The sequence below is a fragment of the Sturnus vulgaris genome, chromosome 4 (genome assembly GCF_052056855.1).
Source record: "Sturnus vulgaris isolate bStuVul1 chromosome 4, bStuVul1.hap1, whole genome shotgun sequence".
Lineage (NCBI taxonomy): Eukaryota > Metazoa > Chordata > Aves > Passeriformes > Sturnidae > Sturnus > Sturnus vulgaris.
Genome location: NC_142246.1, coordinates 34,925,246 through 35,069,424, shown reverse-complemented (window position 1 = coordinate 35,069,424; position 144,179 = coordinate 34,925,246). Strand labels below are relative to the sequence as shown.

Below are 144,179 nucleotides of genomic sequence, written 5' to 3'. Positions count from 1 at the left end.
GAAAACAATGTATTTAGAAATAACAAGAAAAGGGAAAATTGGCCTAGTTAGTCAGTTAATTCATGGAAGTGTGTGTGCTCACTGGCAATAGGAAGGATTCTTATTAAATAGTTCTTTCTTTGAGGCTTGAATACTTTCCCAGAGAGCAGCACTAGAATAAGAAAAACTATTTACACAACTCCCATGTCTCCTGCTTCTTGCTGATTTGAGGTCAGTGTGCAGTTAAATTTTCATATATGCATTCAGTTCTTTTCAATACTTTGATAAGAATTAGATATAAGAAAATATTTAGGCATCTACAAATTACCTTAATTTTATCTGCTTGGTCACAAGTCTGAAAGTTAGGATCCTATGAGAGGACTCCAGGACCAAAGCTTGATATTTAAAGGATATAAATAATATAATGCTCATCAATCAGAAGGATGTCTAGGATTTACCAAGAGGAAGACAAAAAATGCAGAATATATAAAAATCCACCCCTTTTCAGGCATACCTTCAGTAAAGTAGGTATCAGAAGGAGGGTAAAAGCCAACTGTTTCTCTTTCAATAATTAGGAGATAAATATTCTTTTGTAAAATGCAGATGGAGAAAAATGAAAACATAATTTACACCACAGTACAATCCAAGAACATTCACCTGTGAAATGGAAGATGCAAATTCATTTTCCTTTTCTGCCTGAGGCAATTCAAATACTGTTTCTATGAGGCATCCTCATCACCAAATTGTACCATTCTCTGGATGGGGCATTCCTCATTTCTCCCAACTTATGTTGAGAAATAAAGAGATACCCCACCCCCATCCCAAGTCCTATCAACTACTCAGACTGTATTTTGATCTCTGTCTTCTGACTTTTCCCCAAGAAGATCAGTGTCTCTGCTGCTGTGCTTTTAGATGCCCTGTATGATCCTCAATGATCCTCTCTTATGCTTTCCATGGTCAAATTAATCCAAAAGGTTTTTTTTACATTTCTCTTACAACCCAGTGGATAGTAAAATGGCAGTTTAGAATCTCATTCTCCTTTTGCCACTTCAAATATTTAAGAACCAAAATTAGCAATTAATTTTCTTCCTTACAGATGTTAAAAATCTTTCACAGCTGCTACTAAGCTCACTACACAGGCTATAAGGAACCTCCTGAAGGACTATAAAGATACACATGCAAAATATTAATTCACTAGAAGTTAGTGGATGCATTTTATGGAAAATCATACATATTCTTTGCTAGCCTAAATTTTATAGGCTCTATCTTTAAAATACCTTTCCACCCCTGAACACAAAAATTTAGTCAAAATTCAGTTAGCATAAGAAAACACAAACTCACAATAGTCCTACTGGATCAAACCAAAACATCCTAATAGCTCAAAACTCACCCTTCGTAAAAGAGTTCATGAGTAGACACCTCTAGAAGTAAAATGAGGACTATACTTCACTATAACCTGAATTTTCAAACTAATTTAATCTGTAGCACTTCAAAAAATTTGTGGGAGCCCTCTTACCTCCTTTTAATGAAAAAAACTCAAACAACAAAACACTCCTTTGCTATTTGCCACTTACCTAGCACCACCAAGGCTGGCTTCAGTTGTAAATAAAACACCACAGTTATCGATTGCATAATTTCAGGCTTCAGCAGTCTCATACTAATTCTATGATTGTCACAGTCGATTACTGTTTTTATTATTAAAGACCTGTTAGATATTATTTGAGGCAATGATTTATATGTTTCAATGTTCCTCAATGAGTGGAATCTTGCTCTTGTAGATTATGTAACAATGGAGTTAGCAATGACCACACCCATTTAACTTTGTGTGTTACTGGTGTGTGTTATTATATCATAAAATATCCTGAGCTAGAAGGGACCCAAAAGGATCTTCAAAGTCTAGGTCCTGACCCTGCAGAGTACAGCCCTAAGAACACCACCATGTGCCTGCTGTCTAAACACTTCTCAAACTTTGTCAAGTTTGGTGTTTTGGCCATTTCCCTGGGGAACCTGTTCCAGTGCCTGACCATCCTCTGGGTGAAAAAACTTTTCTTAATATCCAATCTAAACCTTCCCTGACACATCTTCATACCATTCCTGAGGGTGCTGTCACATATCACCAGGGAGAAGAGACGAGAACCTGCCTTGCCACTTCCTGTTGTGAGGAAGCTCTAGATGACAATGAGGCCTCCCCTCAGGCTCCTCCTCTCCAGGCTGAACCGACTAAGTGATCTCAGCTGCTCCTCTTTCTGTTTCCCCTCATTTTAGTTGCCCTCCTTTGGACACTCTCTAATAGCTGAGTATCTTTCTTATGTTGTGGTGCCCAAAACTGCACCCAGCACTCGAGGTGAGGCTGCCGCAGTGCAGAGCAGAGTGGGACAATCCCCTCCCTCGCCTGGCTGGCAATGCCTGATGTCCCCCAGGACACGGGTGGCCCCCTGCCTGCCAGGGCAGAAACTCAATTTGTCATTGATCAGGACCCCCAGATCTCTTTCTGCAGTGCTGCTCCCCAACCTCTTGTTCTCTAGTCTATCTGTACATCCAGGGTTGTCCCTTCCCAGGTGCAGAATCCAGCACTTGCCCTTGCTAGACTTCATACAACTGGTGACTTTCCAGCCCTCTGTTTTATCCAGGTCCCTCTTCAGGGCCTCCCTGACTTCAAGGGAGTCAACAACTCCTCCAAATTTACTATCATCTGCAAACTTTCCTTCAATACTTTGGTGCATCCAAATTGTTTATGAAGATGTTGAAGAGCACTGGCCCTACAGTGGAGCCCTGCAGCAGCTGGTCACTGGCCCGATGTTATCACATCACAGTAACCCCCTTTGTGCCCAACCCATCAGACAGCTGTTCACACATCACATGATGTGTTGACCCGGCTGAATAATCATGTTCAGAGGGATACTATGAGAGACAGTACAGAAAGCTTTAGTGAAATACCAAAAGCTCACATCAGCTGGCTTCCTTTGGTCAGCTGCATGGGTTACATTGTCATAAAAGGAAGTCAGGTCTGACAAACGGGACTTTAATGAAGCTATGTTGGCTGTAACCAATGACTGTGTTGTCTTTTAGGCGATTTCCAATACCTCCCAGAATAATCTTCTCCATAATTTTACCAGTTATTGTAATGAAACAGACAGGCCTGGAATTTCTAGGGTCATTTTTCTTGCCCTTCTTGAAAACTGGGTCTACTGTCTCCAGTTTCCAGTGAACAGGGACCTCACCAGATTCCCAAGACCATTCAAAAAATCATCCAGAGAGACCTTGTAATGACATCAGCCAGCTCTTTGAGTATTCTCAGAGGAATCCCATCAGGCCCCATAGATTTACAGGGATCCAGCTGAAGCAGCAAATCCCGCACAAGTTCAGGGTGAACTGGGAGTTTATCACTCTCACAGCCATGATCCTCCTGCTCAGGATGCTGGGATCCCCATAGCCCAGGATCTATGTTGAAGACAGAGGCAAAGAAAACATTAAACACCTCTGCCTTGTCAATGTCCCTGACTGTGAGGTTACCATCCTGTGGTGGGTTGATGTAATTTCTGGACTGCCTTTTGACATTAATATATATTTAAAACTTTTTTATTGTCCCCTATAGCTCTCACCAGTTTCAACTACAGCTGAGCTGTGGCCACACAAATTTTCTCCCTAGACTGTCAAGCAGCATCTTGTGTGCCTTACATGTTACCTCTATTTGCTTCCACTGGCCTTATTTTTTCCTTTTTTGCCTTATTTCCTGTGGAAATTGAGATAGACGGGGAGCTGGCTTCACCTGCAGATGCAGAGAGCTTCAGCTTCAAACCCTGGAAGACATCTAGCTAGGAGGAAGGACATCCTTTTCCATCACTGTGAGACAATAGAGAGAAGAGCTGTCTCATGGAAACTAATACAAAAAAGGTGTTGCTCTTGGTTTCAATATATGGTTGGCTAGTGGCCAGCTACATATATGGTTCTATTCTTTATCTTCGTTATTGATTGGATCCTGTACCCTCTACCTCATCTATATACGTCTGAGCTTTCCGGGTTGCAGGGTCTTTGGACTTTGCCCCTTGCACCATGTATTTTCTACATTTGTTATTTTTACATTAAAAGTTCTTTCTTTCAAGGCAACTCCATCATTCCCATGTTTCTATATTTATCCCGCAAACTCCCTGGCTGGCCCGGTTCTGTTGTGGATGCTTGCAGCGATCATGAGATGAGGGATTGAGGAGTAAGGAATGGTTTATCAAGATTAGCTAACCAAGACAATGAGGAATGCCTGACATTTACTGTGCTTGCAAAATCGGGAGGAGAGGCAGACTGGTTTGTGATAAACGGAGCCAGAACTTGCAAACAGGGTGAGGGGTGCTAGGCTACCAGTGATAAGTGATAAATCCAAAACTCTAAACCAGCAAGTGCTGCGGTTCATTGTTTTCTGTTGTTATGACTTTGTTATCCCCTTTGTTGAATTGGTTCATTCCTATGGTGTACCCCCTAGTCCTGTGTATGATGGTTTACTCCCTTCCCGCCTCGACCCTTGTCCATCAACCCTAATCCCAACCCACCTTCCAGAGTCTTCCCTGCCCATCTCCCTAATCTCCTCCCACCTCAGCCCCTCCCTTTATTCCCGAATGTTTCCTGCTTGCCATCCTTTCCTAAGTGTCCCATTTGCTGTACTTCCATTTTCCCGCCTGTGTTCCCCCCTATTGGTTGATTATGTCGGAAGCCCAGCCCATTGTCACGCCTCCTGACTGTGTTAATTGGTTTGTTGGTTGTACCCTCCCAGGGGGAGGTCCCCTATTTAAGTTCTTGTCAGGCAGCTCTCCCTGCCTTTTGTGGTTGTTCCTCTTTGGTCGCAGTTGTGTACCCTGACCCAATCCAATAAATCCTTTCCTAGAACCATAAAAGGTCTCTCCTGCATCTCTTCACTCGCCTCTGGACGCTTCGCTGAAGCCATAGCTCACTTAGAGCTATACTCCTACTTTGGTCTCCCCGGGATTCCGGAGAGGAGCCACTCTTGGCACAGGCTGACCCGGGAGCTATCTGGGTGCCCTGTGGGAGTGGGTGGACGGTGAGCAGTGTCAAGCGAGAACTAATCTCAAGGTCTGGAATGTACCAAAGGGCTAAGAGGCATGCTCCAGAGACAAAGTTCAAGTGTGATGAAGAGGTTGGAAGCCTTCATCAGAGACCCCTGACTACCCCTGAACTGGGGAGGCGCAAGCACAAAAGGACTTTCGGTTCATTTTAATATGAAGTGAGGGTAGGCAGGACTAGGCAGGGGTAGGACATGAATATGTATTAGGCCTATTGCGTAATCCTAGGTTTTTAGGGAATAAATACAACAGTAATGTGAAGTTTCGGTGTGCATACTTTGGGAGGAGCTATCCCCCATGCACCTCAGTGCTGAATAAACACATCAGTACTTTATAAATCTCATTTCTCACGAGTTACAGAGTCTTTTCTGTGTATCAATAATCTCCTAAAGAAGATTCCTGGTCAGCCAAGCTGGTCTTCTGCACCTCACCTGCTTGACTACTGACAGTTTGGAATTGCCAGGTCACGTGCCTTTAGAAGGTGGTGCTTAAAAATTGACCAGCACTGATGGATCCCAGCATCTTCGGAAGCACTTTCCCAGGGAACCTCACTTCCTAGTTTCCTGAGAAGCCTCAAGTCTGCTCTTATATCCAGCATTGAAGTTTTGTTGGCACTGGCACTTTCCATTCTGTCAACAGATCTTTTAAACTTGATTACTTTGTGGTCACTGTGGACAAGAGAGCCACCAATCTCCCTTTCACTCATTCGAACCACTCTGTCGACATCAACAAATCAATGAGGGCATTTTTCCTAGTTTGCTCCCTTGGTACCTGGACCATGAAGTTATCATCCAAATGCCTTAGGAATCTTCCAGACCTGTTTTTGCCAGCTGTGTGATGCTCCCAAATAATTTCTGGTAAGTTGAAATCTTCCATAAGGACAAGGGCACTTGATTTGGGGGTGTCTCTTAGTTCCTCGAAGAATAGCTCCTTGGTGTTATCATCCCGGCTAAGTGGTCTATAGTTCATTCCCACAACGACATCCACATTACTTGTTTGTCCTTTAATTCTTAGCCAGAGACTCTCAAGTGTGCCATTGCCAACTGTAAGCTACATTTTTCTTGAGTTCAAATTTTATACACCAGTGGTCTATGAGTTTCCTTCGGGTGTCATCCCTTATGACTTATATAACTTGAGGGAGAGGGGGGACATTGTGCGCATAGTAAACCTCAAATTCTTTTCGTTCGAATGAAACATAGTATACTGCAATAGTAACTCTGAGCTTTTCCTGTTTCATGTGTTTAGACTTTTCACCTTCAAAAATACTTGCCTTTTACTTTCAACAGGAACTTGCTTAGGAATGCTCAACTTATTTCTCTTCACATTCTAAAAAGTTCTCTGCTATCTACAAGCATATTAGCTATTTATTGGGCCCTTCTAATTCCCACTTTAAAAATTTTAATCCCTGCATAACCACTACTAAACTGAATGGGTGGATTATTTCTACAAAGATTTTGAATTCAAATGTGTTATTATTAACATATATATAACTCCTCATAGAACTCTTTTCTAAATGCATCTCAAACTAGACCTTGTGTACTGCTTATGGCTAAAATAGAGAGATACTGATATTTTTTCAGTTCCATTAACAGTGATTCTGAAAAGCAACCATTTATGAAATTTAAATGTCTGCATCATCATCCATCGGAACACTCATTGAGTCAAAATAAGCACTTTCCATGATTTTCAGCATCTGCATTTCATGCTTTTTAAACAGTAATTTTTTTGCTTACAAAGAATACACTGTATTTCAAACACACTGGATATTACAAAAAAACCCCACACCACTGCAGTTTACATTAAGAACAAAGCCCCAAACCTAAATGAGTCACACAGAACATTTTTAAAACCTTTTTGAATAAAATTTTTAATCAATGTTTCATTTAAAGGGCTGATAAAATCTGAACTATAACATGAACAATCCTGTTGTTACCAGTTTCGTTTGCCCAGTTAGATGAACAAAATGGTCTGATTTTACCAAACAGAGAGTGTAAAGCCAATGATACCTAGGTACAATGGCAACCCATTGGGTAGAAGTAATTAGATAAAAATCATTAATTTCGGGAAGACAAGGATGGAGATGAGAGAGGATCAAGCTGAATCAACAAGAAATAAGACTAGCAAAATGGAGAGAAGTCAGGGAATAAAAGAGACCTGACACATGTAGACAAGCTACTGGTCATTAGGTTTGTGTCTGGCTCATCTTGTTCATGTTTATGAATGTTCTGTGTGTTTTTGCAGGTGTCTGCAATGGCTGGATGTCCCTGCAATACCTGTGGTTGTGCCTGTATTTGTGCGTGTCCACTGGGAAGTAGCCTGGCTAGAGACTGCCTGCAAACAGTGAGAAGCTGCCACCTCACATCTAGCAAGGTTCACTGGATTCAGCTACCATTGAAACAAGTCATTTTAACTCTGAACTGGCTAACACTAACTTCTTTAATTTTGTGGAGTCAATTCACACTTCCTCTATCACTAAATATGAGGAAAAATGAAAACAGATGATCCATTGGTTCTTGTGTATCTTCTATATCATTTTTCTCCCTCATCGGTTTACCAGAGGAATATTTACCAATTACTTGGTCACTTAAACACACTACTTAAACACACTTAAACTACAGATTATAATCTGTAACACAGAGATATCAACTCCATCTTCCAATAATAAATGATGGCCAACAACTCTGTTCAAGTAACACACCAATATACTCAAATATGTCAATACATTTTGAAGCAACCATCCACAATCCTTTTGGAAACTCTACAAACAATTTCACTGCTAATTCCAATGAGAGAAACAAACTATTTTGTATTATCAGTATAGCCCCATATTTTTCTGAAACAAATATATACCTATCAGCTTTAAAACAGTGTTCATGGAAATATAAAAGAATATAATGAATTGTGAGAGTTTTTAGATTGGATTTTGTTTGAGTTTGATGTGCTATAGGCCAACTTCTATTGATTACTCCTTCTAATTTACTACCACAGCACTTTTTAATCACAACAGGATGAGAATGCCCAAGAGCTAAGACAGCAGAAAAAGAAACATTTCAAGCATTCTGCATCAAACTTAGCAAGTCTACTTTTATTATTTATTTGGTTTGTTTGTTTAGTTGGTTATTTTGGTTTCTTTTAACTTTGTTCCTTTTCTTGCCAGGTCAATTTAAACTGGTAGCTCTACCAGTACTGGTGGAAAAAACAATTTTTACACAGTGCTCACAAAACAGTATTTTAACTACATTAATATTTATCCTCAAAAAAAAAAACTTTACAGAAGAGAAAGTGAAATAGTCATACATTTTTCAGTAAAATCATATTCTAGTTTGGTGCAGTGCAAGTCCAGAATTAAGGTACCTGAATAAAGCATATATATAAAACATTAGAAGATACCTTTAAAGACTAGTAGACCAGCCATCTCATGCAGGTAAAATTCTACATATAAAAAACTTAGAAAGTTTGGAGATGAAGCCTAAAGGTGAAGCAAGATAGATTTAATATTTAAAAAAACTAATTAAAACCCTCAGTCTATAGATAATTTTTCCAGTGGTGAGACACTAATGATTATCTTACAATGAGTGCAGCATCTTTTGATGTACATGTGAAAACTCATCTAGAAGTGACTGAATCAAAAAAGGTTGCCAAAGTTTTCTAAGAAATACAAGTATATTGTAAGTGTATGAAAAAGTATAAATTTAAGTATACAAGTAGATAATGTACATTTTCTAAAAAGACAGAGTTCAATATACAATATAGCAAGAATGCTTACAGAAGAAGCAAATGGAAGAGACACTGGTTATTGTATTCTATGATCTAAATTCTTTTGAAGGGAAATACGCACATAAGCCTTTCCAACTAATTAAACATTGTTAAAACTCATAAATCAAGCAAAGTCAGTGTATCATTTTAGAAGTTTAAAATTCTAGATCTTACTTAGAAATGTATTCAGATCAAGATTCCCATTCTTTACTCACAGAAAGACTTCTACTGAATTCAAAGGAAGATTAATTTGTGACCTAGACTGCAATTACTGCACTTGAATAACTTCTCACTGAACTGTATGTCTGGTTCACCTGTAGAGTCCTTGCAAGTTCTTCGAGACAGAAGATATATCTAATTCATTCTCTTTATTTTGGAAGGAAAAAATGTGGATTTGCCTAAGAGGAATTTAAAGATGTCAGAGAAACTTCGCATTGATAAAAGACAGAGAACAGAAATAGATGACATTGGATGTTCAGTATGACAATTTTTTTCTATAATAGCCACTGATCATTTACGAGTGCTATATAATTTGAAATTAATGCATTAGACTTGGGTACAATACAGTCCTTCTGTAACCTGTCTCCCTTGACATAGATCTAAGCAGGTATATATTTAAAGACTTTTTTTAAAATGAAATTGAACAGAGTAAATATGATGTGCTAGTGTGCTACTTCAGGATTTGTGATAATAAAATGTCAAAGAACAAGCTGCAAGCTGGTTTTTTTGCTTGAGATACTCAAAGAATTAATTTTATGCTGGCATATACTGTAATTAGAAATAGCTCTGTGCATCATGATTAAACTAGTAGCTATGGAAACCAAAGCAGACTAGAATAAGTGTAAAAGGAGAATAGTGAATAAGCCAATCATAACATTCCTTTAATCTGTTTATTTTTAATCTTTCTCGTAACGCAAATTGGAATACTAAGGGTCAATACTACTTTCTTACTTTTTTTTAACCTTTGTATTTTTGGAAAGAACAGTATTCTTTCCAAACTACTTCCTAGGTATTAGATTTTGTTTTCACTCCAGAACTTCTCTACCCACACAATCTTAGGTGTTAAAAGCACACCATTTTTAATGATCCATTCTGTATTAAATAATTGTATATATTTATCCCTTTATGAAACGAGAACTCCGTGTTTTCAGCAGCTGAAAATCTCCATGGTGCTCTATCCCCTTAGCTGTTCTGATAGCCATCTGCTGAACATGTTCCAGTTTAGCAATCTCCTGATGGGTGTGGGGGAAGGATGGACGTGTCTCCAGGTCCTACTCACCTGATGCAAACTCAAGTATCAGATGAGGGGGAAGAATCACTTCCCTTTCTACGCATGCTGCACGTACTGTAGCCACCAAGCAGGCAGACAGCCTTCATGACACAGTGCTGACTCAAGTTTAAATTCTCACTCAGCCTCTGGTCTTTTTTATGAAAGAGCTGTCTCGTGGCAAGTCACTCACCAGCTATGCTGCTGCATGGGGTTATGCCAGCCCAAGCATGTCTGCTCTTAACCAAATTTCACCAAGTACCTTACAGTCAGGGTAGCTGAGGTCCTCTTGAATGCTAGCCCTGTGTACGGCCCAGTGTATAGGCTGACTCGCTTTGTCACACATTTTGCTGTTATTCACAAACAAAAGGGCACTTTTCTTTCCATCATCCAGGTCAATGATGAAAATGTTAAGCAATATTTGCACCGGTATCAGCCTCTAAAGTGCAGCAACCCCTTAGACATCATGCTGTACACCTCTGTCCTTTGAGACATACAGTGGAGATGCATTCCCACCTGTATTGTGGCCACTAGTCCCTAATGCTTTAAGAAACCATGGCAAAATACTTGGTTAAGGCAAGGTAAACAAAATTGTTTACCTGTTGTATCCTCATCTACATAGACAGGTGCCTCATTACAGAATGTAATCACATTAGACATGCTTTGTCCTCAGTAAAGCCATGAAAGCTGTTATGAATCACATTATTTATCTTGCTGTACCTAATAATAGCTTCCAGGAAAATTTCTTTTATATTCTTCCTGGGAACTGAGAGACTGTGCTGTGTACAGTTCTCTGGATATCCTTCCCTTCCCTCTTGAAAGTGGGCATATTAATTAGCTTTCTTCAGTTACTGAGGACGTCTCATAATCACCATAGTCTTTAAAGAAAGATAAGAAATAGAAATATTGGATGCACATCCAGCAGTCTCAATTTGCTTATATGAGCCTTTAACTCAGTCTTCCTCTCACACAGTTAGCATTCCTCTACCCCAGACTTTCCCAGGAGGCACAGAGGTCTGGAAGGCTAGTGACCAGAGGCCCAAAGAGATCACCTTAAGATTTTCAAATCTTAAAATGGAAAAACAGTAGGTATATTAACTATATCACATATAAGCAAACTGTACCTGCCTTCAGACAGGGACAATTTATGACACTCAGTGTCAATTTCTGGTACATGATTAGGCCATTAATATAAGAGAACTGTTCAGAAAGTACACTTTTCTCAGAAGATGACTGTGGAAGGGGATCTGGTCCAAGGATATGCCATTCTCTGGGCTATGGCAAAGGATGAATAACCATTTCAGATATCATGCTTAATATCATTACTTTCAGACAGACTTAAACAGTTTTCTGGTATGAAAGACCTGACATTGACGTGAACAGAAAGTATAAGTATCATGCTTTCAAATTAAATTCAAAAAATTTTCTCCTCATTGCCCGAATAATACAAAAGCAGCTAAATCTTACACTTCAACCTTTCTTTTTCAAGAAAACACTCGGTCTAATAAGTTCAATTTCATCATTCTCAGTAAAGTGTTTTCCTGGGCTACTCCTCCAGCTGCCTGGAGCATTAATGCAAATATTCATAAAACAAAATAAGAAGAGCAACACTTTGAAGGTCAGAGACTTTTTTCCCCTGCTACTTCTGCCTGGAATTTTTGCTTCAAAATGTGCTTTCTATTACTGTATCTCCTCTACTGCATAGGCTCTAGTATCTTCTATGTGAAGAAAACCTAGTAGAATCAATGACAGAATCTCATCAACATTCATCATACTAGAATCACTTGGGTAAGGAAAACTGTCATTATAATCATCTTTAAATTCAACATCTGTGTCCTGCATGGTGACTACATTCACCAATTTTTGCTGCATTTGAAGCCACACCTTCGTGAGTAGAGACAGGTAATAATTTCTTTGGGAAAACAAAAAGTTACCAAAATAAACTGGATTTAGTTTTGCAACTGTATTTTCACAACTGGAAGAGAAGAGAATGCAAAACTCCATACCTACAAAAGCATGCTGACTAGCCATGTCCCATGACCTATAGAACTTTTACACTGAAAGATGAGGAAAAATCTCAAATTACTCTTGTTACTATGTTATTGAAATAATTATAGTTTTAAAAGTCACCTGAAAAAATTTTCTTCTCAGAATATGGGGATTCTGCCAATGAATCTAAGTGATTTGGAGGAGAAAAGCAAACCAATACGGCTTCAATAAAACGAGCTAATATTCAGGATAAAGAAACCATGTCTACCTAGGTTATCTGTGAAATTTTATCTGTTTTGTTAACAAAAGCCAGTTTTCAACACAAGTCATTAGCAAAGTGTTTTCAGTATTATCAATATTTTTTCCTATTCCCAGTCCCTTCATTCATTTATGGTATTATAATCCTCTCTTTCCTTATGCTAACAATTTCAATGATGCAGTAGCTTTCTCATGCAGTATCAAAGCATATCTGACAATATCCTAATTGGAGTCACTATTGGCAAAAGGATTCTCACAAAACACAAAATTACTCAGGATGATATTATAAAAAGGGTTTGGGGTTTTTTCATACTCAAAAGCATTCTTCTTTTCAAAGATCACCAAAACGTTGCATATTTCACAAGCAACATTTTGGAACAAGCCTTCTTCAACATGCTCCCTTTACCCTCCTTACTGGCAGTATATTTTATTTTCTTTACCAGAAAACTGATTACTGCAACTTTGTTGAGCCACTGTCTACCCAGCTCTGAAGCAACAACTGGACGGTTCTATGTGCTTATAAAGACAAGAAACAATCACCTTCCAGGAATATTTCTTGTGGCAAATGTATTGGGTTTATACGGCAAGGTTTTATAGCAGGGGAGGGGGGCTACAGGGGGCTTTTCTCAGAAGCTGATAGAAGCTTCGGCTTTGTCCAGTGCAAGCACTGTTTTCATACGAACTGCATTCCGCTGTGAACCGAAACAAACAAACAAACAAACAAACAAATAAATAAGGCAGTTTTTATGATGGGGCGGCGACTTGAATCAAGACTGACAATTTCGACTTCAAGAAATTCCTGTCAGATTAGGAACTGCGTTGTCTTCTGTGTCCGACCGCATGACGTGCTCTCCATCAGACCTTAAATTATCCTCCAGCTCTCCACCTGCAGGAGGCTGCGGGAAAAACATCTCCCTTCGCTCCTCAAGGAAGAAGGATTTCCACTCACTTTAAAAACAGATGACGTAATCCCTGCTTTTCCCCCTTTGTTTTTTGGGGTGGAGGGGCGGAGGGGGTGGGGCCATGTTTTGTTTTGTTTTTCCATAGGAGAGAGATATTTACCACAGGCTACTGGAAAGGGAAAGACAGAATCAAACAGAGTAAAGAAAACGCAGGACGCCAAGAGACAGTTTTTTCCAGATGGGGCTCTCGCTTTCGCTCTGCGCCGCCCAAGAGCAGCTCCCCGGCTCACGGCCGTGCCCTGCTCCCCGCGCACCCCTGGCGCAGCCGCAGCTGCAGGAGACAGGGGACAAGGGACTGGGGACATCAGGACAGGGCACAGGGGACAGAGGATGGGGACAGGGGACGGGGGACACCGGGCAGGGGACGTGGGGACCGCGCTCGGCGGCAGCGCGGACAAAGCGGCGGAGCGCGGCGCCCCCTGCTGGGCGCGCTCCCCCGGCGGCTCCCCCAGCATGACGTCACCGCTGCAGCGGCTCCGCCCTGCCATCCGCCCGTCGCCGCAGCGGGCGAGTGTTCCCGCGGGTTTTCACACTGCTCCTCCTGCCTTTTCTTCCCTCTCTTCTCTCTTTCGGTGCATCTTTTAAATAGCTGGTCTGAAAAAGTTTGGTATCGGAACATGACCAGATTGTTAAGGAAGCCTTGAAGAACTGGACAGCCATCGGCTCAGGTTATTCAGCAGAGCCAAATCGGTGATGTCACTGACGTACGCTGCAAACTAAATGTGAATTACCTTTCTGTTGTGCAATAAATAAACAATCCTGAATGAGGTGCAGAGCTGGTGAGGCAATCAGTATTATTACCATTCCCCTGTGTTTTACAGGGCCAAGGACCATTTCTCACAAAAAGAACACAACATCCTGCCACGAGCAATTTATAGAACATCCCTCTAGGATCCCCGCCATTAAAAAAAACAACCGAAGACCAAAACCAAACACAGCCAAACAACAACGAAAATAAGTACAGAAAACAAACAAGACTCTGAAAACCAGCCCACTCTACTCTGTCTGATCAGTTGATTCCTCTACAAACAAGATAACAGTACTCTTCCAGATTCCTCCAACAAATACCCAAATATTCCTGTAAAATCACATCCCCATCCACAAAGCCAGCCTTACTATTTTCTGTATTTCTAAGTAGTGTTGAATGAAACTCTCAAGTTCTGCAAGAAGAGTTTGCAGGGTCAGGAGATGGGGGTCTCTCAGCAACAAGGCAAAAGCAAGGGTCTGCAGTCAGAGAGGAAAACAATTTTTTTTCCAGCTCTTCAGGTAAAAATAATACAGAATAAGAACATAAAGAAAAAAGTGGAAAAAAGGGAGTGGGTAGGGGGAAGAGTAAAGACAGCAGGGAATTGAAAAATATCCTTAACTACTTCAAGATAAAAGGGAAAATTAGAATGCTCTACCTGCTTTTAGGCTTCAGTTATGCAGCAGAAGGGGACATTATAACAATCACAGTTTGTAAATCATCAAGTACAGAACAAGTACGATATTTGGCTTCTACTGAATGTACTGGTGTATCCACTGGATTATGAAATGTTCAGCATTATGAAAGGAAAAAATTAGCTATTTTGTTAAAGGGTACATTACTCTTATGTTTAGTTCATTTAGGCAAGTCAAGTGTATATTTGCCATTATTTAACAAGTGTGGCAGACTAAAGAAAATGGCCTTGACCCTTTTTCAGTGTTGCCTTGCATTTTATGAATTATACAATGCATTTATCAACTATAGTAGCTCTGCTGTACTTTCCTAACACTATGTTTTATGTTTCAATAAATTCTATCATATTGAAAGTGTGTTGTAAACAAACCTTATCTTTCTTTATCAAGTATTTCCAAGCACAATCTTGCTCCCATTGAAATCAGGGGCAAAACTTTTGTTTGGCATAATGAAAGGTGGGATTCATTACACTTGGATCTTACTACTATAAAGTTCTCTAAAAGGCAGCTTTTAAAATCCACTGTTTCTATAAAAGCAGTTATAGTATAATCCTTATTTTATGTATATGCCATGATGCTCCAATTGAAAGCAACAAGATCTCGGTTCTGAAACTTGGTCCTGTTCCAGTTACGTCTGCTGTGTTGCTTTCTTGCAAATGACTGATTTAACCTCCAGAGATAAATAAGAAAGCGTTAAGAAATTATACCTGCATGAAAGCACTTGACAAGAAACATAATATCCTACTTTATTCAATGAAAACCGAAGAGTTTGAATGGCATCAGTGACCAAGCAGGAGGGAAGGGCAAGGAAAAAGGATCAAAAGAAAATCTAATTAAGCAGAATTGTTATTTTATCTTTCATATTTTGTATATGAAGGATTAATGCTCATAATGTCTTTCTACAGAAAAAAAAGAGTGTGTGAACTCTAACTTTTTTATTCTTCAGCAGAACTGTCACAGCCTGACATAATTTTACTGTATATTGAGTATATTACCATCCCTTATTGAAGCGGTAAGATTTTACTTATAATCAAGAGATAACAGTAGAAGAAGATAAAAGAAAAGCACAGAGAATTCCTGCTAAGGAGATGCTACATTGAGGTAGATTTGAACACTCTGAAAAGCACAGTAAGGAAGAGGGCTAGAAGAAAATTAACTATGTACCTGGTCACTGAAGGGCTTCTCAAGCATAAAAGGTGCAGATGAGGAACTGAAAGAAGTAAGGAGACAGAACAGAAAGGGGGATATGGTAAGAACACTAAAGAAATTATTTCATAAACCCATGAGGGAAGAGATCAGAATGTAGTTATGCAATTTAGTGTACTGACAATGAACAGGACTAGCACAAAACTGAAGTTTCAGCAAAACCAGAAAACCCTGACTTCAATCACTTTCCAATCTCCACTTCCTGAAGTGGTGATATCTGGCCCACACATGCCACATGTCATCCTACAGCATCATTGCATGGCCCCTGCCCAGAGCACACAGCTCTACCACATATCCCTGTCCCATGGCACTCCCCAGGAAGCTCCATGGCCCACACACCTGCTCACACTGGATACAGCACTGTATTTCAAATCACCTAATCCCACCTCATCTGGATCCAGCCACTGCTGTTTGAGCATGACACACTTTCCTGGCCAAAGGGGTGATTTCAGTCTTTGTGTCTGAGGATATATCTGGTTCTTCTGCTGGCAGATCTGGGGCTTAGCAGTTCATTGGAAGTGTTAAGAGCTTGCAGCATGAGTAACAATACATTTAAAACAACACAAAATTATGGTACAGCTGGCACCTTTTGTTGCTTTTGAACTATTGTTGCTATTGAAGCAGTTGTACAGCTTCTTCCTTTCCACCAGTAGACTTACTAATAATAGTAGAAAAGTTCACCATTGAAGACCTGATATTATCCCAGCTTTTGCAGTTATCTAAAACAAAAAAAGTGATTGCCTAATTGCTATAAAACAAAAATCATAACACATAGCTTCTCATACCTAATCTATTAATTCAAAGTAGTGTCCAGATATTCAGAAGAAAAAGAAAGGAACCTAGTTCACAGGATTTAATGTGATATGTGTTCACAGGCTAAATGTGAGATGAGAAGGTTTGATTAGAAGTGCATGAAATAAAGTATTTGAGACAAAATATGATTGCTACCTGTGAAATAAGAGGTGGTGTTATTGGGGTTGAATGATAAAACAATTTATATCCATCCTTCTCTCTCCCTTTCTTCCTTATCTCTGAAGAAGGATATGCAGGAGAAGAAAGAAGCAATCGAGAGGAAGAACACACTGTGCTTTTACATCAAAGGGTCCATTGAGCACATCTTCTAATATCCAGCAGAGCTAAAAAATTAATTCTTGGGTTTATCATCTTAGGTTCATCCATTTGATATTTAATGATGCAAAATTGATGGTTGGACTTGATGATCTTGAAGGTCTCTTCCAAACCCGATGATTCTGTTATTCTATGAAAATGTTATAGTGGGCCACTACAGAAGACATTGTAACAAGGAAATAATGATTTCAAGTAGAATCTCAATGGTTTAATCATAGATCTTGGTGGTAGAGACCCATACATAGACAGGAGTTACTGCTGTATTGCCTGAGCACATATTATTACATTAGTTGGTACTGCCTTTAACAAAAAAGCCGTGTGTGTACTACTTGTGTTGTGTAAACTTGCTTGTGTACATTGCTTGTGTTGCTAAGAGCTTGTTCCTATACAGAAGTGTAAGAGCATAAAGTTCTCAGGGAACCTCTATTCCAGTGCATCAAATTTATATATTTTGATCTATAATAAAAGGAGTTATGAATAATTACATTTGCCATCTCCTTGCATTTTCTACCTCAAAAGAATTCTGCCAAGCCAATTGGAACTGTACAAAACCTGAAGAAGGGAACCAGAGAGGCCTCAACACGTTTTTGATTCTAAAATATTTGCTTCTACGTTACTTTTTTTTTCTCTTCTCAGTAGACTAGAAATCTCACCAATATTTCTGGAAAAAAGAAAAGGAAAAGAAAAGAAATCAGAAAAGGAGGTGTTTTGCTTTACAAGATACTGGTCCATTATGCTCCCAGTTAGAAAGACATTTGAACTCTGCAAAGTTAAAATGCTCTTTATAATAGCTAAAAAATAAAGAAATAGAGAATAGTGCAGGTAATCTTACTTCCTTTAGATGCTTAGCTCTAAAAGCAGTACAGCATTGAACAGGCCCATCCATGGTCAGTCTGCATCAAACCATGCAGACCCTGCCTGTAGAAAAAGCTACCCCATGTTGGTCATTTGAGCTACTATAGGATTTTCTTACATATATATAACTATATTTATGATTTCTACTCCTGAACAGGTAAGACATCGGCAGGAAACCAACCTACTGCACTTCTAGATAATGGCAAAGCCACCAGGTGCCAAGTGGGAGCAGATTTGCAGTCTCCTATGTCACAGTGAGATGGCTGATAGTGTTCTACAGCCACAGGCTTGAGAACCTGGTGGGATGTGAGGCACTGCACAGCTCTGCACAGCCCAGCTCTGCACAGCACAGCTCTGCACAGCTCTGCACAGCACAGCACAGCACAGCCCAGCTCTGCACAGCACAGCTCTGCACAGCTCTGCACAGCACAGCACAGCACAGCACAGCACAACACTGCACAGCACTGCACAGCTCTGCACAGCACAGCACAGCACAGCTCTGCACAGCACAGCACAGCACAGCACAACACTGCACAGCACTGCACAGCTCTGCACAGCACAGCACAGCACAGCACTGCACAGCACTGCACAGCACTGCACAGCTCTGCACAGCACTGCACAGGCCTGAGCCTTCTCAGGTTCAATGTTATCTGGGGCAGTAGCTCGGCAATACGCAAAAAAAAGAACAGGTGTTACCTCACCTAAACATCAGCTGCCACTAAAGCTCTGGAGATGGTTTAAATTTAGGTGTTTAAAATTCCAATTATAGTCAGCAATGATCTAATCAATATATTCAGTAGATTAGAGCAAACAACTAATTTTATCCTAAACTCCTAGTCTCTAGGAAACTGAGCTACTGAGCACTTGCACAATGTGCAAGGCAGCAGAAGACCTTGTGGGACTCCTGTGAGAAAAAACAGCAATGACCTACTGGTCCAGCACTTCAAAGCAAATCTCACCCAAGTGCTAGATTTGGTAAGCAGAGCCTGTCTGCCAGCCTGTCCAGAGTAGAGATTATCCCTGGTTACTGCTGTTTGAAAACTACCACTTATCATCAGCCAGGAAGGGTCTGTCACCTTCTTCCCCCTCCTGTCCTGCAGTGGCTGTTCAAAGTGTACATTGTGCAAGTCACTAAGGACAAGTGGGACTTTGTGATTTGGCCTGATCTCATTTCCAAATGTTGGACTCATTGCATTTCATTTCCTAGGCAATCCCAATGCTGTTACTACAAACAAATATCAACACCACTGCCTGTTTGAATTATGAATATTGTTTTGATAGTTTTGTTGAACTTTTGTTGGATGTGTTGAAGTGGATAAGGTACAAATATGATAATTATTATGGTAATTAATATATAGATATTTATTTTTTAAAGTTTTTTTATAATGGTGTAAGGTTTAGTTAATTAAATAGATTATTTAATTATGATTTTTTTTTTAGTTTGGTTCTATTTGTTTGTAATTGTTTTTTATGTAGAGATATTGAAGGTTTGGAAAGGTAATATATTTTATTATTTGTATTTACGTTTATGTATTAATAAAAGAAAATTAATTGTTGCTTTGTTTTGTAGAGTTGTATGCTTTGTATTTTGAATATTAATTGTTTAGTGTGAGAGAAATGGTATGAAATTATTTATTTAGTTAATAATTTAGTTGATTTAACTGTTTTAAGGTTGTTTTTGAAGTAGTTTGAGGTAGAAGGAGTGTTGTAATTTTTTTAACTTAGGTTTTAAAGTTATTATTACATTTAGGTTTATATTGATTGATGATTGGTTTTCGTTTGTGTTTTTATATTATTTTTATGTTAGGTGTTAGTAAAGGATTCCAACAACTGCCAAGGTGGCAATTCCTCTGCTTAAAATAGTTTATGAAATGTTACTGATTTTAGTCCCAGCAGAGACTGTATGCACCCAATAAAACAACTGAATTAACACAACAAATAAAGCTTCTTTCAAGTATTTTCTCTTTTTGAGACCTTTCAGTAAGGAGTTCTTAGAAAAAATGGGGGAAGATAACCATGAGCCCGAGTCCCCCATGAAATCATTTGCTGGATATAATTTCCACCTCAGTTAACATGAGGTAGAAAAGCATATGTTCCCTGCAGGCAGCAAGTGAATAGGATCACTAGTGGGAAAAAAACCCAACCATTCTGGTGAGAAATTAAAATAATATTTACTCACTCCCACCAGAGGTCACTCATATCATAGGAATAAAATGAAAGTTAACAAAATTCTAAGTACTCATTGATTCGAATATGATGGAAATTGAAATTGCATTTTCAATCCATTTAAATTTCTGTTTCCACTAGTTTTATTGAATAGCCATATTTGGGATAAATGTATCCTCCTTTAATAACGCGAATGCAGGAGAAAATACAGAGCTCTGGTAAGAATAAGAAACAACTAGCTGAATAAATTTCCACTTAGCTTTTAGTGACTAAGAAAAAAAAAATTTGCAAAAGGCTCTAGTAACTATAACTAATGATGTAGTATGTATGTGTATGTACTGTGTATGTGTATGGTGGACATGGATGACAATAAACTGCAACATTTCACCTTGATACCTTTATTTCTTGAGCTGAAAAGCCACAGACAAACTAGAAAAAGTAGGATTCATTCTTAGTAGTGTGGTAGAGCTAGACACCTTGCATAAAGAACTTATTAGGTATGCCTATGTTAATCAAGACTCCTAATAGTAAAAATTCTGTTTCTTTTCTGAGTAACTAAAATAAAACACAACAGAGATTGAAGTGCTAAATATCATCTCAGAATCCAGAAAAAAATTATGCACTCAAATGTGATTAGTACTATTTAAAGAAAAGGTTTCTATCCTTAGCATGTGTAATAGAAAGTATTAAAACCATTTTCTGTTTTACATCTTAAATTGTTTCTCTGTACTAAGCTCTTAGGCCACATCTGTCATACTGCTTCCAATTTTGGGCCCCCAACACAAGAAAGGCGTCAACAAAAGGGAGTAAGTTCAGTGGAGGACTGCCAAAATAAAAACATAAAAAATCTGTCCTGTCCTCATAGCTCACCCTGCTTTGAACAGGAGATTTGACTAAATTGTCTCAGAAGGTTCTTCTAATCTGTATCATCCTCTTTTACTATATTATGATCCTGTGAACTGGTCCTTTGATCCACAGACTGACACTTTTCTAGGAATAACCTCTAGGCAGTTCCAGTCACCCTAGGCCAAAAGAATTGAAGTAAAACTAGAAAGAGAAAGGCAACAAGTGTGGTAATTTGCATTTATCAGTTAGATCTTATCTAAGAGTGAAAATAGGCTAGATCTCTTCAGGTGGAAGAGTCAGCTGAAAAGAGCTAGGAAAGAAGGAGCAAACAAAAAATTGAGCAGAAAATTATTTGCTATCTATCATTAAAAAGGGAGCACATGGATTTCCAGATGGATGTTTTAAAAATAACAAATGCAAATGCTGACTTTAAAAATAGTGTTTAGTGTTGTGGGATGTTTTGGAGATCAGAAGTCTAGGATGGTGGATAAATGTATGGGTTACGTAACCATGACCTTGAATGCAACATTTAGTATAAAAATCTCATAGTTTATAATTGCCAAAAGATAAAATATCAAGAGTGAAAGAATAATTTTTTTTCTCCTTATGTTTTTGCATTTACCTCTTCTAGAAGCTTTTCTTGAAGTATAATACTTAAGGGCCTTTTGTTCCATTCTGTCTGCACCCGCTTCTTGTACTGACTGTTGTTGGGTATGGAAAATAGATAGTGCTAAGTATGGTTGCTATTATCTTCAAGATCATTTTGGTAAAACCTAGCCTAGTAGTCGTCTAAGGAAGGAAGCAAATTAAAGAAAAGTTTCACTGGCAGGTGATGTATATTACAAATTTTCTGATTCCTTATCCACCTCATTTCCTTCTGCTAAAGAAGAAGAATCTGTCAGGAATTACACAGTACAACAAATCTTCTCAAGCAACAGGTTGCTTTCTAGCAGAGAACAGAGTAAGAAATTTTTTTCTTATTCGAGTGTGCATACATGTCAGCTACAGTGGATTATGTTAGCTTTATTGAAAGAAATCAAGAACTACCTTCGAGACTCTAATTTCACAGTTCATTGGGTATCCTCCCACTGTTTGCATCACTTTGACACAAACACAGCAATAATAAAGTGATAACTGAGTTGCACCAGGAAATTCTTATGGTTGAAATATAATTTGAGGAAAAAAACCTTTTCACTAAACAGGTTCCACACTACAAGCCACCATCCAGCTGCACAAACAGTTGGAGGAGGGGAAAAAAGTAGAAAAGAAAATAAACCCACATATGTACGTGATAAGCCCAGGTGGAGTGGGATCTGGTGGAGTGCGTTTTGTGACTCCTGTTTGATGGGATTAGTGCGTTAGTCTGCAGTTCCTTTCAGCACCTCAGCATGGAGCCACGGTCTCTGCGAACGAGGTGCAGCTACAGCTGAATGAGTCAATATTCATGTCACTTTGCAGTGCTTGGCTTGACAATGGGACGTCTTGGAGACGAACCAGCATCCCCCGGGGATCCTCGGGGTGCGCAAAACGCGACCTTCCCCCCTGGCGCTGGTTTCTGGTGCCCTCACAGACAGCAGCGGGGAATGCGAGCTCTGAACCCTCCCTCCCCGGCCGCCGGCCCCGCACGGAACAGCCACACAATCACAGCACCACGAAGGTCGGCAGAGACCTTCAGGGCCACGCAGCCCAAGCGCCGGCAGCACCCCGGCGGTGACCCTGAGGCCCGTGAGGCGCGGGGCCCGTGTCCGTGGGGGCACGGCCAGGGCCGGTGACCGGCACGGCCCGCGCGCGGGGTGCGCGTGCGGCCGGCGCGTTGCCCGGTAACGCGGCCGCGGCGCGCGCGCCGAGGAGCGCGGCGGGGGCGGGCGCGCGGGTTGCCCGGAGACGGCGCTGCCGTGCCCGGCTCCGCTCTGGCCCGGTCCGCTCTGGCCGGGTCCGCCGTGCCCGGCTCCGCGGCAGCGAGACAGGGAGAGCGGCAGCCGCCCCCGCGGAGCGGACGGGAGCTCGGCACCCGGCCCGGCGCGGCGTTTCTTGCCCCGCGGGGTGCGGCACGGCCCGGGAGGCCGTGCGGGGCTCGGCCGGGCCCCGCCGCCCCCGCGCCCACCTGCGCTCTGGGGACGGAGCGGCCCCGGGGAGCTCTCGGGGCTGCGGGCGGTGTCTGAAGCATCCAGGAGCGTGTGACGGTATTGTCGGGATTTTGCACTGTTTTGGGGACTGTCCTGGTGTGTGTGTCTCTCTCTACAGACGTGCTTGTGCGGAAACACGAACTTGCCATCGAGTAAAAGCGGAGGCAGCAATGTCTATAAGAAGCAAGCTGCGTGGCAAACGCTTGCCCTCCGCAGGGAGGGAGAGCTTTGGGCTTGTTTATACTGTAAACGCGCTTCCCAGCTGGGACGTGTGTGGGAGGGGGAAGCTAAATCAAGCTTAGAGAATTTTTAAAAAATCATTCAAGTACAAAAGCAAACTACAAGCTAAGTAAGCAAAGCTTGTGATAGTGAATTTAAGACAGCAGACTCTGAAACATGAAGAAATAAGTTTAAGGGTTTTTTTCTGTTTAGTAAATTCCTCTAATATCTTAAGAGATGTTGCTTTACATAGACATTGTCATGCAACCATTTGAGAAGCTCTTTTGGAAGGCTTGAAGATGGCAGGTATGAAATCAAAGTCTGAGCAAGATCTTTAATTACTTTTAATGCTGCAGTGAAGAACATAATCCTGCATTTTAGAATCGATAAAGACCGTACTATTCTTAATGGACTTAACCATGGCGTGATATAGAAAATAAACACTTGGAAATGTCCCTTTTGAGTGCAAAACCCTGTTGGTTCAAGAGTCTCTTTGTGATTGCCCTGCACTTAGTTTTTCAAAAATTTAGTGGGTTAGGAATTGTCTCTCTTTCTAACTAATTCTAGAGGGTTTTTATAGGAGTCTCGAGCCTTCTGGTTTTGTACCTTGTTTAAAACTTTTCCCATGACATTATGCAGCTACCTGCTTTTCCTGAGAGTATAACAAGGGAAGTGTTCTGATAAGAAACACATATGGTAAACAATAAGATGTTCTTCAAACTTTAGTACTAGTTATTTTGCTTTAAGTTATTTCTGGTGAGGCGTATTTACCACTGTTTTAAAATAAGTTCAAGGTTCTAATCCTTACGCTCCTAATTTTTGAAGTCCTAAAATAGGGAAAATACACTTCTGTTGTGACATTTCTTTCCTAATTACAGGCACAACTGTGTAAGTTGCTGATACATTTTAAGGTTTCTGTTAGAGAATAAGTGCCTTGCACAAATCAGTCTAGATTACTTTGTATTATCATTATTTATATTTTGCATTTCAAAATGGCTCAAAAGCTTCAGTTAAGACTGTAGTCATCTTCGACAAATTGTTGTAACCCATATGGAGACATGGTGGTATAAAGAGCAAAGGTAATATGGAGTGTGCATGAAAGAATACAGATAATGCAAAAATTTTTAAATATCATGAGACTATTGTTTTACTTACTCATTTTTTTTCAGTTTTTAATTATTCTCCCTGATAAGATATCTAGAGTCTTCTTTCTCAGTTTCAACATTCTCTATGTTCTATTATACCAAATGTTGGACTCTTTGAGTAGCTCTGGCTGTGGTCAAGGACCCATAACACACAATAAACTTGTCATTTGGTCATCTGCTATGAGGAAAATTCCCACATAGAAGGTCCTTGGTGAGTTCTAATGGTCTATTTAATTCAGTATTTTATTTCTAGCAGCGGTAGTAGGAGATTATAATTTAGCGAAAGCAGTATTTCCTCTTCCTACAGTCTGTGAATTAAAGTTGATGTGACCAATAAGAGTAACTTCACCAAGTCCTGGTGATGATGTTGTTGACATTATTTGTTTTATAAAGCAAAATATAGGCAGCACAAGAGGAGAAGTAAATATCGATATAACATTTGAATTACAGAAAGTGGCTACAAGAACTGTGACTTCCCTTGCAGGGTGTAGGCAGTTCGGTGGCATCCTGTCACTCAGGCTAGCCATTATTTATGGCAGCAGCTGAGCTGTACTATGGGCACTGGAGAAAGGCAGAAGCTTTTATGGTAATATTTTCTCCACTTGCATCCTATGAGCACACCTTGGCTGTATCCATTAAGGCCATTTATTCCTTGTCCTGTTTCAGTACTAGTTGGAGAATTTGGGTTTTCTGGTATGTGTGGGATTTATTTGGTTGTCAGTAAAGGCCTGTAGAACTTTGCTGACTTTTTACTTTGTTGACAATATCCTTTATTAATTCTCGAGCCAGTGTCAAATGTAGGAACTTGCCTCTTCTAGTTCTTTCTTTGTTGGTGTTTTAATTTATGCTGATGACCTTGACTGCACTGTTGTCTCTGCCAAGTCTCCTTACATTTTTTCACATGGACTACTTCGTTTAATTGTATGTGGGAAACTGTGTGTAAGTAAACAAGTTGATAAATAGTGATTTTTAAGATCTTCATCAGTGGTGAATCTTTTTTTTTTGTTGTTGTTGTCCGGTATCTAATTTCCTATTTATTGATGGTAGAGGCTATCAGAAGCAGTTATTGCAGTGGAAAAGGATTGATGTAATATATATTTTTTTTCCCTTGGTCTGTATATTATACATCTTATATCGATGAGGTTAATACTGTCTTTCCTCTGCTTAGTGAATTTTTTTCTTAATGCTTCTGCTGACTATAAATTAGCCTCAGGTTCAGGAACCTTTACCTACATTCTAGCCAACATGACCAATCTAAATGCAGCTGCTTAGCATGTATGATATCTTGATTCGTATAACATTTCTATATCTCTGATAAATGCATCCTTGTTTCATTATTTTTTAAACCCCTATATTTAAATGTTTAAATCCATCTCCTGAATGTGCTAACCAAACATAATGCATGAATGACTGGTATAATGGTGTTTGGCCTCCTTCTGTGTTGACAATATCTTTCCTAATACGTTGTACATCTCTTCTGGCTACATCCTGTAGATGGCTCATACTTTTCCCATGGTTTATTACATCCAATGTTAGACTGATTTTGTAAGGTTTTTTTTCCTCTTTCTCTCCTTTTGACTGAGTCCATTCTGCTTGATGTACTATAGTTGTATAGTATGTATTCAATTTCATGGTCTCTTAAAACCCACTGCCTCTATTTGCATTTTTGGTGGGGGGGACAACACATAGCATTTATCTCATCCCTTTGAGTTATATGTTTTAAGATCTAATTTGTCTTAGGTGTAATTGTTGACATTTACTTGTACCATTACATAACATGCTCTGTAACCTCTTGCTTAATGAGATGTAAATGGCCTAGTTTGTTAACAATCTGAAACCTAATTATTTGGTTTCAAACTTCTGTGTTCTCTTTTCCAATCTGGCTAAAGAATCATTTGGAAGTTTTATGTTACAGTTGATGATATTTAATTTTTTTCACCCCACATATAATCAAGATCTAAGAGAACTAATTAATTCCGCTATTTTCATTCTCCTTACTTTCTTTTCAAGTTGTTATCTATTGTCTGAAAACACCTGTAATGGAGGACTGATAATGACTGAGTGAAAGAGGATATGTCAGATCCAGGAGATCAGTTTCCTACATTGGTTTAGATTTCAGGAAAGAAGGATTGAGACTTCCGCTGTCAAGTGTGAGGTTAGTGTTGAGCTCTTCCCGACACTAATCATTTGTTGCTAACCTAAGTTCATCTTTCATACCTCACTGCTGGCTGTGAACAGGTATGTAGTTTTATCCCATTCTGGTTTCCCAGAGAATCAAGGGCAGTCTTTTATAGTTAAAGAGTTTCTTATTTTGGGGTTTGGCGTGGTATTTCCTTTTTGAGGTTTCTTTTGCCTTGAATATTTGGGCACAAGTGGCTCTGAAGTGTTTGAACAAACGTGTTAAACTGACTGCTCTCTTAAAAATTCCTAGGGCAGAACATCTCATTTTTTAGAACATTATATTGGAGACAAACTTTTCAGGCGTTGGCCTGTTTTTCTAATAAAATCAAGTTATTGCCCACATCCAGCTTTAAGTACTAGCTCAAATTTGGAAATTTAGTAAATTGATATACAGCTGGATGTCATCCCCAATTTGACTGTTCAACCTTTCTTATCTCAACAAATCCATTAACAAATACAGTTGATTTTAAATTCTACCTCGAGTTTCACAGCTAGAAAGAATTTGTTTTATTTCATTAAATTATTATCCTACTTTCAGTTTATTTTCTTTGTGGTCTTTTTGGGCTACAGATGCTGACATTTTTTTCTTCATAGATAAGTTTTTGGTACATGAGGGAGTGTTTATGTTACTTCTTATATCTTCCTTAGAAATGTACTTTATAGTAATTATAATTTATCTTAACATCCAAATCAGCCAACTGTAGTATAAAAAGTTGCTATAATTAAAATATTTACTTTATAATGTGTGCATTATAATTCTAGACAGGAATTTGCACTATTAGAATCTACATTTATTAGAATCTAATATGTATCTGAAGAATATGTTAGAATGGAGTGACTTAGGTAGACATAGATAAAATCTTGTGACCGTGCTACAAAAAAATACATGCAATATGTTTCTTGGCATATGAACTGTTTGTTGACAGACCAAAAAATCATCAAGTAGCTGTGTGGAGTTAGCTACCTGCCAGGTTAAATCATAACTGGGGCACTTAAGTGTTGACTGCATTCAAATTTTATAAAAGTAGTGATTATGAACTGAGACAAGTATTTTAACACAGACATAGTTTTAAAAATAAGATTGTAGCTTTTCTCTGTAAATATACTGTGTGCCCTTTTTGTCTTTTTTGACCAAGGACACAATTGGAGATATTGAACTTTGCCATTTCTTATATGTATTCTTTGCAGAATTAGAATGGCATCTGCTATGCCATAGTAAAAGTGGTAGTATAAATATGTACAATATATAATTTTTTTCCGAAGAGATGATTTTTATTTTCTAGGAAAAAAACTCTAAAGTGTCATTGAATTTATTTTTAAAATCCAGTTATGGAACATCTTTAAGAAGATACATGATCAAGTCAAATCCACTGCTATTTTTGGTAGCTAAAGCTTAATCTCCTCTATAAACTGATAAAGTTCAATCTTAAAAGTAGCTTGTGAGAAGGTTGTCTGAAAGTCTCAGCCCAGTGTAGATCTGGTGATAGTGTACATCTGTTACCAACAGCTTATTCTGATCACTGTAAGGTGGCCTTGTTGCTTTATATGCCATGTCCTGGTAAATCCACACAGCTTGTTGGGAAAGAGCAAGTGAGGGGAAAAAAAATAAAAAAATTAAGAATTAAAACAAACAAACAAACAAAAAAAACACTTAAAAATTGTTTAGAGCCCTGCTATGTTTGTGTCATTAGTACCTTGATAGGAATTGGGGAAGTCTAGGGAAGTCTAATTCTTGCCTGACCTCGTGTGACATGAGATTGCTGATGTATAGGTTTGCTGTGTCATTATTATATGATTGGTTCTTGCACAGCTTTACTCTAAGCATTGTATTTTAGGATATTTGGCATCATTGCATGCTTTGTATTCTCAAAGTAAAGATTCTTATAAGTGCTAGTTAATAAATAAAACCCGAGGATTTAACTGCCTTCTTTTCTATAGATGTTAGTGTAATGAATTTGCATAATGGCATATAAATTATGAAAGTAATGCATTCCTATACTTTTGTAATTTAAGGAAATTTTTTAGTATTTTGTTCTTGGGTTATTTGTTTTGCATTTTTGTTATTTTTATTTTATAATTGCATTTTGTTATACAGGAAGGTATTCCTGTCATGAGTTTTGTCTTCAATGCAAAGTCACAGCATGTTAATCTTTACTAATTCAGTAGTTAAGGCAGATAATTTTTTGGGTTATGATGGGACACATTATGAAATTATGTCTACATGAATTGGCAGGAAATTTTCTCACAAAATTGAGTACAGCAAAAAAAAATCAGAGGTAAAAATTTAATTAATTGAAAATAATTCTTAATTTTGAAACGTATATAATGCTACTGATTGATGGCAAGAATATATCAAACAAAACGGCTTTTTATAGAAGTTATACTGACAAATGTCTAAATATTTCTGTATATAACAGTTAAACAGAAACAGTGGTTAAAGATACATTTGGGAAAAATGGATGATTTGTTGCAGTAGATCAACAAATTATTGATTAACAGCAAATATGGCGGTAAAAGTGGAAGATCAAAATTGAGGTTTCTTACCTCTCATCCATTTCTGAAAAGCTTTATTCATAACTGAAGTGCATTGCTGACTTCTGATATTGCCAGATAACATGGGAGAGTAGCATCAGTTTGTTCATTCCAATGCAATATAGGACATTATTTTCAGATGTAATCTTTTATCCTCTGTTTTCTGGGTAAATTATATGTGTATGTTATATTTGGGTACAATTTTTTCTAGTATGTAGAGATTGAGGCCACTCTACTTTCCAGCATATTCTTCCAGATTTTTAGGGTCATGTCTTTTGTAAAGAGCTAGGTAGTAGCTTGCTCTCATAATAAACAGTTATCTGCACTGGAACATCCAGAAGATCACCTTTAATATAAAATACAAAGAGAAAATGACCACTGTTTTTTAAGGGGGGGAGGGGGGTGTGGTTGGTTTTATTTGGTTTCTTGTAATTCTTGACTATTGTAGTGCTGAACTTTAACGACACATTGTGATGTTCATATGCTAAAGCATCATCATTTTTAACATCCCTTCCACTTTTTCCTTCTGACTGTTTTAGGTTTTTTGTATTTATGCCTAGTCAATCTGAAATGAGCTAAAATGAGATTACCTAGTTCCAAAGGGAGGATTGTGAAACGTCTGTAGCACAGGTTTGATCATAGAATTATAGTATATCTGACGCTTGAAGGGGTCTGTAAGCATCACTGAGCCCAACGTCCTGCTCCTCACTAAACCACATGGCTAAGAGCATTGTCCAGATGCTTGGTGAAATCTGAAGGGTTTGCTGTCATGAAAGCTTCAGGAGAAACCTGTCCCAGTGACTGACCATCCTCTCATTGAAGAACCTTTTCATAATGTCTAACCTGAGCATGCCCTGACAGTTTCATTCCATTTTCTTGTGTCAGCTCAAGAATTAAACAACTGTTTCTGCATCAAATGAATAGGATGTTTTGTCTTTTTTTAATCCTTCTAGAATATTGTAAACAAATTTATTGGGCAATATATTGTAAGACTGTATATGCCTTGAAGATGATCTATTATAGCTACTCTCTCACTCCCCCACCAGCAGGACTGGGGAGAGAATCTGCAAGGTAAAGGCAGTTTCATAGGGAAATCAAAAGCCAAGCACACAAGCAAAGCAAAACAAGGAATTCTTTCTCTGCTTCCTGTGGGCAGTATGTGCTCAGCCATCTCCAAGAGAGCAGGACCCCATCAGTGGTTAGGAAGACAAACACCATCACTCTGAATGTCTTCCCCATCCTTCCTCCCCTTGCTTTATTTACTTAGCATGATGTAGTATGGTCTGGAATATCCCTTTGGACAATTGGGGTCATCTGTCTGAGCTTGACTTTCCTTACAGCCTCACATGCACCCCCAGAAAATGCCTTGGCTCTGTGTAGTTTATATTAATTATAACCTCTGTGTTATCAATTCTGTTCAGCACAGACCCAAAACACATTCCCATATCAGCCACTGGGAAGAAAACTAACGTTACCCTAGCCAAAACCAGCACACTATAATATGTTTTCCCAGCACTTGGGGGATGAATGATGAAATAGGCAAAAACATATCATTGCCCCATAATGCATTTGCAGTCTTATCTTTCTCTTTCATGTACAATTTAACACCAAACTTCTTAATTTATTTACAGGCAATTGTAACAGATTTTTAAACAGTTTAAGTTCCCATCTGCCATCCTGAGAAGATTTAAATTACATCTGTACTTTTGAGTTGAAGATATTTACCAGTTTATTGAAAGGATAATACAGTATACATGTCCATTTTAGCCCATGCTTCCCTGATGATATGAAACTAAATGTGAGTCACAGGAGTTTGTCTGTCTTGAGAGACTCATAGTTCTGACAGGTTGGTATTGAGACGAGAAAACTCAGATCACACAGATGATGGAGCAGCTACAGGCTGTTGTGCTTTGACACTGGCCAAACTCCAGGCACACACAAAAGCTGCTTGCTCAGCCTCCCGTGCCACAGCTGGGCAGAGGAGAGAAAAATTAATTAAGGGTTGATGCGTTAAGGACTGGGAGAAAAAAAAGCTCCAAGGGCAAAAGAGGCTCAACGTAACAGTACAAAGTAAATTTATTATTTACAAAATCAGAGGAGGATAATGAGAAGTCAAATAATCTCTTAAAAACGCCTTTTTTCCCCCCAACTCCTTCCTCCTTCCCACTGACATGCAGGGAGACAGAGCGTGGGGGTTTGGTCAGTTTGTCACCCGGGATTTTCTTCCCCTGCAGAGGGAGAGGACTCCTACCCCTGCTACACCGTGGGGTCCCTTCCACAGGAGACAGTTCTCCATGAACCTCTCCAGTGTGGGCCCACTCTCACGAGTAGGAGTCCTCCCAAAACTGCTGCAACGTGAGTCCCTCCCACGGGCACACAGTTCTCCCAAAACTGCTGCAGTGTGGGTCACTCTTCCACGGAGTGCAGTCCTCCAAGGACAGGCTGCTCCAGCCTGGAAGCAGGGGGCTTCTCTCTGCACCACTGCACCAGTCTTCCACTGGATCACAGCCTCCTCCAGCCATCCACCTGCTCCAGCGTGGGCATTTCTGCCATGGGCTGTGCATGGATCTCTGCATCCTCCATGGATCCCCATGGGCTGTGGGTGGATCTCTCCATTCCCCGTGGATCCCCATGGGCTGTGGGTGGATCTCTCCATCACCCGTGGATCCCCATGGGCTGCAGGGCACAGCTGCTTCACCATGGTCTCACCATGGCTGCAGAGCAATCTCAGCTCCTGAGCCTGGAGCCCGTCCTCCCCTCCTTCTGCACTGACCTTGGTGTCTCCATGGTGTTCCCCCCACACGTTCTCACCTCCTTCTCTTCTCTGACTAGAAAAAACTGTGCATGCTTTGTTTTGATTTCCTTTTTAAATATGTTACCACAGAGGTGTTACCAGCCTCTCTAATTGGGCCCAACTTTGGCCAGCAGCATGTCCATCTTCAGAGCCATCAGGGATTGGTTCTGCCAGGCATGGTGGGAGCTTCCAGCAGCTTCTCATAGAAGCCACCGCTGTAGCATCCTCTCCCCTCCCCACCCCAAAAAAATACCAGGCCGTGCAAAACCAATACACAAGCATAAAAGAGAAACAAGTTTACATAGATGGTGGAACAGCTACAGGCATAGAAGAGAAACAAGTTTCTTACTATTGAACTACTCCTAATTCTTTGATCATGATTCTCAGTGATACTATGTGCCCTTATAAAAAAGACAGAAGACCCTGAAAGCGATGACTTTTGTTAATCAGCAAGTATTAATTTACTGGAAACCATGATTTTCATATGTAACAAGCACATAATGTATTTATGTTTTAACAATTTGTAAAATTTTTGTTCACAGAAGTAACATTTTTATTGTTTTCTCATAGACCATGGTTATAGTCGGATATTTCTTCAGCACTGTGATTCGAGGTGACTGAATTAGTCCTATGTTTCTCATGCAGTTTATGAGACTGTGCAATTATGTGCACTTTGCATAGTTAATGTTTGAGCTGAAATCTCAAAGGGCAAGTAATTTGAAAAATTTCAGCAGTGTTGTAGGAATTTCTTCTGTATATTCTTGTGTCTGTATCCATTTACATGGAGGACTGTATAACTACAAAAAATCTGATAACCTTGGAATGCTACTTCCTACTACTGGGTGTCTTGATTTAAGTATTTATGGCTTTTCGTGTGTGATTTGTATGGGTTGGAGTTTTTTTCCCCTCCTTGGATGTCAGAATTTCTGACCAAGAGGCTGGGAACAAAAGTATTGCTGCTTTTCTTTATGCCCCTGGAGAATGTCACCTGCCTATAGAGTACTCTTAATGGAAACTACACATTCTGGGGTAGGATAGGTAATGACACAGAGTTGCTCTGTGGAAATGGTAAGGAATGTTGACCAGTTAGTATCTGGTACTTCCAGCTGTTCTTTTCCTACTTCGCTTTGTTTATTTCTTGATTAAACAATGGACTTCCCTGTTTAGTTTTTGCATTTATTATATTAGAAACGGTGAAGACCAGCTTGTTAAGTCAGTATAGAAAGGCAAAGGTTGTCTGGATCCTAGGTTTCTTAAGAAACTGGTTTTTTTTATGTCTGCACAATCTCTGTTGAAGATTTGATAGTTGCTGTAATCATGCAGCCAGGAAGATTTGTATGATAATGCCTCCTAAGCAGCACAGCTGATGAAGTATATTGCTGCAGTACTGAAATGTGGTAGTACAGCTTCTATTCCTTTTTACCTTTCATTTTCATTGGCATAATGTGCTGTGAAATCTAATGTGAAACTTGGAAGCATGCCAGAAAAGGCTGCTACCTGCGGAAGGAACAAATGCTGTCAGATGCGTGAAACTCTTCTGAGGAAAAGAAGCAGATCCATTCCCATGAATTAGTTAAATTAGTCTTTTTACATTTTACAGCCAGCGCTGGTGGCTGCAGCTGAGTGCTTTAGGTTCTGCTGGCTGTCAACAATGGAGTTGCAGATTTATTTTTTTACCCCTCTTAAAAAAAATGTTAAACCGATGCTTGGTATTTGCGATAATTTTGGCCCCTCCTACTGTGTCAATTGAAACCACTCCCTACACAACCAAAATAAATCATTCCCCATGATTCTGAGCATATTTTACATTTTGGTACAAGCTTTTGTGCACTGAACTACATTTTGTAGACTGTACATCTTTAAAAAAGGAAAGTAATTTTTTTAGGAGACAGATAAGAATGACTCAAACAGCACCTCATTTTCAGAGCTCTATCTTGAAGCACTAATCTGCTTTAAATTTAAATACTGGAATATAAAATCTATTAATTGTTTTAGTATTTATTTCTGTTTTTCATTAGAAAATAAAAGAGGTAGACCATTTAAATTGCTGTTAAAAGTATTTCAGATTACACATTTATGAATTTAAAACAATAATCTCAAATCATATCACAGACTTCAGATCTGATCTTTATGTAGCTTGTTGTAGTGTTTAGTAAATTGTAGCACAGGACTTATTGTACTTATATGTGTTTAGGTTCTGTATTTTTTATTTCAACTGTGCCTTCTTTCATGGCTTGGATGACTTATATTTCCCACTGGTTTGATGAAGATGATTGGTATGAAGGACAACAAAGAGTAAGAATTGCTTAAAGTAATATTTTCTCTTTTACTACTTTTATTTTTTTTTTCTGTAAGCTGTTCTTTATTATTATATTAAGTATAGTATCAAAAGTAGTATTTCTCTAGTGGGACTAGGAAGAGATTTTTAGCAGTTTTAGTGAGGTCTTGAACCATAAATAAAGCATATTCAAAATGAGATTTTTGAAAATTAATGTTGCTAGCTGGATAAAAGGTACTGGAAGTGTGACAACTACCTACTTGCATGTTTTAGGTGGCATAATTTAACAAGTAGTAATTTTTTCATATGCAATGAGATGGAAAGCAAACATTTCATTTTATTGTATTAAAAGGAATTAATATACCATGCATGGAATAAAATAAAATAGTTATAATTAGTAATAAGGTACAAAATATTTGGGAGATTCTAAATTCAACTGGGGTAATTTCCAAGTTGTATCTTTATGTTTTTATTAACATTTTTCTGAGGAGGAGTTGTTACTATAGCAACATTTGCAGGATAGCTTGAAATTTTTTTTAGGATTTATTAGCTGCATATACAGCTGCTTTCATAGATTTATGGTGGGAAATGAATATAGGTCACATTTCTTTCACTGTATTAAGCTCTTTTATGGTACTTTATACTTCTGGGATTTTTTTTTCTTGTTTTCACAGTATATGGTCAGCTAATGAATTAGAATGCAGGAGATGCTACTGAAAGCAGCTGCTTTCATTGTATTATTGTGTATTACTTGATAATGCCAGCTATGTGCTCATAAGTACAGAAATCTGGCAGGTATTAATACTGTTCCACTGTTCTCATTTTATATGTCACTCATTATATGGATGTTTCAGATGTAGAATTACCTTTTAATAGCTGTCATCAGGAATTCAGATGTGAGATGTGTCAAGAAGTAACTTTATCTGAAATCAGAACAGTCTTGGCAATTTGCAACCAGAAAAGCAATTTTCTGGTGATGGTTGTAGCTCTGGATTAGAAGATGAGAACAGAATCTTATCCAGACTCCTAGATGCTTCATACTGTGATCAAACATGGTTGCATACATATCTCTGTGTATTACACAAATTATCTGCAAACAGTGATTAAGCAATACTCCATATGGCTTTGTTATCACTGCTAGATGGTTTCATATTGATTAGGTGTGTAGTCCAACGTTGCTTTTGATGTATAGTCAGAAATGTAAGCATTTCCCTATGCTTGGTTTCAAATCTAGTATAGCTCTTTAGATTACCTTGCTAAAGTTGCACAATAAAGGGTATTCTAATTAAACGTACAAGTAGTGAAGGCAGTCAAAACCACTATTTTGTAAGACTTACTGTGTTATGATTTTTTAATGTTAGTGCCTTATGTTTTCTAGGCTGGGTATCTATCTTGAATTAATATATTTAGGTTTTATTTCAAGTGTTTGATTCTATAAAACAATCTCAGGCTCTGATTTCAAGTTTCAAACTTTAAGGAAAGGTCCACAACTTCCTCCCTTGTGAAGCCAGAGATCCTGTAGTTAAATCAGTTCTTGTAGTGATTTGGGTCCAAGTTTATTGTGGAGGTTTAAAATGGTTATGAACACTAGTAGAACACTTGTTCATTTCAAATGATCTTTTAAATCAGAGTATTCTTTTCCTGGTCAGTGTCTGGATAAGTGAATGCACATTTTGAACATTTGCTAGGTTGTCATAGGTTAGGAAATGTCATCTGCAAATTCTGGTTGCGTAAGTCTAGCCAAAGCTTCTGGTATTTTTGAGGAATCTTGTTGGAATTCAAAGCCTTGTCCAAGGCATCCTCTTCCTAACTATGGTTAGCCTTCTCTTTATCTGGGAGCTATACATGGCCTGTGTGCCATGAATTGTATACAAAATTAGAAAGAACTTTTCTAATTTTTGCAAACTATGTATACTGCTTAGTGGTAAACTAGCAACCAGCCTGGCACTTTAATAAGCAATAGACTAGCTTGGAAGAATTGTCCTGGGAAGTACGAAGGGCTTCACTTGTGTTGAGAAGTACACGTGTAAACCTACATAATTTTCTACATTCTTCTACATTGTGATTGTCACTACTTCTATAGTCAGACTTTGTTTATCTTTTGCCCAGAAGCAGTTGCTTGAGTGGTGTGTTTTGTCTCAGACTATCCACAGACCTGCATTAGTAACTGCAGTTTAGTACGCCACATCAAGACTGAAAATTTGTCAGCATTTTGCTGTACTCCAAAGTAAGAAGTGTTTGTTTTGTCAAAGTTTTCATATTGTAAGTTGTCTATTGGCTTTTAAGCTGCATATATACCAGGGTATTTCCAATAACCCTTATTTCATGAGTCAGGACAAATTAATGAGAATTTAATTTCTTAACATGGCTATAATATGTTTGTTGTTCACCAGCCCCACTGAAAGAACACCAGTGCTAATTATGTTTGTGTTCTTACATGAGTCTCAGATCTATTGAGGCAGACATTGTCAGCCAGAAGTCATTTTCTGCTCTTACAGACATGCCAAGATTTCATCATAAGTTTGAAGATCTTCATGCTTTTAGGAAGATAAAATGATTGTCCCTTATCTGGTGCTTTTAACTGGTTCCATTTGATAGGGTAATGAATTTGAAACTCTATGGTTCGCAGGGGACATTTTCATCTCCAATGTATTTCCCCCCAAAGATGGGTAAATATACCCAATGTCTTTAAGGAGATCTTTAGTGATATAATGTCATTATATCACTTAAGATCTTATTAATTATTATGTTAACATTGATTTGCTGACAAAAATATTGGTACCTTGGGACAATAGTCTGGATGAGATATAAGAATTTTGTATGTCGAACATACAGGAGAGACAGCAAGCTTTCCACATAAGAAAAGATACAAACCTGATGGGAAGATAATGGCAATAGAGTGAACAGAAGCAGAGGACACTAGCACTTTACTGCTTGTAGCTGTTAAGAAACTACACTCTGTATACACACAAGCATATTGATTAACATAAGGCTCCTGTATATCCACTTTTGTATGCATGCCATATTGCATATGGACTCATATGGATAAGTCATACCCCGCGTGGACCACAATCAAAGCACTTGTGGCATCTGTTGTTGCTTGTACTTGATGGTTAGACATTTATGGATACTGATAACATGCAAGCACTGTATTGATAATGAACGTGTTAAGTGATGGGTTTAAAGAGCTATTATTATCCTACAAGTGTTACTGTAGTGCAATTGGGAAATACAGCGAGCAATGAAATACTGAATAGCCGAATCAGAGAAAAAGGAGTTAGATTAAAATTTAAATGGTGCCTTTTAAAGAGCTGCAGTTGCCAGGCTACTGACACTGCCGTTTTGTGTGTGGTGTCACACAACACTCAGTCTTTTCTCCTGCATCCCGTAGTAACTGCATTATTCTGTGAACATCAAGGTTTAGCTCCTCCTATCTGTCAAGTAAAGTGATTTCATTCTACAATCAGAACAATATTTTCCATTTTTGGGCCCAGCAAGGTATTGGAATGAGCATGGAAATTCTAAAGTGCTTTGCAAAAAATGACACCTATGCTAAGGTAGGGATTATTAGGCATTTATCTTTAAGCTATTGATATAAAGCCATGGTATGCATCTAGTCAATTCGGTTGTTATTTTAAAATTATATTTATGATATACCAAATTTCAGTTTAATGTGGTTAGTTGTTGGGTTTTTTTTTTCTATATTAAGCAACAAGGAAGGACCTAGAATGTTTCTGCTTCTGCCAGTTGAAAAGAAAGGGTTTTGTTGTCCTCCCTCTTTCCTTCATCTCCTTGGAAACTGTGAGCACACACTGGTAGCTTTCCCAATGTGGTATACGTTCTTTTCATGCACAGGGGTCTTTTTCACTGCATCTTTAAGAGACAAATATAATTACTTGTACATCCCTTATTTCAAAATAAAATACTTTTTTACAAAGTATAAAAAAATTCCATTGTATAAAAATGCACCATGTGTGAAATCAGACATATTTTCAGTTATACTGCATTTCTACATTTTTGTCATTTTACTCAGGCTGTTCTGATGAATACATCTTTCTATTTTATACTCTTCTTACTCTGTTAAGCATGCTTAACAGAAATCTGTAATGTTTGAAAATATATGCAGCAAACTATGAGAGAGCCAGTCAGTATTCCACACAACTGTCATTTCTTCTGGATACTGTCATACTGAATTTCAAGACAAATGCTTCCTCTTGTAAAATGGTATATCATTACAAAGAGAACAAAATAATAAGTTTAAAACAATAAATATTAGTAAATAAAATACATTTTTTTCTGTAATAAACTAAATATTTTATATATGTAACTTTTTAAAATATGCTTATATAGTGAAAATCTAGTCAAAGTTCAAGAATACTTATTAAGCATGAATTCTTAATTCAGTGAAAAAACAATATATTACAGAGCAGCATTTTTCATCTAAAATAAAAAATTTCATCTATTAGTAGCATTTTTATAGAAATCACTGCAGAATCCTAAAAGACAAATCTGTTGTTACTCTGAGAGAAAAATCTGTGGAATTCTGTTTTAGCATCTGTAAGAGATTTTAGCTTTATGATTAATTTTACCTGTTATCAAACTGCAAATTAAACAAGACTTAAGTCATGTTTTCTTACAGATTAAATCTTCAGCAAATCAGGAATTCTTAGCTCCTATATGAGAAGGTAAAAAAGAGTATCTGTACAATGTGAGAAAAATCTTTTATTATTTTGAAGTAAGTAGTTGTGTAGTCTTAGGTTCTATGTAGTTATCACCTTTTTATCAATCTTACATTGATGGCTTTCAGGTGGTAAACCCTGAAAACTAAACCTAGGATAATCTAATATTTTACAGCTAATTGTCTCCAATTTCACCATAGCATTTTTTTTTTAATGTTCCTTATCAGTTTACTGACACACCTAGAGTTTTAACCATTGTTTTCCCTGGAATCAAGAACAGAACCCAAAATACCTAGTTCTAGGTATTCTGTGATTTCATAAAATAGTTATCTAACCAGCTGGGGGACTTCAATTTCAGAAGAAGTGATTGTTAATGGTGCAAGTTATTTTTTCATGGGAACTAGAAGAAGTCTGTTCTGAATTACCCAAACACAATTATTTCTCTGTATATGTAATTTATACTTTAATTGCACAGAAGGGACCTCTGGAATTTGTAATTTTACTGAGCAGTAAAGAACATTAAATGGCAAAATTAGAAATTTGGAGGCTATTTTTGCCACTTTATGATGTTTATTCTTTAAATAATTAGATAGATTTCTCTCTGGGGGACTCTTATAATTTAGAACATGAGATGGATTGCAAAGGAGCTGCAAGATGATAAAATTTATAGAAATGTTCTCTCTGGAATCTCTAGTTTGCTGCAGAAATTGGAAGAATTAATACTGTTGACAGACAGATAGGAAGTCTAATAGCCAAAGCACTAGTCTACAACAAAGCTGGATCTCGTAAGTTATTTTTTCTGTATATTTCTGTTCTGCTGTTGCAGTCTCTTTCACCAAAATTCTCAAACTTTACATGTGAGCATTTAATTTCCTTCAGTCATTCACTCAGAATGTTTAAGCATTTAACTTAGGGTCAGTGATATCTTTGAGATGATCAGTCTCAAACGTTCAATTGATCCTGATCTTCTGCTAAAGAAGCCCCCAAAATAAGTCGCTCTCAATTTTTTTCCCTTTCTGTCACACTTTCCAAAGTGAGAGAAACATGATGTCATGGAATTTGCTACCTATAATTATTCATTACTGTTTACTTACCAAGCAGATACACCAAGCAGAGGAGAAAAACTAAAATTATTCATTCAACTTTATTTTTATCCCTTGTATAAATTTATTAAAATGAAACTTTGATAATATTTAGGCAACCAGCTTTTAGTCAATAGTGACCAATAGGTTCCTTTGAGTACTGTAGATCACTACTGCAACACCTGTATAAAATCTGTTCTGTATGTGCCTTAATACTACTGTCATCCAGAAAAATATTTCCCCTTCTATACATTTGACATCAAGTCAGTCAAAAGTGGCCTACAGCAACATATCTGTGCTAAACTGTTGCACAGCAATGCATTGTATAATCAACCCTTGTACTTCATCCACACTTCCTCCCTCAAAGTACTTGATTGCCTTGAAGTCTCATTTCTTGTTAATTCCCTTTCCTTTGTGGAGCTTGAAATGGTACCTAACATTTGGTAAATGTAACATAGCTCTCCTTCTCTTTCAGGTTTATAGTTTAACTCTTTGACCTAAAGATGTCATCCTCCATATTCCATGTAATATTTTTATTTTTTATTTTTTAAATGTCCCTCAGTCCATTAATGTGTCCACAGCAGAAATGTGACTCTGAGACATTCTGTTACTAGGTAACATGTTGGCATTATGCTGAATTAAAAAGGGACTAGGTAAATAATTGGTGTGGCCCAGCAAAGCATTTCTTGCATTTTTATGTTGAAGTCAGTTTTCTCACTCTGAGCACAGCTGGTACTGTGAGACTAGTTTTGGACATAGAAAGCATAGTTTGCTGTATAGTAATGTTACCCTAAGATTTGCTTTTGATTTTTCACAGCTCACTTCAACTTTTTTGTTAAACGGTAATTATTAAGAAAATTTAGAAAGCTTCTCTGGAAAGGATGATGATAGGGAGGATAATATGACAAAGAGTTGTTCTATGCAAGTGGTTTGAAGACCTTTCTACATGTTTGTTTTACTTAAAACTATTAGTATGTGGTTTATTTTGTCTGGCTGTCAGTGGGAGATGAATGGGAGAGCAGAGAAAGCGTTAAACTGTAATAGAGAAAGTATTAAACGAAACCACAGAAGAAAGTGGACATGATGAACAGTTCCAGCTACTACAAATCAAGAACAATTCAAAGTTTTATGAGCACCTCCTCTCCCCATCTTTTTCTTCCAAATGGATTGTTGTGAATGGTGTTAGGCACCCTTTCTTGTGTGGCACTGAAGCCTCTGAACATCTATTTGTTCTTATTTTGGATACATTCATTTGTACCTCAGGCGAGTTATATTTTTTAAGTAGACATATATTATTATTTATGGGAACAAAATGTATTATTCTATGCTGTAATATTCTGTCATCTAATGAATGTTTCTATCATTCAAGTTTCTGTAATTTTGGAGTCTAATCAATTTCTGTTTTAAAGGCAAAAATGTCACGTGTGAAACAAGTGGGACTTTTAGCTGCTGGATGTCAGCCATGGAACAAGGATATATGTGCCGCTAGTGGGGACAGATTTGCCTACTGTGCTACACTTGCTGTTTATATTTATCAGGTAAGATTATTCTTGTTTTTCAGATTAGTTACACTTTTACATTGTTTTTGATCTCACTTTGAACCCTTTGAACAAATGTTTCTGCAATGCTTTTGCAAGTATAGTTGCTGCTGAGAAGATATCTATGTAAAGCTCAATATTCCTTTCAAGATATCCCTGAAGTTGTATGTGCCAAGAATTATTTTTAGAAGACAGCTTGCAGTGCAGCAAATTTGAGATGAGTGAAGTTCAGTGATAGAAGACTGGGTTCTGAGGGAGAAATGAAGCAATTCCACAATTACATCTGAAGCTGTAGTATAAAATAGTCTTTTGCACAGTGGATTAAAATGGTTCAAAGGTATGGATTCAGTGACCCACCTTTATTTAATTTGGAGTCCAAACTCCTCAGCACAGTGTTCTTCTGAAGTTTGTAGTTGCTGTACATCAACACCTAACTAAAAAATAGAAATGCTGTGACATAGAATTTTCAGATTGAGAAATATGGGAGGAAATAAAGGATGTATTTACTTTAATTTTAAGAGTTATACTGGTAGTAGGATTAAAATGACCAAAATTTACTGTGTTGTGTCTGGGCTTTTTTTTTTTTTTTTAATATGGATTTTTCCCTGTACTAATTAACTTTAAAAATGAGAAGGATTTCAAACTCATTTTTATGTTCTGTCCTGCTTACCCCCTTGGAAATTGCTAAATGATTGTTACCACATCTATAAATAAAGCATTTTAGGATTGTTTGAGTACACTTCCAAATGAAATATAATAATTTCTAAGTGACGGGAAGCTAGACATACAACTGTTTTTTGGATAGTTGCATATTGGGCAACCTTTCTTTCAAGTCAAATGTGTGAGAATTTACTTTATTGAGATGTGAGGTACTGGCAGTAGTTAAATGCACAATAAGCTCATCCATAAGTGTAATGCTGTTATATGAAGTATTCTCTAATATTTCATATAGAGGTATTTCAAGTAAGTTTACAAAAAACGTATTTCTAAAATGAATTTTACTATTTGTTTAGCTGGATCACCGATACAATGAATTCAAGCTCCATGCGATTATGTCTGAGCATAAGAAGACAATCACAGCCATATCTTGGTGTCCCCACAATCCTGACGTGTTTGCAAGTGCCAGTGCAGATAGTTTAGTGATCATTTGGAATGTGAATGAACAGAAAGTTGTGGCCAAGCTGGACAATACAAAAGGTATTTTAGACATGGAGATTGTTTTACCCATACAGCTTGATCCATGGGTATGAGAAATACTTGATGTAATGTAAACTCTGTAGTTGGTAGGCTGGAGTTTTAACAGGTGCTTAACACAATATTCTCGTCAGATTTGTTGCAGTTCATTCTAGAAAATAAGGATAGTGTGTTTGAGTAAATTGCTGTCAATCATGTCATATTTGGTAAAGAAAGGCATTCTTTTTCTCCAAAGAAGTTGACCGGTTCAGGAATTGACTTTTCTAATGATTTCTTGTTGAGCAGGGGAGAAAAAAAAAACAAAATCAACATTATTTTCATCACTGTATAAAAGGATAAATAATTAAATATTAAAATAATAAATTTCACAATGACTTTAGCTAAGTGAAACCAAATAAAAGTTAGCCTTAACAGATTCAAGTATAAATAATCACTGAATTTTAACAACAGCTTTTGTTTAAATACCCTAATGCTTGTCTGCCTGAATCTTGTCTCAGGCCTTGAAACTGCTGGAGATTCTATTACAAGTCTAGGCCGTTAAACATTCGTGTTACAGTTACATTTCCCTGCCTAGTTCTGATTTATGCCATTTATTCTTAACCAGTACCTGTATTTCTATTCTTATAGTCAATCTCATCAGGTGTCCTTGACTCCTACATTTTCATCCTTGGAAAGTGAATGCAACCCAAGAACAGTCAGAATCTCAGTATCTAATAAGCTATTTTGGGACTCCCTACTCTGTTCTCTCCGGAGCATTTAGGGATACCTCTGGAAATCTTTTACATCTTGCATGTCATACAAAAGAAAACTCCACGGTGATTTAATCTGTTCTAAAATAAATATTGTATCAGTTCATGCATGAATATAAATGCTGGTACTTGTTTTTCAATAAGTACTTTTTTCAATAAGTATTTTCAATACACTGCTTGTTTAAAAATCTACTTCAGCCAATGACTACTGTCTTGGGTTTCAAACCAAGACAACTACACATGAAAGAAGTGTTGTTATTACTATTTTAATAGTTTTAGAAACTAATTTAAGATAATATGCTTAAACTTTCTATTGGTTTCTCTTTTAGTTCCTTTCACACTGCCATATAAAAATGTCTAAATACAGTTTTAAGTTTTCATCTTGAGGAATTTGTCTTACTGTCATTTTTTCCTTCAGGCACACATTATTAAGTTATGAGGATGATGAGGGTTTGAGACATTAAGATCAAAATTCTTGAATGGGGCTGCCTACTGTTAGATATTAGACAACTGAATTAAAACTGTCGTGTATCCAGAAGAAAGCTATCAAAAGTTTCCTTTTATTACAGAGCTATCTTTCAAATTTTGTCACAAATATCTGTTTCTGTTAGATTTATCTCTAAATTTCATTGTATTTTGCTAAAATAGGCATTTTGAAATTCTCAGTATTTTACTATCTTAGTAGCAAATAACTTAGAGTAAGACATAGTAGTGAATGAAATTCTGAATGAATGAAAGTATTGTTTGCAGGATCAGGCTTATTCTCTTTCAAATGTGTGATTGTCTTTGGCACTGATAGAGTATAGATAGAAAATATGGCCCATCTAAGTAGCATAAAAGTAATTTGGGAAATAATTTTACTTCCTGCCTGTGGAAGTCTGTAGTTTACTTTTACACTGTAAGATGTTCACACAGTTCTCTAAATTTCAGTCTAGCGATTTTTATGTAAAACAATTATTTCTGTTGTTTTTCAAGACAATTGCTGATACTGGGTCAAGGAATACTACACTGAATTTTGTATCCTGGTTCTTACAAGGTTTACCTGTATGTTTCAGGAATTCCTGCGTCCCTTGGCTGGTGCTGGAATGCAGGTGATGCAGTTGCATTTGTGTCCCACAGAGGTCCACTGTACATTTGGACTATCTCAGGACCTGACAGCGGGGTAACTGTGCATAGAGAAGCACATAGTTTCTTGTCAGATATCAGTCTGTTTAGATGGCATCCAAAGAAAAAGGGAAAGGTGGTATTTGGACATACTGATGGAAGCCTATCTATATTTCAACCAGGTAAAAACTCATGTGGCAAAATACTTAGTTTTATAGATGTATGACTTATTTCTCCTTATGCATGTAATTCTGCACTTTTTAGTTAGATTCTATAATGTAGCTCCATACATAAAATTTTTTCTTAATTCATATTCCTATTCCTTCCATATCACAAAAATGTTTTCTTAGATAAGGAATTCAGAGCATTTTCTTTATCTCTCCTCCCTTTTGTGACCAAGATAGGACTGCAATTTTTTGACAACTGCAATAAACACTTTTTTTTGGGCGAATGATAACAGCCATGATCTTCTACTGAGCTATATTTTCCTGCAAGTTTCTTCTTCTAATGGAAAGACTTGAATCTTTTGTTTATTTTCCTACTTTTGTGTTCCTTCTGGAGTCCTCTGTTTCATATTCTAGAATCCTCAAAAATTTTATGGGTAGAATCTCACGTCACACTTAATATTATCTTCATGGTTCTGTTCTGTCAAAGGATAGACAGGAAAATATTTATCTCTTTTTGTCTGAAATCCACCACACACATTTGTGCATAGTTTATAAATAGTCTAGTTCTCTGCTAAGAAGGTGTCATGTTGATAAGCTCATTTGAACTTAAAATTTCACTTGTTTTCATAGTTTTCTTCACAGGCAGGTATCTGTATTATGCTGATTATTTCTAATTTTTCCTGACTGCTTCTTCTTCCTTGAATAAAAATTGATTTTCAACTTCATGAGATAAACTGTTCTTTAAATAATGTGTTCATTTTACACATTATAGAGTTGTTCTTCAACAGCCATACTAAATTTCTTTTCCTTCAGTTCACTCTACTAAGTTGTCACACAGGATGTCACAGAGAATAGAGTCCCTTGCTTCTGTAGTGCAGACTGAATTAGCACTGGCATTGGGATAAGGAAATCAATTTTAATATGATAATATCTAAGTATTTATCAGACTCAGACTTTTCATGAAGTCTTCCTAGAATTATTTAAATATGAAAACAGAAATAATAAGAAACACATTTAAAATATCAAAATTATATTCTGCAAATGAAAATATAGGCTAAAAAAATCTGGGCAGTGGCAGTTTTGTATGTACCACAATTCAAGTTGCTGTAAAAAAATTGTTTAAGGAAAATTATCCATTACTGTTGGAGATAAAACTCCTTCCATCAACTCAAAATTTAGATTAGCTTATCACAAGAATGCTGCCCTTTTCTGTATTTAGGATAGTCTTCTTTATTATTGTAATATTACACATATTTATTAAAATAATTTTAAAATTAAAAAATATATAAGTTGTTTCCTGTTCTTATCATACATAAGATTCTTCATTTCCAACAGAGAAATAAAATTTGAAAGTTTATATGCAGCTGGGTGAAAATTTTCTGCATAAGTAGCACACTACACATTTTTTTTCACTGTTGTTATCTACTTAGTTTTCTCTGCCATGGATGTATTTCCTTTTTATTAACTCTAGACTATGCATTATTGTATCAGAACATTTAGTCTAAAGAAAATACATGCAAGAATATAAGATTAATACCCAATTTTTAGGGAGATTCAATGCAGTCATATAGAGCAAAATGTTTTCCCTTTCATTTGTTCTCAAAATAAGCACAGCTTACTTAAAATGGCCTGTGACTCAGTTGCATGATTCATACTGTTCATGTCTTCTTTTAATGGAAAACAAAATTTAGCAGTTAGGGTTTGAATAAGATTTGCTTTTAGACTCTTTTTTTGAAACACAGGTAAAACCAAATGGCTCCTAGGTACATACTGGCTTATAGTCTTCCACCAGGTGATTGTGCTTTCTTGGGGCTGAAGTGTTTGGATATGGGTGGCTTCAGTCACTTGAGGACTTTTTGCTTTTAGTTCTTGTATAGCTAACTGAAAAATGACAATTCTGCTTTGTTGTCTGTTCTTGTTTTTCATTTCAACGTTGTTTTGCAGTAAAACAAAAAGGTGATCTGTAATGTAAGCAGGTGGCATTGTTTAAAAAAGTGGGAGTTCTCAAGTTTTTGGCAAATGAAAGCAATTATCATACTTCTGCTGTTACTCCCAATGCTTCAGAAGGTGAAAAATGGAATTGAGAAATCAGTTTATGCTGTTAATTGTCGTGCAGTCTTAAATTATTTCTCCCATTTCTGGTAACTGATTTTAACTGGTTTTTCTGGTAACTGATTTTTTAGATGTAATGTGTATGAAACAGTACCAAAATTGAACATTAAATTGAAGCTGAGTAATGGAAGGTGTAATTTCCTTATTTCTAGAAAAGCAGTGGTATTTTTTTTAGCATAAGATCACAACTTCAAAATTACAGATCTATTTTATTTGGATTGTACACTGTCTTATAAAACTAAGATTCATCTCTCTGTAGAAAAAAGAATTGGGAGATAAGTATGATATTAAAAAAATGTGGGTTTTGATAATATGGATCATCAAGTGAAATGTCATCTTTTTTGTAGGTGTCAGACTAGATACTTAATGGTCGATTTTGGCTATAGAATCTGTAAACGCTTCATAGCTGCACACATAGTTTTAAAGAAGAAAAAACGTTGTTCAGAAAAAGCCTTTACTGCCGTAGTGTTTTTCTGTTTCAAACTGTCTTTATTTTGCCTGTATACGCTGTGGTATGCAGATTTACTTACATTCAAATGGCTTGTATTTTATGCTTTGCTGCAGACTTTTACTCACAGAAATTCGTAGAACAATGTATATGATTTACCATATTTTCCTTTCCTGTAAAATTATAAGCCTGAGAGCTGTTTCTGTTTTCTGCTGTATTAAACATAAGGTCAAATCTGATAGAAAAAGAAATACTCTAAGTCAAGTATTGCAAAGACAGCTCCATTAATTTCACTGGTGCAGACAGTAGAGCAGGCTAGTGAAAATTTCAGAGAGAGGAAAAACAAGTTTGCCAACCTTGTAACTATCGAAAGGATATATTTGTTTTAATTTTTAAATAACCTCTTTTCTTGTGCACTTTAAAGGTTCTAAAAATCAGAAACATGTCTTAAGACCAGAGTCTCTTGAAGGAACAGATGAAGAAGATCCAGTTACAGCTCTGGAGTGGGACCCTTTGTCAACTGAATACCTTCTTGTTGCTAATTTACATAATGGTATTCGACTTGTTGACTCTGAATCTCTGTCCTGTATCACAACTTACAGTTTTCCCAGTGCAGCAGCATCTGTTCAGTGTTTAGCCTGGGTTTCTAGTGCACCTGGAATGTTTATAACTGGAGGTAAGGCTTTTATTTTCTGATTTATACAAAGATAACAAATACAGGATTGAGTCTTCAAAATTGATACTCCAAGTTTGATTTTCCTGTTTCATAATCTTTTTACAAGTAGAAGCATACATGAATTGTACAGAAAAATACCATAACACGAAACCGGAAAATAGTAAAATTACACTGAGCAGTTTTTACATGTTTTAAAACTTTAGCTACATAAATATGTGGCTTTCTACAATTGTTAGTGCTAAATAATATTTTCCTCATGCACCCCCTAACAAAAAATATATTAATTCCATTGGGAATAGGAATAAAAATGCATTGTACTAATTGATGTCACCTCAAAGATTTACACAATTAAAAGAAGAAAAAGATCTATTTCCTGCCTCTTTTCTACACCATTATGACTTAGGTTGAACTAATAAATCAGGAAGATAAGACTGGCAGAATATTTTATAATGAGAGAGGTTCCATAGAATTTACTGTGAGTTTAAATAGCTAATGTTAATAATGATTGTTGTTAATAGAGATATGGCCACGGTGGTGAATGGAGGATAAGTAGGATGCCATGGATGTTTCACTAGATGATCTCCAGAGGTCCCCTCCAACCATAACTGTTCTGTGTTACGGAGTTGAGAGTGCCTGCTTATAAAATTATTCTTAGGACTTGAAGTTTAATTCACTGCTGTATTTTTGTACAAATCAGTCGTCAAACCACATACCTCTGTGTTTTGTTTTGTTTTTTTTTAAATCTCAGATTCTCAGGTTGGTGTGTTACGTGTTTGGAATGTTTCACGTACAACACCTATAGATAATTTTAAATTGAAGCAGACTGGTTTCCATGGCTTGCATGTGCTAAGTTCTCCTCCAAAGAAAAAGTGTAAGTGTAATTTTGATTGTTATTCATTGTAATGGCTGCAGCTTAAGAAAATCTTATTTATGAGTCGTGTTATATCCAGATCAATCTCTGTATAGTTGGTCAGCTATTTAGTTCTTAATTAAAGTACCTTCTGCTGCTAGTGGATTAGACAAATGCATAAAGGATCAAGTACTTTATAAGGTCCTTCTTTAGTAGGCCAGGCTTCATACAGGAATTCTCAATTTCTTTTGTTTCCAACCTCATTAGAATACAAGCATTTTACTCTTTATAATTTTACTTATTATTGAAATAAGAAATAATCTTCTCTCTTTGTCTTTTGCTTTATATTGTTAAGCATGTTCATCACAGTATCCTACTAAAAATCACCATACATCTTCAACAAGTGAGGCTGTTCCTCCTCCAACTTTGACCCAAAACCAAGCATTTTCTCTTCCTCCTGGTCATACCGTCTGTTGCTTCATGGATGGTGGAGTGGGGCTTTATGACATGGGAGCCAAAAAGTGGGATTTCCTTAGAGATTTGGTATGGTTCATCTCTGTCTTTGAATAGAGAGCTTTTTTGGCTTATGCACTTTCTTCTAACAGCAAAAAAATGGAGAATTAAGTCTTTGCAGTACTTTAAGCAGTTGCTATTGTTAAAAAGAACCTAAATTTCTAAGAAACAAAATGACAGTTCTGAAGTTTAAACTAATATTTTATTGGAAATTTCTGAATTCTGTTGGAAATATTCTGATGGTTTGTTTTAAACCAGAAATCAAGATTTAAAGACTTGGTTTTTGTTTATTTATTTTTTAACCTGAAATTTTAGTTTGATGGCCTTCTCCGAAATTTTCTCTAGTGGGTTTTCTATAGTTGAGTATAATGAGTCCAATCAGAGGGCTATATGGTGAATGCACTCAATTTACAAAAACATTATTAAGAATTATTAAATTTTCTTTGAAGCTGAAATTCAGTAATAGGTTTAACATATATTAGACAACCCACTTCTTCACCAAGCTTTTGGTTATTGAGGTTCTTGAGGATATTTCTCTTTTCCTCTTTCCAAATTCCCTTTTCACAGAAAAAAACCCCAAACAAGCAAAATCCAAATATTTTTCAGCTATGTATATTTTTCCCTATGCATTTCAATAGAGGCTGTTGGTTGGTCTTCTCTTTCCATTTTTATTGGGTTTGATCCTGTAAAGCAAGTGAGGCTTGAAAAAATTCTTACTTAATACCTGTGTTTCATATATTTGCCAACTTAAATTCTACAAATGCATGTCTTGGAAAACAGCCAATTGATGCATGAAATCTCTAATGGATTGAATTTTAAACTGCATTAGAGCATAGACTTTACCTAGAAACACAGCATATTTAGTGGCGTACTAGACTTGTAGAACATATTTGACATACAGAGCTTTATTTTTTCAATCAGGTACATTTTATCAAAAGGAAAAACCATTCCTGTTTTAAAAAATTAAGTTTTCTCTTTTTTGTTTGTTTGTTTTGCTTTTTTTTGTTGTTGGTTGGTTGGTTGGTTTTTGCTTAATTTTTTTAATTCAATTTTTTAGCAACATAGTTCCAACAGAAAATGCTAACAAGTTCCTGGCAATATGTACTGTGTGGTTGCAGGAAATAATTTTTCTGGTTTTAATAATGATCTATAAAAGAACGTGTTATAGTCCAAGTTATTTTATGCCTTTTAATTTTGACTCATAGGCCTAAATATAAAGGGACAGGTAAATTAAATACAATGTATTTTTGAGTTTGACCTAGAGTTGGACTATGAAAAAAGTCAAATGCAATAAAAATGGATTAAATATTTGTTTCATTTAAGGGACATGTTGAGACCATCTTTGATTGCAAATTCAAACCTGATAACCCTGATCTTCTTGCTACAGCTTCATTTGATGGCACAATAAAAGTTTGGGACATAAATACTTTATCAGCCGTTTATACATCTCCTGGTAATGAGGGGGTTATTTATTCCATTTCTTGGGCACCAGGTAAGAATATTTTGCTGTATGTCTAAAGGTTCTTTGAATTAGCATTGCCTGCAGAATTTTTAATATAAAAGTATTAGTTTTATATAGAAAGGCATCTTGTAAGGTTTAAACAAAACTTAATTATCTGTGAAATCAGCACATTTCAATGCTTTAGACCCTGCTGAAGCTTACCCTTGTGAGTAATGCTCCCAGTATTTCTTGCTTAGAATGGAGGGAAGAAAATTTCTGGAACATTTCTAACATGGCATTACGCAGATGACAAAATGCTTTGTATGAGAAGCAGCTTCTTAAAGGAATTCAGATTATGTTTTGTGCTGAAATAGTGGAACATATGTATTTAGCTCTTTTTCTTCCTTCGTTGTGTAGGAGTCTAATCACTGAAGAACTCTGCTTCAACATTATTAGGATAGGAAGTATCTTTTCTGCAAAGCATCTACTTTTTCTTAGACAAATCACTTGAGTTCACTGGGAAATTTTGTTTTCAAAACTGTCTCTTTGGTGTACCTGAAAATACACTTCTTGACACTATTGATAGTTGTCAATAGTTGACAATAGGTTGACTTCCCTGTTGTGTTTTATTCCTTTGGACAGCAGATGTATTTTTTAAAAAATCTAAATGATTCATCTTTCTGTTCTCACATGCACTTTTAAACTCTTAAGAAATAATAACTGAGGAGAAAAATATTGTGGTGGGAAGCTTAATGTAGTCTGCATATGTGAAATAAATTTGCACTTTTTTATTTCAGAGAGTCTCTTGTGCCTTATACCTCTTCACAAATAATATGTCTTGCTATATGGAAATTATGGCAATATGAAATACAATGCTTATACTTGGTTATTTAGCTTTGAAGTTTAAATTCAATTTGTAGTTGTATCTCACGTTGAATGAGCAGTTTGTTGGCTGCAGGAGGGGTGTGGGGTTGTTGCTTTTGTTTGGTTTTTTGTTTGCTTGGGGTTTTTGGGGGTTTTTTGTTGTTGTTTTGTTTTGTTTTTTAAAAACAACAAAAAAAGTAAATTGGAAACACATGCTTCAACTTTTTTTCTTACCATCCTGTCCAGAGCTTCCTGTCCCTCCCAGCCAGAGCTTTTGGTGCTTCTTTCACCTTACTCCCAGATAGTTCCTATCTGGCCTGTACTTTGTTCCTAATATATAATCTAATGTGTGCCACCATTTTTTTGGTCTCAGAAGACCTTTGAAAAAATTGATTACTTCTTTTTTTCTCCCTCGTTATTCTCCTACTTGAGTTTATTCCCATTTTATATATTTACCTTGCTAGACTCCTCCTGCACAGATTGTCTTTTCTGCCTCTGAAGCTTGGAATAAAATAATAGTCAAAACTTTCCTATAAATCTGCTATTTATGAAAAGCATAGCTATACTGGGATAGAGAGTCACTGCGGTGAGGAGAATTTGGTGACTTTTGAATTAGACCTGAATTGAATTTTCATGTTCCCACTGTGGAGTTTTGTACTCAGATTTTCCACCCTGTAGAGTGTGGTTACAGATTCAGGTACATTCTTCATGGTCTTAGGTGCAGCAGTGGTGCAAGATTAAGAAAACAAAATGCTGTTAGATGTTCTCTCTCATTTTTACGATTTGTCTTTATATATAGGGAACTTTAAAGGAAATTTCTCTAGTTGCTACAGCTTCTTTTAGCTTGAAACATTCAGGTTACCTCTCTTGCCGTTTGAGTCATATGCATCATGATCATTAATTTCTTACATGTAAGACTTTCAGCAGGCATTAAGATACTTTTTATTGCAACACAATTTTTATTTGACCATTCATCAAAACAGGAATGTAGAAAAACAGGTCAGGCTTTCACTGAAATTGATGCTTGTGACTTAGTAGCAAATGCTGGCCTTAAACTATGGAAAGCTCATGTTCGTGTACCGTTGATGTCTCATGTGCATATTATATTTCTTCAAAGTAGAACCACTGTCAAACAATATTGTGATTTTATAGTTATTGTAATATTTTGCAAACATCTTTCTTTAAAGGAAATCTGAACTGCATAGCAGGTGGAACATCCAGAAATGGTGGCTTTATCTGGGATGTTCGAAAAGGCAAAATGATAACCAGATTCAGTGAGGTAAGATGAGATTACTACTTTTCTTTGTCTATATGAAATGTAAGTTAGTCATTCCCTCTAGTGTCCGTAAATAGAGATGGTCAAAGTACATATGTTTTTAAAAGGTGCTGTAGTATAAAAATCTATGGAGTTATGTAGGTGCAAGTTTACCCACGTGGCAGAAGTATTTTTGCTTCCTTGGACTGGATTTGTGATATGAGAGTGGTGAAACACCAGATGGACTCCATTATCTTAAAATTGGTCCTGTAGGGATACATGGCAAAAACATAGCTGATTCCTTAACTGTGTAAACATACATAGACATACAGACTCAGCATCAAAATGAAAACTGTATTCTATATTTTCAAACATAAGGGCCAGAAAAAACTTTCGGTACTTGAAGTCTAGATCAATAAAGCTCCATTCTGCAGCACACTAAGCAGTATGACTCATTTAGTAGCTTGCATTGTATTACCTGAAATTTATCCAGACATTTTTAAGTCCTGAAATAGTTTCATAATTTTATTGGGAGAAGGAGTTGTGTCATACTATGCTGTAGTATTTTACACAACTTGTGTTTTCCTAGTATATAGCTGTGATCTTCAGGTTAGGCAGACATAATTATTTAAGTATAGGATCTGCATCAATGTGCAAGGGATCCTCTTTAAGAAGAGAAGTGGGGGAGTGAGGAGAGGCATGAGCAGAAAACAAATATTCCTACCTTCAGGAGTTCTGGCATTCTAATACTGACATTTGCATTTGTGCTACCAAATATCTTTTCTGTAATACTGGTCCTGATACAGGTCCCAATTAAGTTTTCTCATACCACAATTTTTCATGCCCACTAACTTTATTATTCCAACAAGTAACTATCCTTTATTCAAAATCACTGAATGATTAAGGTTGGAAGGGACCACAGTAGGTCATCAGGTCCAACCTCCCTTCTCAGGCAGGGTCATCTTAGAACACTTTGCACAGGATTGCATCCAGATGATTCTGGAATATCTCCAGAGAGGGAGACTCCTGAAGCTCTCAGAACAATCTGTTCCAGTGCTGGGCCACTTACACAGTAGAAAAGCTCTTCCTTATGTTCAGGTGGAACTTCCTTTGCATCAGTTTCTGCCACTGCCTCTTGTTCTTTGCTCAGCACCACTGAGTAGAGCCTGGCTCCATCCTCTTGACACCCTCCCTTCAGATACTGACAGACATTGATTAGGTCCTCTCTCAGTTGTAACTTCTCAAGACTGAATAGGCCCAAATCTCTCAACCTTTTCTTGTAAGAGAAATAATTTTTATTGCTCCCTATTGTACCCTCTTCACAAGTTCCATGTCTCTCTTGTTCTGAGCAGCCCAGAACTGGGCACAGCACTCCGGATCTGTCCTCACCAGGGCAGAGTAGAAGAGCAGGATCACATTCTTCGACCTGCTGGAATGTTCTTCCTTAAGCACCCCAGGTCACCATTGGCCTCTTGGCCACAAGGTCACACTTCTGGCTCATGGACAGCTTGGTGTCCATCAGGATCCCCATGTCCTTCTCCACAAGCTGCTTCCCAGCAGATCAGCCTCAGCCTGTCTGGTGCCTGGGGTTATTCCCTCCCCAGGTGCAGGACCCTGCAGTGCCTTTGTTGAATTCCAGCTGGTTCCTCTCTGCCCATCTCTCCAGCCTCTCGAGGTCTCTCTGAAGGGCTGCACAGCACTCTGGGGTACTGGCCACTCCTCCCAGCTTTGTGTCATCAGCCAATTTGCTGAGGAGGCCTCTGCCCCTTCATTCAAGTCATTGATGGCGCAGCTAAACAATTCTGGACTCAGTATTGGACCTTGGGGGCCACCTCTAGTGATAGGCCTCTGACTAGACCCTGTGCCACTGATTACAACCCTCTGGGATCTGCTGTTCAGCCAGTTCTCAATCCACCTCACTGTCCACTCATCCAATCCACACTTCCTGAGTTTGACTATGAGAGAGAGTGAGAGACAGTGTTGAAATTCTTGCTGAAGTCAAGGTGGGCAATACCCACTGGTCTCCCCTCATCCATCCAGGTAGTTGTGTCATCATAGAAGGCAACCAAGTTGGTCAAATGTGACTCACCTTTAGTGAAACCATGCTGACTACTCCTGATCACCTTCTTTCATCCATGTGAATAGAGCTGGCCTCCAGAATGAGGCAATACATCACCTTTACAGGAATTGAGGTGAGGCTAATTGACTACTAGTTCCTTGGGTCCTCCGCTTTCTTTTTGAAGACTGGAGTGACATTTGCTTTCTTACAGTCCTCACCTCAGGCATCTCTTCTGATTGCCATGACCTTTCAAAAATGACCATGAGCAGCCTCACTGGGGTGATAGCCAGAATTCACTGAATGACTAGGTTGGAAGAGACCTTCAAGATCATCAAGTCCAACTCATGGCCTAACACCTCAACTAGATCATGGCACCAAGTGCCACATCCAGTCTTTTTTTTTAAACACATCCAGGGATGGTGACTCCAGCACCTCCCCAGGCAAAGCATTCCAATACTTTATCACTTTTTCCTAATATCCAACCTAATTTTCCCTTGACACAGCTTGAGGCTGTGTCCTCTGGTTCTGTGAGTTGCTGCCTGGTGAAAGAGACCAACCCCACCTGGCTAGAGCCACCTTTCAGGGAGTTGTAGAGAGTGATAAGGTCACCCCTGAGTCTCCTTTTCTCCAGGTTAAACAATCCCAGCTCCCTCAGCTGTTCCTCACAGGGTTTGTGTTCCAAGCCCCTCACCAGCCTTGTTGCCTCCTCTGGACACACCCAAGTGTCTCAATGTCCTTCCTAAACTGAGGGGACAGAGCTGGACACAGCACTCAAGGTGTGACCTCACCAGTGCCGAGTACAGGGGAAGAACGACCCCCCTGCTCCTGCTGGCCACACTATTCCTGATCCAGGCCAGGATGCCACTGGCCATCTTGGCCACCAGGGCACACTGCTAGCTCATGTCCAGCCAGCTGTCAACCAGAACCCCCAGGTCCCTTTCTGCCTGGGCACTGTCCAACCACACCATCCCAACCTATAAAGCTGCAGGGGGTTATTGTGGCCATAATGTAGGACTGGGCACTTGGACTTACTAAACTTCATCCCATTGGACTCTGCCCATCCATCCAACCATTCCAGGTCTCTGCAGAGCCCTCCTACCTTCCAACAGATCAACACACATTCCCGGCTTAGTGTTGTCTGCAAATTTACTAATGACAGACTCGATGCCCCCATCCATGTCATCAGTAAAAGTATTGAACACCACTGGCCCCAGCACAGACCCCTAGGGGACACCACTGGTGACTGCCATTAGCTGGATGCAGCACCATTCACCACCACCCTCTGGGCCCAGCCATCCAGCCAGTTCTTAACACAGCCGAGAGTGCTCCTGTACATGGGTGTCCAAAGAGTGCTCTATCCGTGGGCTGCCAGCTTTTCCAGAAGTTTGCTGTGGGAGACAGTGTCAAAGAACTCTTTCAGCATTTGTGAATGCATCTTGTCAGGACCCATGGACCTGTGGATGTCAAGTCTGTCTGTGTGTTCTCAAACCCAGTCCTTCTTGATCAAGGGCAAGTCTTCCTCCCAACATTCTTCTATGCTGGTCCCTTGAGTCAGAGATTCCTGAAAGCTGGTTTTGTCAATGAAGACAGTTGTAAAGAAGGTGTTCAGTAACTCTGCCTTCTCTGCATCCTCTGTTACCAGGGTCACCCCTCCATTCAGTAATAGGCCTAAATTATCCTTGGTTTTCCCTTTGTCACTAATGGAGTTGAAGAAGCACTACTTGTCCTTGACATCCTTGGCCAGACTTAATTCCAGATGAGCCTTTGTCTTCCTTATCTTATTTCTACTTATTCTGATGACCTCTCTATATTAATTCCAAGTGGCCAGACCCTGCTTCTATCTCCTGTGCATTTTCTGTGTGTGCTTAAGTAATGACAGAAGCTCCTTGGTCATCCATGAAGATCTCTTGCTGCCTTTACCCAGTTTCTTGCTCATCAGGGTGCATTGTTCTTGAGCCTGGAGGAAATGATTCTTGAATATCAGCTGTGTCCTTGAATATCAAAGGGTCCCTTGGACGCTTTGTCCCTGCAAGGCATGTTCCCATGGAACTGTTTGAAGAAAATCCCTAAAGAGACTAAAGGTAGCTCTGCTGAAGTCTATGATTGTATCTTACTTGCTGCCCTGCTTCTACCTTGCCTGATACCCAACTCCACAATCTCAGTGGTCACTACAGCCAAGGTTGCCCCTAGCCATCACATCACGAGGCTTTCCCTGTTTGTTAGTATGAGGTTCAAGCAGCACAGCACTCCTTGTGGGATCCTCCACTACCTGTGACAGGAAGTTGTCATTAACGCTTTCCAGGAATCTCTTGGACTGTGTTGCTTCTCCAACAGATGTCAGAGTAGTTAAAGTGCACTACAAGAAGCAGTGCCTGTGACTCTGGGGCTGCTTCTAGCTGGCTGTAGAAGGCTTCATTCACTTCTTTTTACCTATCAGGCAGCCTATAGCAAACACCTACAACAGTGTCTTTTATCTAAACCATAAGCTCTCCACTTGCCTATCATCTACCCCAAGACGGAGCTTGATACTTCCTAAGTGTTGCCTCACACAGGGGGAAATTCCACTAATGTGACTTCCTGGCCTGTCTTTTCTGAACAGTATGTCGCCTTTCGTGGCAACATTCCAGTCGTGCAAGCTATCCCACTGCGTCTCTGTAATCACTGTGTGGTCAGAGGCCTGTGCCTGCACACAGATCTCTGGGTACAGGCACCTTATAGAAGTATTTGATGGTGTCCACATCCCAGTGGAGGTGCAAAGTGATGCCCCATACTCCTATTTAGTGGTTAGCTCTTTGGCTGCTTCTACTTGCCCCAGGTACTGCCTCTTAAGCCTCCTTATGCTACTAGAGCGGTTTCTATTGTTCTCTCCTTCCCTACACATTCTCTGTGACAAGACTGGCCCTGGCTTCTTTCCAAACTAGTTTAAAGCTCTCACAATGAGCTCTGTGATCTCCTGAACTAAGATCCTTTTTTGCCTTTGAGACAGGTGGACCCTATTTGTTGCCAGCAGGCTTGGTGCTGTATAAACTGACCTGTGATCAAAACCCCCAAAACTGTGCTGGTAACACCAGTATCAAATCCAGCTGTTCATCTGCATGATCCTCCTGTTTCTTGCCTCACCATTCCCTGCAACTGGCAGGACAGAAGAGAACACAACTTGTGCTTCACATCCCTTGAGCAGTCATCCTAAGGCCCAAAGGTCCCTCTTGATTGTCCACAGTGTTCTTTATTTAAGCTTCAGGTTTATATAGTTATGGATTGCTCATTCTTCAGCATAACTCAGTTTTGTCTCTTGGATCCTGGAAGCTCTAGCAGTTTTACTACCTATCTCCATAGTCCTAATGTTTTGGACTTGGATGGTCAAACATCCAGCTTGCATTGGGCACTCATTATAATGTGGTTTGTACAGTATACTGTACTGGGAAAAAAGGCTGAAGCCCATAGGAGCATAAAATAAAAAAGATGAGTCAATAGATGAGAGAAAAAGGGGTGAATTATTTCTTATTGATAGGTATTTTGCATTTTTTGAAGCATGGAAAGAATGGAATCTTCTGCATTGCCTGGAGTCATAAAGATTCCAAAAGAATAGCAACCTGCAGCAGTGATGGATTTTGGTGAGTGTTATTGGAAGAAAAAAATTGCTAAATGCACTTCTCAAATCCATAAATTTTTACAGTACTCTCAGTAATTAATTTTAAAACTTTTCTTACTGGACAAAAATTATATTAGTCTTCTGTACTTGTTAGGATATGTTTTTCATTATTTTAAGAAAAAAATAAAGGAAATGTTTTCAAAAGTAATAGTATCTAAACACACTGACAGTGAAACTAAATACTGATTTTTATTTGGACAAGAACATACTTCTAGGTTTCTTATCTATAGAGGACATTTTCAAAAGCCATCCAACTTGTCTTAATTAATTTTTTTTTTAGTTTATTGTTTCAAGGACTAAAAAGTACTATTTTAGAATAAAATTATTACAAATGCACTATCACAGGAATATAATACCTCATTTCTAAAAACGCATGTATGTCCATTGAAATTAGTTTTGCATATATTGTGTTTCAGCACATTTTAAAAATCCTTCTTTGTTTCCTCTGCTACCTGTGTCATTCCAGCTCAAACATAATGGGCAGAAATTTTAGAAAACAATCAACTTTCTTTATAATTCATAAAGATCTATTTCTACCTTAAAGCCATGACTACAACTTTAATTCTGGGCTATGACGATCCTTTCAAGAAAGATGTACCACATTGAAAATCTTTAAAGCCCCTCTGAAGAAACATAGATACTGAAATCAAGTTAGATGTTGTAATTGAGGGGCTGATATAATTTGTGGCTATTTCTCCTATTCTTTGTGTATATCTTTTTGGTCTCTGGCTTATTTGCACAGAATAAAAGTTAATTTTGGATAGCCTAGCCAGAATGTATTTTTCCTTATAATATCACATTGTAATTGGTTGCAGTATTATTCGAACCATTGATGGCAATGTTCTTCACAAGTACAAGCATCCAGCTGCAGTGTTTGGCTGTGATTGGAGTCAAAACAACAAGTAAGTAAAAATTAACCCAAAGAATTGTCAATATTTACTATTTAAATTGATTACCAGTAAAGTAACACAAAGTTAGCTAGAATTGATATTCACTGTGATAGTAAAACACTGAAGTTATCTGTTCCAAAGATAGATATACCTATAGCAGCTCTCTTTTCCCAGTAGTATATTTCATTGACCACCATGAACTTTCTTAATTTACGAAGGAAGATTGTTTCATATTGATGAGAGAAAAAAAAATTATCTAGCTGAATATATGATGAGGAGAAAAATGAAGACATTCAATACCAGTAAAAAGGGGTTTAGATTGGTGTCCTTGTAATGACTGTAAAGGTGAAAATGTAGCAGATAACTAAGTACATTGTCATTATACCTAAATTTTGTAGATAATTCCTAATAATGACACGACACCTTTCTGTAAAAAAAAAAAAAAAAGTAACTCAATTTAATAATAGTTATCTGTATCATGTGTATTTGGTGCATAGTCAGACTAGCACAAATATATTCCCCATTGCAACCAATGGATCTTTATCAGGTTTTTTCTGATTTAGTTTTTTTAATTGGATTATCGATAGCTACATCTTGAAGAGATGAAGGAGAAGCAAAAATTTCGCTATTTAAAAAAATAGTCACAAATTACACATAATATTTCTTTTAAATTTATAAAAGCATTAATCATCTCTGTGACCAAGGATTTTACTGTTTTTATTCTGCAGAGATATGATAGCTACTGGTTGTGAGGATAAAAATGTTCGTGTTTACTACTTGGCAACCAGCTCTGATCAACCACTGAAAGTTTTTACTGGGCATACTGCAAAGGTGTTCCACGTACGGTGGTCTCCTCTCAGAGAAGGAATCCTCTGCAGTGGCTCTGATGATGGGTGAGTATTTCTGAACTGTTAGAAAATGTGAACTTCAAGCAGGACTATTGAAGAAACATCTTTATTTGTAATGGTGTTGTCAACACTTAATAATCTAAATCTCTGCATGGTTCAGATCCAGGTTTTAGCTTTGCTCTTAGCTTTATATAGTATTTGGGCAGCAGGATCATTATCTAAAATTGTCACAACTGCTGTAGTAGTGCAAGATTCCAAATGCTTTCCCAAGAGTAGCCTGATACTGTTACTGCAAGGACTAGCACAAGGAGGATACCACATGTTTACATTACATCTGAAGAAACCAGGTGCAAGACCTGGTCTTATTTGATATTTTTCAAAAGTATACATAAGTAGAATCTGTAGAGAATTTTAATGAGTATTATTAGATACTTCTAGTTTTTGGTTTGATGCCATTGCTTTTGAGGGAGAGCACATCAGTCTGTGGTAAGCAAGAGGAAGCATTTTTCTATGATTCTAAGCCACTGCCCTGGAGACCTTCCCTACAAGATATTTTTGAAAAGGATATTTTGTAAAGTTTGGAGTTTTGGCTTCTGTTGCTTTCCCCCTATCATTTATTAGAAGTTTATGCTTGAAGCAAAATCTATTAGTTCATAGTGTATTGATTCATGACAGGAGAAAACTTGATAGCAAACTTCTTGACAATAAAATACACTGAACAGGACTCACCTTAGAATTGAACTCCTGGAAGCATTCCTGGTGACCAGTCACTAGCCAAATTTAGCACATTTCACTACAACTCTTTGAGCCCTATTGTGATGCAAATAAATATTCAGATAAATTTGAAGCTTAAAATATCGCTGAAGCAGAGATATAATTATAGTTCAATAGGTGATCTGATCTGATGTAGACTGTTCTCTTTTATCCTGTTTCAGTACTGTTCGGATATGGGATTATACACAAGATGCTTGTATAAATGTTCTTAGTGGACATACAGCTCCAGTACGGGGACTAATGTGGAATCCTGAAATTCCTTACCTTCTAATATCTGGCAGTTGGGACTATACAATTCGAGTCTGGGACACAAGAGATGGAACATGTTTGGACACAGTTTATGATCATGGTGCAGATGTATATGGTAATATCTTTTAAATTTTATTTCTGTATTGAAAGGCATTCTAATATGTTTTGAAATTTGTAAAGTAATTTTATCAGACAGATTATCAGATGAACTTATTTGACTACATTTTTAATATCCCCTCTCCCAGGATTAACGTGTCATCCTAGTCGTCCATTTACTATGGCATCCTGCTCTCGTGATTCCACTGTGAGACTCTGGTCCTTGACACCTCTTATAAACCCTCTGCAAATAAATATCATAACAGACAGATGCTGGGATGATATTATTGGCAATACAGGTAAGCAAATTATATAAACCATTGTTTCAATTTTTTAAATGTTAATATTCCTATTTATTTGATTGTTTTTTATTTTAATTTCATATGTAAATCTTTGTGTGTGTTAGATCGCGCTGTGGAATCTGGAGCTTCTCCTTTGCTGTGTGGTAAAGTTTCCAGGGATATTAAACAAGAATTGGAAAAATTGTCAGGAAATCCGCAGGGGAAAAAACTAAGGTGGTTTTCAGAATTTTTTTCAGTAAGTATTCTGCAAACTTAGGGATGTTATCAATGTCCATGACTTTCTTTTCTGAAGTCAATCTCCAAAATTGAGATTTCTTCTTTCTCTACCATTTTTTCCTCTCTTCCTTGAAGGGAGCTTAGAAAATAGGCAGGAATCAGTTCATTTCTTAACAGGTCGGCATATAAAAATGTCCATGATTGAATTGTTTGTCAGTTGTGAACTTTGTGAAAAGCAAACGAGCTTTTTTCAAAGTTAAATTAGTGAAATAATATTATTTTCTCTAGGAAAGGTTAATTTATCAGCAATTTACTATTGAAGAAAATGAAATTATGTGTTTAATCAAACTGCGTTAGAGCTTTAAAATTTTTAATTCATCATTTAATTAATCAAAAGAACACCCTCATTACTGATAAGGTTTGAACTGTCCCAAGCGTCTGCGCCCAAACTGCTCTTTATGTTTTAGGAACTGTAGATTCAGATGATCCATGCCTCAGTATCCATCTATTGCCTTTCTTCCATTGCACAGTAATATTCTCCATAAATTGCTGCCCTCTCAGTGCAAATGAGTTAAAAATACAGGTTCCTATGAGTTCTTACCTGAATAGGAACTGCTCTTGAGGTAGAACAAGGACGAAAGGACTTGAAACTACAGGTTCTACTACTACTAGAGCTTGTGTCAAGCACTGTTGTAATTTAAGTCAAAACACTGATCTAAAAAAGACCAAGTTCATCCAAAATATTTGGTTTGAGTTCTAGCTAAATTGAAGTGTACAATTTAGAAATGATGAAACAATTTTTCTCAATTTCAAACTTAGATGTCTTCTCTTTTGTTAAAAATATATTTATGTAATTCCTTGTTTTACAGAAGTTATAAGTTTTGATTTCCCATGTTGATTTGAGAGTAAAATTGTTTTCAGAATACTAGAATTTTCCAAGAAAAAAAGGGTTTTTTGATCAGGTATGCTAATGTGCTTTTTAAGTCCAGAAAAGGAGGTAATGTGGTAAACTATAAGGAGTCTAATAAGAGTTTTAGTGAACAGAAAAAAGAGAGTGTAGGGGGATTTTTTTTTTTTAATTGGCTTTTTTCCTTTTTGAGTAGGGGGGGAATTTCCCTAGTAGGATTTCATGCTTTTTACCAGCTCAGACATAACTGGACTTCTAAACTTGTGATCTTGTTATTTTCAGAAAAGCTTCTTTAGGTCAAAGGTTTAATGATTTTTTAAAGCTTTTGAATACTCACTCACCTCTAGACTTCAGTGTTAAACTGTTGTCCTGTTTCTACAGAAGGATTCATTCAAAGGCTAGACCAATAGAAATGCTTAAAATATATTTATTTTTAAAAAGTCATATTTTATGCATATACCATTATACTAAATGTGTCTATTTTAAGATTTAATATTAAGATAGTAAAACAGGTTGTGGCAGTCAAGCCTTGAAGCTCTTTTCTACCTGGCTCATGCCTTTGCTCTGCAGAGAGGTAAACAAGTCCTGGGTCAGCTCCTGCATGCCAGCAGCTGACTGTAGGTTTGTGCCAGCAGTAGACACAAGATAGCTTGTATTTTTTTGAGAGCAAAAGGGAAAACTCTAATGGTGAGCCCTCAGCTTGGTCCACATATAACCAAATAGGTTCATGGATATCACTGTATCTTTACAGCCTTCAAGAAGACTGAAGGACTTGTAGTATCTTGAACTAATTCATGTTTTCATAGTAAAGGTTCTAATATTGAAATTATCTGAAATAATATTTCTTGGAGTTGACTGACAAATGTTTTCCAATGTCTTTAAAAGTTCAAGTTTCTCTCTTGAACATAACTGTAATAAAACTCTTCTTCCCTAACAATTTTAGCCTCCAGGAGGCAGCAAAAATTTATGGGATTTGGTTGCTGTAATAAAAGGACAGGATGACAGTTTGCTTCCACAAAACTACTGCAAAGGAATTATGCATATGAAACACCTCATTAGATTTAGACTGGTAAGTGAAGCACAAACAATATGTGAAAATGGTTGTTAGTCCATGTTGTATTTCACTATTTAAAAATAATATTCGATGCTTTACAAAAGGCCACAATTTCATGTCCAAAGATACTTGTGAAATACCAGTTCTTCACTGCAATACTAGTCTGTTACAATAGTACCTAGCTGAGTCTGTGTGACTTCATGCATAGTCAGTGTTAAATACTAGGTTACAGTTATTAACTATAAAAGCATTTTTCAAGATAAGAAATTGCAAAGCAATCATCACTACAGTTTCAGCTATGAAGTGAGTTTGTCTTACCTATTATATACACTGGACTTTTATGCTCCGTTAAAGTCAAATTATTTGCTTGTATAAACATGAAGTGTGCAGCTATGTTCAGATGTACAGACAGGGGAATTCATGTCTGAAAATGGAGGAGAGTCAGCAGAAATATGTTCTGTAGCTCTCAGAGGAAGGAATGGCAAGAAACTGTCACTAATCTGTCCCTAATACAGATATGCAGCTTAAGAGTGACTTGGATGAGAATAGGAAATTCAAGTGCTAAGACATAAATTTATTAGTAGCTGCTTTTATGAATATGCAATCAGACACACAGTTTGTGTAGAATATGCAGATTCATCATTCTGTTAGGAAGTTCTTACGAGTACTAAGGAATCCCATACTGTAATGATTGGATTGTAAATAGAGGAAAGATGATCTGCTGGTATGGAATGCACTTACCAGCCCCAGGACTAATACTTGCCAGGTATCACCTGTTTGCTGTTACATGCTGTCTCTTTTGGAAAATCACAGGCTCTTTAACAGTGTCCTACGTTCCTTGTGACTCTCCAGTGATTAAAGTTTATTGGTGTTGTTCAGTGTAATAATACCAGCTGTTCTGCTAATGCTATGAAGTTCTGTTTGTGTGCCCATGTGTTCAAAAAATCAGTTTTCTCAGCCAGTTGGCCTGAGAAGACATTAAATCTTGACTTGTGCAGTTCCAGCAGGCTGTTTATCCCTGCAGCATGATTTCATGCATTTATAACTGATGACCTAGAGTAACTACAGTGATTGCTGGTCATTCTGTGGCCCTAGATTAAGTGTCCACATTAATTGAAAGCATTTTTTTCTCCTTCTTGCTGACTCAGAATCTTGTTTGAGAGCTTTAAGAGAAAGTATGGGGTAGGGTAATGCTGACTACTTGTTAAGGACTGCTAATACTCTCTTTTCCTTAGGAAACTAAATAATGGCACTGCAGCACCTACACATTTCAGGATGAAATAAAGATGTAGAGCAACTCTGTTTTTAGGAAACAGAGAGGATGCATTGGAGATTTTAGCATGAAACTAATAAAAAATGTAGAGGTGCTGAGGAAAAATAATGAATGTATTATGTATTTTGGAGAAACAGATCCCTGGGAGATGCCATTGGTCTACATGGTGGTTTACTTAGTTGAAGAATGTTCAAAATTTGTTCTCCATCTTCCATTATGGTACTGCAAAGTCATGAATTGCCAAATGTCATCATTGTGCATTGATAATAGAATTCAACTGAGAATTCTTGAAATGGAATCTTCCTTTGCTTTTTTTTTTCCCTATATATAATTCTGTTGCAGCTTGTTTCTCAGACTGTGCCAGATGAAGAAATCTAGTCTTATCTTCCCAACTAATATAAAAATAGCAGTAGTTGGGAATATAAATAATTTCTTTGCCATAAGGTTAATGGGACATGACAGACCACAGAGCCTGTTGTCTACCAGTTAAGCCTGCTCTCTTTGTTATTTCTTTATGTGGACATCATTATAATCATCATTATAATGGGAACATGTACAGTTTTCAACTCTGTATGGTTTATGTTCACAATTTTTTTTTAGGTTTCAAAATATCAAGATTTTTATGAGGGACATTTCATCTATATATGAGAATAAAATAATTAAGTTATTATAGGAAGACAATCAAGGAAAATGTAAAACAAGAAAACACCAAGACATTTACTTTAACAACATATATATAGTTCACTGAAATCTCATTGAAATCTCTTCCAATTAGCCTTTTCTCTAAAGTATTTTTTCTTAAATTATATCCTTTATATTCCACTGTAATATTTGGCAATAGTCCATTTTTAAGAAAACTTGTTTTCATCACAGAAAACTTCTTAATCTTTTTTTTTTTTTTTTCCCTCAGTCCAAGGCACAAGAACTGACAACAGTAAAGATGTCTAAGTTTGGAGGTGGTATTGGTGCACCAAGCAAAGAGGAAAGACTCAAAGAAGCTGCAGAAATACATTTAAGATTAGGACAAATTCAGCGATATTGTGAGCTAATGGTAGAACTTGGAGAGGTAAAATATCAGAACACTATTGAAGAATAAAAAGAATGAAGGTTTCTGAAAACCAGCTACCCTAGCAAAGATGGGGTGGCAATGAATGGGTCACAAGTCCCCAAAAGAGTAATCTTCCACTAATTTTTAACATATCCAGTCCAAAGCATAATTCATTCTTTAACTCTTGACAAATTTGTTTTTAATGGAAGAAAAGTTAGACTAGTTTAAAATATGGCTGTTTCTCAAATGGAAATTATCAAGTTGAACTTATTGCTGCTTTCTTCTAGTGGGACAAAGCTCTCTCAGTTGCACCTGGTGTATCAATGAAATATTGGAGGAAGTTAATGCAAAGGTAAGTTAATTAAAATGGTCAGTTGTAGTCCATAAAAGGACACAGACAAGTAGGAGGGATGGATACTATTACCAGATGTACTTTTCTTTTGTTACAGTGTTCTAGTGTTGTTACTTTTCATTTAGTAAGCTCTGGGATAGAACTGCGGGGTATTTCAGCTGTAACTTTGTGTACAAGAATCAAAGGGTTGAACATAAATTGCAACTTTATAAACTCTTTAATGCAGTATTCACAGTTTGTAAGTCTGGAAAGGCAGATGAGTTTCAGCGAACTTTATTTGGCTTCATCTAACACCTACACCATATAGATAAGATTGGTGATTGTCCATATACATAGATCTTTCTTGTTTATTTATTGATTTGTTTAATTAGGAGAGCTGATCAGTTAATTCAGGAAGAAAATGATGATGTCATCCCATACTGTATAGCTGTTGGAGATGTGAAGAAACTGGTTTCTTTTTTTACTTCAAGAGGTCAGCTTAAAGAGGCTCTGCTTGTTGCACAGGTATTACTACATATATACCAGTGTGGGAGATATATTTATTTATCTCTTAGCTTGTAACTCAGAATATGACATGCATATTTAAAAGGCAAAATAGCTGAATAATGATGCCTTAGTCTTTACTTCCATGTGGTATTGACCAGTTTTTATACAGAAATCATAAGAAGGAGGTATCTTATGTTTACAGAATAAAAGACTGATTTTTCTAAACTGCAACCAAATGACCATAATGAAAACTCACGTGTTCAATTCCAATTGAAATGGAACCTGATTTTCAACAGCCAGTATTGCCCTTAACATAAAATTCATGTAGGATTTGATTTCTCTTTAATTTCTACTGAAAAATCATCAGTATGTTTTAGCTAAATAGCGGATAATTTACAGAATGTAACTTTGACACATGCTGAGATTTAAAAAGCTGTAATGTTTAACATGAACTTAATGAACTTTAAAGCAAGTTAAAGCTTCAGAAAGATCCTAATTTTTCATGTAAGAGAGGTATTAGAGAGATATTACAATTCAGAGAATAGTCTTTGTCTCAAAAGTTTAATAAGATAATAATGAGTAACAAAGTGCCAGGATTTACCTTCCCTTGTAACTGAGCCCTGAGATTTAATGGTGTTATCCCAGCTACATCTTAAAGCATGTGAAAAAATTTCAAAAAATCACAGAATCAATTAGGTTGGAAAAGACCTGTGAGATCACTGAGTCCAACCCTTGACCAACCACCACTTTGTCAATTGATTTCATTTTAGCCCTCATTGATCTCTTTGTATTTAATGTTAGAAATTAATTATTGCCAGATACAAAGAAAAGTCCACCTTAAGCCACTATATGCCAAATCTTTCCAGATTTGCAGGTATACCGGCTGAGAAGTATCTATGGACTTCATCCTTCCCTCAGAGCTGCTTGCTCCTTGGGATGTAAAAATCAAGGTTGTAGCCTTCACAATCCATTATACCTAAATGCTGAAAAATCCTGCACAAATGCATAGAAAGGAAGAAGTGTCCTGCTTCGGTTTAATTCTTGTATAGCTAGATAAAACTAGGCTAAGATTTAGCTATGAATAAGTTCATTAGTTTAAACATTCAAACATTTTATTTGTTATAAGTGGGCTTTAGAATTTTTTTATAGATCTTAGATGATTTTTATTGTTATTGAAAAATTCCTTTTTATCTTCAGTTGGAATTCTGCATTAATTAATCTATATTTTATTCACTTCCAGGCAGCTTGTGAAGGAAATATACAGATGTTACCACTCTCCACAACAAGCAGAACTTCAAATCCAGGTGGAGATAATACAGATGATTATAATGAGTAAGTTGTTCCAGTTTATAACTATAAACCTCATTTTACTGTAAAGTCATTAAGGGAGATAAATGACATAGTAGTTTAATTTGGCGTCAGCAATGTAGAGTCAACAAAATATTGGATCTTCTAATGCTTAGTAGAGTTACTAACTACCTGTCGCTACACTAATTTCCCTATGGTGCCTCCTGACACAATATGGATTTTTCATATGTGTGTATTATAATTGTAATTTTCATTTGCTTGCTATTTAAGATGCATTCCTGTGCACTAAAACATACAGCATATTAACCGAGAACTTTTGGTGAGTTTTAGCATTAACAAGAATCTGTGATCCCCTGTTATTACACATAATCAACTCCTGAAGCTTTGCTGTTTGTCATCAGTGAAGATTCTGATTATGTGAAATAAAAATCAAACTGAGAGGGTAGGTTTAGATTAGATATTGGGAAAAAATTCTTTACTGTGAGAGTGGTGAGGTGCTGCCCAGAGAAGTTGAGGATGCTCCAACCCTGGAAGTGTTCAGGTCAGGCTGCATGGGGCTCTGAGTAACCCAGGCCAGGGGAAGTCATCCCCCACCATGGCAGGGGGCTTGGAACAGAATCATCTTTAAGGTGTCTTCCAACCCGAGCCATTTTATGATTCTATGATTCTCACTGTCCATACCCATTTAAAAAACCCAAACGTGCACCTCTCCTTGTCTAGAACAGCAATCAAAAAACTGAAGTAGATTATCAAATTATAGGAGTAGTAATAAAACCAGTTTGGAGGCTGTGTAGTTACTTCATTTACATGAGCAATTTTTGAGCAATTAGAGAAATACTGGTGCAGGGTTTACAGGTACAGATTGGATATCCAAATATTTGATTTTTCTTCTGTCAATCTGAAGAGACATTTCCTACTGATGTAAAGTTTGGGTAACTGACCCACCTCAGTATGCAAAATAAGTAGTGGATGAAGCTCAAACAAATTGCATTTTTCAAGCTAGTAGTGTCATTATCTGTGAGACAAATGTAGCAACTTTAAGGGTACAGAAGGATTTTACATAATTTAAGTGGTGAATTTTACATAAATTAAGACCCAAGGTACTCCAAACTTAAAGTGACCTTGCAGAATTCATTTTTTGTTCTTGCAGTCTCCTGCAGAAGGTCAGTAAAGAACTGGCAGATTGGTATTTCCAGGATGGCCGTGCAGTGCTTGCAGCATGTTGTCATCTGGCTGTTGAAAATATAGAGGTAATTTTTTTTCTTTAATGATGAAAAAGCCAACTTTGACTTCCTTTTTACATCTCCACACATTTTAAAATATATGTATCACATTCTAAAATGGTATTTGGCATTTAGTTTTTTTGTATTTACGCAGAGTTAGATGGTTATAGTATTAAAGTTAGTAGCAAAACTCCCTTGATTCTATTAAATTCAAGGTTTCTCTCATGCACAGAAGGTAGCATGTTGCTGCTGAATTTTATTTACAATATCTTATTATATTAGACAATATGAGACACTTAAGTACCTTAGATATATACATCTAAGTGTTACTGTTTATGGTGACTCAAAATACCCATTCAAAACTGGAAATTATTGTGCTAAAGAAGATGCAATCATCCATCTTGAAGAATTTTCAGTCTAAATGAAGAAGTAAATAGGAAAAGTAAAACCCACCCCTCAGTACAAAAATAGAACTGACATGTAGGAAATATTTTATTATGTTTTTAATTTGCTTGTAGTTTTAGAAATTGTTTCTTTTCCTCATTTTATCTGGATTTTGTTGTTGCTGACTTAACACATTTTTCTTCCTCTGTCCCTCCAAATAAATATAATTCCATCCCAATAAGCTATTCTGAGAAAAACTGAGAATCAGTTAATTCCTTTATTTCTAAATAGGCATATTTCCAGTTTGGAAATATGGGTATTTCAGTACAATTTGACATTCTGCTATGCCTATCGGTAACTGTGATTGCTCAGAGAGTAAGAACAAGACAATCCTTCCCCTTTTCTTGGGTTTTTGAGTCTCCTTTCACTGAAAGAGAGGGGGAAATACACACTCTGAATGCTAGTGTCCTTAAGATTAGATGGAATTCCTAGCATGCATTTTAGATATTGTTTTTATGTGATCTCTTCAGTTGAATAAAGGAAGATTCTGCTATGGGAAATCTATTTGATTGTTTAAAAACACATTAACTCATGGTGCACAATTATATACGCATTCAAGAGACACAAAATACATATAATTGAGTTTAATTATTGCATATTTTGTCCTTCTGTAAAAAGTCTCATAAATGAATGTCATGTGCTGAACATGGTGAATACCCAAAACTGCTCATGTCTCTTAATGATACAATTTTTTCATTGAGCAAGCTTGCGATGGCAAACCTGATTCGTGGAAATGAACTGGAGTTGGCAATCAGTGTGGGTACTGTCTTGGGAGAAAGTGCAGCACAAGCAACATATTATGCCCTAGAATTACTAGCAAGAAAATGTATGGCAGTAATAACATGGTAAGAATTTCTTAATCCAAAAATGTTTTACTGTTTTTTTCTCCCTGACAAAACAATCAAGGTGTGTCATTGTGAAGCTTTATAGAGATCAAGCCACCACGGGAAGGGAGAATATAAAGTGCTCCTTGAATAAGTATTGCTATATTAGACCTTTGAAATACAGGCCATGCAAATGTTCTGCTTTAAATACATTCCATATGCATTGTAAATGAGAGAGGACTCATTGTCAGAGTATAACAACCACTGAAAAAAACCCTAGCTACTTGAGAATAGGTAGCTTATGAAGTCCTAGTTTGTACTGAGTAAAAAGAACGCTTCAAAAAAAGTAATTGAATTGAGTTAAAAAGTCAAAAGGAACATCTCAAGTAGTATATGTGAAGTGATTTTTAAGTACTTGATTGAAAAATATAAAACTACAAGTCTGAGGAATCATCTTCTGTTGGTATTAGGAATACAAGAATCCTGCAAAGATTTAAGGATGAAACAGGATTGCTATTTAATTCTGCAGAAGTAACTTCTTTCTTGCATATAGGGGAAGCCTTTTGTGTTAAATTTTCTTTTCCTCATTGTAGTGGTTTTTACTTTGAAGAATACAACTTCTTGGTTTTTATCTAACAATGAAAAACCAGAAAACCTTCCTAAGGTGTATTTGGCAGCTCTATAACTGGTTTGTAATTAACATTTCATAGAAATATGTACTTAAACAGTTAAGGATCAGTTTTTCTTCTACAGTTAGTATTTGCTAATGTATCTAGACGTAGCCTGAGAGAGAAACATAGTGGAAGTTCTTTCTACAGAACATTTAGCTTTCATTAGACAATGAAAGATTGTAGAAAAAGATAAAATAAGAAAGTGGTGACTTGCTGCTTTTATTTTGCAATGGTTTAGCGTGTCTGCATTGCACCAGTCTTAATGGAGTTGTTTTGGCAATTCCATCTGCAGCTTTTAAGCTATCTGAAGCTGCTTCATTGTGAAGGGTGATTTTTATAGCCTCTGATAGAAAGTATTGGACGTGGAGTTAAAAAACAGTGTATTTTTTTCCAGTTCCATAACAAAAGCTTGTTCTGATCTCAGGGCTGTAATTAGTGCTTATAATGGTATGGCATTTATGTTTATGTCTATAAAGCTTCTGTAAACTTACAGCATGTGTACACTGAAGTCTACATGGGTATACATGATCAAATTTTAATTTTTACTGCATATTGCATATTGTATGTGTACTGCATATTGCCCAAGTATACATCTGGATTTGTCAATGGGTTTCACACACTATACTGAACACATTGCAATCCGGGATTCTGATTCTCAGCCATTGAAGCATATTTTTTATATTCTGTAGGAAAAGATCTGAGATTCATTAATCTCTTCGTTTTTTCATAAGGAGGTTTTCACACAGCATAATTCCCTTGGTTAGCTGTACTCATACGATCATGTATAGGGAAGCTGGAGTTCAAGGGTCTCTGATATTTGAAGAGCTCCCTTTTCATTTTTACTGGTTGTTATGCTTAAGGATATGCATTAGTTGCAAACATTTCACTGTAGCGAAGCACTTAATTGCAGACAGCCAAAGGAATACTAGACGGATCCTGGTGGGTTAATAAAGAAATCAGTTACTAGTGGAGTGTTTCTGGGGTTTTGGTTGGTTACTTTTAAAAATGCTCTAAAATATAAATCAAGCCAAAAAATAATTTAAAACTAAACTTTCCCAAATCTAGAGCCTTGAAAAAATGTATGAGTGTTTAAGGACATATCTTTATTTGTATTTAATACCTAAATACTGTCAAAAGCAACTTTCTACTATTCAAAATCTAGTCATATTTTACTTCAGAGACTGAATTCTGCATATGCAAATTCAGCCACCTCATTTTTGATCTTTATACTCAACAGTGTTTTCAGTTTGATTCTTAAAAATCATTCCAGTTTCTTAAAAATTCCAGATTCTTAAAAATCATTCCAGGTAGCACAATTTGTAGGCCATCATATAAGTGCTTCTTTGAATTACTTTTTTTCAAATGGATATTGGATTTAGGGTTTTGACAAGACAATTTCTAATCACTTAAAAATGTTTAAATTGCTTATGAATATTAGCACATATGGGTATGTGATCTTGAAAATAGCTTTAGAACTTGTGAAATATCCTAGATTCTGAAAGAATGCTTCTGTAACTTGGAAAAGTGGCTGTTGCACAATAATAATATCACAGATTTTCTAAAGACCTGCTGGCATGGGTTCTTTAGGTTGTCAAAAGGTATAAAATAGAAAGCTTTGTTGTTGTTGAAGTCAGTTGCCCTGACCCTTAGATTTGTTGCTGTAGTTTAATTATTTTCTGTCAGATATTTTCTCTGTAAGATATTACAAAATTTTGTTCAATACTGTTTCAATGTCTTCCTTTTAGCTTTCCATCACTTGGATACAGGTATTTTTCTTTCTGGAGAAAATTCAAGCTTATTTTTTCCCTTAGTAAAGTCACAAGCTTTTCAAATTTCTCTATGGCCTAATTTTTAATTGTGATAAATACTTGAAAGTGAGATAGAAAGCAGTTGCAAATATTGGATAGTAGCTTACTTGAATATTTTTAAGCTCAGGACAACATACTGAAAATCCAGAGGTAATCAGGATTTTTTGCCTTACACAGGGGCAAGTCAGTCTTGAGGTTCACAGAAGAAATGATGTCTGTATGAATAGAAGAGTCACAGAATAACTAGCTACTAAAACTTACATAGAAAAATTCTCAAATAATTTCTTAGTATTATGTTCCCTTCAGCTGTTTGTTGTGTGAAGGATAGGGTAACAAATGGTAAAAAGTTTAGGAAAACATAAGAAAAAATGTCGGTTTTTTAAAACAGTTTTCCCTTGAGAAGGATGAAAATAGGTATCACATTCTTTTCCTATATAATCTCTCTATTTCAATGTCACATGAGCACCAAGCCATTCTGGATGGTACCAACAGATGTCCTACATTGCTGTCATGATGCTTTAGAAGCCTGGAATTCTGAGGATAGTTTCATGACACAGAACCACATTATCAGATTTGCTTCTCTCCTTTCCCATCCCTGCTTACATACTCTTCCATTCCACTTTGAGATGGTTCTGATCCTTAAGAATTGCACAGCTGTTTAATTCAACCAACTAAAGCAACAGAAAATTAATTAATTACTTTCCTAATGAATAATTAAGCCTCATTTATTGAACAAAAATAGTCTTAGAGACTGAGGATGCTTCTACACTTCTCTGGAAATAGTATTTTTTCAGTAAACTCTTCTTTATAAAAGGAATGTAAAAGAGAAAATAGTTTCCTTCTATTACAAACCATCAAGAGTAACTACATGTCATTTTTTGTTTGTGCAGGGATTTAGCAGTTGATCTTCTTATGATGATTCCTGATAATAAACTGCAGTTAGTAAAACTATGTGCTTTTTATCCTGGATGCATAGCAGAAATAAATGACCTGCATGAAAAGGTACAACGTAAAAGAACTTACCTGAATCTAATAAGGTTTTGTATTGATTTATTTACTAATTTCAAAAACATAAGGCCATATAAAACCATAGGATTTGTCTCCACAGTCTTATATATAACATATCCTTTTCACCTCTATTAGTCTTTGTTGAATTCGTTTTCAGTATTGTACAATAAATTTAGTTCTTTATTTCTATCCTTTGTGCACTATTTTCCTGATACACGTTACTTTCTGAAGTAGCTTATGATCTTCAGAATTACCTGTCAGTATGATTTATAACCTACTAGATGTGCAGCCTAATCATGTTTTCAACGATCAACTTTCTATAGTCCGAATTGTTTTACATCTTATGCCTGTAATATCCATAAATGCCCCCTTTCCTCTTCAGCAGCAGAAGCATCTGCTTAGGTTGCACTCCCTTAGGCTGCAACTCAGACTGCACGTTTATTAAACAGTAGTAAAAACTTCACAGAAACATTAGCAATGAAAACTGGTACTGCTTAAATTAAAGTTACAGAACATTTTGGAGTGTTGCTCTGGTCTAGATGACTTTCTTAATGTGCATTATATGCAAATATGCTTTTCAATGACTCCTTCAGAGAGAATTTTTTCTTAGTGTTATGTGCAAACATCAGTGTTTCTCTGCATCTTAGAGAAGTTTTTGAATATTTCAGTAATTTTCTCGCAAAATGTTTGTTTTCCAGTGTAATCTTCCTGATGTGGAAGAATGCATGCGAGTGGCAGAGACAATGCAGGCAGATGGGGATGTGTTTGAAACAATAAAGTACTATCTGTTAAGCACAGAACCTGAAAAGGCTCTCCCTGTTGGCATTCAGTATGTGAAAGGTAGGTACTTGGATGAAGAAAATTTTTAAAGCAAAAGTCCTTTGTATAGCTTGCCTCATGAGATATTTTTCATTTTATTTTTCAACAGAACAACTTTGTGGCTCAGATTGGACATTAGATTCAGTCTTTCCATATCTTGATCTTCTAAGTTACATACGGACTGAACAGCTAATGTTGTCTAAGTGCAGTGAGTGAGTATATTTTCCTGACTTAGAAAAGTGAAACTTTCCTTAAATCTTTCAGATTGTGTGTGTGTATATATACACACATATATACACACACATATATATATACACACATATATATATAGGTGCACACTGTTAGTATAATTTTTTTTGTTTAACAGAAGAGGGACACAAAAAAATCCAGCAAGCATGCTTGTTTCCAGTCTGGAGAATAGAATGTAGACTCTCCCAAATTTTGAAGGTTTAGCAAGGAAAAAAAATACATTTTATTGCTTCTTTCTCTGTGGAATATTTACAATGTGTGAATCAATGCTGGTTTCATGTGAAGAGCTTCACTTTGATCAGCTCTGGTTTCAGTTTCCTGAAGTGGTGTCGTAGGCTTTTATGTCAAAGTACTAAGGAATGTTGGGCTGCCACTTTCAGAATTAACTCTAAAATAGTTGAATAGCTCTGGTTCATCTTTATGAAGAATGGTTGAAGCCAGGCCTAGGTGCCTACATAAGTACATGTGTGAAGAACGAAAAGTAAAGAAAAGTTGGGGAAACTTGGTGAAACTGAAATCAGCACTAATATTTGGGGTAGTTTTATTTACATTTAGAGTTCTATCACACTAAAAGGTCTGAGTGATGTTTTTGTAACTTTACATGATTGTGCTTAAAAATTGTGTTGTATATTTAAAATTTAATAAAAGAGATCAATATGAAGCAGATGGAGTCTCTTCTAATAAGTCCATGACACAGAAAGTAAGCATAATCAGCAAACACATATTCTCCACAAAAGGTGGATGGATAAATTAGGTTTTAAAATTATAAGGTGAATATTAGTTTGTTTAATATTTTTCCAAATGCTTTTTGTTCTTCATGATTGATACTTGTTCATTTATAGATTTCGGAATGAGTTGCTGATTTTGTGTGGTTACATTGGTGCTTTACTTGCTATCAGAAGACAGTACAATAGCATTGTACCTGCACTGTATGAGTATACAAGGTAAGACTGTTTTCATTAACTCTGAGTAATCTCAGTCCTTATTATGACATATACCATACATTGACCCCACTTCTTCACATCTCATCCCAAAAAAATTAAACATCTTTCCTCTTAGCTATCCTCATGTCTGAAACTTGGTGAGAGTATTGGGAAAAGGGAAAAGGAGGATTTGTTGTGGGTTTGTTTTTTTCTTTTCTGAACTTAAAGAAATAACAAGATGAAATACAAGCTTTTACAGGAGGGCTATTTTGATAGGGATACTAATAGACTAGTAACAAGCAGTCTATGAGACTCATTTTGTGATGTTTTTGGCTGTAAAACTTTCAATTACCTATTATGTAAAGAACCACAGAACAACATCGCTCAAAGTTTTGTTTTTGGATTGCCCAATATCTTCAAGACTCACCGATTTTTAGGTTCTAGCCCATCTTTAACTGGGCACTTGCCTGCTTAAAGTGGACAATTTACATGCCTCAGCAGGACATTTTTAAAGTGTCCTAACACAAATGAAAGATGGCAGAATTAGGTCAGGTAGTAACTGCCCCTTATATTATATTTTAATACATAAAAATATATCCTTTGTAAGGGCTTTGAAACTGTTTTCTGCAAGTGACACAAGGCTGTCCCAAAGTATGTGTTGAACCATGTTTCTCTAACAGCATTTTTACCATATGTGGTATAAGTAGGCAAAATGCATCCTTAATTTTAGTAAAGTTGACAATATTAAGAAGTAAAAATACATATAGCCTTGAAATATAAAGTGGTCTCAAATAAAAAAAAATTACAGCAAATTAAATAAGGTGTAAATAGGGATAATTGAAATAAAATTTAAATCTAAAGCTATACTTTTATAACTTTTATGAGTATTACTAAAGTCTAAGATAGTGTATATTGTGAAGGATCAATTCTTGTTCACAGTTACTCCATATTCATTCAGAAATAGTTTTGCTTTACTACTGTCTATCATGTTTTGCTTCTAAGAAAATTGTCATTATTATGATTAATTTGGACTTTAATTACTTGCATTCCTTTTCAGTCAGCTTTTAAAAAGACGGGAAGTATCTGTACCTTTGAAAATTGAACAGCTTTCTGAGGAATTAGATGCATGGAGAGCTTGCACACAAGCAAACAAGTAGGTGGAAAAATATAAAATTCCCGTGAGTGAGACTAGTAGTATTTAACGGTTTAGTTATAAATTTATTCCCTTTGTAAAGTCTGAATGTCACTGCTTTGCAAGTCTTAATTTCTAACAGAAATTAGGAAGCAAAGTTGAAAACCAAATTTCTTTTACATTCCTAGGCCTACAGATGAGTTGCCATGCACCCCGCCCTCTGAATCACAGAGAGCGCTCTATTCGGTACTCGTATCGCGAATTCAGGAGGAGCCTCTGAAGGGAATGGTTGGGCCAGACTGTGTCACTGGATCAAATCTTCCTAGTCATTCAGATGTTCATACCTCCTGTTTGACAGGGCTAAAGATCCAGGTACGGGTTCAGAGAGCTGAAGTGTTTTTTTTGCTGATAGCACTGACTACTTGTGAGGTTGCCATAAATCAAAGGTCCCTCCCATCATTTGGTTTGGAAACATGTTTACCTTGTTATCACAGAAGCAGAGTTAAAAGAGACAGGCAGTGACATCTGCTATATAAGAAATGCTATATACAGAATTGTCTAATCAAATAGTTGTCATTTCCCAAATCCAAAACATTTTAATTTCCTTTGCCAAATGTTGTGTCTAAAGTGTGTGTATCTTATTGACTACTCCCTCACCAGAGCTCAAATAAAAGCCATGAAATTTTTTGTCTTCATCCACATACTAAAATTTTTCTGGTTTTGGTTTTTATCACTCTGGAAATGCATACTATAAAACTTGGAATTCATTGCTAATTAAATCCAGATATTAGAAGACTATTCAAATATATTTATTCATCACTCACATAGTTTTACCATTAATACACATCAGTCCTTATAGCACCTCTTTAGCATATGCTGTTATTTTAATAAAGAGAAAATTGAAAGATCCTGAAAGCACTACTCCTGACTCCAGACAATGCCTCAGTGAGAATTTACTTTCCTAGGTGATGCTGAGTCTGTTTCCCCTGTCCAGTGTAAGATGTCAGTCAGCCCAAAGAGTAACAGAGTGGTTTAGGGACTAAGTGGGATGGATAGTTTTGTGACAAAAGTTGGAGTTTACAAAATGTTAGTGGGATTTTTAAGGTAGACAAAATTCTCAACTGCTCACCCTTAATCTAAAAAAATTCGCTCTCAACGCTTACAGATTAGATCAGTGGTCTCTGTCTATCACTGTACTCTCAACGTTTGCTAACAGCCATGTAAAGCTGCCACTGTTACAGTGCATTCAACAAGAATAGCAAATATGGTGTCACCAGCTTGTCATCTACAGGATCCTTGTTTCTGGATTAGCTTATATTAGGAGTCATGGTTTTAGGCATGCAAATCAGCTCAACAATCAAAATCAGTTATCTGGTTAACTCTACTGAAGTACAGCAGCCTACTTGTATGGGTTTACCAGTTTTACGTAGCAAGTTTGGAGAGCATAACTCTTTAGGAAAGCACTGAAACTAAACTGCAGGTTTGAGAGCAGATTTTGTGAAATAAATAAATTAGCAAAAAGCTCTTTTTCCATCACATGAACTAGTACTTTGTCCTTTTCATAGTAAATATTTCAAATTATTCTGTAGACTGCATGTAGACACTGTTTTCAAACAATTCATGGAGGCATTATATCCGAGGTGTTTTTGTGGATAGGAAAAAGCACAGATCAGCAGAAATAATGATAGACACGATGAAATATGGACACTATTCTGAAGAAAAATGCTTGTTACCTCAATTTCTAATTCAAGCTAAATTTAACTCTGGAATAGTTGACAAGCGTGTATAAAATAACAATAAAACACATCAAACTAAAAATTTAAATAATATAAAAGGTTCAGTTGACAGATTTGGGAACATAAGTGCCCTCAATTCATAATGTGTAGCTGTTATCAGAGTTTTAAGTGAGTGGGAAAAAATTTCTATATGAACATAGCAGGTAGGTCTAAAGGAGGTTTTATGTTCTTCTCAGATCAAATGTGCTTTCTGTTGTGGCCTTTACACAATACATGTATAATTTCCTTTTCTTTTCCTTCCCAAACATTTTTGCTTTGCAGGGTCCTGTGTTCTTCCTTGAAGATGGAAAATCTGCTATTTCACTGAATGATGCTTTGATGTGGGCCAAAGTGAATCCTTTTTCACCACTAGGAACAGGAATACGACTTAACCCATTTTGATGAGGTGTTTCCTCTGTACTTTATAGTGCTTAAAATAATACTCTGGGGGTTAATGCTGATTTAACCTTGATTGTCAAAGGACAGAAAGACGGTAGTTGATTTTTCTGAAGGTCAGTGTCTTGAACTATGAAAATTGTAAAATGAGAACAAAAGAATTTCAATACAAATATTTGTTGAGAATCCAAAGAAAAAAGTTATTTAATAATCCAAAGAAAAAGTCCTAATTTCATATATAGCCATGTCATTTTTTTTAGTAAGGATGTTGTTGTCAGACAATTATTTTTGTCAACTCTGTATGAATAGATACTTTGTAAAGTAAGCAACTACCTACATGTTACCAAAATATGATAACAAACTCTGAAACCCATAAACACTCTTTCAAATATATAATAGTAGAATTACTTTATTGACAGCAACTGCAAACTGTTTTTAGAATGACTGGAACATTTTGGCTGTTTCACACACTGTCCCTCTTTTTAATTTGAACAATTTAATTTTTACACACAGGGTTCTATAGCAAAAGTAAAATTTAAAGAGTAGATTTTTTTTCATCCGCTTGTTATTGTGCTTTAATAGCAGTACAAATGTTTTGGTCACTGATGTTTTGTTTAGATTATCTATTTATTGTTTATTTATTTAGATTATCTAGATTACGAAATTCTGTTTTCTAATGCGATCACATTTGGCAACATGCCCCATTATACCTTACACTGGAGGATAAAACTCTTTATAAACTTTTTTTTAAGAAAGGCTTTGTATAGAACAAACAGCATATTTATTGAAGTTATTTAACTATGCCATGTACATTTAAAATGCTTGTTTTCTTTTTACATTTTGTATTACTTACAAACATGCATATAGTATGAGTAAATACTTGTGCATATATATTTTTATTTACTAAATCTGCGCTCAAATGGAAAAACAGTTATGGCAATAGAATACTAAAAATGTTTAAACTTAAAAGCTGTTTATAGTATGGAATTTAATTATAAGGCAAATATTATACTCATTATTCTTATTAATAATTCTTAGAATTGCTCACATGTAGAAAAGATGCCTTTGTTACAATACTCTTTATTAGCTTAATTGATGGCACATAAGCAGAAATCTACTTTATATGTTCTTATATTTTTTGCTGCTGCTTTAAAATAAATTTTAAAATTTATTTGAATTCCCGATAGTCACATGAAATATAAAGAGGTTGCAATTAAAAATTGGCAGAATTATTTCTATAGCAACTGTTCTAAAAATGGAAATAGTATCAGGGCTCTATTTAGCAGGTCCTATCAAACAGTCTTCAATATAGAGGTAAGCTTTGCCCTTATTTAAGTATAGAAATGACAGTGCCACCATACTGGAAAGGTGGGATCGAGATCAGAAATAAAAGAAAATCTTGGATTGTTTTTTCCCTCCCTCTTTAAAATGGCAAAATTTCACTCTAGCAATGTTCTATAGTATTATTACAGGGTTTCTGGTGTAAGAATGTTGGGCAGAGGGAACACAGCTGTTTTGTACCCTAAAAACCCCATTTTTGTATGTACTTGGGTGCTGGAACTGAATCTTTTACTTACTGCAAGTATTCTTTGAAAATGTTTTTCCTTTGTTTACTTCTTGCAGAAGAAGAATTTTGTTTCAGAAGTTAAAATTCGTAGTTTTTGAAAGAATTTTCCATCAGTCAGTATCTGATCTTGCTTCTGTCATATGAAAGACTATCTGTCTTTTAGCACATAAATTGCACAACCTGTTATGTAAAAATTGTTGATACAGAGGTGGAGAGCACAGGTAAGAACCGAACATGCAGCCCCATGACTGATGATTGGGATCTGAAGCATTGACTCAACTGCCATTCTAATATATTTTAAATCTTTTGTTGTATCATAAGGAGTTTTACTAATATTTCACAGTCAAAATATCTTAAATATGTAGTATAACTGCATCGATGTGTTGCACATAAATTGTGCCTTAACGTGGAATCTTGGGCAAATCTACTGCCTCTAAATTACAGAGTGAGGGTTAGGAACTCTTTCCTTACTAAAATACAAAAATTAAGTCAAAGGACGTTTTTTATATTGGGGATCCATCAGGTAACAGTCATTGTGAGTAACATGAGGTTGCATTTTCCTTAAAGTTGTTTTTACAGTGGTGAGTGAGGGGAATATGCAGAAAAAGTTGTAATTGTGTCTGCTGTTGCAACTGTCAACTGGTGCATCATTTTCAAAAATAATTTCAGATTGCTAATATGTAGCTTCATTGTCTAGTACAGCAAGTCAAATACAGGTATCTCCCCCTGAATATTAAAGAATACTTCGTCTTCAAAAGACTGACTCCTCTGTAAAAGTCATATTTCCATTTCAATTAAAAAACATTTGAAGCTACACAGCTAGTGCTTTCCAATTATTATTAAATCTCAGTTATGTTCAACATCCCTGCAAAACCAAATCCATTGTTCTATGGAAATAACCTGTCCAACAGTACTGACATGTTTGTAGGCTTCAGAGACAGCTTCACTGGCAGCTGCAGCCTGAGATAGGAGATTTGGCACTTTAAACCCCTGCTGTGGACTGGAACGATGCCGTTCGTTCCGCCCTGCGTGTGGCTCCCGCCAGGCTGTGCCAGTGATGCTGCACTGGCCACGCTCAGAGCCGAGCAGCCCCACAGCACCAGGACAGGCCCCAGGAGAAGCACAAGGAGAACCTTGTATTCCACAGGATTTCTCACCCACCAGTGCAGTACCTCCTGTGGGTCTCTGGAATACTTTCAGCAAGCCTACAGGATTTCACTGTTATATTTAGAACACTTTCTAACTGATATAACAATTCATTTAATAAGAGCTTTATTGTAATATTCTATAACAGTGCCCTGACCTCGATCAATGTTTGCTTCAGATCCTGGGTCCTAACATTTTAATACATTACTTAACATTTATTTCATACTAAGAATTCAATCCATCAAAGCCACATTGGACTAGGGCCCTCACAGCATGAGAACAGTAACAAGCCTGTTTCCTTTCATTTCTGGCTAAACAAGGGATCCTTTGTGGAAGAGATTTTACCAAGCACTAACACCAGGTATTTCATTGCTCTGTGTTTTTGGTATGTGGCAGTAGCATGCTCTGATCTGCCAAAGACCTGCTCCAGTGCATAGTCCTGCCAGGCCAACCACATCCATTCCCTATTTTGTTTGTCCCTGTCACATAATAACAGAAGCAATGTCCCATCCAACTCAGCTCAGCCTGCCAAAATGAACTCAATTTTCACATAATTATCTGGTAGCAAAAGATGGAAGTGTCTCTTGCCTGAGATCAAAGTAATGGTATTACCACAAGCCAGTTTCTTCTGACTAATCTATTCTGTAACATTACAGAAAAAATAGTACCAAGTATCTGTAAACTACAAAGATGGTCTAGTCTGTTCTTTGGATGGGGTGGCAGGGATCAGGGGGAATAGATATTGCAAATGCCACAAGAGCGTGAATACACTTATTTGCAATGAGATGGCTTGGACTCTGGTGTGATTCTCATCCAAACTTTTAACATTATCTAGTTGCATTCCAAAGAGGTGTTTTGCAGAATAGCCAGGTTTGCTCCAAACTAATATAGGTGTATATAAGAGCTTTTTTTGCCACTTTGTCTGAATCAAACTTGAAAAGCAATGTGTACACCAGAAAGTGAGGTGCTAAATGAGCTCATTTCATGTGGAGAAGTTCAACAGTGATGTGGTTGGCTTGATAGTTCAAAGTTGGCTTGTTTGTCAGAGTAATATACAGTAATGGTGTTGTACCTGAAAACACAAATTGCTACTTTCTGAATTAAAACAAAAACCACTACATTCACCCTAGTACAGACTCAGGATATGATGGACTCTGAAGCAGCTCCTCATATTTGCATTTGACTTTCCTTTACAAGGACTCCAGAAAAGACCCCTAACTAGAATTTTTGTGGGGAACAGAAGAAAATTAAGGTTATTTAACATGGTGACAAGACAGCTACATTTTTTTATTAGGTGCATATAATTTAGCAACTGAGTAAGCATTCCTCTTTGTGAAAGCGTCTTCTATAGTTAGTTCCTCACTTAGCATCTTTCCAGTAGAAATATAAATACTGAAAGGAGTCACTGAAAAGGAATGGAAGAGGGTGAATCACCAAGGGCAAATGGCAAGTTTTCAGGTGTCCTGTGCTTTGGTTTGCAGGAACTGAGTATCAGTCACTGAGAAAGTAATCTGTTCTCAAAGGAATGCCACGTGACAAGAGGGAAAGGAGGAGCGCTGTATTTTCATCTATTCTGATCACAATCATCAAAAATTCAAGGGCATGAACAAAGCCTTAGGGTTTTCTGATCTCTCTTGAGCACGTCACCATTCCATCTCTAGCTAGAGTTGAACAATACCTTTTCACAGAAATGCTAGCTGGAGTATTCTGGGAATTTGCAATAGGATGTTTGAAGCTGGGAAAATGTTTACAAAACAGGTAGTAAGAGAAGTAATGTCCTCTCATGAGCTCTACCCATATTGATACAGAAAACTGACATTTTTGAAACCTTGTGTTCATCTCCTGAAGTTGAGCTTGAAGATTCAGTATCCACATCTCCACTATATGCCTTCAGAAACCTCATAGACACTACACATTAAAATATGCCTTTTTTTTGAGGCAAATAATTATTTAATATGCCCCTTAAATGCTCGTGATACAGCATTGTTATGAAAAGATAAAGGAAGTGTCCATATCATTCTTTTACAAGAGAATATCAAAAGCATCTCTGCATTAAAGTTTTTGAGAAATGTTACTAATTGTACCAATAAACAGAATTCTATAAAAAATTGAGGTTGTGTTCACATCAGCTTAATTACAATTCACAGCACAGGCAGTGAGGAAGAGTAAAGGAAGTTTCTCACTGTGATTAATGAATTGTCTTTATAAAGAAAAAGAATTGACATCTAATTGCTTTATTTTTATCAATGCATATAGTGCACCCTCAATGCATAAAGTGCACCCATCACCAAGTATTTTTAGGTACATGAACAACAGAAATTTAAAAATACATAAAATATTGACTCCAAATGGACAAACTTAACAAATAATAATGAAGAAACTCTCCGTGGTTCAGGTGTGTCAAACAGATTTTAAAAACATAAACACAATTAAAGTTAACAGCACTAAAGCTATTAGGGGTTAAGATAAAGTTATACAATCATGTCCCAGAGTATCAGCACACTTGTTCAATTCAGCTGGATTAGCACCTTGGCACTAGTTGCTGAATGGCTCCCAATTACTATTACATTACAAACACCAGGTGTCAAAGATAGGATTTTTTTAAGCAATATGCAAAAGGCTTTTTTTTCCGCCCAGCAGTTCTTTAGATAAAACATACAATAAACAGAAGAAAATGTACTTGCTATATTTAAGTTTCTAACAATCAATTACTATGTTATCTGTACTGTAAGAAATTCTTAAGTATTGTTGGCAACTGAAGTTGTGGAACAAGATGCAGTCTAGCTCTTCCTATGTAATTTCGGATACATAGTCGGCAGAGCTGACAAAGAGAAGATGGTGTGGCTGCAAACAATAAAGAAAGGAGTTTAATTGTACAACTATAAAAACCAGCGTTTTGTTTACAACAGTCTTGCACAATAACAGGATTTCAAAAAAAGTTTACATTTTGCAATTTTGAACTTTTTCCCCTTCATTGCCTTTCTGTCCTCAAAGATAAAGACTTGGGTTACTTAAACTTTAATAATAGTTAGGGAAATACTAAAGAAAGCAAGACAAGGTCAGTTTTTTAAAATTAAGTACCAACTCCCAGAAAATATCTGATGTCAATAAGTTTAAAAACTGCAGACTCGTTGTTTTCTCCGGACAATAAACCTCTATCTGTGTCATGCCATGTAATTTTTTCTTTGCTCTAACTTTTAAAAACACTAATAATCTTGGTAGAGTTGTGAAAATATACAATTTTTAGAGGGGTTTTTGTTAATAGCATTCAGACTACAGAGTGTTTTTTTGGAGGAAAACATGAATCAGTATTACTTGTGAGTTCATATCTAAAGAGATGCCCATGGTTATTGAAATAGTTTCATTCTCTTGTGGCTTATTTTTACATTATACATAGCTCAGTCTGAACAAGTCCAGTTCCCTTTGGAATATTCTCTTTCTCCAAAGCAGATAGACCTTTAAGAGGTTTGAGGGACTGTAGACTCTTTAGTCTCCTGTTTCCCAGGTTTTTATAATTTTTTAAAGAAAATTTAGAAAATTAAACTTCTTAGGCTTTTCCCACAGTCAAAATAATTTGCTTTATATGCACATAAAATACATATTTTAAAATATTATGACAGCTGACCAAACTGAAATATATTTTTAACCTGTTTCTTTTTAACAAGGTCTGTAAAAACCAGTAAAAATGTAGCTTTAGTATCTACTTGTGTAAACACCCAATAAACACATGATGATACTTTTTCAGCTTGTATAAATTCTGATGCTGCTTGGTCAATGGGCTCTGGCCTGAGGGTAAATATTGCTGAGTATGTTTATAGTCAGAAAGGAAATTACCTGAATGCTCATGTATTCATTTCATACAGCACAGTGTTACCTTCTATAATATGGGTTGTTTGGACTGTTAAGTTTGGGCTTTTTCTAGGTGGGTTTTTTTTTAATAATACAAGTTGCAGCTTCAAAAATAAACATAAAACTTACCTTCATGGAAGAGCAGCAGTCCCTCCACTAAACTGCTTGGGGCAGCTAAATCAACAGGCCTCTCAAAATCTGAATTTTTGGCATTTATGTCTGCCCCAAATTCAAGGAGTAAATTTACAATCTCTGTACTAGAATGCTGAGCAGCAGCATGGAGTGGAGTCTGCAAATGCTTTCCTTTCTGCACGTTGGCACCTGGTGGGCAGATGCACATAAAGAGACATAAGAAGAGATTAATTAAATTTGCCATTGAGTAAGAAAAATGAGGCTAAAAAAACAAACAAAAATCATCACTGGCCTGGAATGCCACAGTGCATTTAACCACTTTATTAATTTTATTGCATAGAACTATAACTAATCACATTATTGTTTTCTTTGGGTTTTGTTTTTTTATCCTAGGTTTTATTACCTAAGTACAACAAGATTAAAAGGTATCAGGTACCAATTTAGTAACATGAGCATCACTGTTGCCTAATCATAAAAAAGCACTTTTCAAGAAAATTTGTACTATATAAAAAAACTACTTTCCTTATTTAAGTCTTTAAAAAAAAATCACTAAACTGAAGTTTTGTATGTTTATTTTTGTAAGTACATCAACTCAATAAAGAATCTTGGACGCCTTAAAATTTTCACATATTGAAGTTGGCAAAGGGTTGAAACAGACATTCATCCCATTCAACCTTTATTTATTAATCTATAAATTAGGTTTAATTTTAGTTAAGATGAGATACACATTCAAGAAAGCTAATAGGGGAAAAAAACCCAAACCATTAATTCTCCCAATCCATGGGTTCTAATTATTAGACTTTTATATTAATAGGTAACTGTTAACATGTCTTAAATTAAAATGGACTCAATTAATTTTCAATAATGCATTGACATTCAAGAAAAAAAATCTGTACAAGACTTAAACTAAACTAGCTAGGTGGAAGAAACTCCCTTAAAGGCAACCTTACAGATGAATCCTTAGGTGCATCTAAAATCCAGCCTTCTTCAGACTTCTTTCTGACCTTGTGAGACCAAAAATTGCCTTCTGTACCAACTTTACTCCCTGAATCAACAATTTTTGCATTTTAAATGTCCATTTGAGTAAAATAAGTTTATAATGTCACAGGTCTAGCAACTGGACCCGAAATCTGAGTAATTCACTGTTTGCAGCAATTTGAGCATGCTTCTGCAGTACCATTCTCTTGCTTATTTCATTGTTTATCTGCCTTTCAACTTCTAATACATTCTCACAAACTGATAAAACATGAAAAAATTTGATTTACATAACTAATTACTTATATTGTCAATTTGCATACCCTTTTCTACTTCAGGGCACCAACAAATGTAGAATATGCCCTTCTGTTACTTTTTTTTTCTGTGTGGGAATATTTCAATCCCAAAATATGCTAATTATACTTTTACTGTTCTTAAACATAAAAAATCATTACATAGGATAATTAATCATCCAAGGAGATGGACTCAATGAGAAACACTTTAGCTGCTTGTGTAAGTTCTAAATATAGTATGCAATCAACTAGAAAAACTATTCTGGTGCAGTGATAGCAAGGCTGAATTATTCATTTAATTATAACATTTTATTTCCTTGTTCTACAGGATGCAAAAGCCCTGTATGTAAATACCTGAAACACAGCAAATTGTCTTTCAGCTATGCCAGCTGTGTCCCTGAACTTGTGCTGAAACAGAGCGAGCCTTCAACATCTCTTACCCATTGATTAAATAAGTAATGTGAAATTTAGGATCAGATGCCTTTAACCTCACCTCTTCCCTCTGCAACTCAGCCTCTATGCCTCGTGAAAAGAACAACCAGAACTTGCTGAAGAATGAAAGCGAGTGGGACCTCATTGCTAAAATAGTTTGACTGAAATCTCAATGATTACTATCTAAATTTTCTCAAGGCTCATTTTTTACCCTTGTTTTTCCTACAGAAAATTAGTATCTATAAAGCTGCAGTATGTGCTGAAAATTTTGAACATTCATTCTTACTGGTCTTGCTTCCTTTTTTCTTCTTATGCTTACTATGGCACCAAAAATACAAGATATAGTAAGTTATAAGAAAACATGAATCAACATAAACTGCAAGCAAGGGTTCCAGTTCAATCGGCTGAGCACAGCCAACTTCAAATGCGAGTACAATATGCTTATTTTACAGACCAGTAATATTTTTATTGAGATCATGACATACCTGCGTAAAGAAGCTTTCGAATACAGTGGATCTGCTGTGAAACACAAGCTACATACAGAGGTGTTCCTAAATGAGGAAGATCTTGATCAACATCTATACCCCAGGATATCAGTACCTCCAGGCATTCACTGTGACCTGTCAGTACAAAGCATGACAGTTTGCTCGACTTCAGTGTCTCATGGACAAAACCACACACATTTCTTAACCCTCTTACTGACACATTGCTCAACTGCTCCATGTTTATTGAGGAGGTGATTTCTTACCTCTGCTGGCTGCTTCATGTGTTGGTGATGGCAGACAGGACTCCCACTGAGCTTTGGCACCATACTGCAACAGGAGCTCAGCACATGCTGCACTGCCTCTCGAACAGGCATTAAATAAAGGTGTCACTCCATCAATCGTTGTAGCATTTACCTAGAAGATATAAAATCTATTTACAAAAAGAATTAAAAGAAAGGTAGATTTTTAAACAGGGAATAGTTAGAAATTGTATAAAATAAATTAAAAAAAAAAAGTACTAGTTAAAATAACAAGTTAACTGACCAGCCCCTGTGAAGCTGTCTTCCTCTTACCATGCTTCTCAGCTGGAATTAGTTTACTATTATTCTTGTTAAACTATGTTGGATAAATACACCTGGAATACTAAACAGCATACATTGACATCTGAGCAGTGAATAACTTTGAAAAGTCATTGCTCTGAGCTTGATTCACTGATACAGAAAATGTACACTTTGTTTACTAACAGCACAAAGGGATCTTCTCTCCACAGCTCTGACAAGAATGAGGATTATTTGCCATTTTCTTCTGTAGTTTTAGTCTCCAGGTTCAAGTGATATTTCACAGGATGGAGACAAAGCTACTGGCATAGGCTCACTGTTTTAATATCAACCTTGCCACCTCACTCTTCAACTGAGTACTTCCAGTGTGAGAGAGTAAGGAGACAAAGAAGGCAACTTCGTGAGGGCTAATACCACTAAAGGAAGGAACACAGGTATGAGGAGAAGGCTCCTTCCAGGACTCTGGCCTATTTTCTTTCATGCAACCCTCACACCCACCAAAACAATTAAAAATACTAAAAATAAACCAAGTGGGAAAATTAATTTTTTCCTTACAGTTTTCTATCTTTAGAATCCTTGTGCTAGCTGAAGTAGGGAGCAATTGGTTTGGAAATACCTATTTTTTTTCTTTTTCTATAATAACACAGACATATTCCACATGCTTCTGAAAACTGAATTTTAAGAACAATAAATATTTCCATTACAAAGATCAGAGACTTGGGAAGCTATGCACTTGAACTCTGGTATCAGCAGACATTGCATTGAAAGTGATCTGTTAAGTCCCCTTTTCAGTTTGGGATAAAAGATAAGACAGCAAAGAGACACTGCTTTTTTCTACTCAGACCAAAGAATTTTAAGAGCACACAGGTGCACTGTGACAGCAGACATTCTGAAGATTAAAAAAACAGTCTTCTGAAAGCCACTCAAAGCAAGAGGAACCCAGTAGAGGAATGCATTCCATATTTTAGAAGAGAAATAGTATCATGATTACTGCTAACAGATTCACTCCAACTCGTGACTGTCTCAATGGCTGCCCATCACTGTCATTTGCTAACATTCAGATGGAAGCTGTAATTACATGAGATTAACACAGCCAATAGGGTGAGACCAGTTACATTAAAATCAAGGAATATATCCTTCTCAGTTAAGCCGAGGGTAGAACTGGACTTCATATAAAAGAAAACAAAACCAAAGACTTACATTTGCTCCTGCTTCAAGGAGGATTCTTGCACATCCTACATGATCTCCCAGGCAGGCTTCATGGAGTGGAGTTACCTGGTCAATTGTTAGTGTGTCTACATTGTACCCCTAAAATAGATGTGAATGGTATTTAAAGATCATAAAAAACCCATTAAGAGTAATTTCCTCACACTACTGTTCAAATGAATAGTTTACAACACTCTAAATAAGCTTAAAATTCAACTTGCAATAAGTCAATCCTCAGTGAGCATTTATTTTTAGTAAGAAACAGGCATAAAATATGTAGACTGTTTAGATGCACAGTGACAGGGCAAAAAGCAACAGACCCAACTAAGAAAATAGCAAGTTCCAAGTAGCTATGTGGGAAAAAAAATTAACTGGGAGAGAGTGAAACTCTGAAACAGATGAGGGAAAGGTTGGTGCATCTCCACTCTTGATGATCTTTAAAACCCCACAAAGACCTGAGTCTAAACTCTCCTGTGATTCTGTCATCCTGTGAATTAAGTCTGAAATATCCAAACCTACGAATTTTTGCAAAGAAAACACTTATTGGATTGATAAAATCACCAAGCCCTCTAAATTTTTGCAGTAGATGTTGTTTGATTCTTAAGAACTAACAATTCTATCTACAGACTTTCATCAAATATATGCTATAGTATAATTTTTCAATATTGAATTAGCTAATAGGACAATATTCTAATATAAAAATTTAGCATTTACAGTGTCTCCTTTTGATATTAGCAATTATTTTTTAAACTACAACAATGCAAAATCCAGAATCTTTCAGTGATTCTTCCTGTTAACTAGTATCTTCCTTCCTGACTGGCTCTATTTACCCACAGGCTTAAAACAGTGAAACTTTGTTGATTTGTCCCATGCAAGAGGGGAAGACTGACATAAATTTAGATACAATTTGGGGGGGCTGTTTAGGGGGTTTTTTTGTGGGTGGAGGAGTTTAAAACATACAGAGGAAATATTTTAAATACTAGCTTATATCTTATTATATGAAAAATTCCTAAATATGTATTGCTCTGAAAAATTCAAGTGAAAAAAACAAAACAAAGCATAATAAATCTGCATTAACAATCTATGCTGAGAAATTAAATAACATTAAAAATGAAAGCAATTGTAAAAACAGGGCCTTCACCTGTGACAATAAAGTCTTTAGAGAAAGAAGACGTCCTTGACTGGCTGCCTCATGCAGAGGTGAGCGATCTGCCCAAGAACCTATACAACAAGAACATTTATTGAATAAGCCATATGAATTAGAAGGGTTTGGAATGCACAGAGCAAAGCAGAAAATATGATGCACAGAATGAAGTCAAATGTTCTATGAAATTAATTTTTCCTCTTTAGAGACTCAAATGATCAGTTTCTAAACAAGAAACTGTAAACCTCTCTAATAAATCATTATGTGGTCCACAGAACAATATACTGAGATATTGATATCATTAATCTGATTTAATAAATTCATTAATTACCATATTCCACTTCTATTTTTGCATTGTTCATTTTTAATACACATAATAAAACTTTGTGGCTGGAATATAGGCATTATTTTAATTTAAACTAGGTGTAAAGCTGCCTGAAGAAGTCACAAAGAAGCTAGTGTATATGAAAAGCAATGTGGAAATCTTTATGTATGGTGAGATTAATTTGAAGCTACTACACAAGTGCAAGGAGAGAAATACAGTGAGAATCAAAGTAAAAGAATTACTATAGTAGAAATAAGATATAAAGTCTACATTCTCATTCCATAAACTATTAGGCCTCAAAATAATTAGATATGTTTACTGTAAAGGTTTGGCCGTTATTTTATTTATTACTCCCAAAAGAGAAAGGTGACAAAAAGTAGTAACCCAACAACAACCCTGCATTCACACACATAACCCTCCATAACTCCCAACCCAGGTTCCAGAGACATCCTGAAGCTCTTGCTGAAGGACCTGCTCTAGAGGACTGCACACTAACAGGTCCCTTCTAGCCAGCCAAGGCTGCAGGCAGAGCTGATACCAACTTATGGCAGGAATTTTGAAAATCCAGTTTTGAGAGGCTGTGCAAGGAAGGAACATCTTCAAAATTATTATGAATTATCAGTATTTATTCCTCTAAGAACAAAATTGCTAGAACTGTAAAATACTAATACAAATCAGTGAGTTATATCAAGCTGCCCAAAATTCCTGAAGAAATGTAGAGAGAATTAGCCTGGAATGATGAACTTGTAACATTGGCAGATGACCCTTCCATATGTACAGGTTTGACTGCCATGGACAGGGAGTGCCTACAGAGCCAGCCACTGCATTTACTGACCACACAGTGAACCTGAAATGGGAAAGCTGTTGCTCAATCCCTGGCAGTCATCAGCCTCAGCTCTAAGATAACTACACCCCAGAAATAGCCCCTCTTTCTGTTTCCATTGGACTCCTTCTGTCCACTAGCCTGTTTCAGAAAGTACACTTTTGTTTATCATAAACAACCTCCTCAAATCACATTAAGAATGATGAAAAGGTTAAGGCTGCTCAACCTGAAAAGAATTTAGGGCCTAGTTAAAAACATATTAAATAGTGAACAATAGGAAATGCAGATAAAACCTCCATTTTCCTACTGGTGTTAGTGAATGAGACTAAAACTTACACAGACATATGACTGGAAAACATAGTGCACTTTGTGACTCAGCACTACTGAATACTACTGAGATCAAAAACTTGGCAAAACAAAAGCAAAGATGATTATTTAAATTATCATAAGACTACATAAAGCTGATCACAGAAGTTTAAAAATATGAGAATAAGGTTTTATAAACTTGATTTTAAAAAAGCAATGAGATTTCTATTATGTCAGAGTATCCCTGTATGTGTGAAGCTCCTTAAACTCTTTCATCTATGGCAGTAGATGGGCTATTGGCAAGATCCAGCTTCCAATATTCTGTCAGAATTATTTGGACTAAACTCTGGTCATCTGTGTGTGCATGTACATACACATGCACACACATTATTCCCTGTACTTTTAATTTCAGGTTAATTTAATTTACTGTTTTGAAATTCTTATTGATAGTCCAAATTAAAAAAAGAAAAAAAGAAACCAAATCAAACAAAAAAAATAAAGCAAAAAACAAAAAAAATTCCACAAAAACAAAACAAACAAATAAACAAAACAAAACCAAAAAAACCCACGACAAACAAAAATAAAACTTAAAAAAACACACACAAAGTGATCGAGATTTTAAGGGTTATTATACATTAAAAAAAACTTAGGCTCAGAAACCTTAAAGTGACCTCATTTTGACAAATCATTGGTATTTTCTTTTCATACCAATAAGCTCAGATAGATTTATTGTACTATGGTTTGGATGTGTGTAATCACTATGAGTATTTCTATCAATGTTTTTCTTCTTGTGCAGTAGTATCTGAATGAGCACTCGAGTTGTTCTAATTCAAATTAATCAGATCCATTCAGTTCTCCTGCTGGCTGTGCAAAAAATTCCTCACATTTAAATCTGTATTTAGAGGTTGCTTTTTGTATTTTGTCCCCCTGTCTATATAGATGAGAATGTCTCTCTCTTGACAGTTTATCCTACTCAATGGAAAGAAAGAAAAAAAATACACTTAACTGATTATATGGAAAATCATCTTATAAAATCATAGGAGTTATCAAGTTTTATGCCCATTAAATACACTTACATTTCAGACATTTTTGTAGCCATATATAAACACAATAAAGATGCAGGTAGCATCTGAAAGCAGTGACATTTCATGATCAAATGATGCCAGATCCTGTTGTTAAGCTCTGGTTTGCACCTAGACCCACTTTATATCCCTATCTTCAGGCAGAGACATTCAGCAGCCAGCTGTTTCTGATAAATCCATAAAATGCAAAATATTTGTATCATCTCTACAAATAAAATCTAAAAACGAAATATTGCATAACTATTTTGTGCCAACCAAGTTTGGAAAAGAAAATTCACATTCCAACTAATTTGTTGATATACATGGTAATTCATCATTAAATACCACAGGGACAAGAATATGTTCAACATAAATATTTACCAAAAAAAAAAAAAAAAAAAATCAAGAGTGTTCTTAAATTCTTTGCCTACAAACTACAATGTCTCTTACTTAGAAGTCACTAGCAAAAATATAAACAGGGATGCTTTCATTCATTGATTGCAACAGCACTATTAGCAAACATGGTCTATTCCAAAATTCATAATGCATTGATTCCCAACTGAACTTGTCTCTGACCATGCTGAATATGAAGTATCTCTATATACAGAAGCCACATTAGTTGTAAGTTCTCTGATGTATAGTTTACCAGAAGGGCAAACTATTACAAAGCATCATTGCTTTGCAAGCATTAACAAGAAGGAATAAATATATTCACTGCATTAACAGGTAAAGTTAAAAAAATTACAAATTATTATACAATACCTAAATCTCCATCTCCCCATGGCACTTCCAGCCAATTGCAATTATAAATCCTACTCATTTCTTTCAATCTGGAAAATAAAAAAAAATTAAAATAATAATAAAACCCCCCCTGCTCTTGCTAGTTGGACCTCTTCTTAAAACACTCCAGCTATGTTTGGAAGATCAGAAGCTCCCTGAAATAGGAACTTTCAGCCTTCAGTAAACACTTTGAATACATGACTGTGTACAAGTTGTCAGTTTCTTATGGTAAAGGACTGCTGCCCTTTTATGTCAATTTTTCACATTTCTTTCTTTAACATAACAACTTCTCAAAGGGCCAGTATCTGTGCATTGGCTTTCCAAGACAGATTAACCGGAATTTCAACACAAGAGAAATTCACAGTGAAATCAAGAGAATCTTGACATGAATAAACTGCAGGACAAACTCCTTTTTTAACCTCATGCAAAGAGGTACAGTTTTGTATCCTCAAAAATTGGTATATAGATTTTAAGGGAAGCATTGCCAAATGTCCCTATGTTATTTTACTACTTACTCATAATATATCAAGAAAACAATAGGAAAGATATTCTGAACATGTTTCAAATGCTGTTTGAGCTGTACCTGAACTGTGATTTTCTCTTAGTAGTTCACTATTCCTTCAATTATGTTCTAAAATATTCTTTGGTTGTTGAATTGGGGCGTTGATAGCTATTCTCAGCAGTGAAAATGTCCAAAAATAGGGATTTGCAATTCTGACTGATTCATATCTAAGTCACTAACATTCTTTTCTTCACAGTGCTCTACAGACTTCACTCCTTTACATCTACCTGCAATGATCTATAAGCCATTCCTGCAATTATAATGATAATAACAAAATACTAAGTAAAAATATTTTCACAAGTCTTTGCCTCCAGTCATGTCATTCCTTTTGTATTTATTTCTAAAAATTTGTGATGTCTCAAAAAAATCCCAAAAAACCAACAAAACAACCACCCCCTACTCAGTATAAAAAGTACATTAAAGGTTAGATTTTCAAAAGGAGGACTGCAATGAATGAAGTTCTTCTCACTGACTTCATTGGGAGAGCATTTATACCAGAACTCAGCACTTTAAAAAATTACTGCTCTATGGCTAAATAGATCTAGCCCCAGTCGTCAGAAGCAGCACTATCATCAAAGCAGAACTGAAAACAGAAGCCTGATACAGCTCATTACTGGGAGATGAGAAACACAGAGCATTTGGAAAGCGCTGTAGCTAATATTTATTTCTGTAAAACCAACAAATACTATGTATTAAGACCAGCAGTGTTAACTTTTATTTCTTAAGATATATCCTGAGTGCTTCAGCTTCTGGCAACTGAAGCAAAAGACAGAATCAATAACTAAAGAAAAAAACTCTGCAACATCAGAGTCCCAAGATCAACAGAATCGCTTCACCCCAGTGGTTGAAAGTGTCTGATATTTTGAATATCTAATTACATTCGAAGAGATTTTTACTGTGGCACTACAAAATTGCTCATTTGTCTAAATCCCTTGTAGGATAAAGAAGCATGTCAGCTACTTAATTGATATTTGATGTTGAAAACTATTGAAAAAACCTTTCAATTAAGGATTTAAACTTTAAGAAATACATCTGTGATGCTTAACTACCATGATTAGACATGACCAGAAAAACAGAAGCCACTTTTTTTTTTTAATAAGTTTAAACAGTCAACACTGAAGAATTCCAAGAGAATCAGAATTTAGGCTAGAGGTTATTAAAATACGTCTGAAAAAGAAGATGTAGTTCAAGTGGCATTTACATGTCATTTCAATATTTCAAATACTCTGAAAATTCTCTAACTATATAACTAAATGTAGACATATGTGTGTGTGTATATATGTATATATAAATGCATACAAACAATGAAAACTTGATTGGTTCCAACCAGTATACTTTCCAATGTTTACCATAACGTAGACTTTCACAATCTGGGGGCTTCGTTCCAAGTGCAAATGCTAACAATTTCCTATTCCTAAAAACCATACAAAGCAAATTGTCTTCCCCACACAGTTCTGTCTCTAATGCAGCTGCACCACATGACTAGACATTAGCTTTGCCATCACAGTGTTGCATTCAGTGAATGAGTTCAAATTTTATTCTATCACCATATCTAGCAGAATCTCTTTATGACATGTAATCCAAACTAAAAATTCACTATAACATTGTTAATTTTTTACTGCCTTTTTCATGGTATTGTCCCAATAACAAAAGAATACTTCAACTCCCCTGCTGAACCTGTATCAGAACATCATCCATTCATACTATTTTAAAACTAAGGAACCAAAAGACAGTTTTGATGCTTGAATTATAAAAGCGTTTTAACAGCTTATTTTCTGAGTTCTTAAACATTAGAGTGCACACTAAAAGCACAGTTTAATTATGGTTATGAGAGCTCTGAGCTTCTGAAATTTCAGCTTTAGATAATAACAACCATGATCAACCAAAAAACTTTTACATTAGATGATTGGTCTTTAAACACATAGCTGCCAAAGCAAAGACAAGAATGGAATTTACTTTTAGGGACATTAAAGCGTTAACCCCTCTCCCTACCATTTGCTGCATGCCTTTTAACCTTTGCAACAAACAGAAAAACACAGGGTATGCTTTTTTCTAAGTCTAAATCTAATGCATTCTCAGAACATCATTCACGTTGCACAGCTAAGGAGGCTGGGGTTTTGTGGAAGAGCACAGCATGTGACCGTGCTGTCAAATACTGGGGTATAATGCCCTGAGTGGTCAAATCAGTGTGGCACATTTTGAGTGTTTGGCATTTCACTTTAGCACTGCACTTTTCACACAGAAACACGAGCCACTTGAACTCTATAAAAAAGCCTAGAATAACACAACAGCGATTTCCAAGCACAGCTTGCTTGGTTCCCAGCAGAAGCAGCATTATGCTGTGTGAAGATGACAATGACAATGGTAGGAGCAGCAGCAGTCCTGCTGGCTCTGCACTTGGCCTTGCACATATGGGAAGGAGTGTGTCAGGCCCTTTTTGTGTCACATGAAAGCACAGCCACAGCTCCACGTCCATTGCTCATGCACAGGTTGTTTTTTCCATCTTCTTGAGGCACCAACAACTGTCTGGATATTGCAAAGTCTGTGTGCCCTAGCTAGAATGCCAAGATGTAAAATCACATAAATCTCCAAATTCAGTCATCTATTAGATCCACATCAGATTTGACTCGAGTAGGAGGAGCAGCTGATAATATTCCTTGGCTGTTACTATTTGCTTGGACAAGTCACTAAAACAAAGTAAGGGTTTCTCAGTCCTCATCCCAAATAGAAGGTGACAGAAAAGGCATATTAGACATTCTGAGCTGAGTTCAGACTATAAAGACTTAAGTCTGGAATAATTTTGCTCCTCAAACACAGTCTCAGTCTTAATCCAGAGTACAAACAATTTTTCCCAAACTGTGCTGAGAGTTCACTGCATTTTCCCAGACTGCCAGAGAGTGAATTCAGCACAGAGCTTAATCCCAAATCTTATAAACAGCAAACAACTGTGCAGCAAAGCTGGGTCCAGTGTGTGATTTTTGTCACATCCATGAGATTTTGGAATTGTGGCCCCTCAAGCCAGTAGGCTGAAGGCCTTTTCCCATTTTGACTCTATCCTTTCACCCTTCTATCCAATCTTACGATATATTCCAGCCTCTGCATCACTTTCAGTCCATTTTCCAATCTGCCTGTTTAATTACAGACTGCAATGCAGCATGACTTTCTCTTCCTGTGCTCTGCAAGGCTGCCTGCAGAGCCAAGTCAGATTTGGATACCTCCATGGATGAAATAGAGAGGAAGGAAAAAAGGCATCCTTCAGACTTGACAAAATATATATTCATTATTCAAGTGAACTGCAACAATCAGAAGCCTTAAGTGCAACAGAAGTCTCTCAGTACTAGTCTATCAATAAATGTATATTCCAGTATGGCAATCACCAAGAGGCTCTAAGTAGCTAGGCCCCATTAAGATGGATCATTCAGAAAATTTTAGTTTCCATATTTTACTTAGATTATGAAAATTTCAAAAATAGACCAATTGTGGCTATGTAAGAGTAGCAAGAGAACCTAACCTTCAACCATATAATGGAGTGCTAGTACTAACACTGATAAACTTTTGTGAAATTTCTTTTTAGCTGAGGGATACTGTCCGAGTTTTTTGGAAACCACTGACCTAACAAGCCAAAATGGCCATAAATAAAATTTTCTTTAGGTCAGGAAATCTTAGCCCAAACAGTGAAAAACATGAGGGCAAAGGATGCTCTGCGTATTAAAACCAATGAATAAATGTAACCATACAGTATCATTGCATTCAAATGGTTACTTGGAAGATAAGGAAACTGGTTCTTAAATTCTTGAATATTGCTTAGTTCTAAAACTGCAATAATGGAAATCATCGAGGTATTTTAAGAATAACTCTGGTTTCTATAACATATAGCTATATTTTACATGGTAGATTCATAGTTCCTTTATGCACAACATATGAACTCACTCCTGTCTACTCCTTTCATTGACTATTTTAACATTTCCAGTTTTTAATTTTATATCATATTATCATGAATTTCAAGTCTGACTTCCTTAATTTCTTTTTTGTTTCACTCTAAACCTTATGATATCATCAACATCAAATGGAATTATGATCAGTCTTTCTGATCTCTTAAGACCCTTGCAATTATTCAAAACTCCCTTTCACACACTTGGACTATGAAAGAAATATACAGGAAAACATGGCACAGGCAATAGGAGTCCTAAACACTTCTAACAGAGTTCATTTCTCATTGCTGAAAATGTCAGTGTTCAGCAACTTAAATACCTCCTAAGTACTTCTCTATGCCAAGCCTTATAATTATGTATCTGTCTTTAGTATCTTAGTACAGGACAATAATTCTGTCACCTGTGTTCCTCTGTTGCCTCCTATTTCAGCTATCTATAGACTCCTCACACATAAAGTTATATGTAAAGTTTACTCCTCCCCCTCCTTTCATCCCCTGGTTCCCCATAGTAAATAATTAACCTTCAGTATCCAGTTACCTTGTGACAGGACAGCAAAAGTCAGGGTAAGTCAAGCCTTAAACACTTGCATAAAACAAATAGGGCAGATAAACAAGAAATGGTATTTTAGATCAGCTGATAAAAGCGCAGAAAGATCGAAAATAGCCTCAGTACCCTTGTGTTAACCCATGCAAGACAATAAAGTGCCACTAACACAAGCATGCATTTACATTACAGCTAGGAAAAAAACCCAAAAATCAGTTTTATAGCTAGACCAACATAAACTGGGTCAGCTCAGCATATTTCAGTACCCGGTTTCTGCAATGGCTGCTGTACTAACCTTGGCTGGTCAGAATACCCCAGCTAGCTTTCCGTTTTGCAGGACACTCCCCTACACTTTCTAGGCGTCTTTTGGGGAGATTCTGGCTCCTCTGAACAGCAGTGTTTGTTGTCATGATTTGTTTCTCGAGGAAAGCCTGTCTGTCATTGGTGCAGGTACTCTGGTCTGACGAACATCCACAAATGATTTCTACTACCTTTTTGTCGCTTTTTCACAAAGGATCTTGCTGTACTTACTGTAGAATGGCTACAACACTGAAATCCATTCAGTAACATTTACTAGCTTGGACTAGTGACTACAGAGTGGGGGAAGGGAAGGACTGCTCCAGCATTTTCTATTTTTAAAACAGAGAAAGAATCAGCTTAGCTACAGCATGAGTCTTAACTATTTACACGATTTAAATGGAAAGAAGGTGTTAATTTTTAATCATTTAACACAAAAAAGAAACAGATTTTTAAAACATAAGAATTCAAATATTTTGCTGCTTGAATACTAAGCAGCTTAAAACAGAAAACCAAAATTATTTTATCAGAATGGAAATTTTTTTAGTAATAGTAACAACAATTATTACTGGATCAGGTTTTACTCATATGTAATGTGCAGCTAAGATTGATTTTAGAACTCAGGAGAATCCATGAAACTATGAAACAATCCTGGTTTATTGTGGTTTGTTTCTTGTTTGTTTTTAAATAGGGGGCAAGTTATCCTACAAATGTAAACAGAAACTAAGTCCTGAATAAAAGTATGTTTTGACTAAAAAAAAAATTATTTCCAAAGTCTGATCCTGTTATGAAAGTAAGGCTGTAGTCTTGTCAGAAGAAGCACAGATCAATATTTTTTAAAAATAGTAATGAAACCAACCAAAGAGTGCTAAAATTCCTAGTTCATTACTATGCATCAGGCTGATACTATACAACAGAAATCTGCAGAGAGAAGCAATCCATGACAAAATTCCATCATTGTTCAAGACAGTGATTTCTCTGTAATGATAACATGCTAAAATTTCACCTTTACCTCCCTGGCATTTCCTTGCAGTATTTCCTCATTATGGTCTTCTACAGATATATAAACTAGCCACTTGTAAATTTTTAACAAGTAAAGTTCACTAATACTATTCTTTTAAGGTACCAGACAAAACTTAATCTCTAAAATTCTGAAATAATGCTCGAATATTTAATGAAATTTTCTGTATCCCTCTCGGTTTTCTTTAGGAGAAAATCAGAGGCAAGATTATAGTTAGATAGGGTGAGAGGAAGAAGAAAAAGCAGCTGCAAATTTTACTTTGAAATTACAGCACATGAGAACTGTCTTACTTGGAATAGTGCTGCACCCTTTACAGAACAGAAGCAGGTGGGCTACTGCTCTTCTCACAAGACAGAACAAACCAGCACTCTCACAGACATTAGGCTGCTTTCAGACAAGTGTTTTCCTCAGGTTTTATCTGGCTGAATGAATCAGAAATCTCCCAGACTGAAATAAACACTTCAACATACCCAGCAATCAGACTCTAAATGTAAATCTGAAACAGAGCTTTCACAAAAGGGAAAATGATAAATGGGACGTTATATCAGTTTTATACTAGAATTATGTGTTTCTTTGTAGTGCTTTCTTCCAAGTAAATAAATACTGGAAGAGGAATTAACAGGAAAGCAAACTAGGGATGTGTACATATGTGCCTGTGCAGGAAGATACCAGCATTATTCTCCTGTGAGAAAAAAACACTGATGGGTTTTGTACTTGCTATGGCTCTGAGGCTCATCTCAGTTTTAAATTTCAATTTGGAATGGAATTCCAGGACTCTCGGGAGAAGGTGGTGAGGATCAGGATCAAGCAAAGCATCTGGGACTGCAAAGCAGGAATTGACAGTGGTCTGGCAAGAAAAAAATCTACATTTTTTTGTAGGAGTTTTGTGGGTGAGACTGTCAGCTGAGAATGAATCCGTGTCTTTCTACAGGAGTGGTATAAACCTGGAATTACTTCATACAAATGCTTTCCACATTTATTCCAGCCTCTGTTCTCTCTCAGCAGTCTGAGAGGGGTGACTGGCAGGAGCAAGGAAACCAGCAGGTACACAGACAGCTGCCATGGCTTCAAAGAGGCAGAGCCCCACAGGAGTCAGCATCACCTGCTCTCTTGTGCAGACAGCTGCACAGGAAGCAATGAGCTGCCAATGCACTTAGACCACCCCCAGAACCCTCCACCTTCAAAGCATGCCTTATAGGAAAAGTATCTCTATTACACAGGGATATTCCATAGATGCTTTGGGTAATTCACTGAGTTACTTTGAATACTCTGGGAGACATTAAAAAAAAGCATTTCTGTGCTTTAAAGAAGGCAAAGCTTATCCAGTTAAGGACTCTAGAAGGAAGTTTTAACTAAATTCTGCTAGGCCCAACCATTCAACCTCCAGGCAAAAACCATTAGAAAGTCTTATTAAAACAGTTTACAAATACAAGATTTTTTTAAAAAAAAAAGCTAAAACGCATAAAAAATCATCTGAAATTATGTTAAAAATATACTAGAGATGAGGAAATGAACATGGTTAAAACCATGGAGTAAGGCTGAAGACTGTGCTGTTTTGCTTCCATCTCTGACACGGAATTGCTGCGTGATGTTTCTCATGTCAACTGTCTGTGCCCTGGACTACATTAGCTACAGAATAAAAATCAGTATCCTTCAACTTCATTAGGTAATAAAACTATTAACATTCAAAATTACAAAAATACTTAGGCTTAGTCCTGAGATTCTGTTCTTCAGATTTTTCTCTATAGAAGACATTCAAACACTTCCAAAACCTGCCAGAAAACCTTTAACAGAAGTCTAAGTAGGTGTCCAAGCTTTTAAAAAATATAGTTGACCATTATTCTTCCTGACTTGGAAAACAAGCAATTAGCATTTAGATTACAGACACTCATGGAAGCAATGCAGTTACCTTCAAAAAGCAGCCAGGGGAAGAGGCAGATGCTACAATCTGAGAGTAAGGATGGGTTTGGAATTCTGACCTAATTTAGCATACAAGCTTTAAACAAGCACTATGTTATGTTTCATTAATAATTAGTTCTGTTCAAATTTATAACCCAAAGGAAGTAGTGTTAAAGGAAACTTTAAAAATCTTTTTATTCCAGATTTTTGTAAAAGGAAATGTCAGGAAAGTTTCAAGATTTCCATGTCTGCACATAGTTCTGAGTTTAAAGGGGCAGCAGTTCTTAACAGGTGGGAATGAAAAGAGAAGTAAATTTTTTTCCTCCCTTTCAGCAGGGAACTCACTCTATTTTCAAGACTATTTTTAAGGCAATAGAGATGCAACTGTGGTAACACACCAAAAAAGTGTTAATAAAACCAACAATACCCAAAATCTCCTTGATCTTTCAACACATGATGGCAGTCGAATGCATTACAGTCCAAATTTCTATAACAATAATTTATCTTAGGAAAAATTGCACAAAATTGCACCATTTTCAAATGTCACAGATCAGTATTTTGTGTGCAACCATCTCAAACCAGCAAACTGATGAGCCTCGTTGCTTCCCAAACTGTTCCATACTTTCAGGTTACTCTGCTTTCATGGCCAGGCTTATTATGGGGTCACAGTGACTGCATGGAACCTGCCACACTAAATTCTGGAACAGGACTAGAAACTGACTCTTCCTGCTCATGTGATCCACACCCTGCAACCATGAAGCTGAAATGACAGACAGGATCCCTGTGGCTCAGTGCCAGTACCCCAGAAGTGACCTGTCATTTGACATTGTCAAAAATGAACCAGAGGAAATCTTGAACATTCTTCCCTGTAGGAGAAGCCAAGATGAAGCAAATTTTAGGAAGGATTGAGGAACTCTGGTTACTGACAAAAACAGCATCCTACAAGGCCACAGTGTTACATTCTGCAGTGCCAGCTCAACGCCACAGAACATAAATGCACCAGAAAAGTACAGGGATAAAGCTCTAGGGGCAGGAACAACTTTACATTTGTTTATTAAATAGATTCTTGCATCAAGCCCTACTTCATGGCAAGTATGATGGTGATATAAGTCATTAACAGGCAACCAGAAGCTTAGGCCTTATCCAGGTCAGCAACCAGTCCTCTTGACAAATACCAACAGATAGGTAGATAATGCTTTAATGGTCACTACTTGGTTAAGCATAAAACAACATTTCTTTACACCATTATAAGCACTAAAAAAGTCTATTACATACTCTTAATACAATCTCATCACTGTCTCTTAGCTGGAAATCCAAATCAGCAGCAGAGTAGTAGTAGCAGTAGTAATAGATGATGATGGTGTTAGCAACAGCATGGCTGGCTGGCTAGTAATTTTCTACCTCCTCTCCTGAGATTTCTACAGTTGTTACACCTTGTGTCCTTGGATGCTGGGGATCATAACTGAAGGTTATTTAAACTTCTGATATGACAAAGGCTTCATCTCAGGCCTACCAGAAGTCAAATACAGAACAATGACACATTTATTACATTTCTTGGCTGGTTTGCAATGTGTACCTGTCAGACTCTTCATGCAGACAAGGCAGCAGAGACACAGAATACTTGCTGATATGTAAACTAAACTAAATCACAGAAGTCAGGGGGCAGAACCTAAGCAAATCAGTTAGCAAGCAGGCCTGAGCTTAAGATTCTGACAGAAAGACAGACACAGGCATGAAACCAGGAGCCAGCACAGGAGTGGAAAAGGGCACCTCGGAGAGAATCTTCAGTCAATTACACTGAAAGAGCAGCCATAAAGAGAGAGAGCATATCTATTGCCAGAAAGACTCCAGACATGGCAGAGAGTAACATCCAGTAGTGCAACAGATGCAGCATGCCACAAAGGATTTATGGCCAACCAGCCAGCATTGCTGCAGTCATGAGCAGAGCTCAGCACTTAGGCACGCTATGCAATTCCCCCCAAGCCATCCTCATCTAACTGGCACAAGTTCACTCGCTGTTTGCCTGCATTGCAAGTGTTTGAGAACATTCCCTACAAGAGAGGAATGTGAATAGCAAAACCCTGGCCATAAGCATCCAAGGGCTGAAGGAAGGAACACCACCTTTAGGGAGCCATGCTATTTTGGTCTTCCCCTGTTGCCTTATGCCCCACCAATGCAAGAAAGACCAGTGCAGATGGTACAACTGAGCTTGCCCGAAGCCAATACTGCAGTTTTCTGCATATTTTCTTTAACACCAGTTCTCTTTAAAGCCTTGCAGATTGCTCCAGGACTGCCTTTCAGTCTTATTGCTATGCCCCTTTAAAACCCCAGGTTTAAGCTACATCAGACTTCTTAATGTTAGTTTTGTACTTATATTATTTCATAAGCTTACTATTCATTTCACACAGAAAAATACAGAAATTAATTGATGAATTGATGTGAGTTTAGAGTGTACACTCCAAGCAAACAGATGGGACCTAGGCTGGTGACAAGGCAAAGTCCATATTCATAAAAAAATACATTTCAAGGAGGCACACCTGAATGAAACCAAAAAATGCAGTTGGTCGACCCCAAGGAAGTCCTGACATACACAGAAGAGTAAAAAAAACCCACAAACAAATCCACATGACAGGCTGTATCAGTTTCTTTCAGGGAGGCAAGCATACAAATAGGCTCTAGCATATATATTCACAAAAAGTTTCTGCGGCTTCAGAAATTTTCTTTAAGATGAGTAACGTAAAAAATGAAAAATTTGAATTAAAAGTAATGTGCTTGCCAACAGATGTTCTTGCTTTTTGTTGCTGCGAATAAGTAAGGGCTCTGGCCATGCCGATTTAGTTGCATCATATAACTCTGAGCAAAACCTCTTTAAGTTAGAATATGTTCTTCAAAAAAGAATGTTCTGGTATTTGTCTAATATGTGGTGCCATTTTCTTCCTTCAAAGAATGTGTCTTATTTGCTTTTTCTTGAAGTATGACTCTTTGGCAGTCATTTGTCATACTAGGCAAAGTTATTTGGCATACAAGAGAAAGTGATGAGCTCCATCAAAAAAGCCCCCCCTTCTAAACTTTCAAAAAAGAATATTCACACTATCTTAAGCATTTTTATACCATTAGTGTACGTGCTTCAAATGAAAAACAAATGCTAAATGTGGTGCCTTACACCAAGTGGTATGGTGAATAGGTATGCCCTACAATATTCCTATCATTGCTGAATGAATCTCTATTGTATCCAGGAAGCTAAGAGAGGTCTTGTATGGCTTTTATTAATAGAACTGTGATCTCTGTGGAATGCAAGTTGAGAAAATGCCTCATGCCTATCTTCCCTACCTAACAACTGTTGCTGAGTGGCATTATCAATTGCAACTTGTTAGGATAAAATAAATATGAAAACTTTGCTCTAATCATTCACTACAAGCCTTCCAAACAGTAGATCTCTGATAGTGAAATACAGCATTATTGCCTATTTATGAGCTGCATTTTAAGGACAAGTATCTTGGGACTACCCAAGTAGTTCTCAGTGTACAAGAAAAAAAGGAAACAGAAAACTTCACAGTATTTAGCAGTCTCTGGATGGAGACTCCAGTAGACTGAACTACCACAATCCTGTCAATGGCTTAATTTAGCCTAACTAGTGTACTGAGCTTTCCTACCATGCCTGACCAAGGCAGATATAGCAAAGATGGGTAGCTCAAAAGTTGCTATGGTTATTCAAGAGTAGACTTTTTTAAAGTTAGAAGAAATCAGGGCATATTCAGCTCTCCTGTTCTGAAAAAACAGTATGTATTTTAAGACGCATACTATAAACACAATTTCTGCTTTCAAATAACTTTAACTTATACACTTAGGGATAAAGTGAAATTATATACAACTTTTTGTGAAGAGAGGTGACATCATTAAAAACCAGGATATTTAAGACAAATCATTTTACATTCTCAGAGCTACTTAGCTTATTTATCAGACCCCAGGTATGTATATATGTACATGACTAGATGTTTGTTGTTTATGCTACATTAACCTCTGCAATTTTTTTTTTCATAAGAAGGCTACTCTCTATCACTTTCTGCTTGTAGCTAAATACGTTTTTACAACTACTGAGTATCAGGTTTATTTTTGATAAAATAGACACCTTCTGCCTTATAAAAAGTTTATGACTGGGAACTGTGCCTTCTTCTATAAAGTTATCTGTAGTAACAAATATAGGGTCTTTCATACAAACCAAGATATTACCAGTATTTCTTGGCAGAGTTTATATCTTACAGACTCAAAACACTGATACTTGATTAATTCTTTAGATTTGATACACAAACTTTGAAATCACCTCATACCACAGCACTATTACCTCATCCCAAAGCAACTAAACTATAAAACTCCACTGAACCTCCAACCCAGTGCTCCTATACACACTTTCATGATATGACCAGTTATTTGGTATAGTAGGAAGAATCTAAAAGCTGCTTTTGACTCTCCAGTGTTCATCCAGCAACAGCTGTACAAAAGGCTGAGTTATTAACTCTTCATAGATCTGGAAATACCATGACAGAAGAAATGTTACTGTGCAGATCACTGTCATTACACATAGTTTGCTAAGGAGCTAAATATACCCAAAGCTAATTTTCAAATTAGTTAATTCTTGTTTATCAATTTGTAGGGCACAGAATTTTAAAATGGAACAAACATATACTTGCTATGACTTTATGAATTAAGAAAGAAATTAATAAAATGTTGACTTTTGCAAAGTTTCAAATGCAATGAATGTGTAAATGCTCATTTTAACACAATAGGTAAAGAAACACTAGGCACCATAACATATTTCCAACACAGTTCTGGTCCCTGACTGCAAAGCATTTGGCTCCAAACAACTAATCAGTCACTTTCAAATCAATGGGGCAAGCGTATATGAGTAAGTGTTTACAAAATTAGTGCCAAAGTTAAAAATAACAAAGCAAACAGCACCTTTATAATAGAATGGATCCCTTTTTAATTTAATTTTTTTATGGCACTAATACCACTGACTTCAGTCTGAAAAAAAAGAATTCAACTCTAATAACTTATTAGGACACAAGTCTTCAATTCACTTTAAGCAAACGTAAGAGACTGCAGAGTTCTGCAGAAAGCATTTAGTGCTATTCAGGCTTTTAATGTTGTGAATGATAGAATAATGTATTTATATTTATGCAAGCAGTAGATGACACTAAACTGTAGATGCTACAACTGCTCAGATGGAAACAATTTAAAACAGACAAGTAAAACGGAGAAATTGTCTGATACCAAGACAGAATGAAATCAGCTGAAGTCCAGTACGAAGTACTATACTTAGAGAGGAAAAAGCAAACATGCTATACAGTGACTTTGTCTTAACATGTGGTTTACAGGCTACAGACTCTATCCATTATACTTTACTGCTGAGGGGGCAGCATCATTCCAGGAGGTATTACATGGGGTGCCATATACATGGCACATGACATAAGTGTTCCACTTGTATACAACTAATAGCTCCCCCAGCTACACTCGTAAAGTCTCAGCTGGAGCACTCTGTTTAACATGGGAAATTAGACATCAGTAAAGATGTCTGTAAACTATATATGAACTGGCACAAGTCCAAGGGAGAGCAACTGCAGTAACTCCAGGTGCTAGAAAATAAGACTTAAAAGGACACACTAAGTTAAATACTTTTTACTTTATCCTAGAAAAGGATAAAACAGCTGAAGTAGGAAAATGCATGATAATAGTCCTTAAATTGATTACTTCTCATACACAGAGAGAAACAATCATATTTAATGTATTTAGTTTGCAGAAATAAAGATTTAGGTCAGTCTTGGGGAAGTGGGAAGCAGTATAGTGATGAGAATAGAAAAACTGCAATTGGTTGCATAAGAATGCTGCAGAAATCACTATTACTAAGCATTTTAAAAACAGGTTAGCCAAACATTTGCCAGGTAACTCATGTATATTTGATCCTAGAGCATTCAATTTACCTCTGAAGGAACCTTTCAGCTATTTCCATATTTCATCATTTCCATAAACAATTTAATGTGACTTTTAATTAGTAGAGCTTTTACATGCACATTTTTTGGTCTTAGCTGATGCTGAACAATGATGTAGTTCCTTTATTCCAATGCTGCATAAACAGTGTAATAATTTCTAATTTATTACTGTGACATTATCCAGCCATTCATATACACTTGAGATCCAGAGGATAGATGGAGTGTAGATTGCTGACCATTGAAACTGAAAATATTGCTGAAATATTAAGGAACAAAGTATGACCCGTTTCACTACTAACATTCAGCAACAAGACCACACAAAGCAGATGACACAGGCCAAGCTGTCTCCTTATATTTAATAGAGAAAAATGACAAAACAAAGCAAGTCAGCCTTGAAATGTATGATCCCTGGGTCTCAATTCCTGAACTGACCTCTATACCTGCAGTTTGACAAAAGGAGCTCCATTAAAAGACAACTGCTTTGTACCTGAAACACCCTCAATTGCACAGACTTCATAAAATAAAGACTAATTTTAACTCAAGCGGTTGATTTAGAAAGTATGAAATAATGCCTGTGCCTAGTAGCACATTATTTCCAAAGGTTCTTTTTTCTTCAAAATTATACCACTTTGTCCTAGCCAAGCCATGATAACAGCAATAAGTAATTTTCTGTTATTAAAAGCAAACCTAAAATACCAGTGCTAACAGAATTTTGAGAGCATGTAATCAGGTTAAAACTAGAAAATTAAAAGAAACATTTCCTCTAATTTGAATTACTCATTGAAACACTATAAACTTTGATTAGCTAATGATAGATGCTAGGCTAATTATCAATTTTGGTGGTTCTCCGTGTTGTTTTTTTCTGCCAAGGTTCTTCTGCTACTTGAGAAAAAACAAAGAATGAATCACTGATTAGGAGGATACTCAGTATTTTATTTTACAATGTAATGTTTCAAGCTGTTTCATGCTTCATGTTACCCACTGTACATCTTTTAGATATCACTTTTAACAGGATATTTTGTTACATGTATTATATAAAGTCTACTGAGGCATTCCTGTGTTTCACCAACACCAACAAATCAAATCCCACAACACAGTTGTGAGTTCAGACACTAGGATGCCTCCTTCCACAGACATAGAACTAAAGTATAGTAAAGATAAGATAAAATAATAATTTTGAGGTGAAATACTTGCATCCCAAAGAGCAAGGATTGCTGCTGTTAGTCACAACAAATGGATGAATAGCAGATTATGTAACACTAGCTGAACATGTGCTTACAACTGTTACAAATCCAGAAACCACCACTGCAAGCTGGACAGTGAAAAATGAAGGCACACTGATGCTGAACTGTAAAAAGTACAATTTAAACACAAAATAGTTGCATTAACTATTTTATTTTAATAATACAAGCAGAAAAGTAGAAAATCTACCATATGTTTGATCCTTCAAATCAATAAAAACTTCTGCTGCCTGACCAAAACAGTAACCTGAAGGAGTGATAGATTTTCACCTTTTGCATTGGCCAGCTACTAGAATGCTTAATAATATATTTATTTAGGGATAATAGATGAGACTTTTGACAAATGAATTACAGATTCCTGGGTTCAGCAACAGGTAACACCATAGACACTATTTTACTCTCCAGCTTGATGCACGTTATTCCTTTTCCTCCAGTTCCTCCCAAGTCTCTTCCCTTCTGTGCCCAGCTCATGTGTCAGTCTTCCCATAAGGAGCTGCCTTAGAGCTAGCCAGGAGCTCCTGGCAAAAAATTCTTGATTTCAAGTAAGGCCTTTCCCATTCTCTGCAAGTATTCCTGTCTCTGCTCTTGCTATTCTACCGTAGTGAATATATACATATATACCCACATGCTCCCACACATACATATCTGCACATACACTCACATACAAATACACACATGCACAGTAGTTCAAATGGTGTCAATTAACAGGCTCAGATGTAAAAACCCTGGGTTTCAGAGCTCATGCAGAAAACACAATGTATAAATCCATCTCAAGTAAATCTTCTGCAAAGTAAGCTAATTCCTGCTTTAGGATTTAAGCCTTTATTTCTGGATTGCAAATTTTAACACGCGCACACAAAATGTCTAGCTTTAGTCCCAACACTGAAAACTGAAAAAATATTTTTTTGAGTTTGAAACTGTTTCTGGCTGATTTGTATAGTTTCTCCCTTTACAACTGACTTGGGCTATGTCTTCACATTTGTGGTACCTAGGGATGAGGAGTAAAGACAGTAAGTGGCAAGACAAGGCTCCCTGTTCATTGGCTAACTCAGCTTGGTGCCATCCCAGAATGCAAGGAACAACAACAAAGACAAGTGGGGCAGCAGGGATCCCAAGCTGAGCAAAATCAGGGCTCAGGCATGTACCAGCATGCCACAATTTAGAACTGTTCTGTAACGCCAAAGAAGAACTGAATGAAAATGGTACCTCACTACAGGTGAGCTTGGGGCAACAGCTCTGCTAAAGTTCTACTTACACGAACAGGAAAAGGAATTTTCACAAGAGCTTTCAACCCAGTAAAATTGGAAGGGTTTCCACACACATGCCCAAAAGCTGGCCTTTTTAAGTTTCACTGAGATTCCTGATATGTGCCAAGAGACAATTTATTCAAAGTGCATGAGGACAACATCTTCTCAAAAAAATTACTATAAGAAAATTTTACCTAAATCAAGATATAATTTTCAGAAATATTTGGACTAGTTTCACGAGTGGTGCAAAATAATCATATGCCAAACATGGAAAACTTCAACTATGCATGGTAAGCTGGGGAACATTAGGAGCAATTGGGAAAATAGTCCCAGATTGGAAAGTATTTCAGCAATCTTATTTATATAGAGCCATCTTAAATATAGGCCTCCCTCCTAACAGAAAACTGGCTGTGAAATTTCAGTTTTATTCTGAACTTAATATTAATCTAAAGAAAAGAAAAATAATAATAAAAAAAAAAGCTCACATGATCTAACAACACTCCTAGAGATAATTTTTATTATACAAAACACAGCAACAACTACAGAAAAAACCCAACACTCACACATATAATTTGAAAAACTGAATGTAAATGAGGCTAGCAGATAAATAATTACATGAACAACAAAATCCCCAAACAGTAGTGATAACAGAGTATGTACAAATATACCTTGTCCTTGAGGAACTCCATAAAATTCAGCAGCTATCCTTGCTGCTTCCTTACGGTTTCCTTTCACAATGTAGAAATGACTAAGTATAGCAAGGCTGATCTTCACAAAAAGTTTAAAACAAAAAAGTGAAAGTATAGTAAAGTAGACATTGGATAACTGCTGTGCAAAAGGGCGACTTTCTTCTATGACAGTCATTGCTGCAGCAAAATCTCTGTCAGTGTTTGGGTCAGGCTCTCAAATGTGTTGATAAGATCATATGGCTCTGGCCATGCACTCTTGGGAACAACTGGTCCCGAGGAAAGAAAATATCATCTGGTCATGATGCCTGCTGCTCAAAATATGACGATTATTTATACTGTACATAGTACTGAGTTCAGTACCGCTCTCGCTAGCCCAGTGGTATTCACGTGGGACAGCAGGTTCCAGGATCCTGGATTGTACTTGTTCCACTTAAAAGGTCTGTTGCATTCCAAATTCTGCATTTCTAATTTATTTATTTACATGTTTAAAATACATTTGCAGAAGTATTATTATAAGCCCCTGGAATTCATGTACTAAACCACATAACCCAGATAATCTGTTTTTGCTAAAATATGTTCTCCTCCTGCTTAAGTACAACAGCTCTTTTCTGATATTTCATTTTATGTCAGACTAATATCTTTCCTTAAAAAACTAGAATCATATCAGTAAATAATTGACATAAACATTAATAAATAAACAGAGATTTAATATATGTCAGTTTTGGCAGTCTCTCATTATTTTGCTCAGGCTGAATGAAAGTATCTAGTATACAAAGATTTTAGCACTATACAAAAAACAGTATCAAGGCAGGTGATACGAATCAAACATCTAGATATTTTTATGCATAAGACCTGGAGCATCTAAAATTAAATTAATTAAAATGCAATGGTAAATATACAACATGGAAAATTTCTAATAGTTTTGATATGTATTTCATTGTGCTGCATCATATTATTTTAAACCTATGACATGACAGGCTTTATTTGTTGGCCAGTTTTAGACAGAAGAATCTAAATTCCTCCGATTTTTTAAGAATGAATTTGCTTTTATACCATAAAGCTATTACTCAGAGTCATCAGCAGTCACTCACAAGTTGTTCCATTAGTGTAATTGCTCAGTAAATTGCTGAGTTGCAAGATGATTCAAACTGAGGAGCTGCACGACAGAAACAGATTTCTAAGTGAACTATAATCCTAAAGAACAGAACCATGGCAGCACAAGAAAGAGTCCTGCTCTAAACTTTTATATTTCCTTCTAAATTAAAAATCAGTTTCTTGAATTATAACTTAAAATACTCTACTCAAAGTGATCCTAAACCTTTCTATTCTACACTGGACTCTCTTGTTTGGTGATTAGAAAAAAAAAAAACATTTTAGAATGTTGGCAACTGTCCATCAGAAAAAAAGGGTATGATCCAAATGTCACTGCATCCACAGATCACCCTGACTTCAATGAACAGAACAGCAGATATTAAGCACTATAATACAAAACCGTATTTCTAAAAGGAAAGTGGAAACAATAAGGCACTTCTTATCATCAGACTCTTGGAGTAATTTATTAAAGTAAGAAGCTATAATGTTTTACGGAAACTAAATTCAAATAAACCTATTTAACAAAGAAGAGACAATGATAAATGGAAATGCTCTTGGAAATAAATATCAAGATTTTTAATGGACAGGAAGTGAATTGTCCTTATCTTGTGAGAAACAGGCATTAGGTATTTTCCTTTGAAAATAATTAATCCTCTTAAATATCAATCATAACAAGAAAAGGCAATTAAAAAGGAGTTTACACTGTAAACTATATTAGTTGGTAAAAAAAAAACCATAATTTTTTACTAAATTTCATTTATAGACATTTTCTCATCCAGCCAGAATAGGAACTGCTTTCCTCATACCATTATTAGAAGCGGGAATGAGTACTTAAAATGCCAAATGAAAATCCCTTTTTATATTTGGCACATTGTTATCTGACACTGAATTGAGGTGTCATGTTTTCCACAAGTATAAAAGGCATTATGTTCTGAGCTATCACTGCCAATTTCTGTTCCAGTCATTAATGGAAATGGTATTTTCATTAGTAATACACTCAATATTGGATTTTCTTATTTCTTCCATATTTGTACTAATATTATTAAGGTTAACTTGATCAGTCCACAGAATTCCCCAGCCATCTTATGGACTTCTTTTACAAATTTGCCATGCAGATCAAGGAAAAAACATAATTATGGTATGGAAAGCTTCTTCTTCTGTACAGTGTTTTACCTGACCCTTTATTATTTTTTTCATATTTTGCCATCTAGTACCTGCTTTCTCATCTGGACTTCTCTCACATTTTGTTAATGAACAATGAATCTTTGTAGAGGCAAAACTCCAAATAGCAATTACCATAAATAAGAGCAGAAGTTAGCAGTTAGAAGTTAGCAATGCTCAGAATTCATCTCCCCCTTACAATACTGCTTCCTGCTTCTTTTAACTGCAGTAGATAAATCACAAAATAAATTTCTCAATTGTTAGTTTTCTTCAAGCTGAATTCTTCTGTTAAGGTTCAAAAAAAGTAAATTTAAAACTTCAGTAATAAGGCTAATATGCATTCAGTATTTTGTAAGCGAGTTTTCAGATAAACTCATGGATTTGTAAAACTGTTTTTAGGAACATGAAAATTGAACAGGAAGGTTATTCCTGTATCAAAACTTGCCTTGTGTCCTTTCAAAAATTTCCCTCATCAGTAATAAACTATATAAGGATGAAAAACTATAAGAAATCATGAGTTTTGAGAATTCCAGTTCACACATACTCATCAGAAGCTGGCAAAATTACTCTCATGTTTCCTCTTTTTTTTAGAGCTCTATAACTCTTACGTGTCAGCTTAGCTGGAAACTCTCCCAACTGCACAGAACCAAGTCTATCCTAATCTAAGGGTTCTAAAGTGCTTCAGAAATTACCAACCATTACAGCTAGTTGGCAGAGCCATGCTATGAGGCAGCCAGTCATGAAAACTGAGCAACTGCTTAGAAGTTAACGCCCACACGGCATTTTGGGAGAACCAACAACGTGAATGCTGAGATCTGAACACATGGTGCAGCTGAGAGGAAGCCCTTGCAAACTGGGAAAACCAGAAACACAAAGCTTCAGCTGTTGTAATGGAAACCAGAAAATAGAAGCATAGGTAATTAAATAAAGGCTCTGACGGTCAATGCGATGCCACGAAGGAGTGGAAAAAAGTGGGACTTAAGTGTCCCAAATTTTCTATTGCATGGCAATGTGAAGTAACTGGAGTCAGATCTTGCATCACTGCAGAATAATGAGAGCTTCCAAATGGAAATGCACCATATGTAACAAATGTACAACATTATAAAGATATCAAAACACTTGAAAAGAGCAGTGGCTTAATCTGGATATTTGCATTTCCCATGTAGTTTTGACTTTTGGGAATGAAATTTCTTGGCCTCATTTCCTCATTAGTAAAATGGGGAGTATTCTGAAGATAACTTCATTGCTGTTAAAAAACCACTCAGATATCCTGGTAAAAAGAGTAACTAATTAGGTATTTAATAATTCTTATGTTAATACAAAATTCAGATTACAAACCTAAATAAAATGAAATCCTGACTGTTCATTCACTTAATGTCAACAGAAAAAATAGGCTGCAAAATTATTTTAGCATTTAGAGTTTTATCATAGCACACAAGAAAATGGCAACAAGCCACATTGCAGATTAACAATATTTGGATTTTTATTTTGTTTAAGAATGTAGTAATACTGTGGCAGACAAGAATACACTTACCTTGACATACTAGCACAGTTCCAGCAAATAAAACAAGGACAATGTAATGATTCCTCTGATATGCTTCCCCATTTCTGGCAATTAAAAATTTTAAAACCACTTAAAGAAACTTCAAATGCTGGAATTTAGAGTTCCCTTTCAATGTAGCTTGGTCAGTTATCATTTGTCAAGAACACAATCTGTATAATCAAGACAGCAATACTTCTGTTTATAATGACTATAAAGTGATTCATTTCAAACTCCAGAGCTCAGACAAAGTAGCCTGGCCTTTAATGCTTTGCTCTGTAGCAGCCAAGTGCAGAAAGAAAGTATTTAGCAGTGGCACTTGTTTCTGCTAGTTCAAACTGTCTAAAATCTGGTATACAATCTACCCTCAACCTAACAAAGTAATTTTTGGAAACAACCAACCAACAAACAAACCTGTGCTCTTCCATCTATGAGTAATTACATAACCACATTCATAAACTATTTTTTTCTGGCAATTTTTCATCTATGCTTTTGAAGGCGGGTGTGTTTAATTTTCAGTAAGGCAAGATTAATAAGAAAAATTAAAACAACTGATAGAATATTTAGTCTTTGAAGGCATTTTTTTTAACATCAAAGACCATAAAACCCTTAGAAATATGTATTATTTGTAGCACATGCTGTGTTGTTACTTTTGGAAAGCATACTTCCTTCTATTTATATTTTTTAAAGCAAATGATAGAAGATGTAAAAGAGTAATTATTTTCACAGCACAAATTCCATTACAGTTAGTCTTAACAGTTTTCTTCTGTAATTTGGAGATGCATATAAATGTCTGAAAGTGAAAATGTTTATTTTAAAAAATGAGATAAAGATGCAATACAGTACAAGGAATTATTTGTATGACACTTCATCTGCCTGTCTTTCTCCACATGTAAGAGACAACTAAATACACACAAGAAGTTGATAGTCATCCTGGTTCTGAAACTTGTCTAATAACAGTTATAAGAGAAGATTTTAAGATACCAGGCAGAGGAACAGGAACTCCTCGAATAATTTATTATTTTATACATTAGAGGCAACCAAAAAGGAGAAATTTGTAAAGCAATGCCCTTGAAACAAAGATTTTAAAACAAAATCAGTAAAAAAATCAAGTTTTATTACTGAGTTTCTGATGTAAGCATACAATGCTTCATTAAGGACTCAAAGGAGAAGTATGAGCTATTGAAAAGGAAATGTCTAACTCAGCATGAAAATTACCTGCTTAGTGACCAGCTGATTTGTATTTTAATGAGTGTATGAGATGCTACTCCTAAAAATTTTGCCTACTTATCTAAAGCTACTGAATGTTATGTCATTTCCTCTTTGATCTATGTTCAGCACTTTTTTCCTATTTTATATTTAAAGCATTTGAACTGAAGAAATCTAGATTCAGAGGAAATATTTTAAAATTTATTTCCTCATGATGCAAAATGTTACCTTAACATTGGATTGAAGACAAAAAAAGGCATACGTACCATAAAACAATCTTCAAAAAGTATTAAATGTTCTTTTCATTAATATAATTCTTAAGGATATTATGCATTTATGCTTAGGCACAGAGAATAAACCCAAACAAGTCAATTTACCTGAGAGCTACAAGAAATTCAAAAGCTGGATTGACTGGAAAACATCAAGCAGCTGCTGTGTCCTTTTCTAAACAGGAACTCAAGCCCATTAGCACAACCCAAAACTACTCTTTGTAAAATATGAAGAGGTGGCTGAAGTACAGACTCTGTGCTACTGTTTTGGGGAATGAAAAGACAAAAAATGAGAGAACACAAACTTTCTCATCCAGAAAAGACGAAACTTGGGTTAGATCTGAACTGCTTTTTCACTGCACCCCCTTGCTATCCTTAAGAATTCTACAGAATTACTTGAGCATCACGACAAAGCCATTCTATCAGCACAAACACCTGAGAGTTGTGTTGCTAATTGTATCAGACACAACACTCCAAACAAATGAAAGGTTCCTATCTCTTTTTGACAGCTTTTCTTCCTGAATGCCATGTCTAGCCAGGATCTACACAAACCATACAGCATGAAGTTACAACTCACAACCAAAGTTATGTTTTATTCAGATTTCTGCAGTTCTCATAATCCCTGCCAATAGCCTAATAACCTAACCAAAGACTTTAACTAAAAATCTGTTTCAAAATGCAGCGCAATGACATCTTTAGTGGCACAACAGGGAAAAATGAGTGTCTTAAAACACTTCTCCTCATAGCTGAGCTCTGGCTTTTGACACCCACTACTAAACAGTTAGATATTTAGACACCATTTGTCTTCTTTAAGAATGAAGCACAACAGTTCCTTTAAAAGAGCTTTAATGCACAAAAAATCATAAAAGTTTTGTAACATGTATACTTTCTCTCTGTATTTTGGTGTAGCACATTATTTCCACCAGTTCTTGAATTGCTCTAGAAAGTTCAAATTTATGCCTTTGGGCAGTATGGTGGTAGTTTTTCCTCCAGTGTATTAAAATCATTGGTCTGACACAGTTTAGGGTCTATACAAATCACGTTATTTGAGTACTTGAATGATGCAACCTTTCATTTTTAAATTAACATCATGAAAAGATTGCTTATTCTACTGCTCTTAATGAATTCAAAATGGTATATTTGAGGTATTCTGCCTTTCCTAGCAGTTGAAAATACTACTCCTATCTTAGAAAGTAATTCTAGTTTACAGACTTGTAAGGCTGGATTTCCAAAGAATGGAATTACTGGTCAGGGATTAAATATCAATCAGTATCTCTGCACATAACTGACATTCTCCATACAACATGTATTTAAAAGCATAAAAAGTAACTCAGATACTTAAGTGATTATGAAATTCTAGCTTGCTTTCTCAGTTCATGAAAAAATAACATAGTAATATTAAATCTGTATCCCTTTGTTATGCACCACTGGAGAGCTGTTTCTCACAATGGGGACAGATACCCCTTCAGCTACAAGTCTGGTATCAACCAATTCTGCTGTCACATTATCACATGAACATGCTTGATGTGCTTAACCAGTACATCTAATCACTGACAGCTAAGTTCTACCCAGAAGGGAAGTAGGTATGACCAACAAGCTTACAAGTAAATTAAATCTGAGTTCTGCTAGAAACACAGTAAGTTTATTTACAGTATTTGTTGCAGACCTCTTTGGATACCTAACATAACTCAACTATTAAGAGTATTACAGAAGATTCCAAAATAAGTCATGTGTGTACTTAGAGACATTACTAAACCCAGAAACGTGTCAGACAGCAGGCACACACAGCCTGCTGACAGACAAACTCTAGCAATTTTTGCCCCCCAGAAGTTTAAAAAGTTACCACCTCCAGTTGTCCATTCCATTCCTCAGCTAAATGTTCCTGCCCGTCTCTCTCCCTTCCTGGAAATCAACAGGAAGGAATGTGTATTGGTACACTCCTCAGTTCAAAATCTGGCAATTTAAACTGCCAGTAAGTTAAAAGTAACCTGTTGGACTTTACACTGAAAAAACCACTCACACCCATCCCCTACAACCCATTCTGTGCCAGGGCAAATGACCCCCTAGCAAAAGTTGTAGCAAACTGTGAGGGGACAGGGATGTCAAAATGCACATGCACGCTGCCTCTTCGTAAGGATATTTAGGCATAATTTTTGATGGCCTTATGTACAGCTGTATCAGTAAATCTTGGGAAGAATCTCCTCATTTTGCACCTGTTTCCCTTTGCATAGTTCCTCTCTTGGGTCGAAGCGATTTCTTTCACTGCCAACCATGTCTACAGAACAGAGATTCCCTCTTTGGCAACTAATTCAACCTCTTCCTTAGGATTGTGGTACCACAGGAGCTATGCTTTTGGTATTTCAACTAGCTTGAGAAACTAACTTTGCTATTTCTATAGTAGGCAGTGCAACCACCTTATTAATCTAAATTCATGTAACTAAACTTAGCATTTTTTTGCAGCTTTTAATCTTTTCCTCAATGAACGCTAAAATGTCACAGGTTCTTATTAAATAGATGCCTCTAAATAAAAACAATACTTGAGCTGTGAATCTTTTGTCATCAATTTGAATTCCTTTCAAAACTTGTTAATTTTATTCTATGTTATAGGCTGTCTTTAAATTTTTCTTTAACCGTTTAACTTTTCTCTTCAAAATTTTTTTTCTAGAAACAGTGAAATTATCTGTTTAGTTTTATTCCCCCTTTCTTCAAACTTTGTCAGGTTTTCTTCTTGACTAAGTAGAAGTGGTTAAGTGGTTTAATTTTTCTTCTTACTGTGTAAAGCATATTTTGGTGCCTAATAATGCTGTTAATAAAAGGAAATTACACGCTCAGTAGTAGAGATCAGAGTTAAAAGTTTATTCTGTAAGCTTATGTCATTATGTGCTGACTCCCATGACTAGCATTCATAACAGAAAGGCTTTCTCCATCCACTAAAATTGGTATTGGTTAAATGATATCACCGTGACAGAGCTAGTAAAACATCTTTTTCTTGAGGCTGAGGTATGACAAGTCTCTGCTTGGTGCTTTTACAAGAGACATAAAAATATCTTGTGATGAAGACTTGCAACTGGCTGAGTGAATGAGGTTAAAACCTGGGCAAGGTGGATCAGTAGCACTCGAGCTTATTCCTCAGAATGCAAAGCACAATGAAGTGAGAAAGGTTAAGCTAAATCAGTAATGTTTGAATGAATATACCTAACCTGGCTTCATAGCCTATGCAATGGGCAAACCTCACAGGAGCCAAAAATTAACTGCATTAGGCTCCAAAATATACTGACTTTGGAGCCAAGAATATTTGTTTCTCTCTGTGATACAGTTTTTATTTTGCCATGTATTATGTCACTAAATGAGACAATGTTGTAAAATATCAACTTCATTCTGAAATCAGAAATTAAAAATTCCCCGAGATTTTCTTGCTGAACGACTCACAATAATACTACAAAGGCAAATGAAAATTTCTTCTTGCTGATCTTCTTATTCTACATACTGTGTAGATCCAAAGCTAAAAAAATGGAGGTGAAAAGAACATTAGACTCAAATGCAGTGCAAAAAGCCTCTTCTCTGCATCACATCTTTTCCACACCAGCTGTAAAAATGAGCCAGCCAGAAGAGGTGTTAACTGAAAGGGGGCTGCTGCAAGAGACAGCTGATCGTGACCACATTTATTTTAATCTCATCTTCCTACCCAGAGCTGCCTAAGAGGCTGTATGCTGCTACTGACTCTTAAAGAATTAACATTTCAGCAATTAATGAAGGAAAAATTCAAGAAAGTATTTAGACATTTATGGTAAAAAAATCAGCACGTACATACATGTCCCTAGATCAAAAAAATGGTCCTCATCTATCTAGGAGACAAAGATGCCACAGGCACCTAAATTTTCACCCGTAAAATTAGTCAGAATTAAGCCCCAAGAAGGCTAAAGGTACTGGGCTGAAGTTAACACCTCCTTTTCACTTAAAATTCACAACATACACCCCAAAGCTCCCATCTGTGTGTGCCATGCTAGAACCAATATGACTTCAGCTGGAGAACAAAGAACTCATAGCAATCTCTGTTGATGGTCAGTGTCAACACTTGCTATTTTGTTTATGGATGATGAAAGGAATCACTCCGTAACTTGAACTTGATCAGAGTAGAAACATGTCAACCAAAGAAAGCAAGCTACTCTCTCTCAAAAGACTACTAATCATCAGCTGCTGACAAGGATCAATCCTGTTGAAGTGCCGGCACTATAAAAAAAGAACACATGTTTAATAGATCAAAGAGTGCACAAAAACTCATTTTCAAAGTCAGATAATTTCAGGGTAAGGACTGGAGAAGGATGGCAAATTCTACATTTCAGACCTGCTGCCAATCCTATCTCTGCATTTTTTTCAATGAGTTTGTAATGAAAAATACGACATTTCTTGAAGTAATAGCTAGCCTGAACACTGACATGCCTTGTGTTCTGCTGGTCTGGGCTTAAGGACGCTGCTTGGGTGTAATGAATACCATTCCACTGCATCTTGGAAATGGACTCCCAAACTTTTCTGCTTCCCCAAGATCCTATAATTTTGTTCCCATAATTATAGTATTTGCTCAATCCCCAGCAACACAATTTATGTAGCTGACAGCAACTTTTGACATTATGTCGCTGTTCTTCAAAAAATTTCAGATTTTATCTTTCAAAGAACACTCTAAAACTTACAAACAGCTATTGCGAATAATTCTCTCTCCTTCTTCCATAACTGCCTTGTTTCAAAATTTTTTCCTATTTTGATTTTGCAAGATGTCAGTCATTAAAAACCTATAGGTTTCTGTATTCTGAAACAGTAATAGATCAGTTGTTGAATAAATTACACCATCTGTTCTTCCACTGCATACTGGGCTTCTAAGTGACATTTATTTAAGGTTTCTACTAAAATAAATCCAAACCTCCACAAGCAATAGCCGTATTTATTCATTGCCTTAAAAACATGAATTTGGCTAAGTCTTTTGATTTTGGTCTTTTGCAGGTACCTAACCACTGCTTTGGAAATTTCACTACTTTATTCCTGTAAGTTCTGCCCAACGGTCATTTTTTTTATTAAACAGCTGTTTAGTAAGAAAAACTCTTAAGTAGCAACTACATGAACTAAAAGCAGGAACAAAGGTGATTTAAGCATTTTTTTTGTAGATACGAGAAAAAAATGGCGTTCACATTTGAACTATCCTTTTGAAAGCAGCAGACATTTTATGACTTCTGAAATGATTAGGTTCCCTAGCTTTTCTTACAGTTTAAGCTTCCTTAATGCTTTTACGTCTTCTCTTTTTGGAGAAAAGTACTTTTCAGTAAGAGTAATCCAAGGTTTCAGTAACAAGTTCCAGACCATAAATCGTCACAATAATTAATATTTTGAATAGCATAAAATAATAACAAGCCAACAAAAATCTTTAAACAAGAAACTCTTGGTGCTGCTGAAACTCTTATGAAATATCAGAAAGGTCAAGAATTATGAAATGCAAACCAGAAAAGAGCCTGCTCTCTTTGGGCCTGTAACTGATTTCAATGGGGCAAATGCACAGGCACAGAAACCAACTGCACAGTGGAACACAGGGTCCCCAAAAATGTCTCCATAGGTACCTTCCCATCCTACAGGCTAATCGGACATGTGCTGCAGGTACTCAGTCCGGGGGGGAAGCAACAAGCCTCAGTATAACCTTTTTCCTTTTCCATTTCCTACCTTTATCAGCAAAGATTTTTCTTCCCTGATTCACAGAGCTGGCTTTTGGCTACAGGTAGGAAAAGAAACAGCACTTATATATAATTACAGGTATTTCAGAATGGCCTGACAGCCCACACCTTCTCCTCCCTATCCCTTCAGTCACCATGAGGCCTTCCACCCTTTTAGACATCCTGCATTCTGTTCCTACTCCCAGTATTAGCAGCACTGGAACCCCAGGGCTGGGAAGAGCAAATTAAATATAACTGAACCACTGCTGACACCTGTTGGCAGCCCCGAGATATCCCCGTTAATCGGACCTGCTATAGCTAATACAGACGAATATAGCGGTGGGGAACACCAAAAAAATTGCCCCCAAAGCACTGTAAAAGCTCTCATTCCCCTTGGTTCTCACATTGATAACGCTCCAGGTCCGGGAAGCAGGAATGGGCACCAAATAGGGGCCCCCGGGAGGAGTTAGGAATCACCTCACTACATAAACTGATTTTTGCTGGTACCAATTTAAATTGAAATTTCAACCAAATTGGTGGGGTAAGGTGGAAGGCTGCCTCACCCTGCCAACGGTGTGAGATCACCTGGAAAAAAGAGGATTCCAGGAAAATGCCCAGCTGCTAAAGGAAATTTCTAAGCAAGAAGATTGGCACACTGAGCATGTGTGTAACAACAAGGTGTGAATGAATAGGAACATCCTATAGGAAACGAGGGAGGGAATAGCAAATCACAGTACCAGTGAAAGCAAGATACAGACATCAAGTGAAAATACAAGCCTTCGCCTAAAACTTACTTACGATTTACTGCACTGCAAAAATCCTTCAGAGCGACAAGTGCCAGCTCCCCTGTAGGAAGGAGAGCCCTGGGAGCACGGCGGCGGCAGGCGGGCAGCGAGCCCACACAGCGGCGCCGGCCCCAGCGCGGCCGCCATGGCTCGCCCGGGCGCGGCGCCGACCCCGCCCAGCTCCTGGCGGAAGCGGGCCAGGGGTGGGCAAGGGGGCGTGGCCTGCCGGGAGCCCGCCCCGCCGGGGCGAGGCCACGCCCCCTGCCGGCGGTCGCGCGCGCGCCCCTTGCCCGCCGCCGCCCGCTTCCTGCCGCGTCCGCGCGCCCGCCCCGCCCGAGCAGCGGCCGCAGCCCCGGCCGGGCCCAGCGGGGAGATGAACACGGTGCTGTCCCGGGCCAACTCGCTCTTCGCCTTCTCGCTGAGCGTGATGGCGGCGCTCACCTTCGGCTGCTTCATCACCACCGCCTTCAAGGAGCGCAGTGTGCCCGTCCGCATCGCCGTCTCCCGGGTCACGCTGTGAGTGCGGCGGGGGGAGGGCAGGGAGTGGCGGGGGAGGGCCGGGCCGGGCGGCAGCCGCTGCCCGCCGGGGAGGTGGAGGGCCGGGAGCCGAGAGCAGGGGCCGGGGCGGGTGAGGGCACAGGGGCGGCCGCCCCCCGGCTCCTCGCGCGGCGCTCGGGCCCGGCCTCCTGCGCCGCCGGCCCGGCCAATGGGGGAGCCCCACGACGGCGCGGCCGGGCGGGAGCCGGGGCGGCGCTCGGGCACCGGCGCGGCCGCCTCGCTCCCCGCGCCTCACCGGGAGCGGAGCGGAGCCGAGCCAGCTGCTGCCCGCAGCTGTGGAGGGACCTACACGAACGCGGAGTTTATTCTATGGACCTTTATTTATCCGATCGTAGTACCTTTTCCTTTTAATTAGTAGTTCTCTCGGGTTTCTCCACTGATAACCTAGCGTACTTTCTGTCCTATGGCAGCAAAGTGTTTGGGGTGGCTTATTCTGTCCGAAATGCACCAGGTGTAGGACACAATGCCACATCAAAACATGTTGCCTACACATAAAATGTACTGATGCAAACTTGTGCTGGGAGACCTTTTTCCCCCAGTTTTGGTGTTGGTTCGGGGTGTTGTTTTTTTTTCTCTGAGACTTTGTCACAGAAAACTTCCATTAAGTTAAGAATGTGTGATGTGGAGGGCAGCAGTTTCACAAGCGTTTGAGCAGCTGTTACAGTCACCAATGACTGGAGGGAATCTTTGCTCTTGTTTTTGCCACGTGGTCCTTTACCAGAGCTCCACAGGGGAATCTGGTTCTTAGGACACTTTACTGAGCTGCTTTAACTCAGCTCATATTTGGTTGGTTTTGGCCCAGATTAGGGAGCTAAAGCTTTTGGAAGTGTTTAGTGCCAGGCTGGATGGAGCTCTGCACAACTTGATCTAGTGGAAGGTGTCCCTGTGCATGTCAGGGAGGTTGGTAGGCACCGGTGGGTGCCTAATAGCAGGACTTGAGAGGAGAGATGAATGCAAATAAAGGGGCTGCCATCACATTTCAGACTAGTTTAATACCACAGGAAAAAAAAAACCCAACCTGTATTCATGCTACACTTAGGATTGCAACAGCATAAAATTGGCATAAAAACATGTCTTTGTTATGGTGAGCTCAGCATACATAAGGCAGCATAATAATGCCTAATTTGGGTGAAATGTGTATTGCCAGTCCCTTCTGTGATGCACAGATTTGGTGTTACTGGGAGATGTTATATCTAACCTGCTTCTCTTGAATGTCTGAGAAGTACTGTAGACCCCAAGCTTAAGGCCTGCTACTCCACCTGACTGGAAGTGGTTAAGAGGTCAAGTGCTTGATAAGGTTTGCTACTTAAAAAGATGCTGCTTTTTGGAAAGGGATGGAAAGTCATACTGAGGCTTAATTTGGGAAGATTTGGTGGTGCTTTTCTTAACTGCTATCTCCAAAAGTGTTTTCTTCACTTGTATACTTTTTTAAAATTTGAGATTACTAAACTTAGTTTTAATAAAATTATGTTTTAATTGTCTAATTTCCCAACTGGAATAAATATAACTATGAGGTTAATGATTCATAGAAAATTTGTTCCATGAGCAATTAAGGTTCATAGCTAATTGCTTATCGTATTTCTCTTTGTAGATATTAAGTTGGGTAAATGGATAAGCTTTATGAATACATATGGAAATATCTGCTGTATATCTGTTATTTTCCGGTTCCTCTTTCTGTTGTGGTTTTGTGTGGCAACATGAGATACTGTTCCAAGTGTAGATTTATAATAAAACCTTCCAAAATGATACCATTTTCCAGAATGTAGAGGAAACTAACAATTTGCTCCATGCTGGATTACATTACATTACAGGAATAAATCTTGAAACCTGTGTGAACTATGCACGTAAACTGATTTATTTGAATGGTCCGAGCAAGATAGGCTTTGTTTTTTCAAGGATAGTTTAGAAATAAAGTTGAAAATGGTTGCCAGCAGACTGCTGTACTGATGGTATCCCAATCAGTTTTACATTTTTGGGGATGCTAAAACATATTTTACTAAAATGAAATGTAGTCCACCTTAGATACAGATTCTTGTTAACAGGAAAATCTCAATAGGCTATTTATATGTCTCAGACACTGTGGTGGAAAGGCCTGACATATAAAATTGGGACACGGTCATTTCTGGAAGGTAGATGTTAGTTTGTAATGTTGATTACATTATAACCAGAAGTGCTTAAAACAAAATACAGAAAATGGATGAGGGAAATATCTAATAAGAACCATAATTCATGTAGTATATAAGAGAAAAATAATGAGAAAGTATAATCTTATGTTGTGTTTTGTTTTCTCTTAGAAAAAATGTAGAAGACTTCACTGGACCTAGAGAAAGAAGTGATCTGGGATTCGTCACGTTTGACATTACTGCAGATATCCTTAAATGAAAAAATGGTTTGCAGACTTTTTGGAATAAGAGCACTTTGATGTCTATTTTTGTTACCTTATAATTGTCAGATATTTGGGACTTGGGGAAAACTAGCAATTTGTCTTAAAAATTTAAAGCAGCTACGCATAGTATTTTGCCTAGCTATGGCAGTGAAATAGAACTTAAACCAGCTGTTTGGTCTCTAGTAGATGACAAGTTGTTTAATGCCTGTTTTTAAAATCAGGTTCTATTGTGAGGTGCACTGGATCTAATAAAGGAGAGGGCAGTCTAACATCTAGACGTTATTACTTTTAAGTGAAGTTTGTGTCGGTGGTTTGAGGAGTAAATTAATGGTCGGGTTTATATAGCATATTGTTTTGAAAGTCATACCTAATCTAGGAACTGCTCCTTTCAGACTCATTTTGTTTTGAGGTTATCAAAGCTGACTGTATAACAGTTGCATAGAAGCACCTGTCTTCTAAAAGGGCATTGTAATCCTTTACTTGCTTAGATGTTAAACACTCTAGTATTTAGTATGAAGTTCATTGGGAAGCATATGATTTACTAAAAAAATTATCACATTGGTTTTTGGCTTATTTCTCAATTGCTGTTGCAGTTTTGCAGTTTTTCTTTTCTATTTCTTTGCTTCGCTGCTAGTCTGGATTTAGGGTCTAGAAAGCGTTTTTCTGTAGAAGTCAGTACCAAATAATAGATGACATGTGCAGGTGATTATACTAAACCATGTTTTGCAGCTGGTCTGAGAATCCTGGGATTTTTTTCCCTGTCTGCTGGATTTTTTCACTGTTAGGCAGGACACTGATTCTGTCTGTGTTTCGGTTTCACTCTTTTGAAGAACACTGTGTTGTGTGAGCAGACCACACAAAATACAGCTCTTCATACAAACATGGATAAACAGGTTAATCAGATTTTTGCAGGTCTGTCTGTACAGGAATAAGAGGATCTTTTTATCAACTGGGAGCAGGAGAGGTGATCTCCTAAGTCTGAGTTTTACCTCTGAAAAGCTTATACATACTAAAATGGGAAACTGAAATTCTAAAGTAGATGCATAGACTTGTACACATGGCGCATGGAGAGAAGCAGAGCAAGGCAGGACAGGACCTCTAAAAGAAAAGGATTAGTCTGCAATGTGTGGGCATAAAGATTCTGTGTTTGAATGACTTCTACCAGCAACAGTCGTTTTTTTTTTTTTAGGATTTCTGACTAAATCTCTCATGCCTGGCATAAATAAAGCTTGCAATATTTAGAGCTGTAAAATGCAACTGTCTGATGGGCTTTTTTGTTCAAAATTTGTAAAATGATACAGGTACATGGACTGTCTTAACTACCAGAAAGAAGTTGTTAGTCCTGGGAGAAGTTAAATAAAATGGCAGTTAGAAAAAGGAACTAGGCAAAGGAAAGGGAAACAGGAGTTTTCACAAACTCCTTTAAGCTTATTCAATTAAATGCTGACTTTTGCAAGTGATAAGAAATCCTGTCAAGGAGAGCTTCAGGATCTTGTTTAGTATTTTGAGCTAAATGACAAAAAATGTTCAAGTAAAATATTTCTACCTATTCTTGCAGTGACAGCAGTTAAATATTTAATTCTTTTCTTTCTTGCCCTATGAATTAATAGCTTAAAAATATGTTTGCCATGAGACGAGTGAAAGAAGAAAAAACAGATTTTGAGGCTGGTTAGAGAATCTATTTATTCTTTGAGATAATGGTAAATAGAATACAAAAGAGGACTAGGAAATAAAATATTACAGCTAATCTCTTGTGAATTTAAAAAGTCTTTTCCTTAGCAGTCACACGTTATTGTTAAATAAACAGAATCCCAGCATTATTATACTGCCTCAAATGGCAGTCATCGGTTCTTTACTCTTGATCAAAAATCTCAGCAGAGTTTTGTTCGAGTCCAATGAGCTTTGTAGTCAATAGGGAATCGAATTTACTAATTTTTAGGGGTCTCTTCCAATACAAAATACTCCCATGTTCTATTTTTTCTAATATAGGCATTAAGGACTCTTTGAATTCCCTACGCTTGACTAATTTTGTATTTACATATTATTTAATATTATTGTATTTGGATACAAGGGTTCTTTGTTAGTATAAAAAATTGTCTTGAGGATATTTATGGAAGAATTCTGTCGTGACCTTTACGTTTAAGGTTTTATATTTTTTTTTAGGTTGTCTAGGAGAGGATTCTGGTTACTAGCTTGCTGTGTCAAATATAGCAGTCTTAAATTATCGGAGGAGAAATAGCTGCTAGATTTCATAAATAGTAAAAAAAAAATTACCCACTTAAAAACCTGTCATTTTGTTATGATTAAAATGTGTTCAAATTGCTGGCACTGCTCAGATTTGATGAGTAAGATGAGGTATGTTGAAAGGTAAAAGCTCACTGTAATGATAATAAACTACTTGGCTCTAGTAAAAATAAAAAAAGGTTATGTAAGTAGTGTATGGTATTTTTCTTAACTTGCATACATCTGCAGAGTATATTTGATTGGAATGTTAAGCAGTTGTTTCTATATTTGTCTGCAGAATATTCAACGAAAAACAATGTAAGTATTAAAAAGAAGTTTGAAGCAATTACCCATTTTAGTACTGCAGCTATTTTTAAACATTCTGTAGTTCTGCTGAGAAGAGTTAAAGCCACCAGCATTTCGTATTAGCCTCGCTGTTTTTACTGGCCTTCCTCATTATTTTCTTGACAGTTTAACTGTGGGCTGGGAAGTTCACCTCCATGAAACCTAACTTGATATATGCCCAGTAGAATGGGAGAAAAATAACACGTCTTGTGTTGCAGTATACTTAACGGTAGTATACTGAAAATGAGTTTTTTCACCTTTTCTGTCCATTTTACTTTTTTTCTAAATTTCTGCAGTTGCTGCTGAGCTACCTTTGGATAGATGAACACCCTTTTTACTAATCTGATAGAAGCTATGTGAAACAGTCTTTAAATAAATTACTTTAATGAAAAACCATGCTGCCATGGTACCATTGAATTCAAATTAAAAGCTGCTTGCTGTGGTCACATGGCAATGATTTGGTGAAAGCTTGGGGGTTTTCTTAACTTGCTGAACAAAACTTTTTTTTCTTGTTTTTTTTTTTGAAGTACCTTAGTTATATTAAACAAGATGATGGATATTGTGTTTGTACTAGGACAGTTTTTAGGGTTTCTGTGATTTTATTGTATTGTTCCATATTTTAGATTTTGTTTCTACATAAATCACCACTTCTCACAAATACTGAGAAAGTATTTTTCTAAATTGTTCAATACAAAAGACTGTTTAGTGTCTACTTAAAAGAACAGGATAAAGTTTCAGTAATGTAGGAACTTCAGATACCACTTTTTCAACTGTTCATAATTTTTTGGGGGGTTCTGCTTGCAATTCAAGTAGAGATTTCCATTAAAGTTAGAAGAGTCATGATAGCTCAATTTAAGTCCTGTATTTGAAATAAAGTCTAAATACTGCTTTAAAAGTGACTTACCTTTGCAATTCAGAAGGAAACCCCTTCATGCTTTGTAATTCTTCTAAAGCATATGACTTTTTAAAGTCTTTCTTGTGTTTTAAGATGTTCCTTGTTGTTTCTATGTATTCCATGACAGACATCACCGAGTAATAGTATTACATTACCCCATTGTGAAACATTATTTTGTCAAATTAATTATGGATTGCAAGCATGTGCTTCAGGGGTTTTAGAATGAAGGTCCAGTGTCTGAATGTGATCTGGTAAAGTACCTTGCTGACTTAATTACAATTGTGATTTTAGGCCCTAAATCAGGTGGTCCTTTGGGACAAGATCATGTTGAGAGGAGATAACCCAAGGCTGTCCTTAAAAGATATGAAGTCAAAGTACTTTTTCTTTGATGATGGAAATGGTCTCAAGTAAGTAAATATTTGTTTTATTACTGTTAGTCATCATATCTTGATTTACTTACATACTTTGCATTTCATACTTGTGTTCATTGGTGCGGTACCTATATTCTATCTGATAGTCTGTCATCTCTGTTGCATCTTTGATTGTTAGAAGATGGCCTTGGGATACAAGATATCAATGTATTCTGTAGACTAGAAGATGCACTGCTATTATGAGCAATAGGCTTTCCTGGGTTTCTGCCTTTGGTGTGTGTAGAATTGGTTCTGTGATGCACTCAACTCTGAAGGAGTCAAGTTGAAAAAAACGTAGGCAGTAACTACCTAAAATTAAAAAGCTTATTGTTTCTGAACCAGGTAAACAATCTGTATCCTAATGTATTTAATACTAGTAACTGTTAATTAAATCGGTTAGCTTGACTATTTGTGCTGACAGTCTTGTTGCTTTTTTGCAGGGGAAACAGGAATATCACCTTGACTCTCTCCTGGAATGTTGTACCAAATGCTGGCATTCTACCTCTTGTAACAGGATCAGGACATGTGTCTGTACCTTTCCCAGATACCTATGAAACAACAAAAAGTTATTAAATTATAGTACTGAATCATAAGCAAAATATTTTTATACTTGTATATTGTGGATACATTTTATTGCAGTTTCTTCTTGCATCCCATGCAACTTTTCACTGAAAGGAACTTAATTTCCTCAGGCTAGTACTATAGGAAAAGGAAATGAAAATTCAGGGGTTTGGGTTTTTTTAAAATAAAGCAGCTGAAACTTAAGGGAAAGGTAAATTGCAAAGTAATGGTCTTAAGGGGGAAAAACTGAGGATTTTTTTTTTTCCTGGCCATCTAAATCTAGATTCCTTTTCTTTTAAATAAATATTTTTAAACCAGAAGATAGTATTCCTGTGTTTGGGCTTTTTAAGTACTGTGATAGCTATTTATTTTGTGTAGACCTCAAGTACACCTTCTGGAGTTGGTTTCTGGGAGTGCCTGAAAGAAACTGCTATTCCATTTTAGGGCAATTTTTAAAATCCATGTGCAGTGTGTTACAGTAGGCTAAGCTTGGTCCTTTCTAGGACTGCCAGCAGCTACTTGGAAAACATTGTTCCTTATCTGTCAGCCTCAGATCTTGAGTGCCACTGATGTAGCCCACATTTAGTTCTGTATTGCAAATCATTTTAATAACTGCTTGCAATGCAGCAAACTGAAGGAATAAAAAGAAATCTATTCAGTGTGAGTCTTAAGACTTTAAGCATAAGACATTAAGCTAAGTCGGTAAGGAAAGTGAAAGCTTTAGGTTAAGAAAGGCTTTTCTGAAATGGAATTTCTAGATTTTTACTGGGATCTGTTCATCAGGACGAATTGCTTCTGCTTGTTCCAGAAGGGGCTGAGACAACTAATACTAGGGGCGACCTTCCATAGCAAGGAATAGGATAGATGTTCCCTAAACAGTATGGGTAAACCTTTCCATAATAGAGGATTTCCCTGTGATAAGATGGAGTAATTGAGGTAGATTTCCAGCTTGAGTGTCAATGAGTCTGCCTGCAAGTCTTGCTGAGTTGCATGAACCAGGAAAGGTAGCAAGAAGCGTGTGGCAGCTTCCATCAGCACCTCTGTGGAACAAGTGTCCTGTCTGTGACTGCACATCCCCTTGTGTGTGCTCCTTCCCCCAGCTACAGCTGTGAATGCTGTCAGGGTTGGAGATGGAAGGAGCAGGCTATCAGGATGGCCTGGTGGCAGCAGCCATGGTTTGTAGTGATTGACTGGTGCGTTTAGGCCATCGGATATCCAGGAGAAGGAGCACACGCCGCTAGCGCCCTCCTGGCACACGCCGTAATTTACATGTGTACCTTCAAACAAAGCGTGACAAGGGAATTTACTGCCACACGGGGAATGTTCTGGATGTACTGGGGACCTGGAAAAAGAGAGAACTAAAACTCAGGTTTTAATACTGTAAATCAGAAAAAAAGTAATAGGAAAAATGAGAACTGTGTGAAAAAATGAAAAACCTTACAAAAGAAGAGATGCAAAAGACTGGAGCAGAGTATCCCCCTTTGTTTTGAGTTCACCTAGGAACTGATTGATTTTGAGGGAACCAACTTGATTTTGAAAAGGGGTCTTTAATATTTGTGAATTACCCCTAAGTGACTAATACATTCTTGATGTTGGTGTATTAATCAAAAAGGTCTTGAAAAAAATCCCTAAAAGGTGCTTTGTCTTTAAAAACAAAATTTTGAGTGCGAAAATTAAAAATCTTTTTTCACATGAATGTTTTAGGAGAATTTGTCATTTGTATCCAGCATATTTGCATGAATTTCAGTTCTCTGAACTTCTGCTGTTTTCCAGGGTAGTATAATCAGCACATTGAAACGCATACTGTTTTTGCTGTGCTTTGGTATCAAATGTATATATGGCTCTAAAAACTGTTACAGAGAACTTAAAACTGTCATAGAGAAGCAAAACAAAATATTTTTAGAGATAATTGGACAAAGTTGTGGGTTTGTTTTGGTAATTGCTGAATAAGTGGTTGGTTTTTTCATAAATTACATTCTTGAATTGTTCACTGAAGCATTTCTTGTGGCTTGGCATTCAACCACTTGGCATTCCTTTGGCAGTATTCTTCCAATGAATATAATGTCTGCCTATTAAAGAGAAACTTCAACTATGAAGACAGGGATCCACTGTCAAGGAGCATCAGGGAAAAAGCTACTTTCTTTCCTACAAGATGGTATGTTCCTCCCAGCAGACAGTAGCAGAATTTCAAGACAAACTTTCAAGCTTTCAAATGTGATATTTGATGCTTTACTAGCCTTTCCCTGTGAAGAGAAATTATGTTTGAGGTAAGCATTTTGAGGGGTAAAGAAGAAACCATCGTGGAGTTCAAGGTCTTGGAGAGAAGAACTTATTTTTGGCTTCAGGAAAAGGCCAGCATAGTTGAGCACTCGATGCTCTAATAGCTTGGTTTTTGCTCCTGAGCCACTAAGTTGGTTAAGGGCTTAAGGAAGCAAATTCCTTAACTGATGTCTATAAAAAAAAAAAGTAAAAAGCCTTTCAAAAAGTCAAATGGCTACTGTATTTTGTTGTGACAATTCTCAAACCGTTTCTAAAAAGAATGTGTTTATGCGGAAATTAATGGCATTTACTTCCTCTTGTCCCACACGTCTCATGAAGAACTAGTATTGCTGGCAGCTCATTCTTTAAGCTGTTTTGCTAACTACATATTGCTTGTTTGTGGAGTAATATGTACAGACAAGGTATTCCCTGGCAAGTGATTTACTTCATGGGAAGAGGCTAAACTAAAAATGCTTGAGATTAATTTCAGATAGTTTTTAAGTGAGGTTCTGGAGACAGGAGTTCTTATGTAAGGACTGAAAAATGGAAATTTTTAAAGTAGCCTGGGTTTCCATTTGCTATCAAAAACATGCAGCACTACACCAACAGCTCTATACAGGAAGGGAAAAATGGCTTTGAAAAACCTGTTTAGAACTGCTCCCCTGCATATGCAGTCTTATTTATGGGTGGCTCTTCAGTTGCTGAAAATAGACGTTGAGAAAATAAATTACTTCTATTCGTTGTTAATTCTTTTAACTTTTTTCTTCTGAACAATGAAATGAAAGCTAGCTAATATATTGCTTACTAGCAAGATTTAAATAGAGTTCCTGAATAATTTTTGAATTCCAGCCGTTGAAAATGTTCCTCTAAAAACTGCTTCAAGATTATAGGTTTTGCAGAGCAGTTCTGCAAAATGAAAGCTATTTAGGCTGAAAATTCAGGTACTGGAGAAGCAATCTTACTCCAAATTTGTGTCAGAAAATACATACAGAATAACTGTCAGACTTTAAGAAAAGTTTTTCTGGTTTATTTGGCTGCTTTATTTTGGTTTTTTTCATTAAAACAGTTTAAAACTTATAAAAATATTTTAAATTGTTCATTCAAACAAACAAGCCAACAGGCATATATTGTTTAGCCTGAAAAGTCCCATTCTACATGTATTGGTAAATGCTCATATTGCAGTAGTTATATCAGGCATCTTTTTATTAAACAAAAAACTCCAAAACTTAGCTTGAACAAGCTCAGATCATTTCTGGATCTTTTTCTGGTGCCCTCCAGCACTTCCTTTAGACCATTTTCCTAAATTGTCACGTTATTTAAGTTAATGGGCTGAAGATGAGGCACAGATGGAAACAAGTGAGTATTCAGTAATAAGTATGGTCATAGAACAGTTTGGGTTGGAAAGGACCTTTACAGGCCATCTAGTCCAAACCCTCTACAATGAGCTGGGACATCTCCAACCAGATCAGGCTCCCCATCCAGCCTGACCTTCAATGTTTCCTGGAATGGGACATCTGACAACCCTGGGCACCATCGTCAGTGTTTCTCCATCCTCACTGTAAAAATCTTCCTTTTATCCAATATAAATCTACCTTTCTTCAGTGTAAAACCATTAACCCTTGTCCTGTCTCAACAATCTCTGCTAAAATGTTAATGCCCATCTTTTTTTGGGGCCCCTTCAAGTGCTGGAAGGCCTCAATTAGAAATCCCTGGAGCCTTCTGCAGGCTGAACAGCTGAATTCTCAGCCATCCCTCTAATCATCTGCATGGCCAGAATTTTTCTCTCCATCTCTCTCCACTCTCTCCTCCTTTCCTTCTCTTGCCCTTCCCTCTCTCTCACTACCCCTCTCACTATTTACTCCAAACTTCAACGCAGCTGCTTTTTTCAATCATTAATGGTCTAATAATGAAATTCTAAATCCTCTGTGAATAAACTATTTGGAAAATAAAGTGGAAAAAAACAACTATGGGTTAATCATGGACAAATTCACCTGAAACTTTCCTCTGCTTCCCAGCTTTTGCTCCTTAGTAGCACGCCTGTAAATTTTGAAGAAATAGGTGGCACTCTTAAAATGACAGAACTGGCAGAAATGGGTTAGAGAGAGCATACATATTTCCAGTGCTAGAAGACCATGACAGTGAGCAAGCACTTCTGTAATTCGAAGACATGTTTGTATTATACTGCTAACTTTGTTAACAGCAGTCATCATGTGTTTTGCAGTTGTAATTCAATGATTTCCAAGGGTTTTACACAAAAAATACACATTTGGCCCCAGAAAGATCCTGGCATTCTTAAGCCATGCTGCAAGTGTTTTTGCAAGAAACAGTCTTCAAAACAGTACCCTGGGGTAACTAGAATTGCCTGTGTGGTATGTGATAAACCTATCCAGGTTCCACCAGCTGGCTGCACAGGTGGTTGGTAACCAGAAGGAATAATTAAGAACACTTAATTGGGGAGTCCTTTGGCTGAACTAGGATTTGGATGCAATATATGGAGTTTTGCTTCTGTGTTGCAACGTGCACAACAGGTGCAGTGCTATTCACTCAGTCTGCCTCCTTGCTCAGTGTTTTTTCTTGCTTTGTCAGGGTTTGCTTTTTCTAAGAGACTGCTATGGTCGTGTGTGCTCATGCTGAAGGGAGTTTGTTGGATTTGATACACAGATGAGGTTTCAGAGTGTGGTGGTAGGAGCTATGAGGTGGGTATAGAAGATAAACCAAACACTAGTTTCTGAGTTGAAGTGTAAAAATATTTGTATTTAAGAATGGTTGGTGTTGGATGTAGTTATGAGAGGCAGACAGAGGTTGACGCGGCCCGCCTTCTCCAGCCCGCACCGACTCGCCCAGCTGGCTGCTGAAGGCGAGCCCAGCGCCGAGAGTGGCGCACTGCCAGGATTCAGGGGAACCCGGAATGTGGGAAGGGCTCTGAACCCGAACGGCCGTACACGCGTCCGGGGAGGAGCAAAGGATCGAGACAGAGTCCTTCTGAGGTTCCGGGAATGCAGGATTTATTGAGGGAGAGAGAAAAACCGGGATCGAGGGAAGGGAACCACAGAAGGCAGGGAACACAGGCGTGCAGCAACTTAAATAGGGGCCCTCCCCCAAGGGCGGGTACAATACAGAACCAATGGCTGCAGTTTGGGGTGTAACATAAGGCAGGGCTGATTATACACACAACCAATAGGGGAAACATAGGCGGGGAAATACATGTAACATCACATCATGTGCTAAGAAGGGGATGACTGATACAGAAGATACTAGAAGGATAGGAGGGGCTAGGAGGGATTGACAATCTCCGGGACAGGGACTAGAGTGAGGGGCAGGGAAGGTTCTGGAAGGTGGGTTGGGACTTGGGTTGATTGATCAAGGGAAGGCGGGAATTAGGGCAACTGAATTATAAGGGGGGGGGGGGTACAAACAATGGAACAAACCATCTAATAACAATAAAATAACGCAATACAACAAGAGGTCTTTTTTGTGTGACATAGTAACTGAAGATTGAGATAAAACTCGCTTAAGTGATTGGGAAGTAACAGTGATGAGGTTGTGGCTGCTGGTCATTCTGGGTTTTAGATTTTGTTGTGTTGTGGTGGTATTGGTTTTTGGGGTTTTTTTTTGGTTGGTTGATTTTTGCTTGTTTTTTTTTTTGCTTTACTTTTATTTCTAAAATGTAAATTTCTTCCTGTTTTCTTTCTTTCTCTTAGTTCTGAAAGAAAGAGAGGGCAAGAGTTTCTTTTTCTTCCCTGCCTTTCTAGTCTCCATTGCTCATTAGATATTACTTGTTCATTTACATTTTGTTTTGGGAGTTAGTATAGTAAGAAAGAGAGGACAGTGGTGCCTGCATTCTAACTGCACATGTGGCAAGAACCAACATTAGCATTCTTTTTAAAGACTGTTCTTGGGAGTTTTTATATTTTCAAATGTTAAGATTAAAAAGTATGTTTTGTATGTTTTAATGCTGTAATGAAACAACATAAATACTGTATATCTCCTCAGATGTGTTATCTGAGCTCACTGTAAGGATTGCCTCATTTCATAAGCTCTGATCCACATGAGCAATATACTTTGCCTAGTTGTCACCTCTGTATTGTTAAGTGTCTCTCCTATAAAGGAGTATCTCCTTAGGATTTGTTTTTTCAGAGTTAATAAAACTTTTTTTGACTAATAGGGTGTCTTTGACTAGATGACTATCATTTTTCCCTGTCCCTCACTTTAATAAGTTATTAATCAGAAATTTGTAAAGCAAATGTTGATATCCTCAGCATGGACAGCAGCCCACTCTTCAAAGTGAGATAACTGTAGGAATCTGTCAATATTCATCAAAGCCAGTGGGTATCTTCTGATAAGAGATGTGTGGGTTTGTTTGTTTCTCTTTTTCTGGATACTTGGCATAATAGTAGCGTCATGAGTTTGGTAGTGATGTTTCTTTTAATGCTCTCCTGATCCAAGGATGAGAAATTCCCACTACTATGAAATTCATAATTTTTAGTATTAAGGAAAGCAAAGAATGGGGAACTTCCATGTGTACTTGATATAACTCGATGTAACTTTATATAACTTGATATAACAAGCTGTTATCCTTTCAGGGAGATCCAATCAATATGTATGTGTGTATCTGTTGTTCAGCATAATCCTTCAATCATGGTCAGCATCAGGGAACTTCAGCAATTTTTATTTCAGTGCTGCTTTTATTTCAGAGGAACCAGCAGCACGTACTGAGATTTATCCTGGCCACTTCTACAGGGTGCAACACCAATTAGACTCTTTCCCCTGGGGAGCTGTATGAGGTTTATGAGACTTGTTTTCCTGGATCCAAAATGAAGTTTTTTGATGGGTTGTATTTTAATTAATTTTTGTCTTTTTTTAGCTTTTTCTCTCTTTCTTAATTTTTTTTAATTTTATTTTTTGTTTACCTACTGTCAAAGAGAATTTCAGATGGTTTGCTTTCAGAAACTGATGTACATTTGCCATTAAATTTATGGCAACTCTTTTATGCTCTCTTTTTGGTGGTATAGTAGCAAAGTATAGTTTTTATGTTGCTCAGTACCAGAAATGCACATTATGATACAGGGGTTCAAGAGAAACTGCACCAGGTTTTAATTACACTCGACTGTTTTTGTTGGTACAGAGGGAAAATGAAAAACCAAAAATTAATTAAGGCAATAGCTTTTACCTTATAAAAGAAAATCTTGTCAAACAAAGACAAGATTTTGTTTGGAATGAAGGGTCTGTTTCTGTGTCTGAAGAAGTTCTGCTCTTTGATATCTCTGTAGGTTTTGAGCAAAGGTCTCTTGTTAACTGGAAGTTTTTTTCCCTTCTAAATTTTGTCCAAAAACTTTCTTTTTTTTACCACTTCCATATTACTCCGTATAAAAAAATTCATACAATATTATAGTCTCTAATTTTCCTGGGTATATTCTTTCCTTCCTATTTTCTATTTGTGATCAGACAAAATTATTTTAATTCTGATATGGTGACCCTTTTGTGCACAAAATTAGTTTCTGAATTGTGTTTTAGCAAGACATCGTGTTAGAAAGGTGCATCAAAAAATCACAGGTGCTTGGATATCTTAAAATTGGGTACTAATTATCTATACTAAAAATTCCTCAGATTTTAGAAAAATAACTATGCCATACATGAAAGGGTTAAAAACTGAAAGCTTTCATTTTATCAGTTCTGGGGCAGTGGTCTCTGCTGCTTTTTCTAGAGAAATATCCTTTATTTTCTCCCTTGTCTTTCCTGGGTCTTGAGAAGTCTTTAAAAAGAAATGTTTTGTAGCCTTTGTCACAGACTGGACTTTTGTAAGTCAATATTTTAATGGGCATTCCTGTTGTTTTAACCAGCAATTATGTTTTTTGGTAGCATGACTGAAATGTTACAGAATAGTGTAGAAATAGCTTTTTGAAAAATGTTCAGTCTAAGCAAAATGACAGTGCAATAGCACTAAACTTGCTCCTGCTAATTTAGTATAGTAAAAATAAATGTAAACAAAAATAATGTTGGAGAAGATTGATTGGTTTTCATGTTGGATTTTTGAGAACTGGATTTGATCATTCCTGCAGGGAAATTTTGTAGGAAATTCTAAAAACCTACCTTGAATCTAATGAGTAAAACCAATATTGATGCAATTCTGTTTTGAGACCACATTATGTCGTGGTTGTAATAATTTTAATATTATATTACAATAAATTATATGTTCTAAAGCATCTTCCTTAGTCTAAAAACCATAGACAGTTTAATTCAACAATATGCAGTTTGTACATTTACCAGCAGATGTCAGGCATTCACTTTACAAAACAGTTGAGTTTGGAAAATGTCCATTTTCACAGTAGGATATATAAGATATTTGGATTTTAAGTTTCGGTATATAATGCTATTATGCAGTAGTTTTACCTGTTACAATTGAGAGATTTTAATTTAAAGGACTTTTCAGTGTTTGGATTTAGACAGTGGTGGTCTTAATCTAAATGTGACATAATTTAAAAAAAATTTTGACATATTTATGAATGCCACGTATAATACAGTAAAAAAAAGATGAGTCAGTTATGTACATGTGCACGCAAGTGACATCCTTGCATGTCTTCCCTAGGCAGTAAGTGTCTGGTGATATTTGAGAGAGTGCTGTTCACTTTATCCCTGGGATTTGGCCCATCATCTGTTGCAAATGAAAAAAATCATTACAGTTAAAATCTGTGACAGACTCGGGACTCTGGGATGTTATTCTTGGATCCTCTACAGATCTTTCATGGGCCAAACAAGAAGCTACAGATGACAAAACTACCAGGCAGAGTTTTAAACTATATAGGGAGTGGTGGTTGGTTGTCTCACAAGCGTTTTGAAACCTAATTCATTGCAAATATAAATCAAATTTTCCACCTTTGAATAGTATGGGTAGAGATTGCTGTAGGGAATGAAAAGTCTGGGCAACATCATCTTTCTGAAGCTACGCTGTTGTAGCAAATATATTTAGAGTAATTTTCAGTGCATTTATTACATGTTTTGTATAGGAAACAGAAGTATTTTTTGTAAATATTTGGGCAGTGGAGCAGGAATAGCTGTCCTTTGAAGTGGGGTGGTATTTCTATGCAGATAACCGCAGTGACCCCGTTCTTTAAGGTGAATGTCTGTGTTCTGAGCATCTACCCCTGCTAAGTGGGAACAGCTGCTTCCTGAGGAGACAAGATACAAGTCAGTCACTAGTGCTGCAGCACCGGGAATCTCAAAGCAGCCGTGTTAAAAACAACAGAAAGCATGAGCATGAAATGAGACTTGCTGCCTCTGCAGTTCCTGCTGTATTAGAAACAACCAACCTTTTTTATCCTCTCCCTACCAACTTTAGCCACTGCAAATAAAAAGGACGAAAATAACTGCTGCAAGAAAATATTCTATTCTGTATATATGAGAAAGGCGTACTGCATTTATCAAGGACTTTCTGGTTTTTTTACCTGTTCCAGAATGTCGGGGGTTTCCCCTTATGCACGAGAACTGGGAAAGTATTTTTGATCCAAAATAGAAGGGAAAGACTAATATGATATTGGCTATAAATAGGAATCAAGAGTGCTCATAAACCATTTTGAAAATGACACAAGTTGAAAGTGCCCAGATAAGATATGAAAGAGGATGACTTAGTGTAAAAGACTCAGAAGAATATCTCACATGCTTCTTCCATCTTTAATGCCCTGACTCAAGAGTTGGTGCCATGTAACTTTGAAGAGCTTACTGATCCAACGGTTTTCTGTGAATGAATGGCATGAAACCATGAAACTGCTTCTTCATTCAGGCAGAGAGAATCAGTGAGTGTCTGCTCATCACTGGACTTAGCAGCCTGGGCTGGTCAGAATCACTTTCTTGCCAATGGTCGGGTTTCCATTCTTCTCATGAGGACCTCATTCATTCCGTTCTGAATGGCAAGAAGTTCAATGAAATGGTCGCCTTTGCTGCCTAAGTTCAAAGCCTAAAAACAACTCAAGGCATCCAAACTTGCTATTGTGCACAAAATAACTTCTGGAGAGCAGCAATATTTCAAAGACTGTTTGGAACAATTTCAAAGATTGTTTGATATAATACACTAACAGCCCTATAAAGTTAACGTGTCAACCAGTTCTTTGTGTGAACTATGAAAGGCTCTCTGGAAATGTTCTCGTTCAGATTTTTAGCTATAAACCTGTCATGAGTGGCCAGAGGCAGTGTGGTGCAAGCTCCCCAGGGCTGGGGTGCACACCACAGGGCTTGTTAAGCTGAAGGGAAGGACCCTGCCAAGGCTGTTGTCAGTTTGGGGTTGGACTGTGTCCCTCTAGAACAATTATTGCTTTAGCAAGACGGTGCTGGAGCATCTTGTGCCTGTTCCAGGACATTTGCAGTGTGACAGTGAGGTGAGGCTGTGACGCCCTGGTTCATCTGACCCTCTGCTTGAGAGAAGGCTGTAACCCAACGGCATGTGTATGTTTCTGATCTTCAGCACAAGCCCATTCAGTTTTGTCTAAAGTCCGGCTTAATTTAGTCTCCCTTGAAAGTACATGGTACTGATAAGGTGATGGCATGTAAGATGTGCACCAGGAGAAGGTTTCATTTTAAATGTAAAACCAGTAGAAATGCATATGATGATTCAGAGCACTAACAGCAAGGTCTGCAACCATACAAATAGGTCCTGTGTGATCTCTTTCTGAAAGAGAAAATACTGACTTCCACTTCCTATTAATATAAGGGTCTTTTCCATTAGCAATATTAAAAGGTACCAACCAGACTGAAGAGCTAATCATGGAAGTGCAAACACAGTGAGAAATATTCTAAAATCAATCAAATAATAAAATTTCCTTTCCTATTAAACTACATTAATGATTTGAATAATCTTTCATTAGCTCTAAGTTAATACACTGAGTGAAACTTTGTTAGGGGAAAGTGATTGGGAGTAGTTTATCAGCAGAAAACACCCTTATAATGTGTCACTAGATGGCAATGTTACACATGGCACAGGAGGACTTGTGTTAAATTGTACAAGCAAGTTTTAACTTCGAGAGAAAGCAGGTTTTTGAGGCAGTTTTCATGGATAAAAGTGCAGCAAATGAAAAGCTAGATAATATCACAAGGCTGTTTCCTAAAAACCATATACTTATTATTTTGAAAGGAGAGAAATGTTAATATTTGTGGTTAATTGTGTTTGAAGGCCTCAGTAGTTATGGGGACACAGAAGTTGCAGTAGGTGACTGTTTAGTCAGAGTTTGAGGCATAGCACTCCTTCGTGAAAGGGCAACTGGAAAGTTCTTGGTATCTGCTCTCCTCCTTGGTAGCTGAGTAACACTAAGCCTACGCTACGGCTTGTTAAACCTTGCACAGATTTAATGAAACTAGACTGTTCCCCTTGTTTTCATGGTTGTTTTTTTTTTCTGTTTATTTGGTGGGGGGGTTGTTTGGTTTTTCACTTTGCTTCCTAATATTAGGAGAGACCAAATAACTGGGGAAACTTGTTGCAGGAAGGCAGTGCTTAGCAGAACCTGATGTGACGGTACTACACTCATGTCGTTCTCAGAAATTCCACTGGTATCAAAGGGAGTTCCAAGGGCATAACACACGAAGGGCCCACAACACAAAGCTTGCATGCAATGACTTATAGAGGGAAAACGAAGCTTTTCAGTCTCCTTCAGTTATCCCAGCGTGCCTGGCTATTGCACAACAGATGGGGTCGAGTGACCTCTAAATGTACGTACAGACTAGTACCCATTAATCTTGAAAGGAGGTAAGATTTCACGGTATGTAAGGACTTTTTATTTTTTCCCTTGTGCTGATATACAGAGATGCTATGGGGAAATGAAGCTTTGATGATGCATTGCTTTTACACAAATGGCATATTATTTTAAGATTAAAATCACATCCCCCTTCTTTTTTATGGTAATGGATCATAAAACAAAGTTGCACAAGATGGATGCCTTTTATTTGCTCTGAAGGAGTTTCATGGCTCCAAAGTTGAAATCAGTTCATATTAAATTCTTAATTTCTATGATAGCCCTAAAAGTCAGTAACTAGAATTAAATGTTATCTTTTTGTTGTCAGGACATTTGAAAATCTATCACAATAGTTTTCTCAGTCTTTCTTACCAATGGGTACATTTCCATTACTGTTGTTCATTCATGAGAACAAGGGAAGTGATGCAGGATGAGCTGGTGAGAAAATTTAAAGGAAACAATAGTAATGACTCACAACTGAAGTCTGTGCTTTAGAAATTCCCACCTTTCAAAGGAGGTCTGCTAAAGAAAACCCAAAGTAATGTTCTAGCCAAGTCAAATTATATTGGAGAAACACTATGGCATGCAAAGTATTGTTTTCAGAGAGACAGCCCAATCTGCTTCCACTTTTGATCTGGACTTTTTTTGGTTTAATGGCATGCTAAAAACTGCTTGCCCAATCCATTGTCTTCAGAGACTGCCCTTTCTTTGAAGACTTAGAGGAGTTGAATTCTGCCAAGAGCTGACTTCTTTATCTGGCATTCTCCCTTCTTTGGGGCTGTCTTATTGAAGTGTTTAGCAAAATATATTTAATACTTCAAAAGGCTTTAATACTAGAAAATACTACTGAAGTATAATACTACAGAGTCTTAGGTCTTTCAAATGTTAGATTCAGTGTAACAAATGTGGAAACTAGCAGTAAAACAG

The 144,179-nt window shown here is 36.9% G+C and overlaps 3 protein-coding genes and 1 long non-coding RNA gene across 13 annotated transcripts; 2 read left to right on the top strand and 2 right to left on the bottom strand.

Moving 5' to 3' along the window:
* The first annotated feature begins 23,124 nt into the window (after positions 1-23,124).
* On the top strand, positions 23,125-82,032 carry WDR17 (WD repeat domain 17). Of its 7 annotated transcripts, none has more exons than XM_088163576.1 (31): positions 23,125-24,619; positions 26,419-26,563; positions 41,364-41,492; positions 42,506-42,689; positions 44,491-44,721; positions 47,691-47,942; positions 48,691-48,813; positions 49,148-49,335; positions 50,629-50,797; positions 52,798-52,889; positions 58,456-58,538; positions 59,392-59,478; positions 60,195-60,359; positions 61,250-61,452; positions 61,583-61,732; positions 61,840-61,970; positions 63,802-63,927; positions 66,096-66,251; positions 66,521-66,585; positions 66,957-67,089; positions 68,312-68,403; positions 69,530-69,629; positions 70,752-70,891; positions 73,287-73,307; positions 74,240-74,351; positions 75,056-75,197; positions 75,286-75,388; positions 76,268-76,369; positions 77,406-77,501; positions 77,669-77,852; positions 79,538-82,032. In XM_088163576.1, the coding sequence occupies exons 3-31, from the start codon at positions 41,370-41,372 to the stop codon at positions 79,655-79,657; spliced, it is 3,873 nt and encodes a 1,290-aa protein (XP_088019702.1). In that variant the 5' UTR covers positions 23,125-24,619; positions 26,419-26,563; positions 41,364-41,369; the 3' UTR covers positions 79,658-82,032. The 7 variants fall into 7 exon arrangements, 6 of the variants coding, with proteins under 6 accessions (XP_088019702.1, XP_088019701.1, XP_088019698.1 ...); XM_088163573.1 differs by lacking the exons at positions 23,125-24,619; positions 26,419-26,563 and adding exons at positions 33,753-33,784; positions 34,111-34,210; XM_088163575.1 differs by having other exon boundaries at positions 23,125-26,563.
* Positions 82,033-84,582: 2,550 nt separating this feature from the next.
* On the bottom strand, positions 84,583-124,087 carry ASB5 (ankyrin repeat and SOCS box containing 5). Of its 4 annotated transcripts, none has more exons than XM_088163580.1 (8): positions 123,909-124,087; positions 94,715-94,782; positions 91,435-91,514; positions 90,288-90,395; positions 88,794-88,944; positions 88,531-88,665; positions 86,343-86,534; positions 84,583-85,208 (listed from the first exon to the last, which is right to left on the bottom strand). In XM_088163580.1, exons 2-8 carry the CDS (start codon positions 94,770-94,772, stop codon positions 85,081-85,083), a joined length of 852 nt encoding a protein of 283 aa, XP_088019706.1. In that variant the 5' UTR covers positions 94,773-94,782; positions 123,909-124,087; the 3' UTR covers positions 84,583-85,080. The 4 variants fall into 4 exon arrangements, with proteins under 4 accessions (XP_088019706.1, XP_088019703.1, XP_088019705.1 ...); XM_088163577.1 differs by having other exon boundaries at positions 123,913-124,051; XM_088163579.1 differs by lacking the exon at positions 123,909-124,087 and adding an exon at positions 100,065-100,364.
* LOC148223937 (uncharacterized) lies at positions 120,257-123,902 on the bottom strand. Its single transcript, XR_015803146.1, has 2 exons — positions 123,125-123,902; positions 120,257-121,651 (listed from the first exon to the last, which is right to left on the bottom strand). It is a non-coding gene; the product is annotated as an uncharacterized LOC148223937 (long non-coding RNA).
* A 60-nt stretch (positions 124,088-124,147) lies between the features above and the next one.
* SPCS3 (signal peptidase complex subunit 3) lies at positions 124,148-133,768 on the top strand. Its single transcript, XM_088163581.1, has 5 exons — positions 124,148-124,415; positions 126,752-126,827; positions 129,310-129,384; positions 130,598-130,713; positions 131,157-133,768. Exons 1-5 carry the CDS (start codon positions 124,273-124,275, stop codon positions 131,287-131,289), a joined length of 543 nt encoding a protein of 180 aa, XP_088019707.1. The 5' UTR covers positions 124,148-124,272; the 3' UTR covers positions 131,290-133,768.
* The last annotated feature ends 10,411 nt before the right edge of the window (positions 133,769-144,179 follow it).

What these genes read in the sequence shown, in the direction of transcription:
- ASB5 (XM_088163577.1), bottom strand. Translation starts at nt 124,046, where the DNA reads ATGGCGGCCGCGCTGGGGCCGGCGCCGCTGTGTGGGCTCGCTGCCCGC. An exon ending in TTTTTGCAGTGCAGTAAATC is followed by an intron (nt 94,783 to 123,912) that starts GTAAGTAAGTTT and finishes TTTATTTTCCAG; the next exon opens with ATTGAAAGAAATGAGTAGGA. An exon ending in ACTGCTGCTCTTCCATGAAG is followed by an intron (nt 85,209 to 86,342) that starts GTAAGTTTTATG and finishes TATTGTTTGCAG; the next exon opens with CCACACCATCTTCTCTTTGT.
- WDR17 (XM_088163572.1), top strand. Translation starts at nt 34,100, where the DNA reads ATGTGTTTAGGTTCTGTATTTTTTATTTCAACTGTGCCTTCTTTCATG. An exon ending in TGGAATGTTTATAACTGGAG is followed by an intron (nt 47,943 to 48,690) that starts GTAAGGCTTTTA and finishes TTTAAATCTCAG; the next exon opens with ATTCTCAGGTTGGTGTGTTA. An exon ending in TGTATGGCAGTAATAACATG is followed by an intron (nt 70,892 to 73,286) that starts GTAAGAATTTCT and finishes TCTTCCTTTTAG; the next exon opens with CTTTCCATCACTTGGATACA.
- SPCS3 (XM_088163581.1), top strand. Translation starts at nt 124,273, where the DNA reads ATGAACACGGTGCTGTCCCGGGCCAACTCGCTCTTCGCCTTCTCGCTG. An exon ending in AATATTCAACGAAAAACAAT is followed by an intron (nt 129,385 to 130,597) that starts GTAAGTATTAAA and finishes TTGTGATTTTAG; the next exon opens with GCCCTAAATCAGGTGGTCCT. An exon ending in GATGATGGAAATGGTCTCAA is followed by an intron (nt 130,714 to 131,156) that starts GTAAGTAAATAT and finishes GCTTTTTTGCAG; the next exon opens with GGGAAACAGGAATATCACCT.